The sequence below is a fragment of the Salvelinus namaycush genome, chromosome 15 (genome assembly GCF_016432855.1).
Source record: "Salvelinus namaycush isolate Seneca chromosome 15, SaNama_1.0, whole genome shotgun sequence".
Lineage (NCBI taxonomy): Eukaryota > Metazoa > Chordata > Actinopteri > Salmoniformes > Salmonidae > Salvelinus > Salvelinus namaycush.
In genome coordinates this window covers 27,654,425-27,776,320 of record NC_052321.1, presented here as the reverse complement: position 1 = coordinate 27,776,320, position 121,896 = coordinate 27,654,425, and the positions used below count along the sequence as shown (strand labels likewise).

The window sequence follows — 121,896 nt, the reverse complement described above, 5'->3', positions numbered from 1 at the left end:
TTAGCATCAACCAGTGGGTCTTGCGACAGGTATACAGAGATGACCAGTTTACAGAGGAGTATAGAGTGCAGTAATGTGTCTTATAAGGAGCATTGGTGGCAAATCTGATGGCCAAATGGTAGAACCATACTTTGCTGTTTTGATCAAAGTTTGTGTGACATGTTTAAAACAAATACATGTCTATACTATATAAATGTCTATCTCTGAGATTTTATATTGTCCGTTGAATTATGCAAAATGATACTTCATAGTTCATCATAATAGCACGTTAATGATTCAGGTAACCTATCTTCATAGACTACTATGTTCTCTCATATCACTATATAGTCTAAAATATTGTTTAGCCATAATAACAACTCTATATTGATAACCTCAGATATTATAGAAATAACCCCAAACTTGATCGATTTTCCATATGGGTACGCCCAAAGATTTTGGAATATACTGACTAAATATACTGGCACTGCTTGCTGTGTAGGAACTGTTATGTTATACATCCCTTGTTTCACTAGGAATCTAAACATAGCGAACCGGAAATGTGTCGCACATAAATCGTTTTGCTTGTGTACATGCGTAGCGGGAATCACACAGATGTTTTGAAATACCAAGGTTGGTTTCTACAATTATTTGACTTTATATATAAACAAGCAATGTTTTATTATCAACAAATGTTTGCCACCATAGCCAGCTATTTGAATATAACGGATACTAGCTAGCTAGTGTCAGCTACTCCTACTCTGTAACGTTAGCTAGCTAGTTCGCTGTACTGTAAAGTCAACTTAGCTAGCTCGTCCAAATTTAGCTAGCATACTAGTGTTATAAATTACAAATGTCATTGGAATAAGTAGTTTGCTATGTTATTTTATAGTTACATTTTTCCTCAGGAAAGTAAGATAGCGAGTTGAACACCGACATGGAGAATCAAACCCATGCTAAGAAAGCATCTGCGCCCTCTGTGTCCCAAATCAACGCAGAATATGTCACACAGGTAACTATATACGCAAATACTGTTTTAGTGCTTTGAGTTTCTGTTTAATAGGTGTCTCAATTACACTTGTGCTAAAATAACTACCATCTCTGCTTATGCTGGACATCACATTGGTAGTTGCTGCTACTTTACTCTGTTAACATCCTTAACTGTCGGGATTGGGAAACTGGGATGTGAGTTTTTTTTTACTTGTTTTTTTATGTCACTGATTATTTGTTTCAACTTCAGTTCGTTTCAACTGGTCGTTCAGAACAGTACCGCTTCTGTTTGATTGAACATTGCACACCGTTTTTTCCCCCAAACTAAACACAGCCCTGGTTGCCATCTTTTTGAATTGGAGGGGAAAGGTTTCCGAGGAGGGGGTGTACTGTGGATTGCTGTTATAATAACGCTCTTTCTTCTCTAAGTTGTCTAACAGATACTGGGCTCCCCATGCCAAGAATAAACTACCATTTGACCCAAAGGTGAGCCTCCTACTGACAAACTTGAGTTATGAATATAGTGGAGGAGATGGTCTTCTTGCTCTAACAAACTATAATTGTCACCCACTCAGGTTTTGGAGGATGTCTATGAGAGAGAGATTCTCAAGTCCAAGTGAGTGAAATCAACTCTTGAATAGCATCAGTATTTTGTAATGTTAACTTGTCTTACTACAAGTAGAATAAATCCTCCATGTCTGCTATTTTATCTTCAGGTTCGCCATTAGGAAGATCATGTTGTTGGAGTTCAGGTGGGTTTTTGACCTTTTTTTAATGTGGCCTCAATACACTATCATCAGTCATTTAATGTTTTTAATATGCTGTTATTTGTGTCCTGCCTCTCAGTCAGTACCTAGAGAACTACCTGTGGGTGAACTATAATCCTGAGGTCTCCAGTAATGCCTACCTCATGTCCATCTGCTGCATAGTCAATGAGAAGTTCAGAGAGAACGTCCCTGCCTGGGAGGTAAGAATGGATTCAGTGGCCTGTCAAACAGAAATGTTGATCCTTTGGTTCACGTAACAAATTGTTATCTGTGTTAGCATGTTGAACAACACTCGCTGTTATGTTGTGAATATGAGTGTTGCGGTCAGCTGTACAGGGACAGCCCCAGCGTTACAGCTACTTAGGGAAACTGTCTCCAGCAAGCATGGATCAATGTCCTCTAATATCAATGCATGTCTTCTTTATCCCTTGGTTTATTATCTTTATCCAGGTGTTTAAGAAGGAGCCCAGCCACTTCCCGTACTTCTTTAAGTGTGTGATGGAGGCCGTGCTGGCTGGAGAGGAGGCTGGCCTGACTCTGAAGGAGCAGACTGTACTGTTGGTCTTCCTTGACCACTGCTTCAACAGCCTGGTATGTCACACACCAACCAATGTCTACCTCTCTGGAAATGTGGAATTAGTTATTGGCTGAATCAACCACATAATATAAGTTGAGTAATGCATTGTTTTATTGCGGAAGTATGTTAGTAACAACCATAAAATGAAGAGTCCCTTCTGCCCTTATTCACTCCCCTTTCCCCGGCCTGATGACAATGGATAGGTGGAAGCAACAAAGCTGAAGCTAGATGGAGCTACTGCTTACGCCTATCCAGTAGTCTCAGGGCCATGAAGATGAGCTAACAAAAGGATAACTTCCTGGAGGTGGTTTTAATAAAAGTAGTTTGGTGCAGGTTCCACTAGGTGGCAGTATTACACTTCAAATTGTGTACTCGGGTGTCGCCCTAGCACATCTGTGTTCTCCACTCCCTTCTCAAAACCATGGGTAGCCATTGCACCAGTCTCACTCTGAAAATCAATTGTCATCCCCTCTGCTGCTCCTGAACTCAATGCGATGATTCTAATCAGTTTGGTGCATTGCCATTAGTCTACCAATGTACAAATATCCTTATATCCCTCTCCGACCCCCTCCCATTCTCTCTCTCTCTCTCAGGAGGTGGATTTGATTAGAGAGCAGGTGCAGCAGCTCATCTCACTGCCCATGTGGATATGTATCTTACCTGTAAGAACTCTTCCCCTTATCTCAAGTGCTCTTATGTCCTTAGAACTGTCACCCTGTTAGATATATGTATTATGTTTAAAATTGTGACAATATTTTACACATTTACAAATTGTGATTGATTAAGTGGAATAGGGTTGAAGAGCCAAAAACAACTTTCCTAGTGCAAATGTTGAGTTTGACTATTTTATAGCATCCTTAAGATTGATTAATGAACACACTTTCATTTTTACAGTCTAGACTGCAACACGAGCTGAAGAAAGTTCCCAAGCTCCAAAAGTTCTGGAATCTGATTAAGAAGAATTTTGACAAGCTGGAAGGCAAAGCATCAGAGCAGTAAGACATTCTCCCTCTGCCTGTATCCGGACCAGTAGACATAGACCTTCTGCCTGTGTCTGGACCAGTAGACATAGACCTTCTGCCTGTGTCTGGACCAGTAGACATAGACCTTCTGCCTGTGTCTGGACCAGTAGACATAGACCTTCTGCCTGTGTCTGGACCAGTAGACATAGACCTTCTGCCTGTGTCTGGACCAGTAGACGTAGACCTTCTGCCTGTGTCTGGACCAGTAGACGTAGACCTTCTGCCTGTGTCTGGACCAGTAGACGTAGACCTTCTGCCTGTGTCTGGACCAGTAGACGTAGACCTTCTGCCTGTGTCTGGACCAGTAGACGTAGACCTTCTGCCTGTGTCCGGACCAGTAGACGTAGACCTTCTGCCTGTGTCTGGACCAGTAGACGTAGACCTTCTGCCTGTGTCTGGACCAGTAGACGTAGACCTTCTGCCTGTGTCCGGACCAGTAGACGTAGACCTTCTGCCTGTGTCTGGACCAGTAGACGTAGACCTTCTGCCTGTGTCCGGACCAGTAGACGTAGACCTTCTGCCTGTGTCCGGACCAGTAGACGTAGACCTTCTGCCTGTGTCCGGACCAGTAGACGTAGACCTTCTGCCTGTGTCCGGACCAGTAGACGTAGACCTTCTGCCTGTGTCTGGACCAGTAGACATAGTCCCATCAAAGGCACAGTGTTGTGATGTGTGTCGCTAATTATTATTTCCCTGCCTTTTATTTCCAGAGCTAAGATGGAGAGGACGTTCCTCTCTGCTCTCATTAAGAAGTTTCTTGGTGTTCTGGTGTCCATTTCCCCAGCAGGTAATATTTAGCAACACAGTTATGATTTATGAGCAAAGCGGTGTTTCATTATTCCCCACAAGCAGCAGGACACCGCGGGGGGGGGGGGGGGGCAGATTTACTAAGAAGAGATTCTCAAGGCTAAAATGGTCCTCATACAGAAAAAGTTGTCACACCTTGTTGTGCAAATGTATTTTAAAAGTTAGCAGAGGTACAAATCTTACTCTGGCGGCAGGCAGCCCAGCGGTTAAGAGCCTTGGGCCAGTAACCGAAAGGTCGCTGGTTCGAATCCCAAAGCCGGCAAGGTGGGGGGGAAAATCTGCCGTTCTGAGGCCGGGGAACAGTTGTTGCTCAAGGACAAGGCAGTTAACCCCTGACAACAACTTCTCCCCGGGCGCCGATGAAGTGGATGTCGCTTAAAGCAGCCCCGCCCCACCTCTGATTCAAAGAGGTTAGGTTAAAACACATTTTGTTTGAATGCATTCAGTTATGCAACTGACTAGGTATCCCCTTCCCTACCAGTGGCAGACGAGGACAGCCCAGGCAGGGGCTACTTGCTAGCCTTTATCCTTGTATATGATTAGCCATAGATCTTTGATAGTCTTTATCTATGCGCAGGCCTCATCTCTCTGTGACCGTCTCAGCTGTCGCCTTCTCTCAGCTCAGACCTCATTACCGGTGTGAGACCCACTTCTTCAACCCTCTATCTGTCCCAAAGTTCATCCTTTCCTTCCGACTTGACCCCCACTTTGAAAGAGCAGTCCTGTCCAGATGCTCCCCCTCCTCACAGCCTCCATGGTGATGTAATGCAGGGTGACCAGACCCCTCCCAGCCAACCTGAATGCTCAGAATAGCATCTTTCCCAACATGCAGCTGGGTGAAGGTGGTCATGCTGAGACCCAGACTCTAATCGTCCCCGTCAGAGTCCTGGTCCACAGCACGGACACACACACCTCCCCTAATGAGGGCTGCTCTCCCAGTGTGCTGCAGTGCCTGAGGAAGACACACACACCGCGTTCTCCGTGCACGCCCGGGCCACTTCCTGGCACTACCTCTCACACACATCACCCCCCCATTCCCTCCTGTGTGATAGCAGAGTGTATGGTCATGTATTTTATTACCTGATCTGAATGTCTTTCTGTGTTGTCTCTCTCAGGCCCTGTACCCATGGAGAAGGTGCACTACTGCGAGAGGTTCATCGAGCTCATGATTGACCTGGAGGTAAGAAACACCATTTATAAGGGACGTTATGGTCTTGTTGTGTAGTTATGAGGGGTACCAGGCAGCCATTTCATATAGGATCAACAGAATATCTGCAATCACTGAGCATGCTAAGACACTATTGAGTTCGCTGTACCTACCTATACAGCTATTTCGGTCTTGATCTGTGTTGAGTATGGAACTCTGTCCCTGAATGACTGGTTTTTGATGACTGAGAAAATCAAGGTTATTTCTAACATAGAGGTGTACGGTCACAATGTAGCACGCTTTTTTATCTTCTCTACTCTGGCTTTATGATAACATGTAGCGAGGTGTCACAGTCAAGGTGGTCCCTTCCCTCTCCAGGCTGCAAGGTGACGGTGCTCCTGTTTCCACACAGGGAGGATAGGATGAATTGAGTTCTATTCCATCTGATGACAGGCTATACTTTTTTCCCCTGGCACCGGCAAGTCAAGCTGCCTCCGGAGAAATCCTTTCCCTCTCAGCAGTATCATTTTACAAAGGGGTGGCTGAAATCTCATACTTGCCTCTCTGGGATGATATGATGATGCCCTGTGAATCTCTGTATGGAAAAAGAGACTACATTTTACACTTCTGCTAGGCTGAGCTGTCTATCTGTCATGGCTGGTTGGGGATCAAAGATGGCTGCCGTAGATAACGCTTGCCTGTGTTGAGAGGGTAGTATACTTTGCAGCACCTGCCTTCTGTATAGAGGGGAATTCAATGGAATAAATGAAGGTTCTGTTGCCATTTTCCGTTAATGTTTCTGTATAAATATTGTCATTGTTTTTCTCCTTTCCTCTTTTTTGGAAATGTGAACTCTCTAACCCTCATCAAAATGAGTCCAAAACAACCTTCTCAAATAGACCCTTTATTATTAGGGCCCTATTTATACTCTGGGCCTCAATGGTGGGAATTCTGTTTGGTAGATGGATTGATCTGAATGACCCCAGTGACTGAGTCAATCCATACATGGACTAATCCTGATTGTGATGTTGCACCTTCTCCTTGTTATCAGCTACAGGCCTGGGCTGCATATTAATAGTAGGCTGGTTTTTAGAACACCCTCGATGTGTTAACATTCTGACTGAGGCCCCTTTCTTTTTCTAGGTGTATGTGTGAAAAATCAAGAATTATTGAGGCTCTGGTCTTGTATAAAGGCTGCTGTTTCAGCATTGTTTTACCATGATGTGTAATGTGTGGTTCCATTCTGTCTGTGTTCAGGCCCTGCTGCCCACCAGGCGCTGGTTCAACACGGTGCTGGACGACTCCCACCTTGTGGTGAGCTGCCACCTGTCCAGTCTCATGCAGAGAGAGAAGGAGGGTCACCTCTTCTGCCAGTTACTGGACATGCTGAAGTTCTATACAGGCTTTGAGATCAACGACCAGACGGGCAACGCCCTGACAGAGAAGGAGATGACCACGCTCCATTACGACAGAATCACTTCACTGCAGGTACACGCATACAACACCATGCTGGCCTCCATTTTGTTTGCTTACCTTACCTGTCTAGTTAAGAATGTGTTGTGTTTTAAAATAGTTTATTTGATAGGGATTGTTAACATCAGTGGCACATTTTAAGAGTTGAAAGTAGAGCGCGAGAGTTGTGTGCACCTGGGCGACGTGGCCGGTGCTGTGAGTAAAACATATACCAATATGAATCCTTCATGATTTAGTGACAGCTTCCAGACGTCTTTGACAATAAATAATATCAAGTCACATTTCAGTCCCAGAGAGAATTCTCCATAGATTTCAGTGTTTAAAATGTTTCATGATGATTATTATTTTTTTTACCTCAACTTGATATGATCAAATGCATCTTTTGGAGAAATACAGGTTGGTTCATCTGTTCTTAGCTTGGCTCTCCATCTGTCCATCTCTCTTTTTCCCCTTATCTCTAGCCCCACATAGATGCTGGATTAATAAATGAGGGAAATCTGTAAGGTGCCTGCCTGACATCACACTGGCTCTGAGGTGTTTGGGGAGGGTGGTGTTTGCACCTGCTTTTAACGTTTGTGTGTTGTCTTTCAGAGGGCCGCCTTTGCCCATTTCCCAGAGCTGCAGGACTTTGCCCTGTCCAATGTGGCAGCAGTGGACACACGGGAATCCCTTACAAAACAGTTTGGTCATCTCAGGTAAAGTGTGTCTGTGTGATAGACGGGTGGGAGAAGAATCAATTGTTAGTGTGTGTGTGTGTGTGCGCTTCCTATCCTTGTCTCCTTTTTGGTCCTAGATGGTGCTGAGTTTGATATAGGTAACACTGGGTCTCAGCAAGCCAGGCAGTGAAATATAAGCTGTTTTTGTGTGTGGAGGAAAATAACATCCATAAACATCTTAACCTTTTATATCTTCACGCTACCCTGATGACAAACGTTGAGTTGTTACTATCGTAACGCTAGCATCCCTAACGCTGCCCCCCCGACAGTGAATGTTAGTCAGCCTGTGAGTCCTTGAATGTGCAGTAGAGTGGTACCAGCCAGAGGGAGAGAGAGAGGCTCGCCTCATTAATTGAATCGATCTGCAGGGGCTGGAGAATAAACTCTTTGAACAGCTGTGTTTGTCAGATCATGTTAGGGAGTGGCCTCACCAAAAAGCATTCCCCCTTTGATGGGGCCTTGTTAGTGTGTGTGGGACGGCGGCAGGTAGTGGTAACAAAAGGTCACTGGTTCGAATCCCCGAGCCAGCAAGGTGTACAAAAATCTGCCGTTCTGCCCTTGAGCGAGGCAGTTAACCCTAACAACTGTTCCCCGGGCGCCAATGACGTGGATGTCTCTGATTCAGAGGGGTTGGGTTAAATGCGGAAGATGCATTTAGTTGTACAACTGACTAGGTATCCCCTTTCCTATCCTTGTCTCCTTTCCTCCTGGTCCTAGGTGCTGCTGAGTTTGAGATAGTTAACACTGGGTCTCAGCAAGCCAGGCAGTGAAGTATCAGAGCTGTTGTGTGAATTTATCCCAGAAGAGAGAGAAGCTCAAGCTGTCGTTTCTCCTGTGGATTGTTGTTCTCATGAATAAAGCCAGGCTCTGCCTTGTTATCCAGTCGCCCCACTGGCTTCAAAGCAGCTCTGGAAACTCCAAATATGCCCATCACTTTTAACAAGGCACTTTTTACCCAGAAAGCTGGCATTAAAAATAAGGGTATTTCAGCTGTGCTACCCACAAGATAAACTGCCACTCGTCCACTATTCCCGATTTGATCTGCTAAGTACCCAAAACACACAGACTGGGTTTTTTTCCCTTTCAGTTTTAAAGGCCCAGTGTGGTAATACGATTATTTTCCTGTGTTTTATATATATTTCTGCACTATGAGTTTGGGAATAATACTGTGAAATTGTAAAAAATTATGATAATGCCCTTTGTGGTGTAAGAGCTTTCAGCCTGTTTTGGTACAATGGAGTTTGGCCTGCCTTAAATAGTTCACCACCTGGTGATTTCATAATAGACCAATAAAAAAAGAGTTCCAAACCTCTCTGCCAATAACGTCTAGTTTTTATTTAAGTCCCCGGCCACTATGAGCGCCGCCTCTGGATGAGCATTTTCTTGTTTGCTTTTGGCCTTATACAGCTTGTTGAGTGCGGTCTTAGTGCCAGCATCGGTTTATGGTGGTAAATAGACGACTACGAATAATATAGATGAAAACTTTCTTGGTAAATAGTGTGGTCCACAGCTTATGAGATACTCTACCGTCAGGCAAGCAAAACCTCGAGACTTCCTTAATATTAGATTTGGTTAATTACAAATAGACACAGACCACCACCCCTTGTCTTGCAGGAGGAAGCTGTTCATTCTTGCAGATGTACGGAAAACCCATCCAGCTGTATGTTATCCATGTCATCGTTCAGCCACGACTCAGTGAAACACAAGATATTACACGGTGGCAGAATCATTATGCACAAAATAAGTTAGAAATAATGTGAAAAAAACACACAATAGCACAATTGGTTAGGGGCCCGTAAAACGGCAGCCACCTCCTCCGGCGCCGGTTTCCCCTCCCCACTCTGAGTCGCAGCAGAATTCTTGCTTGAGAAATTGCTCTTTGCTAAGAATCTGTTTTTGTTTATTTTTTACCCTTTTTTAAAATGAAAACAATTACAGTAAGGTACTTAATTGTTTTTAGAAATTATTTGATATTGCGATAATTGCTGCATTCATCTCCTTAACAACTCAAAGGAGCTAGTTTAGCTTTGTCATGAAGTACAGTACAGCAGCGTGACCCATACCAGTCCCTAGACAGACCAACTGCATGGCCAGCAAAACCCACGAATCCGTGTGGTTAAACCATGGCATCATCACGAGCCTGACAACACTTCTGCTCACAATGACACGTGTCCCGGTCTGTCTGTACAGGATTCAGTCACAGTGTCTCTCTTTATACCAACCCCTGCCTGTGTCATGGCACATGCTGAGGCAGCCTCTGCCTCTTGGATTTTAATAATCGCATCGACCCGGCCCCTGAACACGCCATGCTGACAGAGCAGGACTGCAGTGGCCGCTACTTAGCAGAGCAGAGTTGAGGAAAACACGAGGACTAGCATACATTACATTGCAATTCTAACAAGCACAGATTTAAGAAACAGCCTGTGTGTTGGGAAAATGTGGCACTTTTCATATTGTAAAACGATGGGTAGCGACCCGGACGCTGGAATAGGGGAGTTTTCCTCAGAAAAATAGAATAATCGGCACAGTGTAAATATTCTCCTGAATGTGCATTTCTACCCCTGGTTCTTCTTGTTGTAGTAAACAGACTGACTTAGCAGAAAATATACGACTGTTTAAATCATGATGCTCAAAGGAAATAAATATTTATTGGAAGTTTAATGTCAAATATGCTGAAGTAGTTTTTTATTTTCTCCTCCATGCAGTTCCAACACTCTCCACAGGGTGGCCTCGTATCTATGCCTCTTACCAGAGCTGGCAGAGGGACAGGACACCACCTATGAGAAGGAGGTCCTCCTGGAGCTGCTGGTAGGTGCTGCTACGAAACAGGGAGACGTTGTCCCTAACCACTGATTGAGGATCAGATATTTGTGTCATCGTCCTAATGCTTTAAGTTAGGAATGGGGAAAGGGTTATCTGATCCTAGATCTGTTGTTAGGGGTGATGGGAAGTGAACGATAATGAGACGCCCCCCAAGGTGCTTGGCTAAACCTCAGCAACGTCAGGGTATGGTCATTTTCAGAACAATAATCGCCTGGGGAGCGTAGCGGCATAACGGGTATTTGTGGCTCTAATTTAAAAGCCACTAATTTATGCTTTTTTACCTTGGAATACAGTATGCAACCCCCAGCAATGTTTCTCTTATCCTAGGAAAAGACAGCAGTGGATCTGATTGCTCTCCACACACACACCTTTAGTCCCTCTTAAAAACAGGCATCCAGTGTGTTGAAAACAAGTCTCATCCCCCATAACCCTCCGTCACCAAGCGACCAGCCACTGACCTGCTCTGTCCTTACTACTGTAATTACCCACTTGAAGTCTTCTCTAGGCCTCCTCTCCCCACTACTGAAGAGAAGCTTTTCCATAATTAGCTGATTAGATTGTTTCCCAGAACCAATGTCAGGGGACTCATTTGGCCCCGGGTTGCCCCGGGCAACCGAAAATCTCCAAAGATTCCAGTTAGGTATTATGTGTCTGTCAGAGGCTCTGGGCGCTGTACGGTAGGGAGCAGAGCAGCTCACACACACTGCAGAGAGAGTCTGCAATTAAACCTGGGGAAGGAGAGGATGAGCTGACTGGAGTTATGCAGTGTTCAGCCTCTAGCTATCACTGTTCTGATTTTTTGTATTTAATTTCCCCAAGACAATAACCAACCACTCTTGAAATCTGAACAGAATATTGTTTTTCCTTTAATATGGACTGAATTCCTAGGGGAAGTTGAACTTGAGTTTTCCTGGTTTGCAGTGAATTTGATCCAACATTATGATATTTGTTATTTTTTGCATAGTTGTAAAATTGTCAGAGGTATTTGAACTGGATGTTACTCTCCATCGGGGCATAGGGTCTAGAGCTCTATGGCCCTCTCTGCCAGTCGCTGATGGACATGAGTATGACACAGCCCTGGGTTGGATAGTGCTTGGCAGAGAACACAGCAGTGTAACAGGATTAGCGTAGCATGGCGGTTATTGACTGACTGATCACATATGGGAACACAGGGATTATATAGGCTTCTGCATCATGTTTGGAACACAACCATAATTTAGGCCACAACATTAAGGCCTTTAAAACACATGGATGAATGAGGGGTTTGTCGTGACAGGCGGACGGCGACTGGTGTGACGCAATACGTCTGACCCGATTTAATTTGACCAAACATTGTTTTTAATACCACTGTCTGATCTAGTGAGTATGGGGGGGGATACGTGTTGCAAGGGCAGTCGCTACCAGAGTAGACCAATGGCTCGTTCATCCAATTTCTTTCTCTCTCTCTCCCTTCTCACACATTCTTTCAGGTGTCTCGTCATGAGAGGAGAATCTCCCAGATTGAGCAACTTAATCAAATGCCTCTTTATCCAACGGAGAAGATTATCTGGGATGAGAACATCGTCCCCACTGAGTACTATTCTGGCGAAGGTCTGTGTCTTTCTACGGTATCTCCTCGCAAACTCATCACACACACACACACCGCTGTTATCCCACACCTCAGGGGCACCTTAGCTGGCATCCTCTTAATGGGCAATCCTCTTTAGGCTGGCTGGAGCACCTTCACCAGCTAAGATGCCTACAGCCCCGTAAAGCCATTGAAATCCATGAGCCTATCGGCATTTTATAAGGCTGTTTTAGCTTGCCAAGAGATTACAGGTGTAAAACTAGCTGTATAGTCGACTCTGCAAATGTATAGTCGACTCTGCCACTGTTCTAGTTAATGGATTGTCGCTGTCAAGTGGGTTCAGAATTGTTCCTGGTCAGGGAAAACACAGGGCCCTATTTATGTTATTCTGAAATAGATGTGTAGGTAATAGGTCTATACCAATGACATGCATCCAATTCTGAGCATTTGTTCCCAAATCTGTTTCATCTTTGTGTGTGTGTGTGTTCCAGGTTGTCTGGCTCTGCCGAAGCTGAACCTGCAGTTCCTGACCCTCCATGACTACCTGCTGAGAAACTTCAACTTGTTCCGTCTGGAGTCCACCTACGAGATCAGACAGGATGTGGAGGACGTGGTGACTCGCATGAAACCATGGTGAGCAGAGAACACACACACACTTATAACTGATGGTAAAATAAGGTTGCCACATTTCTGTTTCTTTCAAATGTATAATTTTGTATCACTCATATATTATAACTCAATTTCTATTGCGTTCAGGCAGTCAGAGTATGGTGGTGTTTAGGGGCTGACCTGTTGTCTTGTCTTCCTATAGGGAGTCAGAGTATGGTGGTGTGGTGTTTGGGGGCTGGGCCAGGATGGCTCAGACCATCACAGCCTTCTCCATTGTGGAGGTGGCCAAGCCCAACATCGGCGAGAACTGGCCCGCCCGCGTCCGAGCGGACATCACTGTCAATCTCAACGTACGAGACCACATCAAACACGAGTGGGAAGGTACTTGGCTCTCTTCTCCTACCTCTCCTTTCTCTATCCCCTGCTCTCTCGTTCTCCCCCTCTTTTCTTCCTTTCAGCATTCCGTCTATACCAGGTATTCCCAAACTGGGGCACACGCAATGCTGTCGGGGATACGTTAAATAAAAATGTCATTCACATTAAAAGAAATGTAAAAATTACATTTTCAGACAGTCCATTTATATTTTCCAACAGGGCTATACATTTGGGTGAGGTTTTTTTCTCACCTGAGTAGCCTCGGTTCACTGCCCAAAATAAAATTAAACCATCTGGTGTTCAGCGAAATAACAAACAATGTCAAATACAGGTAGCCTAGTCAAATAATTAACATCCAGTCACATTAACCGTTACTCTCCCGCGGGAATTCCACTAACGTTCCGTATGTAGCCAAACGTAGCTGCTGCTCATTCCGTTTGCTCTAAAATGTATAAGTGGCTTAAAAAAGTAAGGCCCGCGTCCATAGAGACGCATACCAGCTCAAATGGTAGTACTGCTACTAGTAGCAGTACTACACCTGCACCTGTCGACGACACAAGTTGTTCTGCTTCCACGAGCACATCCAATGCTAGCATCAGTAATTCTACATTTGTTGTTAGCCCAGCTAGTATGGGCACTGACAGTTGTGAATCTGATGCAGCAGAAGACCTACTGCCCCCTTACCCGGGAAAGCACCTAACAACAGACAGGGACTTTGGACCATCGAAGAGGCGCAAATATGATAACTACATTGATTTGGGGTTCACTTATATTGGGACTAGTGCCTTTCCTCAGCCACAGTGAGTACTTTTGCACATATAACAATCTCACAACTCGATGAAACCTTCAGTCTTGCGCAGACATTTAGAAATGCGGAATTAAGACTTTCTAGTAGTAAGATGTATAAAATCAAGAGATACCGGGCCTCCTGGGTGGCGCAGTGGTCTAGGGCACTGCATCGCAGAGCTAGCTGTGCCACCAGGGACTCTGGGTTCGCGCCCAGGCTCTGTCGCAGCCGGCCGTGCCCGGGAGGCCTAGCGTCGTCCGGGTTAGGGAGGGTTTGGCCGGTAGGGATATCCTTGTCTCATCGCGCACCAGCGACTGGGGCCGGGCGCGGTGCGCGCTAACCAAGGTCGCCTGGTGCACGGTGTTTCCTCCGAAATGGTGCAAAAGCCATGACAGAGAGACATAGTGGAGTGGTAACGCACGTGGAAGCGGTTGCTCCCGACGCCACTTGGGTACACTGCAGCATCCACCGAGAGGCTCTTGCTGCCAACGGAATGCCTGACAGCTTGAAAGACGTTTTGGACACTACAGTGAAAGTGGTTAACTTTGTTAAAGCAAGGCCCCTGAACTCTCGTGTATTTTCTGCACTATGCAATGATATGGGCAACGACCATGTAACACTTTTACAACATACAGAAGTTCGCTGGTTATCATGGGGCAAAGTTTTGACACGTTTTCTTTACTGACCATAATTTTCACTTGTCTGACCGCTTGCATGATGATGAGTTTCTCACACGACTGGCTTATCTGGGTGATGGTTTTTCTCGTCTGAATGATCTGAATCTTGGATTAGGGGACTCCAACTATATTCAATGTGCAGGACAAAATTGAGGCTATGATTAAGAAGTTGGAGCTCTTCTCTGTCCTTGTTAATGCAGACAACACACAGGTCTTTCCATCATTGTAGGATTTGTGTGCAAATGAACTCAAGCTTACGGACAATGTCAAATGTGATATAGTGAAGCACCTGAGTGAGTTGGGTGCGCAATTACGCAGGTACTTCCCCGCAACGGATGACATAAACAACTGGATTTGTTATCCCTTTCATGCCCTGCCTCCAGTCAACTTACTGATATCTGAAGCGAGCCTGATCGAAATTGCAACAAGCGGTTCTGTGAAAATTTAATTTATTCAGAAGCCACTACCAGATTTCTGGATTGGGCTGCGCTCAGAGTATCCTGCCTTGGCAAATCGCGCTGTTAAGACACTGATGCCCTTTGCAACCACGTACCTATGTGAAAGCGGATTCTCGGCCCTCACTAGCATGAAAACTAAATACAGGCACAGACTGTTTGGAAAATTATTTAAGACAGACTCTCCAATACAACCCAACATTGCAGAGTTATGTGCATCCTTTCAAACACACACTTCTCATTAACCTGTGGTGAGTTGTTCACCATTTTCGATGAACAAATAAGGTTTTATATGCAAGATGGTTAAATAAAGAGCAAAATTGGTATTATTATTGTTTGTGCCCTGGTCCTATAAGAGGTCTTTGTCACTTCTCATGAGCCGGGTTGTGAAAAACTCACACTCATTCTTATGTTTAATAAATGTATTGTATAGTGTGTGTGTGTGTGTGGCAGTCTTACAACGATGGCAAAAAACAACATTTGAGAGTGCGCTGACCCTGGTGCTAGAGGGACTATAAAAAGTTTAGGAACCACTGCTCTATACCATCTATTTTTCTGTCTCCTTTCTTTTATACTCCTTTTCTCATCCACTGTCTCTCTCCCTCTTTCTTTATGTCCTCCATAAAGTATTTTCATCCAGACCTCTATATCCAATCCTGCTGTGCCTTGACCTGTGACCTCTAGCCTTGTCTGCCTGTAGACATGTTTCTTACCAGCCCTGACCACTTGGCTTCAGTGTTCTATTTCCTTATCTTCTTCCCCCAACGTGTGCAGCAGGGCTACTGTAGATAATGTTAACAGGGTGGTGTTGGTGTTTCCCTGGTATTGTGATGGAAACCAGTAAAACTAGCTCTTATCGTCGGCTAATGGGGATCCTAATTAATCAAATCAAGATGAATTGTTTTACCATGAACATATCAAACCATACGACATTGCTGACTGTAGCTAGCACGAGAGGTTGTTCTGTCAAATAGGAATGTTTTGAAAGATGAAATGTATGATGTGGAAATTGTGCTGGTCAATTTGTGAATTGATTCATTTAAAATCAATCTGTAGTTTTATTAAAGGGTTTTCTGCTCTCTACCCACAGCTAGCAAACCTCAGCGTGCAGGAGGATGGCTCAATGTCATCTCAATATCCCCCTCTCCTCCTCCCTCTTGTATAATTACAACTTCATGTTTTAAAGATCAGCCGAGCGCTGACGGGGCGTTCTCCCTCTCCTTTTTCTTTTTTTCACCTTTCCCAGGGCTGCGTAAGCACGACGTTTGCTTTCTGGTCACGGTGCGGCCCAACCTGCCCTACGGCACGCGCTTTGACCGCCGCCAGCCCTTTGTGGAGCAGACAGGCCTGGCTTACGTGAGGGGCTGCGAGGTGCAGGGCATGCTGGACGACAAAGGCCGTGTCATCGAGGAAGGTAGGCTGGTGCGCACACACACACACAGATGTGCATACATGCACTTCCTACTGCCACAGGCACACACATCCTGCCCATACACACTAACACATACTCATGTCACACGCCCTTCCCATCATCCTCCTCCGACCCCCTAACTTCCAGCCCATGACGTCTAGTGGGGTTGTCATGGTGACACTCAACCAGAGAACTGACCTGTTCGCATTAACATTCCATTAACCTTAGGGCAACCCATCGCACCTGAACGCTTCTCAATGTTTTATTTATTCCATTTTATTAATGTAGTAAAGGACATGTTATACAGTGCATTTGGGAAAGTATTCAGTCCCCTTCACTTTTTCCACATCTTGTTACGGGTACAGCCTTATTCTAAAATGTATTAAATTAATAGTTTTCCTCATCAATCTACACACAATACCCCAATATCCCTCTTTGGTAGGAGACTTGAAATTTCCATCGATCATACATGAGTTTTCTACAACTTGATTGGAGTCCACCTGTGGTAAATTAAATTGCTTGGATATGATTTGGAAAGTCACACACTTGTCTATATAAGGTCCCACAGTTGACAGTGCATGTCAGAGCAAAAACGAAGCCATGAGGTCAAAGGAATTGTCCCAAGAGCTCCGAGACAGGATTGTGTCGAGGCACAGATCTGTGGAAGGGTACCAAAACAATTCTGCAGCATTGAAGGTCCCCAAGAACACAGTGGCCTTCATCATTCTTAAATGGGAGAAGTTTGGAACCGCCAAGATTCTTCCTAGAGCTGGCCGACCGGTCAAACTGAGCAATCGGGGGAGAAGGGCCTTGGACAGGGAGGTGACTAAGAACCCGATGGCAACTCTGACAGAGTTCCTCTGTGGAGATGGGGGATCCTTCCAAAAGGATAACAATCTCTGCAGCACTCCACCAATCAGGCCTTTATGGTAGAGTGGACAGACGGAAGCCTCTCCTCAGTAAAAGAAACATGACAGCCCACTTGGTTTGCCAAAAGACACCTAAAACCTCTTAGACCTTAAGAAACAAGATTCTCTGGTCTGATGAAACCAAGATTTAACTCTTTGGCCTGAATGCCAAGCGTCACATCTGGAGGAAACCTGGCACCATCTCTACAGTGAAGCACGGTGGTGGCAGCATCATGATGTGGGGATGTTTTTCAGCGGCAGGGACTGGGAGACTAGTCAGGATCGAGGGAAAGATACACGGAGCAAAGTACAGAGATCCTTGATGAAAACCTGCTCCAGAGCGCTCAGGACCTGAGACTGGGGCGAAGGTTCACCTTTCCTACAGGAAAACGACCCTAAGCACACACCCAAGACAACGCAGGAGTGGCTTCGGGACAAGTCTCAATGTCCTTGAGTGGCCCAGCCACAGCCCGGACTTGAACCTGATCGAACATCTCTGGAGAGACCTGAAAATAGCTGTGCAGCGACGCTCCACATCCAACCTGATAGCGCTTGAGAGGATCTGCAGAGAAGAATGGGAGAAACTCCCCAAATACAGGTGTGCCAGGTGTGCTAATCGCTGCTAAAGGTGCTTAAACAAAGTACTGAGTAAAGGGTCTGAATACTTATGTGATATTTCAGTATATATATTTTATTTGCAAAATGTCAATCTGTTTTTTGCTTTTTCATTATGGGGTGTTGTGTGTAGATTGAGGGGGGGAAAGGGGGTCTGAATACTTTCCAAATGCACTGTATGACAGGCTTTTCTAGACTCCAACATGACATCCATAGTCTCCGATCCATCCTATTGAAGCTGTGACTGGGCCTGCCATGGCTTTTCTTTCCGCTAATGTTTGGCTATGAAAAGAGACATTCAGGCATATTACCCTGATCTAAGGTCAGTTTTGCATTACCCCTTCTAATGATTAAGGTTATGATTGGGGAAGTGTACTCTGGTCCTAGGGCTTAGCCTACTACAGGCAACTTCTACCTAGAGCCTTCCTCTTCCACCAGCAGCGTTCAGAGCGGGCTATTGGAGTGTATGTCAGGTTAACCTCCAGAAATGGTATCCTAAGTGTTCCTCCTTTCCCCTGTCTGAACATGTGTCCGTGCGCCACTACCAAAGTACTATGTACCTTCTTTGATCCTCTCCATATTCCCACTGTATTAAAAATGTAGAGAGAGGTGCTAACTGGGCTGGTGTATCTATGTAACAAGCCTAGCGCTGTTTAAACTTTCAGATGCCCACAGGGCCGAGCCATGGACAGACATGTCACGTATCACTGTTCACTTTGTGAAAAGTGCCGCTATCATTTGTATTTATTTATTTATCCTCCATTTATTCTGAAACCCAATAGAGATTTAAAAGCTTTTATAGAAGGGGGCTTTTTTGCCTGGTCTACATTGCCATACGCTGTAAAAGTCAGCAAAGCTGGAAAGAGCTCAAAGATACAAACACCTAAATCTGATTTTTGGCAACTTTTCCCTACTGGCTGCCTGCCTGCCTAGCTCTTCAGACACCAATCTCCAGCTGTCCTCAGCCCTTTATTCCAGTGTGTAAGTGTCCTCCTTCCAGCCACTCATTCGTCAATCGCACCACACTACTTTTAGTAGAGGGGATTTAAAGAAAATGCATGGGACAGGGGCCACCGGCTTGAGTTTCACTACCAGGGCTCAGGACTATGGCACCACCAATACTCCCATTTTTAAATGTTTGTGAAAGGTGAGACACACACACAGGCGCGTCAGTGGATCTCTATGGGAATAAGTCTAAAGCCTCCAGCCTGTGTGTGAGAGGCATGAGAATGTAATGTGTGTCGGTGCTGAGGTAGGAGATGAGTGGCATGAGAATGTAATGTGGGGGTGGATAGTGAGGTGGGAGATTAGTGGCCTGGACTAGGATTTGAAAGCTTAGCTCTCTTGGGGACCAGGGAACATGCCCTTGTATTCATGAAATGGTAGGCAGATGATGACCACTAAAATATATTTTTGGGGGTCTGGCCAGTGTAACTAATGCTTCTCTGATTTCAAGATCTTTCTCTCATCTCTCTCGCTGTGTGTCCTTGTGTTGTTACATAAGTGATGAACATGGCCAGGCTCATATACCACCGCCGTACATCATTAGCCATGCATTGGCTAATAGACTGTTTGAGAATTAATTGGGTTATCAGTAAAACTCAAAATGCAATTTTGGGGTTAGTTGAGTTGCATGCAACGATGTATATTAAAAACCCTGGATTGCTGATGCTATGTATTGGCTAGTGAGAGGCTTTGAAGCCTCCGATCGGCCATATTGGCACTCCCCAGAAGGAGTAGTCCTCCATAGGAATGAATGGTATTCTACAGTATTTACATTTTAATGTTTCAAGGACAAAATTATATGTATTTAATTATGTTTTTGTTGTGGGGATAGTAACATTAGAATGTTACGTAAAACTATACTTTAAGGACAATGTTTTCATGCTTTTTATGTTTAGCTCACATAATATACAGTTGAAGTCGTAAGTTTACATACTCTTAAGCTGGAGTCATTTAGAACTTGTTTTTCAACCACTCCACAAATTTCTTGTTAACAAACTATAGTTTTGAGAAGTCGGTTAGGACATCTACTTTGTGCATGACACAAGTCATTTTTCCAACAATTGTTTACAGACAAATTATTTCACTTATAATTCACTGTATCACAATTCCAGTGGGTCAGAAGTTTACATACACTAAGTTGACTGTGCCTTTTAAACAGCTTGGAAAATTCCAGAAAATTATGTCATGGCTTTAGAAGCTTCTGATAGGCTAATCGACATCATTTGAGTCAATTGGAGGTGTACCTGTGGATGTATTTCAAGGCCTACCTTCAAACTCAGTGCCTCTTTGCTTGACATCATGGGAAAATCAAAAGACATCAGGCAAGACCTCAGAAAAAAAAATTGTAGACCTCCAAGTCTGGTTCATCCTTGGGAGCAATTTCCAAACGCCTGAAGGTACCACGTTCATCTGTACAAACAATAGTACGCAAGTAAAACACCATGGGACCACGTAGCCGTCACACAGCTCAGAAAGGAGACACGTTCTGTCTCCTGGAGATGAACGTACTTTGGTGCGAAAAGCGCAAATCAATCCCAGAACAACAGCAAAGGACCTTGTGAAGATGCTGGAGGAAACGGGTACGGATATATCTATATCCACAGTAAAACGAGTCCTATATCGACATAACCTGAAAAGCCGCTCATCAAGGAAGAAGCCACTGCTCCAAAACTGCCATTAAAAAAAGCCAGACTACGGTTTGCAACTACACATGGGGACAAAGATCGTACTTTTTGGAGAAATGTCCTCTGGTCTGATGAAACAAAAACAGAACTGTTTGTCCATAATGACCGTCGTTATGTTTGGAGGAAGAAGGGGGAGGCTTGCAAGCCAAAGAACACCATCCCAACTGTGAAGCACGGGGGTGGCAGCATCATGTTGTGGGGGTGCTTTGCTGCAGGAGGAACTGGTGCACTTCAGAAAATAGATGGCATCATGAGGTAGGAAAATTATGTGGATATATTGAAGCAACATCTCAAAACATCAGTCAGGAAGTTAAAGCTTGGTCGCAAATGGGTCTTCCAAATGGACAATGACCCCAAGCATACTTCCAAAGTTGTGGCAAAATGGCTTAAGGACAACAAAGTCAAGGTATTGGAGTGGCCATCACAAAGCCCTGACCTCAATCTCATAGAAAATTTGTGGGCAGAACTGAAAAAGTGCGTGCGAGCAAGGATGCCTACAAACCTGACTCAGTTACACCAGCTCTGTCAGGAGGAATGGGCCAAAATTCACCCATCTTATTGTGGGAAGCTTGTGGAAGGCTACCCAAAACGTTTGACCCAAGTTAAACAATTTAAAGGCAATGATACCAAATAGTAATTGAGTGTATGTAAACCTCTGTTCCACCGGGAATGTGATAAAAGAAATAAAAGCTGAAATAAATCATTCTCTCCTATTATTCTGACATTTCACATTCATAAAATAAAGTGGTGATCCTAACTGACCTAAGACAGGGAATTCTTAAATGTCAGGATTAAATGTCAGGAATTGTGAAAAACTGAGTTTAAATGTATTTGGGTAAGGTGTATGTAAACTTCCGACTACAACTGTATATTGAAAGTATGCATTAGGTGTCTGTAATAGAATAAACGTGGTAAAAATGAATGTAAACATTAATAAATGCATTTCTATAGCTTCCCCCCAAAAAAATTACAACGGTGGGGAAGGTTGCATGTCACAAGATCACATACCAGTTTCTGCCTTGCATGCCTGTTTTTTTTTTTTTTTTTTTCTAAAGTGAATTAATACTATAAACATTAACTTTAAATATTAAACTGTTTACAATCCTATTATATATTTTATTTAAATATGTTCTTTCTACTATCCTATTCCTGCTGGAAATGCACAGGTAAACGTTTTACCTTTGTGCAAATACGTATTAATTCAATCTTGACCATAATGTACTACAATGTGTTGTCCCTATTCTATTCCCCAGGCCCTGACCCCAAGCCCAAACTGAGAGGAGACACCAGGACGTTCAGAGTGTGGCTGGACCCTAACCAGTACCAGCAGGATATGACCAGCAGTATTCAGAACGCCACTGAGGACCCCTACGAGTCCTTCAACATCATCATGAGACGCAAGCCCAAAGAGAACAACTTCAAGGTGAGTAGGGGGGGCTGTATTACTGCTCATTACACATGACCCAGACCACCTTTGTTATTTAAACTCCCTCTCTCAATATCCCTCCATCCCTTCTTTCCTTTTTTCATACTACCTCTCACCTTCCATCCATTTATTGCTTCCTCCCTCTTTCCCTGCCCATCATCCCTCTTTTTATTTGAGCATCGCCGCCAGGCCTTGATCTCTTCTTCTCCACCCTACCCCTGGGTGATCAATCACTGAGACTGGTGCGGCTGGGTCTTGGAGCTGGAAGCCTGAGAGTGATCCAGGATTACCTCCAGCTCAAGGCCTCTGATTCCCCCCAATGACCCCAGACAGAGGCCCTCAAGGGTGTGTGACCTTACACTGCACGCCCCCCTCCCCCTCATCTTGGTGTGTTGTTTTCTCCCCCAGGCTGTCCTGGAGACAATCAGGAACCTGATGAACACTGAGTGTGTGGTCCCAGAATGGCTCCATGACATCATCCTGGGCTACGGTGACCCGGGCTCTGCCCACTACTCCAAGATGCCCAATCAGATCTCCTCCTTGGACTTCAATGACACCTTCCTGTCGATCGACCACCTGAGGTCCTGTTTCCCTGGTTACACTGTCAAGGTCGCCGAGGACAACCCTGAGCTGCAGATACCCCCTTTCAGGTCAGAGGTCAAGGGTCAGATGGAGTAGGGTTGGGGTCATTGTCTTCCTGGGGTGTTGTCTTTTTGATGTGGTCCAACCTCAACATATCTTTTGAACCTTCTGCTCTTTCCCCACCCTAGAATCAAGTTCCCTGTGCAGAACAAGGTAGACAAAGGCAAGAAGAGGAAGGCAGACTCTGAGGAGAAAAAGGAGGAAGAAAAAACGCTTATAGTGGAGCCTCACGTCACGCCCAACCGGGGACCCTACCCCTACAACCAGCCCAAACGGTGAGGGTCGAAGGTTAAAGTTCATGTTCCCAGGTCAACCAAAAGAGTTCAGGAGTCCCTGCAGGGTTGGCACCGCACAGAGGTCAAGTCCTTGTCCTCTCTCTAGCCAGTCAAGTCTCATCTTGCTCCACTATGTCCACAGGGCTCCTAGATAAAGCACCCACCTTTTTGTTTAGCCTATGCTCAGGGCCTGTGTGTTTCCACCCCTAATGTGCCTGCCTGCTCCAAATTTAGCTTCCCCCAAAGGCCTGACTAGTTTATGCTTGAGGGCGCTTACTGAGCAAACATTTCTCCCTAGAGCAAAAACAACCCCTGCTCTGTAAAATGCAACGCTCTAAAATGTTTACAATTCTGTCAGGGACGTTTTATACTGATTCCTATTTATTCGGGTTGGTGTGTTTTGATTTGCTATGTTAGCGTGAGTTCTGGGGATTTGCGCTGTTGGCTGTGTAGTGTTTTGGTGGTTCTGTTTGGTGAGGTAATTTCCTGACATTTTAGCCCTGTAGCGAACTAGATCAAAACAAACTGTCAAATTCGGTTGTTGATGTCTTAATTATATCAATCTTAATCATAACTGAGCAGAAATTAATTGGCTTTTTAGTTAATGAAATTATCATTCATCTGATCTGATGGTAACTTTGCTTCTTCAGTTGCACTTTGATATTCAAATCCTCTTAGTCACAGAAGCTCCTCTGGGTCCCTTGACTGAAACGTCTTTCATGAGGGTTTCAAACACTTCATCACAGAGCTAGTTGAAAACAGCTTTCGTTTAGCTTCTCTGAACATTTTCCTTAAAACCTTCTTAACCATGAGTTATAACTTTGTGTTTGAACAGAAATACCATCCAGTTTACACCAACTCAGATTGAGGCCATCCGCGCTGGGATGCAGCCTGGACTGACCATGGTAAGAACATTTTACGGACTTAAGTATACCTCTTCTCTGCTACATTTTTACACGAATAAACTGACCTTATACTGTTCATAGGAATCATTGCTTTTCATACTTTAATATATTTTCAAGATTAAACATCTTGTAGGAATTGACTACTCCTATCTGGCCACTTGAATAAACCAAGGCAATGGACAGATGGCATTAAAAGTTTGAGAAACAATTAAAGTCTCCCGTCCATTGGCTTGTGAGTTAAACTGCCTTTCAATCACTCATAGCCCAGGGTGTGATGTTGGCTACTTAGGCAGTCCGGCCATACCAGTGAGCTGTGATATGACAGGTGTAATATTGGCCCTGTCTGCTTGAAGAGCTGAGGATTTGTGACCTCTCTTCCTGACGCAGGGGACTCCCCAGCCACTAGTAAATAAGGTGCAGATCAGTCAGACCTTGCCAGTGAAATACTTCCCTGAAAGCCCATCCGCTAAATTATCTTAAATGGTGCCGATGAAGAACACACACACACAGCCTCTCAGAAATGCACATACACACTCTACTACCCTCTCTGGTGTTTCTGGTAACGACACACACACACACACACTACCGCCTTGCTTTGATGAAGCTCATTCCTGGCCTGGTGATTGGTAGCTGGCTGAGGGGTCGGTCTGTTGCGTAAATATGGCAGTCGTAAAACAAGTCGGCACAGACACACACACCTCTCACTGGCATGTCGCGACCATCGTTAGCAGCCAAGACAGCCTCCCAGTCCTATGCTTCTCCAATCATCTGTTGGATCAGTGTAGGAGCCATTTTTAACCCTGGGTTAAAGTTTTGACTTTGTTTTGGGGTGTCCAGTCTGTAAAGTGGACTGGCTTTTATGTGAGTGCCTTTAAAAGGACTTACCTGAGGTAAGACGGTGGCTAAATGTTTTTATGAATATACCGTCAAGTAAACTCCATTCCCAGTTGTAGCCTCGGCTAGTCTGTGAGCACCTTTCGTCCTGGGAAAGCCCTGATCAAAATGGAGGAGTTTGTTTATGATCCTTTCCAACTGGTGTCGTGGTGTTTATATGTTTGAGGACGGTGATAGTTCTAGACTAGACTCAATGATCTCTAAAGCCTTAACTAAATACAAAGAAGGTCAAGGAGCTGATGGAAAGAGCTTCATGTGCTCTAGTTTTATGTGTTCTCTGTGTTTCTGTGTCCTTGCCTGTGAGTGCAGGGAGGATGACCTTGCATGCCAAGCACTTCTCACCTTAGCCCTACTCACACACACCGGTCCTGTCTGATCCACTGAGGGGGAAACTGTGTGTGTGTTCTGACAGGCAAAGGGCCGCCTTGTCAGAACCACTGTGCTCTCCGATGGCAGAGGCATTTTCTGTTAGCTAACCAACCTTCTCCTTTTTCTACTCCATGCACTTTCTCTCACTGCCTCGTGTTCTCTCTCTATCCCTCCTCCCTCTCTCTTTTAGGTGGTGGGTCCTCCAGGTACAGGAAAGACGGATGTGGCCGTCCAGATCATCTCCAACCTCTACCACAACTTCCCTGAGCAGAGAACCCTCATAGTCACACACTCCAACCAGGTAGGAAACGCCTCCAAAATGACTCAATTCACATATACTGTATATACAGTGCATTCGGAAAGTATTCAGGCCTCTTTTTTTCCCACATTTTGTTACGTTACAGCCTTATTCAAAAATGTATTAAATAAAAAAGTTATCAATCTACACACTACCCCATAATGACAAAGCGAAAACAGGTTTCTCTGGTCTGATGAAACCAAGATTGAATTCTTTGGTCTGAATGCCAAGCGTCACGTCTGGAGGAAACCTAGCACCATCCCTACGGTGAAGCATGGTGGTGGTAGCATCATGCTGTGAGGATGTTTTTCAGCGGCAGGGACTGGGAGACTAGTTAGGATCGAGAGAAAGATGAACGGGGCAAAGTACAGAGAGATCCTTGATGAACTGCTCCGGAGCGCTCAGGACCTGAGACCGGGGCGAAGGTTCACCTTCCAGCAGGACAATGACTCTAAGCACACAGCCAAGACAACACAGGAGTGGTTTTGGGACAAGTCTCAATGTCCTTGAGTGACCCAGCCACAGCCCGGACTTGAACCCAATCAAACATCTCTGGAGAGACCTGAAAATAGCTGTGCAGTGACACTCCCCGTCCAACCTGACAGAGCTTGAGAGGATCTGCAAAGAAGAATGGGAGAAACTCCCCAAATACAGGTCAGCCAAGCTTGTAGCGTCATACCCAAGAAGACTCAAGGCTTTTAATCGCTGCCAAAGGTGCTTCAACAAAGTACTGAGTAAAGGGTCTGAATACTTACGTAAATGTGATTATTTCTGTTTTTTATAAATGTGCTCCGATTCATAACCTGTTTTTGCTTAGTCATTATTGGGTTTTGTGTGTAGATTGATGGGGGGGACAACTAAATACATTTTGGAATAAGGCTGTAACGTAACAAATTTGGAAAAGTGAAGGGGACTGAATACTTTCCCAATGCACTGCTGCATGTAGCAGAAGCTTTTATCCAAAGCAACTTATGGATAACACACAGGCCCCTATATTCATAGATATGGCCCTTATAGTCACAAGTATTGCATGTTGGAAGCTTTTTATGAAAAGGATCTTCACATCTTGACTGATCATATTTTAGGAAGCAAAGTTGCTGCAGGAGGAATTCACCAATCCTCCCCAAAATGGTGCCATTAATCACTGAGAAATCCCAACCTAAAGTCACGGAGGAAAAATTAAAAGGCTCCCCTGTGCCCCAGTCTCCTCGCCTCAGTATTTAATCAAAAAGCCCTGTCCCCTTTCTGTTCACCCTGCAACACTGTAAGAGGTGTGTGTGTGTGCGCGCGCAGGCATTCACCTCTGTTCTGTGTGTGTTCCAGGCTCTGAACCAGCTGTTTGAGAAGATCATGGCTCTGGACATAGACGAGCGTCACCTCCTGCGTATGGGCCACGGAGAGGAGGCACTGGAAACCGAGAAGGACTTCAGCAGGTGAAAGAATGCCACGTGGTGCTACACACACACACACACACACACGTCTCTCCCTCCCCCTCTCACACACGCCCAACTACACACACATTCCTAGCTGACCTCACACACAAATCTACACATACACAAATCTACACATGCATACATCTATCTGAGCACACAACCAGCTACACACATGCAGTACACATACATACAGTGACAAGTATACCCCATATACTCACACTCATAATTAGTCCAAGTCAGACAGAGCCACTCGATACCCCCCCAATACACTCCAGCCTGGTCATGGCTTTATCTTAATTAGGGCTTACTGCGCTCACACTTGCTCGCTGTCTCCCCTGTTTCCACCAACCATTCCATCCTGATGAGTGCTCTCAACATTTGGGCCTTTTGGGCCTCACTGGCCCATTTGGGACTCATTTGGCATGAAAAGTGGTGTTTTTAGAGTTTTATTTGGAGGACCGATTGGCTACCAAAACTGGTTGGGTCTTCAAGACCTTGCTAGGCTGTGTATTTGAGGCCTCGGTGGTCCCTCATTGACGCAGACCCCTGGTGCATGCACACAGATGCCGGGAGCAGATTGTCTCACCGGTAGGAAACACGCTAGAATTCTCAGGGCAGCCGCAGTAGTTCACCCACCCACGCAAATGGGGGAATTCTTTGTGTGGCTATGTGTCTCATTCAATGCCTTGAGGTACTGTGACTCAGAGACCTAACCACACAGACATTGACTAGCGGGAGGGAGATGGGGAAGCCAGCAAACTGAAACCATTTACAACATACCTGAGACTGAGTGGGGGAGGGAGGAAGAGCGGAAGGGAGAGACCCAAAACCTTCATATGAACCACCTAAAAAGTATTGTTTATTATTGTCAGTCTGCTTTAAAGACCAAAATAGAAATGTTGGTCTAAAGTAGTTCCAACCTAATTTTAATATTCAGTGCTTGTGCGGCGACCATTTTGACAAGCTTTGATCTTGCTGTCAGACGGACTAACTAGTTCATTGAGACCAAGTATAAACCTCCATGAGGATGAATAGCCTCAGGCCTTGTATCAGAGCAGGAGCCTTATGGATTCTGCCGGTTAGGCTACTACATCTTTAGCCAATGGAAACGATGTGTGCTCAAAGAATGTCAGTGGATACCACAACAAATAGGTCTAGTGATACGAAATATACATGGATAGGGTCAGCTGTGTTGATTAAATTGGCAGACATTGCTCTAAACCTAGAGATTCTGGCCTTACCTAGCCTTGGCTCACTAAAGTCTTAGTCCGGGATTCAATCCGATCGCGGGTCAAAGGCATTGCGGCTTTTAAAGGCAATGATTCCGCATTCGCAAAGATCCCATTTACAGTAAACGCTGCGTATGTCGGCTCAATCGGAAAAGCCGCAATGCCTATAACCCGAGATCGTATTGAATTGCGACCTTAGTATTAGGAGTTCATGTACGGTCCTCTTCTGTTTTAAAACTGAATGGTTTTCTCCTGTTTCCTGCCAACTGAACACAGCTCCTTGTTGCATAAAGCAGAGATGAGGAGTGGATGTGACAGCTCTCTCTCTGGAGAGACCATTGCATTATGCAGATCAGCTAAAGCTAGCTACAGCACCAGGACGAGAGGCAGATTAAGCTGCTGCTAAGAACATGCACACTGACTCCACATTCACTCCTTCCATCCTTCCGGTCCAATGACGAGGAAGGAGTAAGCTGGGGAAACTAATTAACACTACTGTATGGGATAAACAATGAACAGGCATAGAGGCCTTCTCTGTTATCACTGCTCAACCAATGGTAGTTTACAGTGACATTAATATACAATACTTTGCCTTTAATCAAACATGTCAAATGCTATAAATACACAGTTTCCCTTCTCTCAGTTAAGTTTTAATAAGATATTGAAATACTGGTTGGTCAGAGAACACGGGTGTAAGTTGAAAGCTCTTCATGACTAAATGGGTCAGTTTGCGTTTTCTCGCTTTCTCGGTCTCTCCTGGGATGGTAGCGCAGAAGGCTGCTTTTGTGAGGAGGGAAACAAGGTCGCCACTTTTATTTTATCGTCAGCCGGTGTAATTCTGTTTGAATCCTCTGCTGTGAAGCTTAGTGGGATATCTATTTATAGGTCCCTACCTCAACTATCTCACACACAGCACTGTGTCTGGGTGACCTCTGACATGGCATGTCCCAGTGCCACGTACTAATACTAATTGGCTTTCTGGTTTGTTGTGGCGGGACACCTGACTAGACAAGATGACAAGTTTTTACTGTGATTTAATCTTTTCCGTATGATCAAAATAACTTTTTTTCTTTTATTCAGTAGTAGTCAATTGTGGAAAATAATATATTTGATCAGTGGTACACATTAGTGACAAAGGAAATTTGGTCCATCTAGCTATTAGTTTTGTGCAATTATTTCCCATCGCCTCAGCAACCAACACTTAATACCCAGCGTTGAGTAGGGGTGTGAAGTACTTAAGTATTTTTGGTACCTGTACTTTACTATTTATATTTTTGACAATTTTTACTTCACTACATTCCTAAAGAAATCATGTACTTTTTACTCCATTTTCCCTGACAATCAAAATGCACTCGTTACATTTGAATGCTTAGCAGAACAGGAACATTTGTTAAATTCATACACTTGTCAAGAGAACACGTGGTCGTCTCTACTGCCTCTGGCGGACTCACTAAACACATTCATCTTTTGTAAATAATGTCTAAGTGTTGGAATATGCCCCTGGCTATCCATACATTTTAAAAACAAGAAAATGCTGCCGTCTGCTTTGCCCCTTTACCCCTAGCTACATGTACATATTACCTCAATGACCTAGACTAACCTGTTCCCCAGCACATTGACTCGGTATCTGTATATACTGTAGCCTCGTTATTTTATTGTGGTACTTTAGTTTATTTAGTAAATATTTTCTTACCTCTATTTTTCTTAAACACGTTGGTTAAGGGTTTGAAAGTAAGCAGTTCACGGTAAGGTCTGCACCTGTTTTAGTCGGTGCATGTCACAAATACATTTTGATTTGATTACATTTATATAAGGATTTTTAAAGCATTTATACTTTTACTTTTGAGACATAAGTATATTTGAGCAATTACATTTCGTTTTGATACTTCAGTAAAAGTATTTGGTTTTAAATATACTTAAGTATTTTACTGGTTGAATTTCACTTTTACTTGAGTAATTTTCTATTAAGGTATCTATACTTTTACTGAAGTATGACAATTGGGTACTTTTTCCACCACTGCCATTGAGTTAGTTTTCATATACTTTTGATTATCCACTTGAAGCCTGCTGCCTTGTTGCTTGCAGCTGATTCTCACGTGTAGGATGAACATTTTAGCGGTTTAAAACGCTATCCCTAGACTGTGGTGTCAAAGGTTTAGGCTTCAGATCTCAACATGAACATTTCCCCTCAGAATGGCGTGATATGATCCTCGGCTCTGAAAGGGCAGGCAATGTGTAGGTGAGGTTGGGACTGTTATCAGCACTATGAGAATAGGGTGTTCTGATTGTATAGGGTTGTTCATGTTACTAGGTGTAATCAACGTCACAAACAACATAATTTTCCATCTCAAGGTTTAATTTTTTTTTTTTTTTAATACATTTAAAAAAAGACACTAGTAAGTCCCAATAACGTAACAGGGTTGAGGTTTTGATAGAATGAAAAGACTGATGTAATGTGGAATGTTGTTCAGGTATGGGCGTGTGAACTACGTGCTGGCCAGGAGGCTGGAGCTGCTCAGAGAGGTGGGTCGTCTGCAGGAGAGTCTGGATGTCCCTGGAGACGTGTCTTACACCTGTGAGACCGCCGGACACTTCTACCTCTACCAGGTCAGTACAGGAGGGATGTGTGGGTTCTGGGTGCGTGCGTATATGGATGTGAACGTGTGTGTGTGTATGCAACTTTCCAGTACAGGGAGGACATATGCATTTCCAGATGAATCAATAATTCCTGATATCCCCACCTGCAAAAATGAAGAATAAAATGCATCTTTAAAATCAAAATTCAAGGGGATAAAGTCTGCTTATCCATGTTGCGCTTGAACATCCCAGTTCAATAAGTGTCCGTATCTATTTTCCTTTCACTTCATATCTGCCTTCGACAGCGAATACCAAAATATTATACCAACCCCTCAGTTATTATAGTCAATCCTCAGTTTATTTCTGTCACCTAAATACTGCATACTGGCTCCAGGATGCATCAGAACAGCCCAGAATAGACAACAGAGCCTTTTTAAACAGAGATGACTACCCAAGGCAACTGTCAACTTAAGAAAACCTGAGATAGCTCATAGAATAGCCTAAATCAAGAAGAGTTCTCACTGGGGAGGCATGCTGTCAGTAAGATGGAACTGGGAGGACGGGAGGCTGGTGAGGGAGACGGTGGTTTAATAGCAGATACCACAGTCATTGTGTCAGACTCAGTATTGTAGTGGGGTTTATGGAACCTATGGTGTATGCCAGACCCCTCACTCATCACATTGAAATCCTCCATGCCAGTCAGGGGGCTCTTCTCTGATTCCTATTGTCATCAAGCTTTTTATTGTCTTTGGACAGACGCAAGCAGAACAGACACCAGCTATCTACACGACTTCATGGACAACTCATCAAAAATATCTCCCATAACATTGTCATAAAGGTTTCTAAATGGTTACACGTCTCTGTGTATAGGCCAGGGCACTCCTGTCAGATGAAGAGTGTTCTCTGTTCCTCCTCATCTGCCCTGTCACCTTACCACTCAGAGACCCTGTAAGGGATTGGACATCAGGAAGTAATGAGCATGAGGAGATGTTCCTGATGGAGAATATCAGGGGTGGCTAATGGTCTCTGTTAATCGTTATGGTCTATTAAAGCAGATGGCCAAGCTATAGCCCCATTTGTAATACTGATTAAATTGCAAGTTGTCCCACAGTTCCCTAAGGCTGTGTTGTTTGTGTTCCTTTGTTTCAAAGTATCACTATATATCACGGTTCCACACGCTCCTGTGACACTCAAGGGAAAAATATAATTTATATTTTATTCTGTTCTGTTCTTTTCCCATTATATTCTCACTAAAATGTGTGATGACTGTGTTTGCGTCCATGTCTGACTGTGCGTGCCTTTTTGTATGTGATGCAACGAGTGTGTTTGAATGAAGAAGCATGCGTTCTCTGTGAATGGGACTCAACTGTTTGTATCTGTATGCATGTGTGCGGCATACCAAAAAGAGCAAGACCTGTAACATCCAGGAGGGGTCTGTCTGGTGTCCTCCCTCTCCCCGCTGTAGGTGATGTCTCGCTGGGAAGAGTACATGAGCAAGGTCCGGTCTAAGCAGGGCTGTCCGGTGGAGGCCGAGGCCGTGGCAGCACACTTCCCCTTCCATAAGTACTTCTCCAACGCCCCCCAGCCTGTGTTCTACGGTCGCTCCTACGAAGAAGACATGGACATTGCAGAGGGCTGCTACCGACACATCAAGAAGATCTTTACCCAGCTGGAGGTAGGGCAGGCCACACACACACGCATCACGTAGAGGCGCACACACCCACGTCACATGTTTATCTAGATGAAGGCACATGCTCAACACGCCAAGAAGCTCCTCACTCTGTCACAGGTCAACATGTCACACACACAAGCTCTTGAACACACACATCTTCACCCCAGTCAGTGGTAGGTGTGTAACACACACACCATGTCAGCAGATTGGCTGTTCCTCATGGGTCATTAGCCAGCTGTGTGTGTGGGCAGGTGGGAGCTGGAACACATTCACTGAACACATGATTGTGTTTACCCCACTGGCTCCATAACAGGTCTGCCTGGGCTCACTGGTGATTGGTCCGATTCTGATCCTCTCTCTCTATGGACATCCTACTCTTTAAGGAAGTAGCATTGCAGGCACAGTTACATCACATTGAATCAGATTTCAACAGCTGTTTCTGTTGTGATATTAGGAGTTTGTAATATGATGCGGTTGGATAGATGCTGCAATTCTTTTCTTTTCCATATTCACCACCATCTTTATCTCCACGTATCTCTCTCTCGGCCTCCCTTTTTCTCCCTCTCCTCACTCTCTCTGTTTGAGTGTGTTCTGTGAGACATGTGTTGGCATTACATGATGACATGTCACCCTGCTACTCCTCCTCCCCCGTTGGCAGTGACACAGGACCCACTGCATGTCTCCCTAGATGCCACTGGAAGATTACAGGCCCCTGCATTCACTCTGCATTCCCTACACACACACACACACACACACACACACTGAAATCGGACTTCTGTGTACACATACAAACATGCACACCGCTTTGCCATGCACCTCAGCTCAGATACAGCCCCTCCTGGTTGCGCCCAGACTTTATATAGAGATAACAATAACATTAGAGATTTATGGGAGAAACGCGAAGGCCTCGCAGAAGCAATAAAGAAGTTATTCACTGGAGGTAATATCCTAACATGTATGTGTGCCTTGATTTTTATATGGCTTCCCTCGTATCACTGGCCCCATCACATCAGATGGGAGAACCTCACTATGTTCACTCAGCCTCACGCATGATGCTGCTGCTGCAGAGATATCGGTCTGTCTCCCTACTCAGACGTTAGAATCTCCCTCTAGAATCACAGGAGAATGAAAGTGCTCTGTTGCCTGGCTGCCTACCAGGAGTGTTTTAACGATGTTTGTGTATTATGAGGTGCCATCCCAGCAGACGATGCCAACACACACACACAACCGGAACACAGTGTACAGCCGTCTACCGCTTGGGTTTCTCTACATCCAACCTCATGCTGTTTATCCTCTTTCTTCCTCTCTCCTTTCATTCCGCGAATCCTCCCAGGGAGGGAGGAAGAAAGACGGCTTCATTTCACCCTTCAACCGCTGAGGAACCACGGGGGGGTTAAAAATAGCCCTCATTAATATTACATGTTTTGGTCGCATTTAATATTATTGTAAAAATAGTAACTTATCAAATATTTATCTCTCCCAGTTCCCTCTGAGGCTCCACCTCAGCCCCCTAGCCCCTTGACCGCAAATGTGGCCGTCTCAAAATAACCACACTAGCCTACTAGCCCACTCTCATCCTCAGCAGTATAGAGCTATGATATCTCTGCCTGGTCTCTCTCAATTTAAGCGACTCCCTTTCGGTCTCTTTTAGGAAAACACCCCCAATCTTCCTTTTCCCATTCAGAAGAGCCCTGTAATGGAATCTGTTCTGAAGTGCTCGGCTGCTCACTAAGCTTCTATTGAACAGTAACCCATATCCTTAAAATGCTCCCCCTGCCTGCTCCTGAGGATAGAAAGGACTGACAAGGAGTTTGCTGAAAATGAGGATATCCGGTTTTGAGATCTCAAAGATTTCCTAAAAGCATAGCAAGGTCACGTGTAATTACTCTTACATTTTCCTTGTTTTGGTATTTTTTTCAATGGAATCTCTAAGAATCCTATTTTTAGGTAATGGAATGTGACTTCTTTTTATAATTTATATAATATATAATTTAAAATAAATGTACGGCCTTGCATGACCTCCCTGTTGTAGATGACAGCATTTCACATATCTGGACACACAATTGATTATGGTCCTCTATTTTGGCACCAAAGCATTTTTTCTGACATAGATGTTTTGTGTTTATTGAGAGCATTGAGTTAAACCTCCATCCACGGGGATGTGATCGAAGTGTTATATTACCCTTCATTTGTTTTTTACATGCAAGGATAATTGTATTCCATTGTGTCATCTAATGATAAACATCTGCTCACTGTGGTACAGCCCTTTGAACCAGTCATCACTACCTGACTGTTAACTCGAAATGACACAACGACAAGGTTCCAGTTTAACAAAGTTTACTCTACTATATGAACACACTACAAGGTAGCCATTACACTCCAGGCTAGGTCCAACAACGACAAGACTTCCTGCGCATGCGCACTCTTGACTGAGTGATAGCCCCGTAATAACAGAAATATAGGGATACTTAAAACATGAACTTAACACTGACAATGCTGACGATTTACCCTTTAACCCTAACCCCAGCCCTATGAACCACCTTCTTACTAGTGTGTGTGTATGTATGTGTCCATCAGGAGTTCCGGGCCTTTGAGCTGCTGAGGAGTGGACTGGACCGTTCCAAGTACCTGCTGGTGAAGGAGGCTAAGATCATCGCTATGACCTGCACCCACGCTGCTCTCAAACGCCATGACCTGGTAGAGCTGGGCTTCAAGGTCAGACAAACACTACACACCCTATGATCACACACACAACTCGGGTCAGAGGCAACTTGTCACTTACACAAATGTTCTTGTGTTTTCAGTATGACAACATCCTGATGGAGGAAGCAGCTCAGATCCTGGAGATAGAGACCTTCATCCCTCTCCTGCTGCAGGTAAATTACTACAGCCAGACCCCAAAATCCCACCGGTGCTAAACCCCAATGTTCAGCTCTAAAGCCCTTTTTTAGGTCTATACTTCCCCTGAGAAGAGAACTCCTTGTCACTCAGGATGAATGGGTCCATCCACTGTTAATGGGGTCATCATGCCGGGCCCTAGTAGCTTCAGGTAGCAGATGGCACTAGGGTCTGTTTACAGAGGAGACCATTAAGCCACATCAACCTGGCCAACGACCTCTTAGTCTCTCGCTCCAACCAACGCAAACATCCAAACCCATCATGCCTGCTGTTCAAATCAAATTTTATTTGTCACATACACATGGTTAGCAGATGTTAATGCGAGTGTAGCGAAATGCTTGTGCTTCTAGTTCCGACAATGCAGTAATAACCAACAAGTAATCTAACCTAACAATTCCACAACTACTACCTTATACACACAAGTGTAAAGGGATAAAGAATATGTACATAAAGATATATGAATGAGTGATGGTACAGAACGGCATAGGCAAGATGCAGTAGATGGTATAGAGTACAGTCTATACATATGAGATGAGTAATGTAGGGTATATAAACATAAAGTGGCATAGTTTAAAGTGGCTAGTGATACATGTATTACATAAAGATGGCAAGATGCAGTAGATGATATAGAGTACAGTATATACATATACATATGAGATGAGTAATGTAGGGTATGTAAACATTATATTAAGTGGCATTGTTTAAAGTGGCTAGTGATACATTTTTACATCATTTCCATCAATTCCCATTATTAAAGTGGCTGGAGTGGCTGTTGTAGCATCGCAGGCGGTAACGAGAATCCACATCCCCCACCTTTCATTTTCCTTCCATTGGGTCCCTATCGGTGATTGAATCAGGCTCGACTTATGAGCCTTGGTAATATCAGGTTTGTCTGGGGTCAAGCCCTCATTACTCTCCCTCCTAATCAGCAGAAGCATAGTAAACGCATCAGTGAGGCTCCGCTCTGTCTCTGTCCTACCTCTCCTCTCCTGCATTTCCAGTATTATATACCAGCCAGATAGATGGCGTACAAAGTTCACCACTCAGTTAACAGGCAGAGAGAGGAGAATGGAGAGAAGGAAAGGTGAAGAACAGATGTGTGACGAGGTGCAGGGCTGGTGATGGGCGTTTTTGAAATGCACAATGTTTTCCCTAAGAACACTTTGTGGAGAAGAACTGACCTTGTATCTTTCCTCTCCCGCTCCAGAACCCAGAGGACGGTTACAGCAGGCTGAAGCGTTGGATCATGATAGGAGACCACCACCAGCTGCCCCCCGTCATTAAGAACATGGCCTTCCAGAAGTACTCCAACATGGAGCAGTCCCTGTTCACCCGCTTCGTACGCCTAGGGGTGCCCACCGTTGACCTGGACGCTCAGGGACGTGCCCGCGCCAGGTGGGTTAGGCACACTGGGGACAGGGAATATGGTTAAAACAGAAATGCTGAATACGTTACATATTATTTTAATCTAATCAAACATAAACAAGTCTGAACATGCAAAAAGTCATTTGAAGTTTTCATCATCAAACATTTTTGGTTTAGTGTGTGTGTGTGTGTGCCATCTCTTAATCCTCTTAAACGTAAGACGAGACAAAAATAACTAGTCTGTTAGCCAGGAGGGTTTAATTGGTTATGTCCGTAAACCAATAGGTTCTAAGTAGCCGCTGATACACGTGAATGGCTCCCTGGCTAATTGGCTTGGCTAATCAGTAGTAGTGCCCTCAGTATGTACTGTATACTAACATGGATGCTAAGCTAGAGTGGTGAATAGTGAATCTCTCTTTATAGGTGCTACACACAGGGTTTGTTTTACATTTTTGCATTATAATTTCAGAAAATGTTGATCATATATCTGGCGCTAAAAGGGAAATGATAGTATTTCACATTATTACTTACCTGCCAGTATTGTGATTGGCTGTGATATTCGCCTTTCTGCTGGGAAAGCTGTTTTGAATTTGTGGCTGGGTTATCTAATGGACATCGCTAATTTCCTGGTTGCGAAAATTCTACACTGTCGCTCAATTTCAGGTAATGTGAGAAAACAAGCACGGAATAGTGTACGCAATCACTGTACCATCTAAATCACAAACAAATATTTTTTCAACAACAATGTAGCTTTTACAGCTGTTTGAAGCTGCTTCAAGCTGTAAAACAATATTTTTTTTGTTCAAAATATATTTGTTTGTGATTTAGATGGTACAGTGATTCCGTACACTATTCCGTGCTTGTTTTCTCACAAACTGAAATGGAGCGAACATTGCATTTTTGCAGCTAGGAAATGACTGAGCGGTTTCCACTAGATAACCCAGCCACAAAGTCAGAACAGCTTTCCCAGTTTGACAACAGATTCCGCTCTGGCAGGAGAAATCCAAAGGCCAATATCACGGCCAGTCACAACACTGGCGGGTAAGTAATACTGTGAAACACTATCATTCCACTATCTGTGGCAGATAAATTCTGGCCATTTTCTGAAATTACAATGTAAACATTCTACAAAATCCTGTGTGTAGCAGCTTTTCAATACTAACGTGTCATTCTCTAACCATATGAATGAATGTTAACATGGTACTCCATCTCTCCTCCAGTCTGTGTAACCTGTATAACTGGCGCTATAAGCAGCTGGGGAACCTGCCCCACGTACAGCTCTTGCCCCAGTTCCAGGCCCCCAACCCTGGCCTGACCTTCGACTTCCAGCTAGTCAACGTGGAGGACTTCAACGGAGTGGGAGAGTCCGAGCCCAACCCTTACTTCTACCAGGTTAATAATGCACATTTATACAGGAACAAGCACTTTGCGTACACCCACACACACACTTCACATATACGCACACTCACCACAGTAGTGTTTATTGTTCAAGGATTCATTCATTTTAAACCTTAATGGATTCAGAACAAGTCCAGATGATATGTTCATTACCCGGGCTAGCTCACCGTTAACACTGGAGCCACTCGGGACAGGCTAATGACTCTGTCCTCCAGACTAGCAGTTAGTCTTTCCTTAGAAAGTGGCTTAGGCTGGTGTCTGTGTGTCTCTGTCTCTGTGTGTCTCTGTCTCTGTGTGTGTCTGTGTCTCTGTCTCTCTGTTTCTGTCTGTGTCTCTGTCTCTGTGTCTCTCTGTTTCTGTCTCTGTCTCTCTCTGTGTGTCCCTCTGTGTCTCTGTCTGTGTGTCTCTGTCTGTCTTTCTGTTTCTGTGTGTCTCTGTCTCTATCTGTCTGTGTTTCTCTGTCTCTGTCTGTGTATCTGTCTGTCTGTGCGTCTCTGTTTTTCTGTGTGTCTGTCTCTATGTCTGTGTGTTTCTGTGTCTGTGTGTCTCTGTCTTTGTTTGTGTGTCTCTGTCTCTGTGTGTCTCTGTCTCTGTGTGTCTCTCTCTGTCTGTGTCTCTGTCTGTGTCTCTGTCTGTGTGTGTCTCTGTCTGTCTGTGTCTCTGTCTGTCTGTGTCTCTGTCTGTGTGTGTCTCTGTCTGTCTGTCTGTGTGTGTCTCTGTCTGTGTGTGTCTCTGTCTGTGTGTGTCTCTGTCTGTGTGTGTCTCTGTCTGTGTGTGTCTCTGTCTGTGTGTGTCTCTGTTTGTGTGTGTCGCTCTCTGTCTGTGTCGCTCTCTGTCTGTGTCGCTCTCTGTCTGTGTCGCTCTCTGTCTGTGTCGCTCTCTGTCTGTGTCTGTTTCTGTGTGTCTCTGTCTGTGTGTGTGTGTGTGTGTGTCTGTCTGTCTGTCTGTTTGTGTGTCTCTGTTTGTGTGTGTGTCTCCGTCTCAGGGTTTCCGTTAGGAAAATGTGGCGCCGGACATTTGACTGGCAGCATTTTGATTTACCGGACCCATATGCATTGGATGCGTAATCTGATTAGGGCTTCCACCCACAGTGCTCAGAATGACAAATCAGGTTTAGATTATGGTGATACATTTGAACAGAACATGCAGCGCCGTGCGTCGTCCTTATGGAGTTCTGATGCGCACTTTGAAGTAGGGTTGGGCGGTAGCCAGATGTTCATGCTGCTATACCGTTTCTGTGCCATACCGTTTCTGTGCCATACCTGGGTATAAAAAGGGGGGCTATTTCTGGGGGGACGCACAAAACAATTTAGGCAACAGAGATCTTGACCCAGGAGAGGGTTGAATGTCTCTGCTGTAACCAAGAAGCAAGTTAGCAAAACCAATGTATAGCTGGAGCTCTGAGCTGGATATCATTTATTTGACATCTTATATTTCTTATAGTTATACTTAACCTGTATCCCGCAGACCCTGCACAGTTTCTGGTATCAACGGTATATCAGCCAATAATACTTTGAAGATGTTAGAATAACTGTCCACATTTCCTTTTCCTTAGCCAGAAAGATGAGTAAATAACAGCAAAATTACTAGCCTGTCAATCTACTTTCCCCCATAGTAGAGAAGTTGACCTATTCTATTGGTCAGCTTGTCCGTGCGAGAAAGAAATGGCCTGTTCCAAACCGACTCTGGGACAGTTGTGGGACGATAGATCCCAAATTCATACAACCAAAAAAAACTTAAAAGCAATGAGGCTGATGCAACAGATCAGAACGTTTAGGTTAAAATGTTGATAAACGATTATTTCTTCACATTATAAGCGCACCAACGCACACCAGCACTAGGCTAGGCACAAATGTTCATTCCCTAATGCCATGAGCAGGAAAACACCTTGTCAAAATGGCACCTCCGATGTTAGTGGTTTCATGTGACTGATTAGAAAATAGCAGTTAGAAATCTAGGAAGAGGAGAGATATAAAGATGTAGTCTTACGCTACTGGACAATGACAATGTTGATTTGAAAACCAATAGAACATGAGAGAAATAAGCTTCTGGTTTCAATGGTATATGGAGGTCTTTATTAAAGAATTGTCTCCACGTTTCTATGGTCGGAATCAGATTTTGCCGGGGCTACTTTGAAGCGAGGTAAGACTTGCCTCATAATATGAAGTAAAACGTCCCGGTTTTAAGAGCTGAAGTATATGTTTTTGAAATGCATACTCCCTCCAGGTCATTGCAAAGTGGTGTGTGACGCGCTGAAGCGTGTTTACCGTTGCCTATGTACTTAAATGGCGAATGGGAAGCACGCTTCAATTACCAGTTGCGAAATTAAATAGTAGCTCTTTTTAATCGTGGCCATCAAAACCGTTTTTAACACGTGATTGCTTTTTAAAATTGTTGCGCAATAATTTCCCTTGTTTCAGCTTGTTTCACTCCAGCAGCAACGAACAAGCTGATTGAGTAGCTGTAGCAGCAGCTATATGACAGAGCTGTATCTGTATACTGTGAACGTGATACACTAGGCAATTTAATTATGCAAATGAACCTGTAGACCGATCAGCATGACCGGTCAAATGTTTTTCCTCAACTGGTATTTCCGGCAACGAATAGGCTAAAAAGCATTATTTCACAATGGGATTTTTTCATTCTCCCGGACAAGTGGCCTGCGGCAATTAGATTTATCGTTTTTTCATATTTTGGGGGGGGGGGCTAAAAACCGGCTGTTACTGGCTAACGGAAACCCTGGTATGCGCGTGTGTGCTGAATCTGCCCATTGTTGGTTAAATGAGGAGCATGTGTCTCTCGGTCTGTACATCAGATCACATGAGCTCCTCTCTGTTTTCCTATTGCCACTTTCAGGCGCTTCAAGGAAATGTACCACATCTCATAAATACTCACCCCCCTTAAGCACTCTTGTCCCGAGACCAGAGGGGTAGTGGCCCCCACCACATATACACACACATCAAGAGATTAGAGGGGTGAGTTGGACTCTGGAGAGGCAATAGTGTCAAAGTGTGGTGAATGCCCGTCACAGCTGTTCAAACAGCCCCCTCCCCCCATCACACACTCCAGCTCAAGGCACTCCATTGGGCACTAGCAACAGGAGACCTAGCCAACAGATCTATCCCCCTGTCTCTTTGGCATGGCTCATTTGCTAAAGTACATTTTACGTTAATACTGCAACCCCTCAAGATCATTGTGAGTGCCCCTGCTCTGTACACACACTTGCAATGGGCCATAAAATGAAAATGTTTCCCCTTATTAATCCACATCTCATATAGTTGTAAAATGACACACAAGGTATGGTTGTGATGTACACTAGACCAGTGATTCCCAACCTTTTTTGGATACTGTACCCCGAATTACATTTTGTTCTGTCCTGAAAACCCACAAAGTACCCTGGTGGATTTGACCAGTAGGCCAATGGTCTAATGAGCCTTCTCATGTACCCCAGATTGGGAACCACTGGACTATACTGTATATGGTTTTAGCCTCACTTCATTATTCAATAGATCACTGATGGGAGCTAGAGGAGATTGAAGTCACTGGTCATTGGAAAAGGTTAACATTAGATGGATTACTTTAGCATGTCTGTGTATTTACCAGTCCATTACATTCTCAGTATCTTTCACTCAGCCCTGATTCTACAGTAGTTCAACTGAGAACTTTTAACTCTTTAATTTTCCTAAATGCTAGAACCGCTAAGGCAGTAATTTTGACTGCTCATGAATGAAAAAACATATGAATCTGCCATTTTTAAAGTCATGCCTCCCTCACGGGCTTTTCCTAAATAAGTCTATATACCGTAACATGCTGCTGCTGTTAAAATCTTAATGTCACTAACGGAACGAGTTATAACCAGTTTTATGGTGGCATGTCTTTTTTTAATGGGTTTTCCCCCTATTGCTCATCTTCCTGACAGTTGGGTCTGCTCCGCTCCTTCTCCCGACAGTGTAATGGGCCGTGCCCAGTTGATAATCACCCACATAATTGCCTCAACTGAACCTAAACTATACCAAAACTAATTTCTCACACAAGAACCAATGAAATGACGTATGATGAGTGAAGGGAGCGAACAATGCAAAATTATGTAATCACCAATTGTCATGAAGAACAGAGTGGGCCATTGTATTGGTATATTTGACTTTTTTTTATCTTTCCACCAAATCCAAGCAGTTTTATCAGTCTACTTGGAGTACACAGTGAGAGCTTGCCATTGTAAATTACGCATGAAGACCAAGATGGATGGATGCACATGCTGCGTTTGTGCTGCTATAAGATCTGAATGAAAACTCTGGCGAGAAAGAAACGAATCATGACATTTCTGATTATTCTCCTGATTCTGAGCCTCAGCCTGAATAACCTACACCTCCGAGGCACAAAAAAGCCAGAACAGTGCACACTGAGCAAGTGCCACTTCCAAATGAAACGGTGAGACAGGAGAGAGGAAAGGACTGCACTGTTTTTAGATGGAACAAGCCAGTGACAATGCTACGGGACAATTTATCAGCACAAAATGTCATCAGTGAGACAGCAGGCCCTTCATCTCAAGCAGAACACATCAGCAATGCCCTCACCAGCTTTCATTGTTTATGTGACATGGGCATGTTACAGCATTCAGAGACTTTACTGTGGCTAAGCAAGGAGACCCTGTCTGTTGATGAGCTGGGAAGCATTCATTTCCATCCTGTACCGTGGAGCATTCGGTGGGAAGAGTGTGTATATGGAGAGCTTCTGGTCAGACATGTATGGGATACTTTTCTTTGGAGAAACCATGTCACCGGGTCGCTTCAGAGATCATGCGTTACCTCCATTTTGATGACAAAGAAACAGACAAATTCGCCACAGTATCTGACGTATAAATAGACTATTTTTGACTGCTGTCATATTGACACTTATATTTATTACAATGCCACTATTGCGTTTGTGCTGATTTTCACTATCCAGCACACTTGGTGCTTAAAAAGATGTTTAGACTACTGCTGTTTTCATCGATTGACCGCGCGTCTTGCTGACCGTGCCTTAGACCTTCATAAACACAACCACATTTTTTGGGGAGCGATAGCATATATGAAATGTATTAATTACACTGTTATAATGTTGCAGTCAGAATGACTGCTCATTAGCTTGAAGGGGTGGGGCCCTTGAGGCCCAGCGGTTTTAGTGTTAAGGGGTAGAGGAGTGTGCCACAGCCACATATTCTTTCCTTCCCATCTTCCTTGCTCTCAGGCACATGCCAGTCCTGGGCCGTTACACTCAAACTGAGGCGATGGGCAGAGGCAGCTGTTGCCATGGTTACTGCGATATCTGGAGTTTGGGCACATTAGATCACATTTGTATTAAGCAGTGACATGAGACAGACGGGCACAACTACTGGATACGCCACACGCAAGCACACACACACACAGATGTCTGCTCTGATGGGTGGATATATGTGCCTTACTGCATGTCTGTATCCTAGGGAGTGTCTCTGGGCTTCAAACTGGGGCCCAGAGTATTTCCTGGTCAGATCACATAGTCAGGAAAATCTCCTGGCCTTAGTCATATTAATGGGGTCCATCCAGGTCAGAGGGAACAGAAACAGAGGTATGTTGTTTTGATGAGATTCCATGGCTAGCTGTCTAGCAGAGGCCCAGGCTGGGGAGGGGGAGAGATGCCTCTCAAACCCCACTGTGTGTCACACCAACCACCGCTTGGGCACAGATTTAATATACACACACAATGGTTTACATTACCCTAAAGGACGGATGCTCTCTGGGTACTAAAAGAGTTCGACTTTACTGTGGAAATAAATTTGTATTACGAACATGAACACTTTTGTAATCATCTCACTTTCTCCCCTATGTAATATAGGCCCATTAAAACGAGTAGGGGGAAAACATTCTCATACGCTAGGAAATTGGTTTTTGTATTTGTAATAGTATTTTGTTTAATTTCCTCTGTGTGCAAAACGTGTTATCTAACCTGCCCTCCCCTCCCTCCCTCTAGAATCTGGGTGAGGCAGAGTACTGTGTCGCTCTGTTCATGTACATGCGTCTGTTGGGTTACCCTGCCGACAGGATCAGCATCCTCACCACCTACAATGGACAGAAACACCTCATCAGAGACGTCATCAACCAGCGCTGTGCTGGGAACCCCTTCTTTGGACAGCCCAACAAGGTAAGGTCTCATATACACACACACACACACACACACACACACACACACACACACACACACACACACACACACACACACACACACACACACCAGAGTTGACCGGCAGCATTTTATTTTACTGGACATTTGAGAAATGTACCGGACCCATATGTATTGGGTGCGTAACCTGAGTAGGGCTTTTACCCACTGTGCTCAGAATGACAGAAATCACATGTAGATGATGGTAATTCATCTTAACAGAACATGCAACTCAGAGGAAGCTTTGAAGATGTTAGAATAACTGTCCACATATACTTTTCCTCAGACAAGATGAGGAACAAATAACATCACTAGCCTGTCAATCTACTTTCCCCCATAGTAGAGAAGTTTACCTATTCTATTGGTCAGCTTGTTGAGAAAGAAATTCCAAACAGACTCTGGGACAGTTGTGGGACGATAGATCCCAAATTCATACAAGACATTTGGGGAAAAACCACATTAAAAATGAATGAGGCTGATGCAACGGATCAGAACATTAACTTAAAATGTTGATAAACTATTTCTTCACATAAGCTAAGCAATGTGCACAAGGAAGTAGACCACGCACAAATGTAAGTTCAATAATGCTATTAGCGGGAGAACACCGTTGTCAAAAGTGCACTGCACATGCCAGCAGTTTCATGTGACAGAGATTAAATTATCCCTTATCAATGTTGAAAGATGGGAGATCTAAAGATGCAGCAACTAGCATGGGTTGCTAATATGAATGGGATTGTTCCTTTGGCTACTGAACAATGAAACAAAGTTGTTTTGAAAGCAATAGAACATGAGAAAAATAGGCTACTTTTTTCAATGGCATATGGAAGTCTTTAAAGAGTAATTGCCTCCACATTTATAGAAACTGATTTTGACTAGGCTACTTTGAAGCACGGTACGACATAATCGGAATATTTTACTTAATATTTTCACACAATTAGGTATGTTTTCAAAAATGCGTACCGCCTCCAGCTCATTGCAAAGTCGTGTGACGTGCTGATGCATGCCTACCGTTGCCTATGCACTTGAATGGGAAACGCGCTTCAATTACCAGTTTGAAAAATAAAATAGTAGGTATTTTTTATCGTGGCCATCAAAACAATTTTTGCACGCGATTGCATTTAGAATTGTTGCTTAATGATTGAGCTTCTAAAAGCACGTTTCACTCCAGCAGCAACAGGAGCTGTAGCAGCAGCAGCTCTCACGCTGTCTGACAGATTTTCCTCTCTAACTAGGCTCTGTATCTGTATGCTGTGCGTGTGCGATGAATAAGAATCATAACGACTACCGAAAATACACAGCAATTTAATTCCACAAAATTATGTAAATGTACCTATAGACCGATGAGTATATGCTGTATTTACATCGACTGGTATTTTCATAAATTCATAGGCTAAAAAGCATTATTTTGCAATGGGATTGCAAATTTGCCTATTTTATTTATCAGCTTGAGAAAAAGATCGGCCAAAAAACGGCTTTTACCGGCTAACGGAAACCCGGACACACACACCAAACCATGTAAATACACCGAAACCCATTCTTTGGACAGCCCATGAGGGTAAGGCAACACAGATTTGGACCTTCTCTACATTTTGTTACGTTACAGCTTTGTCTAAAATGACAAAGCAAAAACAGTTTTTTCGGAAAAATTTGCAAGTGTATAAAAAAACATTTAAAAAAACATACCTTATTTACATAAGTATTCAGACCCTTTGCTTTGAGACTCAAAATTGAGCACAGGTGTGTCCTGTTTCCATTGATCATCCTTGATGTTTCTACAACTTCATTGGAGTCTACCTGTGTTAAATTCAATTGATTGGACATGATTTGGAAAGGCACACACCTGTCTATGTAAGGTCCCACAGTGCATGTCAGAGCAAAAACCAAGCCATGATGTTTAAGGAATTGTTTGTAGAGCTCCAATACAGGATTGTGTCAAGGCACAGATCTGGGGAAGGGTAGCAAAACATTTCTGAAGGTCCCCAAGAACACAGTGGCCTCCATCATTCTTAAAATGGAAGAAGTTTGGAACCACCAAGACTCTTCCTAGAGCTGGCCGCCCAGCCAAACTGAGCAATCGAGGGAGAAGGGCCTTGGTCAGGGAGGTGACTAATAAGCCGATGGTCACTCTGACAGAGCTCCAGAGTTCCACTGTGGGGGGGCCTTCCAGAAGGACAACCATCTCTGCAGCACTCCACCAATCAGGCCTTTATGATAGAGTGGCCAACAGAAGCCCCCCAGTATAAGGCACACGACAGCCCACTTGGGGTTTGCCAAAAGGCATCTAAAGGACTCTCAGACCATGAGAAACAAGATTCTCTGGTCTGGTGAAACCAAGATTGAACTCTTTGGCCTGAATGCTGAGTGTCACGTCTGGAAGAAACCTGGCACCATCCCTACAGTGAAGCTTGGTGGTGGCAGCATCATGCTGTGGGGATGTTTTTCAACGGCAGGGACTGGGAGACTAGTCAGGATCGAGGGAAAGCTGAACGGAGCAAAGTACAGAAAGATCCTTGACGAAAACCTGCTCCAGAGCGCTCAGACCGGGGCGAAGGTTCTCCTTCCAACAGGACAACGACCCTAAGCACACAGCCAAGACAACGCAGATTATTATTTATTTTTTAAGTCAAGGGATCTGAATACTTTCCGAATGCACTGTACATGACTCTAAGCATGATGGGATGTTAATTTCATAATGAACTTTGGAACCACACCTGTGTGCATGCACCTGCTTTCAATATACTTCATCCCTAATTTAATCAAGTGTTTCCTTTATTTAGTCAGTTAACTGAAACTGCCACTGATTAGCCAGATAGTGTTCCAACCGGGGCTGAAGCCGTCCCTTGTTAGAGGTGAATGATGAAAATCTGCAGTGTTGTGCTATGCACCTCAAGGCCCTGGGTTTGAATAGCTCTATATTCCACTGTGGACCACAGTACAGTGAGTCTTAGGAACTGTTCACATACATATGCATCGGTAGCAAGTTTAACATATCTCAAATTTTTAGCATACTATGCATTTTTAAGGACTTGTTGTAGTTACTGGGGAAATGTTAAAGTGCTCTCTTTAAATACTTTATTTAAAAAATATATATACATTTAACTAGGTGAGTCATTTGAGAACAAATTATTATTTACAATGACTGCCTACACCGGCCAAACCCGGACTTTAGAATGGTAACGAATAGATATTTTTATAAACACTAAAGCCGTTTCCTGTGTTTAACCTACTACTTTAACTGGGTGACGGGGTCATTTGATTAATGCACAAACGCTAAATCGAGTTTGATTAATGCAAACTCGATTTAGAGCGATCGCGCTCATATACACATCCATAGGCGGGTCAGGGCTAATTTAGATTGACATTGATAGAACCCGTAACAAAAGCGATAAGGTTAATCAGTCCACCTAGTTATTCACTACGACGCTGTGTAGGGAGGGATGAAGGGAGAGGGAGAATGACAGGTGGAGGGATGTTAGGAGCCTGCACTGAAATCAATCTCCCCTTCTCTCCCGGTGGGTTAATTTTCTGAAAGCAGTGGTAGGGCGCTGCTACACACAGGGACACTCATACAGATGGACTCAGAGTTTGGAAGATGGTTTATAACCATAAAGATGGTTATAATTCTCTACCATTGCCACCTCTGTGTGGGTCGCTGACCTCTCACTACCCCCAGCATAGCCCTGGGAACCCACTCAACCAAGTGAAAGATGGAACAATTAGGCATGGGCAATTCCCCGGAAACAGTTTCACGGAGACTCAGATTTTTCGCTTTAAAATGTATGTCAAACAAAAAACATTGGTTGCTAAATAAATCAACCATACAACTATATGTACAAGAACTACTTTTAACAATTTCCACAGAACATTTTACATAAAAAAAACAGCTACTTGAAGAACAGTGCAGATGCCGGATTGGTGTCATCATTCTATTACCAACATTTGCATCTGCACTGTTCAAGTAAAAAATACATCATGTTCTGTGGAAATTGTTCAAAGTTGTCCTTGTACCTATGGTTGTATGAGTCAGTGTCACTCTGTTACCGTGGAATTTCCTGCTTACGGTCTTCAGTAGTTACCTACAGGCACATGAACAAGAGGGAAGAAGGGGAGAGCAGAGCGAGACCAGAGATACAACAATGAATATTTGAATCAGGTGACCATCTGCTGAGATTCAGTATGACAGTAATGAGAAAGAGAGCAAGTGTTTTTTTTCTTTCTGGTCGGTGTCTTCTGTCAGGGATTCTAGTGTGTGTGTGTGTGTGTGTACACACTAGAACAGATCCCACTACCCTTGGATGTGTGCCTGGCTGCTTGCCATGAAGTCATGACCTCTGCAATTCCCTCCCTGGAAGATTTCACATAAATAACTTAACACAATGCAAAAGCCCTGGGGAAATCTATCTAGCCCCCTCTCTCTCTCTCCCAGAGCTAAAAATAAAATGTTTCAGCCGTTGCTCTGCGCTGGAAAATATGGTGAAGCATTTTGGCTGAAATTGCACAGCATATTTTCCCCCTTCAGTTTCCACTAGGCTATGCCATTGGGTGGGTGGGTGTTGTGGGGTAACAGTAGGCCGGTACGTGGGTGGGAGGTCCTGAGAGCGACTGGCCATAGTGTCTGAACAGACACATCTCGAAGTCTCACGCTGTGGTAAAAGTGACATTGTTGCTTCTGGTGCTGCACCTGTTCTTTATAGCAACAGGGAGATCTAAATAAATTTTGGTCCACTTCCTGGTTTTTCTACCTCCCTCTTTCCCTGGCCTTCCTTTCTCCCATAAGGGGACTCGGGGGGTTTGGCTTATGGGACTCCCAAGTCAATGAATAGTGCATTAGACCAAAAGAAAAGACTACGATAGGATGATTTATTTAATGCTGTTTCTGTTCTGAAGCTCTATGGCTCTTCCATTCTCCTGAGTGGATCAATACGCCAGAGGGAAGAGAAGAGACCAGTCTCTTGCTACTGGGATACCCATCTAGCATTCTTCACCACCTAGACCCTTCGTCAACATGAATGGTTCACTGGTAAGGTCTTGAACTGTCTGCAATGCGCAAAGCGTAGGTTGATGGATGAGGGGTTTGATTGAGACAGCCTGGGTCTAGCTATATAAACTGAAGTCGTCATTAACTACTTTATTGAACAGCTCAACCTATTAGATACTGTATGCAACACTATTGCGTAAGGCTGACAATAAAGCCTCCCAAAATCAGCTTGTTTCCTCACTGCAAGGAAAAGGAATTCTTTGAAATGTGCTTCTTATAAGGACAGGATTGCCGGGGATAAAGCAACTCGCCTGACACGCGATTCCTCGGCTTCAGAAATACCGGCTATTTCCCTCCTTTAACAGCCATAAATTGTGTGTGTGTTGTCACCCTGAGTCTGTGAGGGCCAGGTAAGCAGCCTGGGTACTGTAGGTAAACACCCTGGGCTGGGCCCCTCTAAACCGTATTACACCCCCCCTGCCTCCATGTGGCCCAGCATGATTACAGCAGGAACAACACACAGCATTCCCGCCTCCGTAAGAAGATCCGCTGCTCTCTGGATTTTTAGGGTGGGAGCTCAGCTCACACTCTCGCTCGTAAACATCGGAACTAAATCCGGCCATCCTCAACACACACATGCACTCATTCACTAATCTACTGCAGAACACACCAGCCACCGCAGCGCTAGCACTTTGCAGGTTGTTTCAAGTTTTAATGTCACATGCACAGGTACAGTAAGATGCCTTTCTTGCCAGCTCTAACCTCAATAATGTAATACTAAAAATAACAAGGTAGAACAAAAACACACAATATATAAACATAAGAAATAAGAACATGATAAAGTAAGTAAGCACACTATATACAGGGTCAGTTCCAGTACCACATTTACAATGTGCAGGGGGGGTACTGGATCGATAGAGGTAGATATGTATGGGGTAAGGTGACTAGGCATCAGGATGTATGATAAACAGGGTAGCAGCAGTGTATATGATGAGTGAGTGTGTAGAGTCAGTATGTGTGTATGAGGAAATGGAGTGAGTGTTTGAATGTGTGTTGGAGTATCAGTGTGCTTAGTGTGTAGGGCCCTGTGACTGTGCATAGAGACATACATAAGAATAAAATAGAAAGGTCAACTCAGTCTGTGTATCTATTTAGTGGTCTTATGGCATGGGGATGAAAGCTGTTCAGGAGCCTGTTAGTGTCAGACTTGATGCACCGGTACCGCTTGCCATGTGGAAGCAGAGAGAGAACAGTCCATGGCTTGAGTGGTTGGAGTCTTTAATGATTTTCCGGTTTCTTCCTTTCACACCACCTGACACCACCCTGTGTAGCACCATGCGATCGAGGGCGGTGCTATTGCCATACCAAGGTGTGATGCAGCCAGTCAAGATTCTCTTAATGGTGCAGCTGTGGAACTTTTTGAGGATTTAAGGGCCCATGCCAAACCTTTTCAACCTCCTGAGGGGGAAAAAGTACTGTTGCGCCTCCTTCACGACTGTGCACATGTTTGGACCACTAAGTGATTTGGACACCAAGGAACTTGAGGCTCCCGGCCCGCTCCACTGCAGCCCCGCTGATGTGGATTGGGGCGTGCCCCCCCCCCCCCCCCCCCCCCCTGTTTCCTGTGGTCTCCTTAGTCTTACTGACGTTGAGGGAGAGGTTGTTGTTCCGGTCCCACACTGCCAGGTCACTGACCTCCTCCCTGTAGGCTGTCTCATCGTCGCCGGTGATTAGGCCTACCACCTTCGTGTCGTCAGCAAACTTGATGATGGCGTTGGAGTCATGTGTGACCACGCAGTCGTGGCTGTACAGAGAGTACAGGAGGGGACTAGGCACACACCCCTGTGGGGCCCCCGTGTTGAGGGTCAGCGTGTTGGAGGTGATGTTGCCTACCCACACCACCTGGGGTTGGCCCGTCAGGAATTCCAGGTTGCAGGTGTTCAGTCCCAGGGTCCTGAGCTTGGTGACGAGCTTGGAGTTGAATGCTGAGCTGTAGTCAATGAACAGCATTCTCACAGGCATTCCTCTTATCTAGGTGAGTGAGGGCAGTGTGGAGTGCAATTGAGATTGTCGCCTATGGATCTGCTGGGGCGGTATGCAAATTGGACTGGGTCTAGTGTGTCTGGGATGATGGAGTTGATGTGTGCCGTAACCAGCCTTTCAAAGCACTTCATGATCACATATGTGAGTGCTACAGGGCGGTAGTCATTGTGGCATGAAGCCACAATGAAGCCAAGAGTTCTTGGGATCAGGAATGATGGTGGACATCTTACCGTGGGGATTACAGACTGAGACAAGTGGAGGTTGAAAATTACTGTGGATATACCTGCCAGCTGTTCTGAGAACGCACCCTGGAATACCATCGGGCCCGCGGCCTTGCGGGTATTGGCCTGATTTAAAGACGTGTGTTAAATAATGGATGTGTGTGTTCCTCTTTAGGTGACGACGGTGGACAGGTTTCAGGGTCAGCAGAATGACTACATCATCCTGTCACTGGTCCGCACCAGAGCTGTGGGACATCTGAGGTAGGCACTTTACCACACAACACACACTTTAACACATGCAGAAATCCACCACACCAGTCACTTTACCCCCCAGAGGAGCTTATTTATTTCTTTATTTTATTTTTTTAAATAGGTCTTTTTAAAGAGTCTCTTGGTATGAATAAATGTGGAGTTTTCTAAAAGTTGGTTAGGTCTTTGCAGACTTATTTCTCATGTCACGCACAGGGTGGATGAAGTCAGCTTTTGAGGAGGTAAAAAAAGGAGAGCGTGCAGCCGCACTAACCATTTTTTGTTAAGTTCAGCTGCAGCATTGTGTGAAGATGATTGGGGTGAGAGTATCGAACAAAGAGCAGCTTTACCATCAAAGGCTTTTTGTAAAACAGCCTATTACAGGTTCAGAGAGCCCTGTTGGTAACCACTCGCCTGTGTTAAGTTGTCTTTTTCTGCTCTATCTCGAACTCTTTCTTTCTTACCATCTTTGTCAGTCTCCCTGTCTCTATCCCTCTCTTACTCTTTCGCTTCCCTTTTCACGTCTACTTTTACTCTTGTTCTCTTACTGTTTCTCTGTCTCCCTCTCTTCCTTTCTCTCTCCATCCCTCTCTTCCTTTCTCTCTCCATCCCTCTCTTCCTTTCTCTCTCCATCCCTCTCTTCCTTTCTCTCTCCATCCCTCTCTTCCTTTCTCTCTCCATCCCTCTCTTTCTTTCTCTCTCCATCCCTCTCTTTCTTTCTCTCTCCATCCCTCTTTCTTTCTCTCTCCATCCCTCTCTTTCTTTCTCTCTCCATCCCTCTCTTTCTTTCTCTCTCCATCCCTCTCTCTCTTTCTCTCTCCATCCCTCTCTCTCTTTCTCTCTCCATCCCTCTCTCTCTTTCTCTCTCCATCTCTCTCTTTCTTTCTTTCTCCCTCTCTCTCTTTCTTTCTCTCTCCATCCCTCTCTTTCTTTCTCTCTCCATCCCTCTCTTTCTTTCTCTCTCCACCCCTCTCTTTCTTTCTTTCTCTCTCCACCCCTCTCTTTCTTTCTCTCTCCACCCCTCTCTTTCTTTCTCTCTCCACCCCTCCTCTCTTTCTCTCCTCTCTTTCTCTCCTCTCTTTCTCTCCTTCCTTTTTCTCTCCCTCCCTCTGTCCTCCTCTCGCTCTCTCTGAATTGATACCTAGTGAAAACACCTTTCATTTCCAGGCTGCTGTGAGATACCGACGAGCCCCTCTTCCTTAATACGCTGCATATTAAACACCAGGCAAAACACTGCCACAGTATTTTAGTTCTCTGTACCAGGCCATGCGTACACATACTCTCCCTCTGCTTGTGATATATAGTGGTGGGTGTGCTGGTGTAATGTGTTTTTATGGATGAAGGCCTACCCCATTGGAGCCACGACACGGCCGACCGAAATTGAAGTCTCCAAATGGAGCTTTGGCTGGATGAATAAGCCATCCTCTCTTTTGAAGCCTCTTCTAGTTTAGCAGCAAGTGTATAAATCCAGGGCCAAAAAACCACTTAAACTCCCTTTTCTCTGTGTGTCTGATAAAGGAGTAGATTGATGGGCTGGTGATGAAGTGGTGCGTGTGAGCCAGGGAGAGTCGCCAGTTTGTCATGTTGTCGGCACCCAGGCATGCACTCCTCTCGCCTATCTCCCATTTAATCTTGTCTCACACAGGAGATTACACACTTCTGCCTAATTCCCATTTCATTCTCTGTCTCTTTATATGTGGAGTGGGTTTTAAAACACCTCTATTATGACCTAGAGTTATCTACTGAAGGGGAGAGGAAATGCTGTGTTGTAACTGCAAGACATGAGCGTTTCATCAATGCGACATTGCAAGTGTTCTTTTTGAATGGCTGTCTACTTTATACTATGATAGACATTAAACCACTGTTGAACATGCCCCTATGAATTCTCAAACGACCACTTCAATTACAACATTGCCTACTTGTCTGTTTTGAGTATAGAAATACATCAAGCTAGAGAGGATCTCTGTGACTGATTGTGCTAACTTAATTCATATATTGGTGGCCTTTCTGAATGGGTGGGAAAGCAGTGATTCATGGGAAATTCCCCCTGCTGTCTCTCCCACGCTGCGGTATTGCCTCGCTTCACTCTGCTCATAGCAGCCCGCTGCCATGCAACTGACCGTATGACAAGCTGACCCCTCGATCTGACAGTCTAGGAGAAGCCCTCCCACTGAGAGACACACTGGGACACATACATAGACAGACGCACTTTGACAGGATCACACGCACGCATGTACTGGGACACACACACACACACACACACACACCGGGTCAGACGCAGACACACTCTGACAGGTGCACAACAGCACACATGTGGAGGTATACACAAATGTTCACAGAAACACACACACACCAGAGAGTAGACATGCAGGGAGACCGACACACCTCGACAGGCACAGACAGACTCACTGCCCCTCTACGTGGCTGCTTATGTCAAGGAACCACCCAGGTGGGCGTCCCCTACCCTGCTTCTGATTGGCTCCTCTCTTGTCAGGCTCTTTGCTGATTGGAGCGCTGCTCTTGTGGTTTGTTTCTGTGGCAGTGATGTGTTTTTAGGTAGCTTTTCCATGGTCCACATTCTTGACTTGTTGTTGCCTTGTTAATAAAAGAGATTACTACACACACACACTAGTACGCTCACACACACGTCGACACACAGTTTAACACAGCACACCATACGAACACACAAGTGTAGAGTCATCTCGTGGTCTACTTGTGTTCATTCCACGTCTTGTCGTTTGTGTAGCGCTTTTGCACACGGAGACAAAGGTTTTCACCAGAGCTCCTTGAATAAGCCAGAGCAATCTTCTTCCTTCCCACGCAAAAGCCTTCACCTCGGCCCATGTTGACAGGATCCGCATTAGTGGAGCTGGAGAAGGTATTACAGTCAGCTGTTATACAGTCATTAGATTTTTCTACCTGTAACTTGGACTGGAACTACCTGCCTTTGTCTTGGTTGAACTACTGCCTCGCTAAGGTCTGACTACAATAGATAAACCTGCTGTTGTAACATAATGGTTAACCAGCAGCCCATTGTGAACATTTGGTTCCCTGCTTTTACCCATATAGTCCAGAAGTTGAAATTAGAATGAAATATTGTGCTGCTAATGTGTGCTGTCTTATCATGGCTGCTTAGATAAATGAGGCATGTATCTATCCCATAATGTCACTGGCTCCTCCCTGGGGACCAGGACTAGCAGAGTATAGCTGTAAACAATATTTTATTAAACACGCCACTACGGCACGGCTGTATTACAGCCAGGGAAACGGAGAAGATTCCAGACTCCCCTCTCCCTCCTGCTAATCCTTTAATTCCACTGTCTGGAAAGAAAGTAGCCTATCTCCTCACCCCTCTGCTCATTTCTTTTGTCTGTCGCTCCTCCTGCTGTTTTTTCTCTCCCTCTCGTTCCTTGCCCTTTGCTTTTTCTCCTCTCGCCATCCGCCCCTCCCTCTCTATTTTTGTATTTCTCCTCACCTTCACCGCCTTATCTTTCTTTAAAGACTCTCTACTCCTGCTCTCATCTCTGTCCCTTTTGCTCCTTTCCAATATTTTTCTCACCCACTTGCTTTGGGAGTGGAAGGGCTGTGTAGATAGTGTATAAGCTTGTGATTTATAGGCTAAATGCGCTAAGTGGTCTAAAATGTCATTTCTCTCTCACCCCTCCCTCTCTCCACAGGGATGTGAGACGGTTGGTAGTAGCCATGTCCAGGTCCAGACTTGGCCTCTACATCTTTGGACGGGTCAGTCTGTTCCAGAACTGCTTTGAACTGACTCCTGCCTTCAACCAGCTCACTGCCAGACCCATGAAGCTCCACATCAGACCCAATGAATACTACACACAGGGACAGCCTGTGAGTACACACACTTGCACAATCACACACAGAGACAAACGAATACACACATGCAAGCTTGAATATGTGTTGTATGACATGCACACTATCAGGCACATGCACAACTACACGCAAAACACTTTGACTCAAACACTTTCTCTCACAGACATTTCTATGCCGTACCCTTTCCAGCTCCTGCATAGTACATGCCCCTTCATCCCCACTGCAGCCTAATCCTGCCTGTCTGAATTCCCCCTCTCGTTCTATCCAGCCTCTTACCCACCGGCCCAGTCAGTTAACACCGTTCAGATAAAGGTGGACTGTGACAGACAGGGGGGAACAGTCTGTTATTAACCCCCAAAGGTCACCAGATAGCCAGTCTACCCCAACCCATACCCCCTCCAGGATATTGCTAGACGGCGTACACACACTGACACAAGAGCTCCAGTTCCCGGGGGGACAGTTCTTCTAGGGGCGCACATGTGCCCCCCTTGACCTATCAGAAAGAGTCCAGTCCCGGACGCTCCACTTTCTCCTCAGAACCAATGATTTGGAATCTTTCCCATCCCGCTCCGAGCCTTACTCATTATGGACCATATAATAACACTTATTTGGGACCTGTTGTAAAGCACATAGAGAAATCATGTAATATTCAGTTTGTCTATGCTTAGTTGCCCTTGATAGCATGAGATAGTGAAACGTGATTTGGCTAATGTATAGTTATTGTAATGCTGTGGGTGAGTTGCACTTAACTGTTTCCCCTTAACTTGCAGAAAAATCATTTTAAGGGGAAACAGTTAAGCTCAGCTCACCCACAGACTTTACTGCGCCCCCACTGGTTGAATCAATGTGGAATAGACGTTGAATTGACATCTGTGCCTAGTGGGCAGTCTTATTTTGCAATGCGGTAGCTCTCTGCTCCCACCACACACACACACAGCCCAGTGGACCGCTGCAATGCCAGCGTAGTACTTATGTTTAGGGGGCATTAATGCAGCTGAGAGAATATTCAACTCACCCACCAGGCTCTCTTCCTATTTGCATATTCCCTTTCTCTGCCTCTCACTCCCTCTTGGTATCTCACTCTCACACTGTAGGCACATTAATAGTAAGTGGTCTAAACTAATCGATTTGAAGAGGACTGAAGAGAGAAATGAATAAACGGTAAACCATCTCTCTCCCTCCTCCAGAGAGAGCCTCGTTCGTCCCAGCCCGACCAGGTGATCAAGAACATGCCGGAGATGGCCAACCTGGTCTACAACATGTACATACACATGATCCAGAGCACCCAGCAGTACAGACAGGTAACTACTGACCTCACTGCACCCAGCAGTACAGACAGGTAACTACTGACCTCACTGCACCCAGCAGTACAGACAGGTAACTACTGACCTCACTGCACCCAGCAGTACAGACAGGTAACTACTGACCTCACTGCACCCAGCAGTACAGACAGGTAACTACTGACCTCACTGCACCCAGCAGTACAGACATGTAACTACTGACCTCACTGCACCCAGCCGTACAGACAGGTAACTACTGACCTCACTGCACCCAGCAGTACAGACAGGTAACTACTGACCTCACTGCACCCAGCAGTACAGACAGGTAACTACTGACCTCACTGCACCCAGCCGTACAGACAGGTAACTACTGACCTCACTGCACCCAGCAGTACAGACATGTAACTACTGACCTCACTGCACCCAGCAGTACAGACAGACATGTAACTACTGACCTCACTGCACCCAGCAGTACAGACAGGTAACTACTGACCTCACTGCACCCAGCCGTACAGACAGACATGTAACTACTGACCTCACTGCACCCAGCAGTACAGACAGGTAACTACTGACCTCACTGCACCCAGCAGTACAGACAGGTAACTACTGACCTCACTGCACCCAGCCGTACAGACAGGTAACTACTGACCTCACTGCACCCAGCAGTACAGACAGACATGTAACTACTGACCTCACTGCACCCAGCAGTACAGACAGGTAACTACTGACCTCACTGCACCCAGCAGTACAGACAGGTAACTACTGACCTCACTGCACCCAGCAGTACAGACAGACATGTAACTACTGACCTCACTGCACCCAGCAGTACAGACAGGTAACTACTGACCTCACTGCACCCAGCAGTACAGACATGTAACTACTGACCTAACTGCACCCAGCAGTACAGACAGACATGTAACTACTGACCTCACTGCACCCGGCAGTACAGACAGACATGTAACTACTGACCTCACTGCACCCGGCAGTACAGACAGACATGTAACTACTGACCTCACTGCACCCGGCAGTACAGACAGGCGGGTAACGGGTGACCTCACTGCACCCGGCAGTACAGACAGGCGGGTAACGGGTGACCTCACTGCACCCGGCAGTACAGACAGGCGGGTAACGGGTGACCTCACTGCACCCGGCAGTACAGACAGGCGGGTAACGGGTGACCTCACTGCACCCGGCAGTACAGACAGGCGGGTAACGGGTGACCTCACTGCACCCAGCAGTACAGACAGGCGGGTAACGGGTGACCTCACTGCACCCAGCAGTACAGACAGGCGGGTAACGGGTGACCACTGCACCCAGCAGTACAGACAGACGGGTAACTACCATAGTACACCATACACCAGCAATTGGAAAGACTAGGCTAGCTCCCCTAGCACAGACTGAGTGCAGGATAATAGTCCAGCAGTGAAAGATGCACCTAGCTTCTCCAATGTCACCTATCAGTTTATTTACCCACACCTGAGACCGGTAAATACTGGTTCTCACAAACACACCTGTTCCAATACAACCTCTTACAGTAATTCATCCAGGTCTTAAGTATCATTATCCCTCATCTGTTTTTAGGGTCTGTATTTTGTAGAACTTTAATGCAGTGGTGGAAATAGGTCAGATGTAAGAGAATTGTTTTAGTTCTACATGCCGAGCCTTAACAGGCCACGAGCCTAACATTTTAGATGAGGGAACCAGAATGAGTTTTAATTAAAAGAGCAGTGCATTCTTTTGTTTGACACCGTGGGGAGTGGAGGATAAAGGAGGGGGAGGGGTGATAACGGGTGACGCTAAGCTACCCCACCCCTCTCTCATCCCCCGCCTAAAGTGGCAGGGCTGCAGTGGAGAGCGAACTTTTGTTTTCCAAACATAACAGGGAGACATGTGCCCCTCCCTAACCTGTCCCTAAGGCATGTGCACAGATTCTGTCCTCAACCAGAGAGCGCAAGGGAAGGAAGGAATGAGGGCAAAAGCGATGGAGACAGGAGGAAAGAGAGAGGGGGGGGGGGTGAGACGAGCAGTGATAGAAATTGTTTCCTTTGTACAGCATGGAAAATCTGTTAGCGTCTTGTCTACGAGATATTTTGTCATGAATTCAAGATATGAACATTTTAATAAATGTAGGAATGATATGGTGACACCCACATTTCTTACCTTCCTCTCTTTCCCTGTGTTCTCTTCCATGCCCAGCAACAGCAGAAGCTCCTGCCTCCCCCTCGGCAGACCCAGGCAGAGGAGGACCAAGCCGAGCCCCCAGTTGAAGTGGAGAACAAGGAAGAGCCCCCAGTTGAAGTGGAGAACAAGGAAGAGCCCCCAGTTGAAGTGGAGAACCAGGAAGAGCCCCCAGTTGAAGTGGAGAACCAGGAAGAGCCCCCAGTTGAAGTGGAGAACCAGGAAGAGCCCCCAGTTGAAGTGGAGAACCAGGAAGAGACCCCGATGGAGCAGGAGCCCTCAGGGGAGACCGGCACAGAGAAGACCCCACAGGAGACACCAGAGAAGGTGCAAGAGGAGCACCCCAAAATGCCAGAGCACCCTGGCCGAGATAGCGACAGTGATGGAGAGGAGAGTGACGAAGCGGAAGCACCTTAGTGGGGCCTCTCTGTGGGCCTCTGCACTGCTTTATCTGGCCATAGATGGGGCCAGAACTGGACTGTCCCTTAGAAAAGAGGTTGGAGCTAAAAATGATTATCCTGTTTTAGAAAAAAAAATCTACTGAAGCCGTGAACATGTCTTGAAGCCTTGAGGATAATGTTTAATTCGATTTTCCGAAATGGTCTGTTTTGTAATCGATACTTTTTTAGTAAAATACTTCTCAATGTGAATGCAGTATTGAGTTTAATTTTCTACATACATTTGCAGACACACTCCCAGACACCCAGCCATCCCATTTCAAATCTCCCTATCATGTTACTCTTCCAGTCTACACACTACCGTTCTGCCCCGCCCTCAGACAACGTCACTGTCATCTGTCAATCTGATTGGCTCGCCCAATAGCGTTGGGACAAGCTGCCGCTAAGCTGGATTTATAGGTCAGTCACCGTGCACATGAAGCCATGGGGGGAGAGAAGCCGGTACATCAGACATAGTGTATCACTCACAACTCCGCTCAAATCATCAGTGTCCATATCCGTATTTGGAAACAAATGGACACAGTTCACTGAGATTTTGGTGGTGGATTAGAGCCTACCCTGCCCTGAATCCCATTTCTGGCCTTATTGGTCCTGGTAGTGTGAAGAGGCCACAACCTGCAGGCTCGCAACACAGACTGGGAATTTAGGCATTATCATGCACCAGAGGTTAACTAGCTGTTACATACGTCAGGCTAGCCTGTAACCCCCCCCAAGCTACACCCCCACTGTCTGAGAGGAGAGATCGCATCCATAGTGTGACGGCCCTGATCAAAACCGTTACAATAGCTGCTCATGTCACAGTACGGTCGTGGTGGTTCAACAGACCTGAACGAAGCCAAGCTAGAGAACACGTATTGCTTAGATTCAGGGAAATGGTTATCACTGAGAGCAATGTATGTAACACGATTATACAGTTTTGTTTCAGTGTACAGGTGTCATCTTCAAAGGCTGTTTAGACATTCAAAAAATGTACATTTTTGATTTCAAAGCCTCTGCGACATGAAAGCAAATGTACTCTAGTCAGCCTAGAATAGATATCTCTTATGTGTCAGTAAAACACTGAGTGTACAAAACATTAGGAACACCTGCGCTTTCCATGACATAGCTTTCACCTGGTCAGTCTATCATCCCTTATTGATCTCACTTGTTAAATCTACTTCAATCAGTGTATATGAAGAGGAGGAGACTGGTTAAAGAAGGGTTTTTAAGCCTTGAGACATTGATTGTGTATGTGTGCCATTCAGAAGGTGAATGGGCAAGACAAAAAATGTGTGCCTTTTGAACAGGTTATGGTGCCAGGTGCACCGGTTTGAGTGTGTCAAGAACTGCAACGCTGCTGGGTCTTTCACGTTCAACAGTTTCCCGTGTGTATCAAGAATGGTCCACCACCCAAAGGACATCCAGCCAACATGACACAAATGTGGGGAGCATTAGAGTCAACAAGGGCCAGCATCCCTGTGGAACGCTTTTGACACCTTATAGTCCATGTCCCGATTTAATGAGGCTGTTCTGAGGGCAAAGGGGGTGCTCAATATTAGGAAGGTGTTCCTAATGTTTTGTACACAGTTTAAATCATAATCCATAAACAATTACAGGGTTAATTAATTCAATTATTTGTATGATAAATATCCCTTTACATCAAGACTTGTCCCATAAATCCCCAGATTCTTCTCTGCATTGGTTCTGCATGTGCAGTGCAACAAACTTTTTAAACTTACAACAACCATGATTTTTTTTATTGAGCAACCGGTCCATGAAAGCACACATTGTGTCATAGCCTCCCTCTAGAAAACAAATTACCAATTATCTTTATCTCGAGCTGTCCTCCCTGGCATTGTTTCCCCTAGCAGAGCCTACCTTGTTGCAGTAAATTAGCGTTAACTGGGAGGAAGAGGCCACTCATACAGACTGACTTTACTTGGCTTTGGCAGCTCCAAGCAGGAACTAAACTGAGACAGGGGGATATCCATTCCACAGGCAAGGAGGAAAAACAGGCTCGCACTTTCTCAAAGAACTGTCAAACTTCCCACATCTGAAGGTGAACATGTCTTTTATACTCACTCCACAGGTACTCTCAACAATATGACTTTACATAGCTCTACTTCGCATAGCTTAATGGCTTTTTACTTGTTAACCGTTAACTGCCATTGGTTGATGTGTCACTATCACTAACTGCATGCAGTATAACAGTACTATATGCATTTGTCTGTGTGCAGAGGAAGTACTGTGACTGCACTTCTCTACGTCTTTTAAGGGTCTTTGTAGAAGGTGAATTTAAAAGACAAAAAGGTATGACGGTAAACTGTTAGAGATTTGATGCTGTGATTTCTGTACTTTTCTGTTCTCAGGATGTTTTTCTTCAGGCATGGTTAAATGTTTTCATATTGCTTCAAAATATGAAAGCAACTTTTTATTGCTCATTCTATCCTAAATTGTTGAAATAGTCAATGAATCCTGGGAAAAGTGGTGTTTTTGGAATGCTAATATTGTCTCATGTTTTTAATACACTGTGAAGGGCATTCCCTGAAGCACGAGACAACCTCGAGATTAACCAGTGCAGCTGATCTCATCACACGGTCTGTCTTGCTAAAACAGGATATTACACAGAACAGACAAGGAAGTGGGGAGGAAAGTGTACAATACCTCATAAAACTGAAACAGCCTTACTAATCGATCTGATCGTTGGCTTTTGAACAAGTCAGTCTGACAGTTCCTACTTCAGCTACTGAGCTCTTGGAAGATTTTCCTTTTAGATACGACCACAGATTGAATACAATGTAAGTTTATAATTTTTGCGTCTGCAGTTAAAGACCAATGAGTGTTATATACACGGACTGCAAATGAATCCTTAGTGCTTGCTGTCCACTGCCACTTTGAGCAGTGTCAGGTCCACTAAATCTTCTGTAGGGTAGGGGTAGACTCCCTGTTGACCCCAGCGGGTAGGGACCGTGGTGATAGCGGGGAGTGTCAAGTACATCCACATCAACTGGCCCGGCGCATTCAATCTGATCATCTCCAATTACAGATGGGAGTGTCAGAGTTTATATCCTCTGATTGAATCACCATAGATAGGACCCGATACACTGGGCATCTGATCTGAAGTCTGGGAGCCATTGATATTTGTATGGGCGATGTATAGATGGGATTATACAAATCTAATCATCTGAAGGGATATTAATTGTCTCTGATCACATGGGGAGTGGAACAGCTCTGGCAATATAAACATTACTGTTTCCCTATTCTTTTTGATGAGAAATCAATACAATAGACACAAGATTGGTAACAATTTCTTCATTCTGTCAACTCTGCAAATTCCATCTTTGTGGGATGCAGGTTGCCTATTGTTTGTATTCATGATTGATTTGTTAACAGAATGAAAAATGTAAATCTTTTTCCCCTTCTCCTCTTCTCTTTCTCCCAGACTAGGATGGCCAGTTGCGGGTCGTGTTTCTGGAGCATTGTGTGGCTGGTGATTTTACTGATCATAGGCTGGCCCCTCAGTATCTTACTCGGGGGGCTCTATGGCCTCATCACCCCCCTGACCACCTGCGTGGGCCTGGACCGCCTGTCAGACCTGCTCCTGGACGGGGCCAACCTGGGTCGGACCTGTGCCCAGAACATGAAACACGGCAAGGCAGTGTGCTGAGACCGGTCCTGGTCCTGACTGCTGGTTCCTGTCCTGTCACCGTGGAAACAAACAAACGTTTCCTGCACAGAGGAAGAGTCACTGTTACTGTTCATGTCAAAGGCCATTGTGTTATTGTTCGTCTTGTCACGTTATTGAGGTGGTAATATAAGTTCAAAGCCAAAACACAAGGAAAACTTCACTTCCCAAACTTTTAACAAAATGATTATGCTCGCTCTATAAAAGTGTTATTAACTGTGGATGTTCTTTTTTTGTTTGGGTTTGTCTATTCTACAACTTGAAATACAGATACTTTGTATTCATAGCCTGAATTTGCTGATTTTAATTCATGATGACATCCTGCACAGGGCAGATAAGAATGTTCTACAGCTTAACTTTAACAATAGAGAAGTTATGGATTTATACTTATAAAGTGATACAATTATTTTGAACTTACATAGTGTTTCTTGATCAAATTGTCATTAGACCGAAAATAAAATGTCTGCCTGCCTCTAATATTTTACATAGGAATATCTCTGCATTGTCAATCCTCAAACATTTTCAGACTGGAAGATTTAAATTGCACTTTTACAAGTTTACAAGCTCTCTATTTCTCCACAGAGAAATTAGGTAGTACATTGTGGAATTCCGACTACTGGTCCACTTCTCTTACCTTAGGTTTAACTACCTCTTACCGTAGGGATAAACTACAAACTTTAAAATGAAGTTTCAGTTCTCTCTGTTAGACTATACACTAAGCCTTGTCTCACAGCTTATAAATCCTCCTCTAACCTGTCTCCTCCCCTTCATCTACACTGATTGAAGGTGATTTAACAAGTGGCATCAATAAGGGATCATAGCTTTCACCTGGTCAGTCTAGTTCATGGAAAGCGCAGGTGTTCTTAATGTTTTGTATGCTCAGTGTACATGAGAAGATAATGTAGAGATGGCCATATGCAGTAATTGGAGGTTTATGCCAAATAAGGATAGTGCCAACTCATCAGCGCTTCTTTGCTTATAGGGAAGGTTTTGGTGTGAACTTGTTAGATGATGAGAACAGATGGAAATCTGGATGAAGTCATGTAACATATTTTGATGCACTGTGAATGTCAGATACTCTAGGCTCTCCCTCAATAAAGTGCTGAGATTTATGGATCTATCAGCAATCATAAAAGTTCAACTTTGACCCTTAACGTGAAATGCAGAAATGGCAGAATTCAGTAACTGGGGATAAGATGTAAGAATAAGCATTACCTCTCTAAACTATGATAGGTTGCCATTTTTAATTGCGTATTGGCGAATTCAAATTCTCAGGAAGGATTACCTTATATCACCTTTCAATGATCTTTATTTTTTCTCAAACTGTGTGATTTGGATCTGTCCTTATAGCACAGACGAAGTTCTTTCTCTCAGGGATAAATTCAGCATCACCTTGACTTTTGCTTAAAAAAGCTCATTCTGGCACCATAGTTCAGCAAGCCATTGAAAGGTCCACCAGAGATGCCATCCTTTCATCTCTTCGTACTCTCATGCAATTGGGACATGGAAGAGATGAAACTTGAAAAATAGCTCCAGTTCAAAGGAAATGCACAGAGAACACAAGGTCAGAGGGGAGAAAGAGAGTGGAACATTCCAACTTTTCAAGCACATCTATCAGGAAGTTCACTTTTGCGAAACCTGCGTCATGCTTAAACCATTCATCATGGACAATTCCCCCTTCAAGAATAAAAGTAAGAGTAAATGCACACTGAAGGATGATGCATTTAAATGAATTGCAGAGCTATGAAAGTCCAATTGAAACAGTGAGTTATGCTGGCATGAGTAATACAAATTCTTGGTAGATTCCTCTATTGTGCTAGATCAAGTACCTTTATAGTTTTTGTCTCCTTAAAATTCTTCCCCATCTTGTTTTGATTGACACAATACCATGTCATCAACTTCAAAAAATAGCCCAGGTTCCAATACTTTAAAATCCCTAATAGGATTTATCCAAAACACTCCTGAGTGTAGCCTTTGCCATTACCAAAACCAGGGGAGCTATATGCATTTGTAGATTGAACTATTCAAATGTAATTCATGAAGATTTTTATTTTTTTCCAAAGCACTATTTAAACTCATTTTCTCGCTCTCACTTTTGACTAATACACATTGTGACAATAATTCTCTAATGCTTTTTATATGGGGAGTTCTAATCTTTGCAATAATTCCTTTGAAAAAAGATGGATGCTTCCCAAAATCTTAGTGAAATATTTATGCGAGTGCCATATGAGACCTAGTTGGGTTGATTTTTTTCTCCCAAAAGTCCTGGGGGCAGAAAACAACTTGCCAAAAACCGCCTGATTTTAAGTTTGTCTTTTTTCCATCTCCCAGAAGTCTTGGCAGGGGATGAGGCTTGGTTGGCTGGAGCAGCCTAGGCATGGAAGCCAAGCTGACAGCGTCGTGCTGAGAGGCTACATGTGAGAGGAAGCGAGAGAGAAGGAGGCGGGGTAGAGAGCAAAGGAGAGAGAAAGATAGGGAAGGGGAAGACTGAGAGAGAGGAGATGGAAGAGAAAAAGGAGGGAGGGAGAGAGAAGCTGAGAGAAAGATAAAGGAGAGAGAGGGTAGAGATTCGGCTGGGCTGGTGAATATTTTTTGGGGGGTGTGAGATTGGGGATGGAAAAAGACCGGCGTGCCTCGCTGGGAGGAAACCTGGGTGGCTCAGAGAAAGGATATATGTGGCTCAGCATCCAATTAACCCCATACCGCTTTGTAATTTCACCCTCTCACACACACACAAATACAGGGATACTCCTGTACTGTTAACTCAGGGTATGTCAAAGTTGGCCACCTTTCAAAGGGAGAGGAGAGTGGTATGCTAACCTGTGTCGGTGCAGTACACCAACAAGAGCTCACAAACTCATCGCAAATGGGGTTTGCTTGTGCTGATGGTTGTCTTTATACTGTAGTAATGTATCTTGTGAACTTGTGTGTTATTAATGTGTAATAATTAAGCATTAAGGCATGAGGGGGCCTTATACCACAGCTAAGGGCTCTTATGCACGACGCAATGCGGAGTGCCTGGATACAGCCTTTAGCCGTGGTATATTGGCCATATACCACAAACCCCAGAGTTACAGCATTAAATTAGAGCTGTAAAAATACATGTTTTGTCATACCCGTGGCATACCACAGCTGTCAGCAAATCAGCATTCATGACTTGATTCCTGCCTCGAGCCCTGAATGCTGATTGGCTGACAGCCATGGTATATCAGACCGTATACCATGGGAATGACAAAATATTTATTTTTACTGCTATAATTACATTGGTAACCAGTTTATAATAGCAGTAAGGCACCTCTGGGGTTTGTGATATATGGCCAATATACCACGGCTAAGGGCTGTGTCCAAGCACTCTGCATTGTGTCGTGCTTACACCTGCATTGCTTGCTGTTTTGGGTTTTAGGCTGGGATTCTGTACAGCACTTTGAGATATCAGCTGATGTACGAAGGGCTATATAAATAAATTTGATTTGATTTTGAAGTCGGAAGTTTACATACACCTTAGCCAAATACATTTAAACTCAGTTTTTCTTTTGTCCATTTGGAAGACCCATTTGCGACCAAGCTTTAACTTCCTGACTGATGTTTTGAGATGTTGCTTCAATATATCCACATAATTTTCCTACCTCATGATGCCATCTATTTCGTAAAGTGTACCAGTCCCTCCTGCAGCAAAGCCCCCCCACAACATGATGCGGCCACCCCCGTGCTTCACCGTTGGGATTGTGTTCTTCGGCTTGCAAGCCTCCCTCTTTTTCTTCCAAACATAACGATGGTCATTATGGCCAAACAGTTCTATTTTTGTTTCATCAGACCAGAGGACATTTCTCCAAAAAGTACGATCTTTGTCCCCATGCACAGTTGCAAACCGTAGTCTGGCTTTTTATGGAGGTTTTGGAGCAGTGGCTTCTTCCATGCTGAGCGGCCTTTCAGGTTATATCGATATAGGAACCGTACCTGTTTCCTCCAGCATCTTCACAAGGTCCTTTGCTGTTGTTCTGGGATTGATTTGCACTTTTCGCACCAATGTACGTTCATCTCTAGGAGACAGAATGCGTCTCATTCCTGAGCGGTATGACGGCTGTGTGGTCCCATGGTGTTTATACTTGCATACTATTGTTTGTACAGATAAATGTGGTACCTTCAGGCGTTTGGAAATTGCTCCCAAGGATTAACCAGACTTGTGGAGGTCTCCAATTTTTTTTCTGAGGTCTTGGCTGATTTCTTTTGATTTTCCAATGATGTCAAGCAAAGAGGCACTGAGTTTGAAGGTAGACCTTGAAATACATCCACAGGTACACATCCAATTGACTCAAATGATGTCAACTAGCCTATTAGAAGCTTCTAAAGCCATGATATCATTTTCTGAAATTTTCCAAGCTATTTAAAGGCACAGTCAACTTAGTGTATGTAAACTTCTGACAAACTGGAATTGTGATACAGTGAATTATAAGTGAAATAATCTGTCTGTAAACAATTGTTGGAAAATGATTTGTATCATGGACAAAATAGATGTCCTAACTGACTTGTCAAAACTATAGTTTGTTAACAAGAAATTTGTGGAGTGTTTGAAAAACGAGTTTTATTGACTCCAACGTAAGTGTATGTAAACATCCGACTTCAACTGTATACCCGGAGGTTTGAGCCCTGAATGCTGATTGGCTGAAAGCTGTGGTGTATCAGACCGTGTACCACAGGTATGACCATTTTTTATTTCTTTTTTCTAATTACTTTGGTAACCAGTTTATAATAGCATTAAGGCACCTCGGTGGTTTGTGGTATATGGCCAATATACCACCACGAAGGGCTGTAATTAGGCACTCTATGTTGCGTTGTGCATAAGAATAGCCCTTAGCCATGGTATATTAGCCATATACCACACCTCCTCGGGCCTTATTTATTAATTATAATACGTGCAGAACATACATTATGTAAGCATTAACCGTATGTAAACTATAGGTTTAATTAAAGTTGGTGAATGTTTACAAAGTATGAAGCACAACAAGCTGTGAGCTTTGAACACGCTTTCTGGAAATTAGTTCAGAATTATACAATACATTCTTGGTCTTATTCTCGATGAGCTTTTCCTTGTCAACCTGCTTTTCTCTTACTTGATGAATATGGATGCTGTTGTAGGCATGCCAGTTCTTTCATATTTAATAAATAGGCTTGTTTTGGTGGACTGCACTTGGGGGAGGATCTGTTCATCTTTCTTTCTATCCAAGATCATAACATCAAAACAAAACGTTATTTATTCATTTTATACAAATATTACCTTGGTAACAAAAGCTCATCAATTACTTATTCTGTTCAGTGCTCCGCTTATCTACGCTTTTAAACACATTCGTTGATTTCATTTCCACATGTGAAAATGTGTTGGAATCATCCAGTGTGTGTTGTTCCTAGCAGCCCTAAGGACATGGTGCACCCAGTACCTTCTCCAGGTTAGAAGGCCTGAAGCAACAACATGTTCAAGACAATCCAGTTGCTTCTCAGTTCAGAGTTGTGTGGGAAAGGACTAAATGCTTTCATAGCATATGTATTGAACCAGTTTTGATTAACTGTTAAAAACTGAAACACTGTGAGTTGCATTTTATGAAACCAATCTTGCTCAATCTATTGTGAAAGCACATTTAAAGCATTACGCAAAAGGTGTCCTTCGGAGGTGTGAATTGGGGCCTTTACATTTGTTTATTATTATAGTAATTCCCAATGGAAATCAAATCGATTCACTTTTGCTCGACAGTTTTGCCCCTATGGTTGTGGTTTGAGTCCTAAAAAAAATCTTGTTTCTCCTTCAGGGTGTGCGATTAAGGAGATGGCACAGGAAATATGATAGTGTCATGTTTATTTAGCCTCAATGACTACTGCTAATGTGGAAATCTCAGTATGTGAATATTTGAGCAGCTTCCAAAGTGTCTCTTCCCCTCACTCTGGCACTGCCATCCTCCCGACATGTTGTGTGTTATCATACCCTTCTCCACTCAGAAATGATTTTTCAGACTAGGATAATAATTCAGTTTAGCCAAACGCAACAGGGGTACATATGTTAATAGCAAGACAACAATGTTTGAAAACAGCGGCAGAATGATGAGGAAAGCAGGCCTAGGCTAGCATTCATTATGTAATGTAAAAACAAAGAGTAACAACAAGAGGGCCATGGCTTGGGGTAGGGTGACAGCAGCATATGATTCATGGCTAGTTGTGCCCTTTTGTGTTTCTTCCTTGTGGTTGACCCCTCCAATGCTCTCAGCCAGTGTTATTTAGACCGACTTGTTCTTTCTCTGTTTCAAGAGCACAGGCAGTGTCATCTGAAATCTGTAATGTCTTGTCCTTTTAACAAAATATGAAATAATAGCACAACACACACAAACTGGTAGTCATGAAAGGAACGTGTATTTCTTCTATTCTGATGTGCAATTTGAATTTATCAATTCAAAGGCATCCCAAACTTATTTGCTACCATTAAATATAAATACATTATTGAAATTGCAGACGGAATGAGTACAGAATTATGCAAATGCTAGTTCATGTTGGCATATAGCCATTATATCACAGCTATCAATAATAATCGAAATGCCTATTTTAGAAAATGATTTACTCAGTAACAATAAATAATGCATTATGGTTATTGCAATGGTTATTGATTTATGCAAATCCAATCACCCAAATGTATGAGTTCCACAATTGAAATATCAATTTCTTCTTGGAAACAGACATTAATTAGACAGGCCATGTAGGCCTATACAAAGAAAACAGGTTCAATTTTGTGCTGTTGCTTCACACTGCCTCAATGACTGACCTCTCCCTCTGCTTAAAGAGAATCCAGAACGGTGGGGTTTGGAATTTCTATTCTTAATAATGGAAAACAGCTGCTGTAGCCAGCTGTGTGGCACAAGTGGCCTCCCCATATGCTGCTCCACTGTTTCATCCCATCTTAATGTCTATTGTCTGGGAATTGTTACTACTGTAACCTATAACAAGCTTCTTGGCATGTTCCATAGGCCTCTGTAAATTCGATGTGCAATCGAACTCGTAGCCTATCCATGTTCCACCTGGAATTAAACGTGTTATCATTATAATCAATCAACCAATCAATTAATCAATGGTAGAATCTGCTTAATTTCCCACAGAATAGGATCAATAGAACAATGTTCTGGGAACTTGCAGCATCAAGATGTTTTTTTAACAATAAGGAATCAATGACTTCACAGTCTTCAATTGACAGGCTGTTTATTTCAGTCCTTGTACTTTAACCTGGTATTTGACATCTGTTGGAAACAGAGTTGTGAGTAGCCCAGTGGAGGCTGGTGGGAGGAGCTATAGGAGGTCAGGCTCATTGTAATGGCTGGAATGGAATACGTGGAACAGAGTCAAACATGTGGTATCCATATGTTTGATACTGTTCGATTCATTCCATTCCAGCCTTTACAATTAGCCTTTCCTCCTATAGCTCATCTCACTAGCCTCCTCTGCTGTAGCCTATTGTCCGGCTGACCCGCATTGTCTAGCTGCCCTCATCTTCCTCCCTACATGGGCATCGGGCAAGGATGCCGCGCGCGGGACTCCCCTCTCCTCACCGTTCCATTAATGGGCACGCGCTTGTCAATGGTGCGAGGGCTACCAAATAAGGAGAAGGTAGCGCATGCTGTCAGAGTATAAATTGGCGCGTCCTCACAGCTCCTTGACCCTGGTTTTACCCTCAAGGTCCAGCGCACGGTGCTGATCTGGTGAGTAGCGCTAGTTTCATCAGCTCTTCCTCTTGAGTCAAGAGTGAGAAATTACAAGTGTTTTGGAATTACCTCGGAGGACTACAATTATGCTAACCCGACTGGAAAGATTCTGAATGGAATGCTCTCGTCCGCAACTAACCAACTGGCATCCCCTAACTGGAACTGCGTCAAAGATACAGATTTTTCACCATACACTAATTCTACGTTTTTCGGCTGCATACATTTTTATTTTTCAATGCCCATTTGTTATTGTCCCGCGTTTGACATGTGGTTATTGTATACAGACCATGGATAATAGATGGGGACATGGTGTGCCAAGTAGCAAATTAGGATGTAGTAGTAGGCTACTAAATTACCACAATGTGAGCTGCATTAACAAGTAAAAATAAGTCCAAATTGGTTGGCATGAAGCATTTGTACAAAAAGTCACTAACCATTAACCTTCTGAATTACAACCACACAAATACTTGCTAAACTAGGGTCCTCTATAAAATGGATTGACTGAAAAGTAAATCATGTAAAATCAGTATATGATAGTTGCAGCATAGTTGCATCCACCCCTTATTTCAACTGATGTGATTCAACTAACAAACCTGCAGTAAACATTGTTCTAAAATATAATGCCCATATATAGCCTAGTATTAATACACTCATTTCAGTTTGCCGTATATGCATAATTCCTAGCTCAGTTGATTGGAGCATGGTGCATTGATTGTGCCACATAGTCCAAGCTTAAAATCGTGTGCAAAATGACCATATTATTTTACCGTTACAGTCAAAGCTGACACCATGTGCGACGACGAGGAGACTACCGCTTTGGTGTGCGACAACGGCTCTGGCCTGGTGAAGGCTGGCTTCGCCGGAGATGATGCACCGCGCGCTGTCTTCCCATCCATCGTGGGTCGCCCACGTCACCAGGTAGAGTACTTCACCTAAAGCTGCTGTGTGACAACCAAATAAATAGAGTCAATAAAAAGTGGTTGGGTTATTATTGTCTGTTAAATCACAACATCACGTTGGAACCTTAGAGAGCCATGTGTAAATTCCACTCAGAGGCCATTTGATGGGCTATCATACTCATACGCCACATTGATTCAGACCTATCCTTGTGTTTTCTCAGGGCGTCATGGTCGGTATGGGTCAGAAAGATTCCTACGTTGGTGACGAGGCCCAGAGCAAGAGGGGTATCCTGACTCTGAAGTACCCCATTGAGCACGGCATCATCACCAACTGGGACGACATGGAGAAGATCTGGCATCACACCTTCTACAACGAGTTGCGTGTGGCACCTGAGGAGCACCCCACTCTGCTGACAGAGGCTCCCCTCAACCCCAAAGCCAACAGGGAGAAGATGACCCAGATCATGTTTGAGACCTTCAACGTCCCCGCCATGTACGTGGCCATCCAGGCTGTGCTGTCCCTTTACGCATCTGGACGTACCACAGGTATGATGGATCGATAAGTTGTCTTCAGCCATAACCACTTGAAAGGTCTTGTTCAATGCTAACATGTATCACCACACTTTTTCAGGTATTGTCCTGGACTCTGGTGATGGCGTGACCCACAACGTGCCCATCTATGAGGGTTATGCTCTGCCCCATGCCATCATGCGTCTGGATCTGGCCGGTCGCGACCTCACAGACTACCTCATGAAGATCCTGACCGAGCGTGGCTACTCTTTCGTAACTACTGGTACGCACCGGACATGGGCAATATTAACCGCATGAGGAATGACAAAAAGCATGATATTTGGCAAAAATGATATGCCATTGGAGCCTCCTGAGTGGTGCAGTGGTCTGTACCACTAGAGATTCTGGGTTCGAGTCCAGGATCTGTCGCAGCCGGCCGCGACCAGGAGACCCATGGGGCGACGCACAATTGACCTAGCGTCGTCCAGGTTAGGGGAGGATTTGGCCGGCAGGGATGTCCTTGTTGCATCGCACACTAGCGACTCCTGTGGCGGGCCGGGCTCGGTGCCCGCTGACACGGTCGCCAGGTGTATGGGGTTTCCTCCGATACATTGGTGCGGCAGGTTTCCGGGTTATGTGGGCATTGTGTCAAGAAGCAGTGCGGCTTGGTTGGGCTCTCGTCCTTCACCTCTCCCGAGTCCGTACGGGAATGGCAGCGATGAGACAGTACTGCAACTACCAGTTGGATACCACAAAATTGGGGAGAAAAAGGGGTACATTTCTTTGTAAAACAAAATCATAAAAGTAAAATGATATGCCACAAATATATTTTTCAGTAACAATCAAATGCATCACTTGAAACCCAACAGCTGAGCGTGAGATAGTTCGTGACATCAAGGAGAAGCTGTGCTACGTGGCTCTAGACTTCGAGAATGAGATGGCCACCGCTGCCTCCTCCTCCTCCCTGGAGAAGAGCTACGAGTTGCCTGACGGACAGGTCATCACCATCGGTAACGAGAGGTTCCGTTGCCCCGAGACTCTCTTCCAGCCCTCCTTCATTGGTGCGTATTACTGATCTCCCCAACCGTTGATATATTGCACACGGTTATCTTAAGTTGAGATAATCATTGTGTAGTAACGTATACAACTGCTGTGGATTAGTTTAGACTTCGTTAAAGTCATCTATGTGACGTAGGGTAACAGAGCATATGCCTGCGGGTATTTTCACAAAGCAGAATCAATGAATTATCCTGATATCCAGATAGGCTTAACTAAACCCATATTCAGTTTGAGCTTTCATTCAAATTTGTATTACATTTAAATCAAAGGCCTTTCTATGTGTTAGCTGGTTCAGCTGACTAACTTATTGATGCTGCTTTTGAAATACAACCCCAGCATGTGAAGCATGAGCTGTGAATGCTTGTTGAAATACCTACCATAACAAGAGCTTGCAGCTGGTGCTGAGAAGCTGTCCATTTCAGTACCTATTCACAGCCAACGCTCTAGAGGTCAACTGCCCAACTACTGTATTTTCACAGTTGAAGGTCATAACAAGTGTAGCCTATTTCTCCAGAGAGGGCTGGCTCAGATGGAAAGATAACATCATTGAGGCATCACTACAGACCCGGATTCGATCCCAGGCTGTGTCACAGCCGGCCGTGACCGGGAGACCCATGAGGTGGCGCACAACTGACCCAGTGTCGTTTGGGTTAGGGGAGGGTTTGGCTGGCTGAGATATCCTTGTCCCATCACGCTCTAGTGACTCCTTGTGGCGGGCCTGGTGCCTGCAAGCTGACTTCTGGTTGCCAGCTGGACGGCGTTTCCTCTGACACATTGGTGCAGCTGGCTTCCGGGTTAAGCGAGCAGTGTGTAAAGAAGCAGTGCGGCTTGGCAGGGTCGTTTTTCGGAGGACACGTGGCTCTCGACCTTCGCCTCTCCCAAGTCCGTAGAGGAATTGCAGCGATGGACAAGACTGATAACATCATTGTCCTTTGGTAAACAGGTATGGAATCTGCTGGCATTCACGAAACTACCTACAACAGCATCATGAAGTGTGACATCGACATCCGTAAGGACCTGTATGCCAACAACGTTCTGTCTGGTGGTACCACCATGTACCCTGGAATTGCTGACCGTATGCAGAAGGAGATCACAGCTTTGGCCCCTAGCACCATGAAGATTAAGGTAATGTTGATTTAGACATGCTGTTTTAGGATTGTTCTTTATTTTCAATGTTCTATTGCAATGTATTTCCTAGACGGTTTAGTGCTATGGGGCACAAAACTTTTACACCCAAAAATGTAACAAAAGTCAGCTATTTTCCTGCCCATTTGAGAGAATGGTCTCTTATGTAGATTTTATGCACATAAGAACAGAAAATGTTTTTCACTTTATAAAACACCTTGCTATTAGGCCACTAACCAATGGCATTATCACTTGTTTGTAGATCATCGCTCCCCCTGAGAGGAAGTACTCTGTGTGGATCGGCGGATCCATCCTGGCCTCCCTCTCCACCTTCCAGCAGATGTGGATCAGCAAGCAGGAATATGACGAGGCTGGCCCCTCCATCGTCCACCGGAAGTGCTTCTAATCCCCATGGCCCCTCCTCCACCTTCTCCTCCGCCCCACAGTTACCTCTGCTCCGTCTGCGCTCAACTTAACTTACAGCCCAGGCTCAGGCCCAGGCAGCCTTTCGTGTATTGTCGTCATTGACCAGTTTGTTTACACTCAAGTGCAATTTACATGTGGATATGTATAGGTTTATAAATAAACGAGACCCGGGACTTGCAACACACCTTTTTATGTCTCATTATGGCTTGCGATAGATACACTTCAGTTATCCCCTATAAGGATAGCCTATATGTTTTAGAGGTCACTTATAAATCATGTAGGGAGAGCATGTTCCTTAATCACAATCGCTTATTGCTTAAACCTATAGGCCTATATGACTCTTCAATGACAAAGGTGTCAGGAATGGCACTGTAAAATACCTTGTTCTGTACAGGTGAGCCAATGGGGAGCATGCATGCAAAACAAAAGCATCAAAGAAAAGACAGAAATTGACACTGCATAAATTAAGGACTTGGATTGGTGTGCTTTTGCCTTGTGTTTCATGGGCGTTGTGACTTGTGTATTGGTATACAGTGTTTGCATTCCTGATGACCTCAAAGCCACCTATGTCTCTATTATTCAAGATCATGTGCTGAGCTTCCCCCTCCCATCTCCCTCTCTTACACACACACACACACACACACACACACCTTCTCGTCTATCACATCACGTGGTGATTCATTGGAAGGTTATAAAACATTTCACGTTATGAAAGATTACAGCAGGGAGAGCTAAGGCATCTGATGATCCATTAAACATGCCTGTTCATTGAATAAAAACAGTCACATGATCCCTCACACTAATCCATGCACCTTAGATCAGGTAATAGATTCTATCTGCAAAGGTACATTCTATGTATAAATATCGGTTCTCTTCCACAGCAAGGGTCAAAATCTAAATATTTTACAGAGCATTCATGAGGCATTTTAGTAGCCTCATTAAACAATTAACTTATTAGGCATAGGCCTATCCTGCATTGTAATGCATGACATTTGGGGGGAAATAAGATTAATATTTGTATTTTATATTTTCAAATATTTATGTGAATATACAGGACAATAAAGGCTACTCAATTTCAAATTATTATTAGGCCTACCACTTTGAAATAATCTTAGATATCATTGACAAATATTTGTGTGGTTGCATCTAAAAATAGTCTAATGTTAAGTCATGTGTACACGCTCCCTGCTCTGTAGTTGAATTGATCATATCTAAGGGCGAAACAGGCCTGTTTTGATGCCTTTTTAAACCCCCACACACAGGCAGGCAACCTCATAAAGCTATTAGCAACTCGGATGGCACTTTCACTTAGTCACAGTGTATCCACAGCAATATCTTTGCCCTGTGATGGAAACAATAGCTTTCCCAGTGGGCAAAACCTGGTTGAAAAGACGTCAGTATGACGTCTTATTCTGGTCGCAAGGTGGTTGAAAAATCACATTTTTTTCATACGTCTTTTTACTGACCAGAATATTACGTATTTTTCTGAACATCATACGACCAGTTGGTCATAATTGTGACCTCTATCTGACAAGCTGATCATAATTCTGAGCACTATATTATGTGCTATATTATGTAGCCTACTGGTCACAGTTAAGACCTCATCATAACCTGGTAATGACCACCTGACTACAGTTTATTACCTACTGTAAAAAGTATTGCAGAGGATAAAGTTGGATATTGAAAATATGGTTCATTACATTTCTATATGTTTCCATAGTCACCAATTCAAGTTTAAATCTGCAGCATATTCTTACATTTAAAATAGATCAAGCAATGGCAAAAACAAATTGTCACAGCTGTTGAATGAAGTAGACCAAGGTGCATCGTAGTGAGCGTACATATTACTTTATTATTATGACGCCGACAAAAACAATAAACAATCCAAAACAAACCGTGAAGCTTAGGCTAAGTGCCACAAACAAAGTCAACTTCCCACCAAAACAGGTGGGAAAAAGGGATACCTAAGTATGGTTCTCAATCAGAGACAACGATAGACAGCTGTCCCTGATTGAGAACCCTACCCGGCCAAAACATAGAAATACAAATAATAGGACATAGAATACCCACCCCAAATCACACCCTGACCAAACCAAATAGAGACATTTAAAGGACCTCTAAGGTCAGGGAGTGACACAAATCTACATCACAATTGTTGCACACACATCACAATTGACTATCTGCAAATAGTCATTGTTTCATAATTCACCCACAGACATTACATATATAGAAAGACTGGGACACAGTTTATATAAAGTCAGATTGTTTTATTTTATTAATGATTAATAAGAGTGGTGTGATGGGTCAGATCTGCAGTGAAGAGAATCAGCGAATTACAACTTTATAAATATGAGATTTTCTTTTTTTTTAAGGATATTTGTGAAGAAACTTTGTGAACTCAGCTGGCTAAAGGTATTTTCAAAGAACTTCCATGGTACTAGTTGAGGAAGTTTGTGACAGTTATAGCTTAGATGTCTTCAAAAAGGAGCAACTTGCTCATATGCACACAGTACCAGTCAAAAGTTTGAACACACCTACTCATTCACCTTTCTCTTTGCTTATTTGAGCTGTTCTTGCCATAATATGGACTTGGTCTTTTACCAAATAGGGCTATCTTCTGTAATCCACCCCTACCTTCTTGTCACAACACAACTGATTGTCTCAAATGCATTAAAAAGGAAAGAAATTCCACAAATTTACTTTTAACAAGGCACACCTGTTAATTGAAATGCATTCGAGGTGACTACCTCATGAAGCTGGTTGAGAAAATGCCAAGCGTGTGCAAAGCTGTCATCAAGGCAAAGGTTGACTACTTTGAAGAATCTCAAATATAAAATATATTTTGATTTGTTTAACACTTTTTTGGTTACTACATGATTCCATATGCGTTATTTCATAGTTTTGATGTCTCACTCTTATTCTATAATGTTGAAAATAGTAAAAATAAAGAAAAACCCTTGAATGAGTAGGTGTTCTAAAACTTTTGACTGGTACTGTACTTTGTGTCCTCCTCCAACACAGCGGTCAGGGGCATATTTGAGGACTTTCCGGAGGGCCTGCAACACATCAACCTCCTGAGTGTTCTGACTTTTCATGACCGTAAGCATAAAAAGAGAAGAAAATTAATTAACGATTGGCATAATGTGAATATGCAGGACACGACAGAACAGTAATGCACAGTAAAATATCTTTAACAGCCAGAATCTACAAAAATTGTCTCATTGTCTATGTCAAATGTCACAACTGCTCACATTTACATTCCAACTACAAAAGAGCACATGCGAGTGGTAGCAAAGGCATGTTTGCTCCTCTCTCCCTTCATAATATTATTGAAGTGGGACAATAATTCATTTGAAAATTTTTAAGAGGATATTAAATTAGACAGTAGTTGGATAATGACAATTTTTAACTCATGTCTAAATGGTAAAGTTTTGCTTAATCCTAATCCATGTTGTAATATTCAAAAGTTTTGTATAAACACACCAATCCCCCAAGAAATGTAAATGCAAAAATGTAATTATGTGTAAAGAGGCATTAAAAAGAAGAAAAAAAATGTAATTCCTGCAACAAACATTAGAAATGGAAATGGCAAATCTCTTCCTCTTCTCTGCAACCTAAAGGGGTTCATCGGCTGCAGCTGAGCACGTGTGTGAGTTTGATTGTGTGACAGGGAGAATGAGCAAGAGAGAAGTGGGAGAAACGTTACACGACTCACCAAGGGAGCTGTCTGTTGAATCAGGACACAAGGGGTTTGCACCAACAACAAAAAAAGTTAAGTTAAAATAGAATATTATTTGCTTTACAAACTTACTGTATATTATTAGAAGCAGTGCTATTTTAATTTGATCTACTTACACTACACTCTTAGTAAAGAGTTCCAAAGCGGTTCTTCGGCTGTCCCCATAAGATAACCATTTTTGGTTCCATATAGAACCCTCTGTAGAAAGTTTTACCTGGAATCAAAAAGGGTTCTATATTTGACCAAAATGGGTTCTTCAAAGGGTAATCCTATGGGGACAGCCAATGAACTGGTTTACGTTCTAGATAGCACCTTTTTTCCCCTAAGAGTGTATGATCAGCCATTATGGACAGCTGAATAGCATGTCTCTTGGGAATCTAGTCTCAGTGAGACCTGATGCAGAGAAAAAACGAATGATCATCAGCATAACTAGTACAAACCTAGCTCTTACAAAGCTGGCTAGTAGGAATCAAAACACATTGAAGATCAGAGTATGAAACAGAAAAAATAAACATTTTGCACATAAAACTTGACTATGGATTTGAGGAGTTATGGTTCTGCGCTTTCCTTTCCCTGGGATGTGGCAGAATAGGTCACTGGTAACTGAGTGGGTGGCCAAGCACTGCTGTAGAGGCCATGCATCAGGACATTTACATGTTTCCAGTACTCTAAAGACCGAGACGAATCCTCATTGACCATTACCTAAGGTCTTCACTAAGTTAGACTTAGCCTAGCAAGTACATTGACTATGTTGCCCCTCAGCAATCTGGCAGTCAGGCAGACATACGGAGAGAGATAGAGAGATCAACAGCAAAACATAGGCTATTTACATTTCTTAGTCAACCAGCTGGATAACTTATGTACTCCTTCCCTTTGTTCCCTCCTCCATCCTGCCACCTTCCTTTGTTCCCTCCTCCATCCTGCCATCCAAGCTAGAAGATTCCTGCAAAAAAAAGAGAATCATGAATTGAAAAAGGCAGTTGAGAGTTGTAAAGTTAGAATGGGTGAGGGGGAGCAGGGATAGGCTAAATGTATCATATGGTCAAATCCCAAATACACACAATACAAGGATCCCTGATGAATGGAGAAAAACGTAATATCCATATTGGGGGGTACAAGTTTCAAGAATTAGGCTAGCTCATAATGTCTCTCTCACACACACACAGAGCGAGACAGAGAGAACACACATACACACATGTATTGTCATTAACTAAAATGATATCAAAATGTCAAAGCTTTTGCTAGCTATAACAGGTAAAAATGTAAACTTACCATGACAATGGAAGATTAGCCAGAGAGCTAACATTAACATTAGCCAGCTAGCTAGCTACATTCTTCTCCCCAACAAACCACTGCTTGACTTACAAAAATAAAACATGAATGCAGGAGAACAGGGACTACCACTTAGCAGTCAAATCTTTTTTGTTGTTCTCCAGCACTGTTGTTGTGTAGCCATTTGTCCCAATGTGCCATATGCAAGCAGTGCCTGCGTGCAGAGATCTATTGCTGCTTGAGGCACAGATTCCAATCCAAGTTTTAGCTGGAACTGTTATGCCTACCTCCTTATTTAGCTACTGAAATGTTAATAAAATGACTGCAGGCATTATGTTAATTACTTAAAAGCTTTAAGGGAAAAAATATTAATGTAATTTTCTCAGGGTAAAATAAAATAAATACATTAAAAGGGTCAAATTCAGGTGCAACAATTGTTGTAAATCTTAGTGGATTGTAGTAGGATATTGAAATAAAATAGACTTACGTTTTATTTGTTAAATTCTGAAAATAAATGTAGTTAGTCATTATAGAACATTAAAATTGCATTCAGTGGAACATAAGAAAATGTGCAACACAATAAACAGTGCAATTAACATCAACAAAATAGTATTATTAGAAGCCAACACACACAGCACACACCAGATATCATTCATTAAATAACCATTATTTCAATTTGAGCTTTTAATGACCTAGCAAATTCTATGAATTGGAGGTGACATATCACAATTCTTAGTTTTTTCAAATTGGTATTTCATCACCTGCAGAATAAAAACCTTGCCCTAATCCTGCTTTTTTTTTATCTGGGTGGATAAACTGAAGAGGACTCGGACTGAGTACCATTAGTCGTAGCCCATAGTAATATGATTCTGCAAGGCTCTGGAAAATATGAATCCCCCGAGTCCAAGTCCATGCTGAGTCCCCAGAATCTCAAACAGAATAGGCCCAAGCCCAGAGTGTTGACTGGGTACAGTATGCCAACCAGACCATAACCCACTTGGGTGAGTGCTGCCAGCTGTTGTTTGCCAAGTATGCAAAGCTGAATCATGCAAACCCTGCTGAAAAAGAGCATTACCCAAATGTTGTATAATTGTAATGGTTCTAGTGTCTTATATACAATGGGTGCATGACCCACAAACACTATGCAAATGTTTATATAGATTGGTGTCTATTAATTGAGTAGCAATTAGATAACTGGTCAGTAGTTCAATTTCAACCAAAAAACAGATATCAACCAAAACAAGACATATTTTAATGATTTCTGGTTGTGATCTGGTTATAAGAAGTCCCGGCCAGATTTCAACCAGTAAAATACGTCTTTATCACGTTTTATGCCCACTGGGTTACTAGGAGCACTGAGACTGTCACGATTACAGTAAAAAAAAAAGCAACAGGTAGGCCTATCTGCCTTAAAAGTGGCTCCGAAAAAGTGGCTCCGAATATCTGGGCGCCATGTCTTGACCTGCGGTTTTAGGACACGGCGCATTCACAACTCTACCTCTGTCACACTGAGCGCGCGCAACCGGACACAATTCGATCTGGCTCAGTAATTTTGATGTGTTATAAACTAGAAACACACAAGGTGCATTGAGGTTATCACCAATCATGTTATCACAGATTAATCTTGCGCGCTGTCCCTGGGTTCCATTCGTCGAATATTGAAAATGAGAAATCCTGGTATTTTGGCGGCGTTCCACCAACCTGTCTGCGCGTGACGTAGGGAGGGGACTACTTAAAGGCGGATTAATGCTGGCAAGACATTAAATCCAACCACCCTCCATCCAGACACAATGCGCGACCCATCAACCTGATCTGAAGATCGAAAATAGGAGGGCTTATAGTAATCAGCCCTTCAGCTACACAAGACAACGAGAAAGTGTGGCAGCGTCGTACCAGCGCTTGGGCAGAAGCACAGACCAATATTGCACAGCGCTGGAGAGAGGAGGGCGGGACAGCTACGGGCTTGTGATCAATGCATTTGCCAGATAACCTCGGAGCCTCTGGAGAGTGATAACGACCAAAAACCCGGGGAAATATTTTCCACATATTCGGCAGGTGTTCGTACAGAGTGCCGTGGGCTCTCGCCTCCTCCGGATGAACAATAATGGGGGAATGGACCATACTAGAGAGGCTCCTGGAGGCTGCTGTCCAGCAGCACTCTACTATGATAGGAAGGTAAGAGCAAAATGTCAACTGGATTTGCAATAACTAGATATGCATGTTTTAATGGCTGTTGTTGGGGCTAGATAGGTGGCTGTGCAATGCACTAACTGAGAAGCAGAGACTGGGCGCTATTGCCTGTTACGCTCACTTTACCAAACAAACGCTTGCAAAACATTTCAAAACACAATACAGATGAATATCAATGAGTAAATACTTCAGAGTACACAGAAATATATAACAATGGCACACTGACATAAATTATAAAAGCATAATACACATAGCATCCGAACCAAACCCCGTGCTAAGAGCGAGCAGAGCGTGATCCCAGCAAAGAGCGTTCGTTTCAGCACTGGACAGCTCTCAAACACGCGCCTGTTTAGAGACACTGTACTCAATCTCCAGCCATTTTCACAGAATTAACATAATTTACTGACTCTATACTCATACATTGTTTGTTTGTTTGTTTGTTTTTAGGATCCTACTAACTGTGGTGGTGATCTTCCGGATTCTAATCGTAGCAATAGTTGGAGAGACAGTCTATGATGACGAGCAAACCATGTTTGTTTGTAATACCTTACAACCGGGCTGCAACCAGGCTTGCTACGACAAGGCATTCCCAATTTCACACATTAGATTTTGGGTTTTCCAGATCATAATGGTTTGCACCCCGAGTCTTTGTTTTATCACATACTCGGTGCATCAGTCGGCGAAACAAAAGGAGCGACGGTACTCCACCGTCTTTCTGACCCTGGATAAGGATCAAGATTCAATGAAACGAGACGACAGCAAAAAGATTAAAAACACCATTGTGAATGGAGTACTTCAGAACACAGAGAACTCCACCAAAGAAGCCGAGCCCGACTGTTTGGAAGTCAAAGATATCCCCAATTCCGCCATGAGAACTACTGGGAAGTCTAAAAAGAGTCGGCAAGAGGGTATCTCGAGATTTTACATAATTCAAGTGGTTTTCAGAAACGCGCTGGAAATAGGGTTTTTAGTGGGTCAATATTTCTTGTACGGATTCAATGTCCCATCGGTGTACGAGTGTGATCGTTACCCCTGCATAAAAGATGTAGAGTGTTATGTTTCCAGACCAACAGAGAAGACCGTGTTTCTAGTCTTCATGTTCGCGGTCAGTGGCTTTTGTGTGTTGCTGAATCTGGCAGAACTCAATCATTTGGGGTGGAAGAAAATCAAAACGGCGGTGCGAGGAGTTCAGGCGAGGCGGAAGTCCATTTATGAAATCAGAAATAAGGACTTGCCTAGAATGAGTGTGCCTAATTTCGGTCGCACTCAATCCAGTGACTCTGCTTATGTGTAGCACATGGAGAGAGTTCCCGATGGGACAATGTGCGATGTGTAAAGATTGAACCAAGATGAACACTGGATGATGACAGCTCCCAACGCCACATCCGTTTCATGACTTAAAAGCGTGGGCCGATGTTTTATTTGTTTATCTTTTAAGGACTCCAATGGCAAGCGTGGATTACACGTTTGTTAATTTATTTATTACATTGCACTGATGCAACTTTTTAGTAACGTTTATACTATGTAAAGCGCTAAATAGAGGTCATGTCGACGTGCTCACGCATTTACTCTTTGTGGGCTGATCTACTGTACTTGAAGAGAGTAGGGTAAATTAAAATTGCACTAAGAGGTGAACACCCGGGAGTCAAACCTAACCCGATGCGTGACAGTGTTTAAAAAAAGAAATTCAACCGATTGTTGACACCAATCTATTTAAGCGACACAATACACCGGTTGACTATATGCTCGAGGGGAAATATTCTCCAGATTTATATAGGCATATGCCTAAATATATAAATACATTTTGACTATGGATCGACCTAGTTGAAATACATTAGCATCATTCATATTTTTGTTGCCTGTTTTCGCACCACTGACCTTAACGTATGTAATCATTCCATTGCTATATAGCTGACTTGCAAAACAGTATCTGGTGGATTTGCTGCAAACGCTAACGTCTGTGACTTCCTTAATTTATAATACACCAAAGCGCCCACTGCTTTCATTTGTGAAAAGTGTTTTCTTGCTTTCGTGTAATTAAGTGCCATACTTGTACATAGACATATATATATGTATACATAGAAATAAATAAATATATAATATTATTCATCATGAAAGCTAATTCCCTGCTTGAATTATGCTAAATGCCGCCCTATTTTTTGCTTTAACTTGTTGTGATTTAAATGGATATATTACATTTTTCTCTATCTCCCTTTCTATTTGGCCAGTGACTGGGAAATAAATAAAGTGCTAGTCTTTTTTATATACTGGAAGAAAACGTTTCTCCACAATCATAATTGATCTCAACTCAAAATAGCACAAATTGACCTTTTTAACAAACTAAGAATGGGCAATAAGTATCTGCTCAGGTGCTAGGGTTTTTCACAGAATGGTTTTCCATGTAACCAAAATGAACCAGAAAAAAAACACCCTTTTCTGTCGAAAAATAAAAGTGGGATTCATGTATACCAGAAACGTGTGAGGTGCAATACTTTTCTGTCTGAAAGCTGAACTGGAATGTTAGAAGGATCCTATAGCTGCCCTGTCTAACAATGGCTTGGTTCAGTGAAAATGGCAATGTTTGCCACACACACAAGCCTATGTCGTTCCATCCCATGAGAAAACCCCTATGAGCTCTTCCTTTGATGTTGTCAGTGTCTGTTAACATGTGGGTGTGCCCTAATGCATTTCAATGGGGATGATGCTTCCATGACAAACATCAATACTGCATGTCCCATAACAGTGACCAGACGCAGCCGTAATGTGAAATGCATTCTAACATCCATGTACTGTCCCTTCCCAGTCATAGCTGACCTGACCATGACTGTTCACATGGCTGCTATACTGTTACTGACTTTATGACCTTGACCAGGAAGCTATTGGACAGTCACACTGTACAGAACAGGGATGATTAAAACCTGATCTTCATTGATAGAGGACTTTTTTGTCCACCCCTTCTTCCCTCTTTTCAAGGAAGTGAGCAAAGGAGCAGCTCTGGCTGAAGGGAAGGTCATGTGAGCCTCATGAAGGTCACAAAGAAAAAGAGAAAGTGCTGAACTGTACGCCCACACTCCAGAGAGAGAGAGAGTGAGGGGGGAGAGAAAAAGAGAGAGAGAGAGGGAGGGGGGAGAGAAAAAGAGAGAGAGGAGGATTCCAGGCTGACCATCCAGGATGATCTGAGGGATGGTAGGATGCAAGACTCTGCCTCTGCCAGGATGACTTGGCAAAGCCCAGAGAAATGGAAGAGTAGCGCACACTGACACATCCATCTCAAACTCAGCAGGGATGTGAAAATTGTCTGTAACTCAAGAACTGGAAAAAAAACAGAGGAAACGTGCAGTTTGCCTACTTGGCCTCTCTCCTCCATCTCTCTCTATTTGTCTCTCCCTTCCCTATCTCTGAAAATGTTTACTGACCAAATGACTGTACAGGCCATCCTGTCCAGTTCCACTCAGTTGTTTTCAACGCTTGTAAATCTCTTGGGTTTTCTTTCATTGAGAATTCCCAGTTATACAAGGCTGTTGTGTAAGGGATCCTATAAACAAAGACTATATTTTCACTGTATATTACTGTATATTTACTGTACATTTACTAAAGGGCCACTTGCTCTGATGCTGTGCTTGTGGTTTCCCTGCAATATTCATCCTGGTAATTTCACGGCTACTTCTAAATGCCCAAATTATTGGGTTATGTATGAATGCAATTATGCATGCTGTGTTGCATTTTCCATGTGAGCGTTGGGAGGCTTGGTTTAATATTACATTGTACCTGTGCTGCTCTTTATTTCCTTTGTGCTCAGCTCGCTAGAGCCAGGCTAAAAAGGAAGAGGGCTTTTGACCAGAGAGATAGCTGGAGATAGCGACAGATGTAAGCGACTCTCCCAGTTCTATGCCATTTATCTTGTGCTCGCTTCAGCCCCCACTCTTGACACCAGTAGATACATCTGAGCAAGGACTGCAGCTATTTCAAGGATCCAAGACAAATGCTCAGGAAAACCACACATTTCAGCTGATTGCAGGCGCTTAAATATACAGGGAGGGAATTTTAGAGGACCATTTTAGCCCTTAATCTCTCAGTCTTTGTTTAGAGAAACACCTCTGAATTAGAGAGAATCATCTCCCTGAGACTGTTATGGTCTGGGAGAGAGGAGAGGTGGTCAGTGCCCTGTAATCATAAAATATCAAGCTCATTTTATTACCATCCATTACTGCTTCAGTGTAATTTCATCCTTCCTGTTCAACACTTTAATAAGGCTTTGCCGATAAAAAAATGCACTGGTTACCATAAAAAAATGCACTGGTTACCATAAAAAAATCAATACTCTTTTTCTCAACAACAAACCAAGCCTCCAACCCTTGACGTTTTTTATTTAATGCGCTGGTTCCGTGTATGTACTGTAAGCGGAATGACTTTGAAAGACATACTGTGAATTAAATCCATTTTCTCACCAAGAGGAGAATACATTTGCTAAGGGTATGCTGTCATTTCTTTCTCTTCTGTTCTGACTCTCCTTGCTATCCTTCTTTTCTCCACAGGAGGAGTTCATCTTTAAGACAGCCATGTAGAAACAACTCAGAGCTGGTTCTTTTTCAAACGCTGAGTCTTTATTTTCTCTACTTGCTGTCTAGAAATATGAAGTCATGTGCTACATCCAAAGAGGATTTTATGTGGAAGAAGATCCAAACAATGTCAACATTGTATGACACGGGCTCACAACTGAAATTCTGCAGAAGCACTCTTACACCTTATCATCAGCACAGCTGTAAATTCTTCTATATATTATAAAAGTGGGAAAGCCAAATAAATACTACACAGTTTATTTCTCTGAATATTGTGTGTGCGTATGTCTTGCACATTTGAAAGGGTGAGAGGGTCACCTGGGGTGACGGTCCAAGACCATCACATTTAATAATAAGGAATTATATTTTCATTAATTACTGTGGCTTATAATTGACTAATGTATTCATGCATTATGCATTAATAAGCCTAATACTAAAGAAATCATTCCTCCTTGACCCTGGTTTAATCCAATGACAGTTTAGTTCCAGGTCATAGACCGTTGGCAAGACCACTGTTAGACAGACGGTGGTTTACAAAGTGGGATACCAGCAGTGTATTATTTCTGGTTGGTGAGCAAGTCCCATGAGAGAAAACGATTTGTCAGATATATTTGATGCACTGTGCAACCATAGTGAGGGACATTGCATCAAGTGCCTTGTCAACATACAGTACATCAATACAGATACAGTATACTGTATTCATTGGTCTGGGCTTTGATAGGAATACATCAAATGTCATTTAATTTGGCACATGCACCGAATACAACTGGTGTAGACTTTACCATGACATGCTTGCTTACAAGCCCTTCCAAATGATGCAGAGTTCAAAAATATTAAAATAGTAACACAAGAGGAATAAAATAAAATTGACAAGAATGGGGCTATATACAGGGAGTACCAGTACCAGATCAATGTGGAGCTATATACAGGGAGTACCAGTACCAGATCAATGTGGAGCTATATACAGGGAGTACCAGTACCAGATCAATGTGGAGCTATATACAGGGAGTACCAGATCAATGTGGAGCTATATACAGGGTGTACCAGTACCAGATCAATGTGGAGCTATATACAGGGAGTACCAGTACCAGATCAATGTGAGGCCATATACAGGGAGTACCAGTACCAGATCAATGTGGAGCTATATACAGGGAGTACCAGTACCAGATCAATGTGAGGCTATATACAGGGAGTACCAGTACCAGATCAATGTGGAGCTATATACAGGGAGTACCAGTACCAGATCAATGTGAGGCTATATACAGGGAGTACCAGTACCAGATCAATGTGAGGCTATATACAGGGAGTACCAGTACCAGATCAATGTGAGGCTATATACAGGGAGTACCAGTACCAGATCAATGTGAGGCTATATACAGGGAGTACCAGTACCAGATCAATGTGAGGCTATATACAGGGAGTACCAGTACCAGATCAATGTGAGGCTATATACAGGGAGTACCAGTACCAGATCAATGTGAGGCTATAAACAGGGAGTACCAGTACCAGATCAATGTGAGGCTATATACAGGGAGTACCAGTACCAGATCAATGTGAGGCTATATACAGGGAGTACCAGTACCAGATCAATGTGGAGCTCTATACAGGGAGTACCAGTACCAGATCAATGTGAGGCTATATACAGGGAGTACCAGTACCAGATCAATGTGAGGCTATATACAGGGAGTACCAGTACCAGATCAATGTGAGGCTATAAACAGGGAGTACCAGTACCAGATCAATGTGAGGCTATATACAGGGAGTACCAGTACCAGATCAATGTGGAGCTACATACAGGGAGTACCAGTACCAGATCAATGTGGAGCTACATACAGGGAGTACCAGTACCAGATCAATGTGAGGCTATATACAGGGAGTACCAGTACCAGATCAATGTGGAGCTACATACAGGGAGTACCAGTACCAGATCAATGTGAGGCTATAAACAGGGAGTACCAGTACCAGATCAATGTGAGGCTATATACAGGGAGTACCAGTACCAGATCAATGTGGAGCTACATACAGGGAGTACCAGTACCAGATCAATGTGGAGCTACATACAGGGAGTACCAGTACCAGATCAATGTGGAGCTATATAGAGGGAGTACCAGTACCAGATCAATGTGAGGCTATATACAGGGAGTACCAGTACCAGAGCAATGTGGAGCTATGTACAGGGAGTACCAGTACCAGATCAATGTGAGGCTATATACAGGGAGTACCAGTACCAGATCAATGTGAGGCTATATATAGGGAGTACCAGTACCAGATCAATGTGAGGCTATATACAGGGAGTACCAGTACCAGATCAATGTGAGGCTATATACAGGGAGTACCAGTACCAGAGCAATGTGGAGCTATATACAGGGAGTACAAGTACCAGATCAATGTGCAGAGGTATGAGGTATTTGAGGTAGATATTATGTATGTACATGAAGGCAGGGTAAAGTGACTAGGCATCAGGATAGGTAATAATAAGAGTAAAATAAAGAACAGAGTTACAGCAGCATATGATGAGTGTAAAAATGTGTGTGGTGAGTGTGTGCGTGTGTGTGTGTGTGTCTAATGTGCACGTGTTTTTGCTTGTGTTGTGTCAGTATGCGTGTGTGTGTGTGTTGTGTGCGTGTTATGTGTGTGTGTGTGTGTGTGTGTGTGTGTGTATGTATGTAGTGCATGTGAATGTGTGTGGGTTTTGTGTAGGAGTGTCAATGTAAGTGTGTGTGAGTGAGTGTGTATATGGTGTGTATTTATAGTCTAGTGAGTGTGTGTAGGGTCAGTGCAGATAGTCCAGGTACCATTAATTGGCTATTTAGCAGTCTTATGGCTTGGGGGAAGAAGCTGTCTCGGAGGCTGTTGGTCCGAGAGCTGATGGTCTCGTATTGATTGCCGGACGGTAGCAGAGTGAATAGTATATGGCAATTTCTCTGGCCTCCCTCTGACACTGCCTGATATAGACGTCCTGGATGGCAGGGAGCTCAGCCCCAGTGATGTACTGGGCTGTTCGCACCACCCTCTGTAGCGATTTGCGGTCAAGGGCAGATGCTTTGAGAACGTGCCCTGGTATTCTGTCAGATTGTTAACCTGTTAACCTGTTTAAACAATTGTTAACCTGTTTAAATGTTTTGTTCACATCGGCCACAGAGAGCAAGATCACACAGTCATCTGGAAAAACAGGGTCTTTCACACAAATCCTCGAAGCCAGCATAAAAGGCATTTTGCTCATTTGGGAGTTCTACATTGCGGGGCAACTCATGGCTGTTTCCGTTTGTAATCCGTTACAAAGGGAAAACCTTTGCCCTGCCCCATACAACGAGCATCAGAGCCGGTGTAATAGGATTCCACCTTCCTCCTATATTGTCCTTTTGCATGTTTGATGTCTCATCGGGGATTGTAGCGGGCTTTCCAGTATGTGTCCTTGTCCTGTCCGTTGTAAGCGGTAGCTCTAGCCTTTAGCCCAGTGTGAATATTGCCTGTTATCCATGGTTTTTGGTTGGGATACATTCTTATACTAACTGTGAGGATGACATCCCTATGCACTTATTGATGAAGCCCGTGACTGTTGTGGTAAACTCCTCAATGCTATTGGATGAATCCCAGAACATATCCCAGTTTGCACTATCAAAACAGTCTTGTAGCCTTCATCTGACCACTTCCGAGTTGAGCGCATCACTGGTACTTCCTGTCTGAGCTTTTGTTTGTTAACAGGAAGCAGGAGAATGGAGTCATGGTGAGATTTGCCGAAGGGAGGACGAGGAAGGGCCATGTATACATATCTGTGGGTAGAATTAAAGCGGTCTAGAGTTTTGGACCCCCTAGTGGCACAAGAGACGTGTTGGTGGTAGTAAGGCAGGATGATTTCAAGGCTCTCCGATCTTCATCAATGCCAAAGAAGAATGTAATAAACCTGGCAGTAGATAAGGTTAGTTTCCTGGCCAATTGGTTGACAAGAGAAGGACCAAGCTGGCAGCTGTGATGAACGTGGTTGGGCTGTAACTTCTTTATTTATGAGCCTCCATGGCAGCCTGTGACCTTACATCAGACAGAAACACACTCTTTCCTCTGTTAAGAGGTTGGGCAAGGTTGAACAGAACAGTCTGAAATAATCCTGAGACTGACACAAAAATCTAAACTGACTGAGAAAAGCATATGCACTTAAAAAAAATTGATTCATGTGCACTTTGCTGGTAAGGACTAAACAACAGCAATTCCTACAGACCGGAAAAATAGCCCGACTATTCCCTCTGCCCCAAGAACCATGTCTACCCATTTTCTCTCCTCTTAACAATCTAAACGGAGAAGACTTGCTTCAGGATAGTATAGAACTTTAAGATTACTGCATGAAAGGGGGAAAGCAAACAGAAGAAATCACTGAAAGCGGGTCTTTTGAGCCATTAGCTATGAAATTAGCTTGGTTTCCATAGCACATATGCAACCACATGGCATAGGGAGAAATGGCATCTATTGAAACAAAAATAGAGGTCATTTTGTTTTCAGTGGAAGACGATGCAGATATGCATTTACAATATGACAAGTTAGTTTGGCTCCTGGTCTGCCTCTCAGGAGAATCAAGATGATGTTCCCCTGCTCTGCTCATCACTGGTCCGTGGAGTAAACGTTTCATGTGAGGGGATATGTTTAACACCATGCAGGCGGTCGGGGCCAGTGTGATCTAAGTGCAGCCAGGCTATCCTCAGACAACTTCCTCCTACCTAATGAAACCTTCCAAGTATGGAGACAGATGAAGGGACATGGTGGCGGGACATGTGACAGCCAGACCCCATACAGAGGGATTTGGTTTAGTGAGCCATGCCACAGCTACAGTAACAATCAGCGCTAACAGGACAGAAGCACGCAAGGTGCTGCCAGATTCATTCCTGATTCCAGTTTTTAATATCACTTTTGGATCATGAACATTGTGTGGATTATGATTAGATTTGCCACCCTAAGGTTGGTTCACTGTGGGACAGGCTGTTCCTTCACCAGGCAGACCAACATTACAACCCCAAATCCTCAAAATGATCAGATAACATTGTCATTGCAGGTTATATTCCGGTGAATCAAGAGTAATTCACATTATATTATTCTCCAGCAATGTCCTCAATTCTCAGTGAACTAATACACGCTACACTGAGTAGTACACAGCATGCAAATGCCAGCCTGTGCTGTTATACTGCAATACACCAACTTTGCCTCAGAGAGCAGTTAGTCATTTATACAGAGCGGGCAGCACTAGGCTAGCCCACTCTGCGGTAAAGCATACCCTTTAACGGTTTCCCTTTTGTGCCATCTTTCATTTTGGGCCCTGGAATCCCCGTCCATGCTGACTCCCCTCCTGCTGCTTGTACCAACTCCCTCCGCCCCTCTCCTCTCCCGTTTGTCCCTGGTGGTAGGTAAAGCAGACACCCCTCGCTGCATAGCCGATCGACCATGATAAATGTTTAAGTTACGCACCATTTGGCAGCCAATAAAAATCAGTGGCGACCAATACTTAATCAGCTACAAAGGTGCTCCCTGTCTAACAGGATAAGATCAGGAGCAGAGAGAGAGAGAGAGAGAGAGAGAGAGAGAGAGAGAGAGAGAGAGAGAGAGAGAGAGAGAGAGAGAGAGAGAGAGAGAGAGAGAGAGAGAGAGAGAGAGAGAGAGAGAGAGAGAGAGAGAGAGAGAGAGAGAGAGAGAGAGAGAGAGAGAGAGAGAGAGAGAGAGAGAGAGAGAGAGAGAGAGAGAGAGAGAGAGAGAGAGAGAGAGATGTATAGAGTGAATGCTAAGGATCTAATCGCCAGCCAAGACCGCCAACACGCTACAGATTTCCCTAACACCGCCCTTATAAGGAGGCACTTGTCTCACTCAAGCGTGGCGGGACTTCCATTTCTACTCCACCAATTCAGGAAGTGTTTTGGGAAAAGGTTGCTAAAACCCCTGGCCTTATCACAGGGCGACATGGGGTGGAAAAGGTACTGTACACATTATAGCTATCATTTACATGGAGGATAAAATATCATTATGTGGAATGTACCTGCTATGCTGCTTAACCCACTCAGTGAGTTGGTCTAGTTCACTTCCATTTACCCCTGGACTCTGTTTGAACCTGATAGCTGTCTCCTCTATCTCGGTTTTCCCTCTGCAGTTATCTCTCTCGCTCCCTCGTTCTCCCTCCCTTGCTCTCTCTCTCTTTGATGTGACACTCCTTTGGTGTGAATCAAGCGCCGTCTCGTGGAGCCCAATAACACAGTGATGAAATCACATTTTTCAGAGAGAGGGCTTTGATTGCCAGCTACAACATGTGTTATAATCTCACCGTGTTGAGCATTGGAAATCAAACCCAGCAGCAAACAGCTACTCCATACCATCCAGAATATATTTGGTAGTCATAGAAAACATACATGTATGACATTTTTCCTTCCATTCACGGGAGATCATTATCACTGAGAATGAAAAGGTAAATGGTCCCTGTTAAGTGCTCTAGTGTGTATGTTTCCTCTTCAATATGCCACATAATATGGTCAGATTGAAATTCTGCCATGTACCAGAATAGGAATACTGTGTATGTTGTATAAAAAACAAAACAGATTAGATGTTTTACAAACTCTAAAATGCATTCAGTATTATGATTTATAACATTAGAATATTTTTGAAGCACAGCCAGATGATGCAGATGGTTGCATTATCTGTAAAAGTGGCCTGTGGGCAAAGACCTCAGATACTCTTACAACACACAGTGTGACTACTACATTTTCCCTAGATGAATTAACACAGACAGACACCCACAGATCCATCCCTCCGTTCCCTGTGTCTCAGTAGTCTGCCTTGTTGAGAGACTGTGTTGTAGAACCTTATGCTGAGGTCGGAGAGGAGGCGTTAATTAATCCTCTGTTAGCGTCAGTGCATCTCACACACACACACACACACACACACACACACACACACACACACACACACACACACACACACACACACACACACACACACACACACACACACACACACACACACACACACACAGTCTGACAAAAGATGCCTTAATGCAGTAAGCCTTTTGAAATTTGCATGGAATTCCAGTTGATCAGAAAAGATTCACATTAATCCGCCTAAGTGTCCAACGTGGTCTCAGAAAATTCCATATTATTCTGTACGTAAATCCGAGACACCTCATTTAGTATGATATGTTACATTTCGTATGGTATGTAGTAATTTGTGGATGTCCATCATCCATTTCGTATGATTTGTTACAAATTGTAATTTGTTAAATATGTTCCTGAATTTGCAAACGTATAATATGTTCCGAATTTGCTAAACGTGTGATATGCTACGAATTCCAATTTGTTGTGACCAACATTAGCTAGTTGGCTAGGAGGCTAATGTTTACTCTAGGGGTTAAGGTTAGGGGTTAAGGTTAGGGTTAAGGTTGGGAGTTAGGTGAAAGGGTGAAGGGAAGGGTTAGCTAAAAGGGTTAAGGTTAGGGGAAGGGTTAGCTAACATGCTAAGTAGTAGCAAAGTAGCTAAAAAGTAGTAAGTAGTTGCTAATTAGCTAAAATGCTGAAGTTGTCCATGATGAAATTTGAACACGGAACTGTTGGGCTGCTAGACGTTCACGTTACGACCAACCACCCTCCTTTCGTTTTTGCCATAAGTAACCTTCTAACTTATGTAACCATACCAAACATTATATATCATACAAATTTGAGTGTCCTGGATTTCCGTTTACTATATTACTTCTAGTCTATGAGACCAGTCTGAAGTGTCGTCCAATGTCCTCAGGCTCTAAGTTTCTGGCAGTGTACATTTGTGAGGAGGCAGGCAAACGTATCACACAGACACACACATACACACACACACACACACACACACACACACACACACACACACACACACACACACACACACACACACACACACACACACACACACACACACATACATACACACACACTAGCCGACATGGGGGAGTGTTGCTTGTACTTCCCGATGCTGTTTCCTTCTCTGTCATATGACATAACATTAACTCTGTTTGGACCCCCATGATGTGCTGGTTGATTCAGCTGTCACACACTGACATCAGCTCTTATGACTGTACAGTAGAATATTCTCTTGACAGAGGCACCAAGTATACTGTCATTTGAGGAACTCTAGGGGTTGGCGGTCACACACAGTGCATCGCGGGAGAGGGGACAGCCTATGGGAGGATGAGGAGCAGGAGCAGGAGGGAGGGCGCGCCCAGCCCAGGTGAATGCTCCTGATGTTGTAAAACCCTTTAAGAAACGGCTTAATGGTATTCAGCTGGGATCAATACAGCAACCAGGCAACCAGTGACCAACAGAACAGATGGCCTGTACCTGCTGAATTGCCACTTCTTCAGACAACACCCGGCACCTGTGGTCCCGTGTGGCTCAGTTGGTAGAGCATGGCGCTTGCAACGCCAGGGTTGTGGGTTCGATTCCCACGGGGGGCCAGTACAAAAAAGTATGAATGTATGTACTTGTAAGTCGCTCTGGATAAGAGCGTCTGCTAAATGACTTAAATGTAAATGTAAATTTATATTCAGTCCCAAATAGCAGGCCCCCAAATTGCAGCCCACAATGTTAATCAATCAGAATGTATTTTTAGCACGTGCCAGGGTTAAAATCAATAACAATATTAAGCGTGCTGGCCCTTGCCCATTTAAACTGTCACACAGCTTCAACAAAAATAATGCCAAAAATAAGGTCACAATATATTGAGAATAAACAGTAGAATTATTATGGGCATCATGGCTATTATCCTTTCAACACCTTGACAGTCCCTGAACCTCAGTTCATCCAGCAGTGTTATTGAAAATGAGCTTGTGCAGTTTTAGATTCATGGTCACATGACGCCAGGGAACAGCTGCAGTCTTCTCCTAGCCAGCCAAAACAGACTGGGGGATGTCCTCTGCTCTGCACAGCAGCCATGGTGGTGTGTGTGTGTGTGTGTGTGTGTGTGTGTGTGTGTGTGTGTGTGTGTGTGTGTGTGTGTGTGTGTGTGTGTGTGTGTGTGTGTGTGTGTGTGTGTGTGTGTGTGTGTGTGTGTGTGTGTGTGTGTCTCTCTGCTTTCATGTGCAAGATGTGATTTGTAATAATTTGCTACAAACACAACCACAAATAAAAATGCAGGGATGATTGAGGTGTAAAAATAGTTTTTTGCTCTGTCCGTGTGAGAGAATTATGTCAATTTCTCTCTGACACTGATATACATGCACATTTACCAGCGTCACATCCACTCAATATCTGCTCAAGGTCTTCAAGCGAACGAATCCAAGTTCTATTACGTTAATTTACACATCACATCGAGGTAATGAATGTCGTATATATATATATATATATATATATATATATATATATATATATATATATATGTTGTATAGTAAATAACATCAATATTGCTCATAATGTTCATCCAACCACAAGATGAAAGGAATACAATATTCCACTGCATATCATCATGAATACAACCGAGGGTCTGTCTGATCGAATGATGAGGTACATTTCTATTTCCTCCATACATATAGGCTTGCTTGATATGTAGCATGTTATGAAGAAAGGAGCTGCTTATGGACATCAGTCCTGCTTTATGATCCAGCAGGTCATTACTGGGAGTGACCGACCTGGGCCTCTTTCATTTCTCTAGAAGTCATACAGTCACACAGTACTCCATCAGTACATCATTCATCTCCTATGGGGCCTTGGTCAGGGGAAGACAATCACGACGCCTGTACGGTCTTAGGAGAAAATTGGAAAGAACATTTACCCAGGACAGACTGGGACCTTGGAGAACCCACAGCAGCTGCCTTCCAATCCCAGCCCTGCATCTGTGCACGGTCCCCCATGTTCCCTTCCACATGGGTCTAGGAGGAAAATAGAACACAACCTTTCGGTTGTTCATACCAACCATATGCTCACTCATAACTAACCACCCACTGCCCCGTCATCCCAACCCTGAATTAACGAGCATGGCTATATAGCTGCTTTCAGGGAGGCCATCTCCATCTCTACTTACGGCCACGGCACATTGGCACACGGAACAGTATAAGGGCCCATCATCTCCTTCCCCTCCCATCGGATTCCATTTAGACGTGTGATTCATGGGCCAATCAAATCACAAGCAGCCCTCTATCCCAGATCCCACAACCGTAAGACGTAGTATCATGCACGTGAAATTGATGCGGGATGCATTTAAGAGGCAGGGGCTATCAATTGTACCCTGTTGCGAATATGTGTTATTGTGCCGCTAAATGGGGGAGGGTGATAGGAATGGTGTGCTTGCGCGGGTACAAGAGGTTCCCATTCAGATTTATCCATCAACGCTGCCGCGATCTTTGATTGACTGCGCGAGAGGGAACGTTTTAATTATGTTTTCTTTTTTACAAACGATTAATCCTAGCCCACTCGGGGATCCCCTCGGGAGAGATCACACATCTGGACTGCGCCATCATCACTGCTCTGACTCATCTCTCTCTCTTTACCCATCTTTCTCTCCTATTCTCTCTCTCCCCCTCCCTCCTAGATAACCTATTCACACAGTTTCATAAACTCCAAGCTCCAGTCTATGCACTCTGTTTCTTCATTAACATGCTATAAAACCCAAATGGATTCAAACATGTGCAAATGGATGCAATGTTGGAACATGTTGCCATTTTAAAAACAGATGTAGATTCTTACCGATTTCCATAATGTTTAATGCTTTACGTACATGCCAACTATGTTTGTAATTCATTTTTCTGGATTGCTATAAAAAATAACATACTATGGCTGTGGCTAGAAATTAGGAAATGAATCAACTTGGTGAATATTTTCATCATGTAGTTGAAGATTTTACATTGAAGAGTATTGATATCTGATACCAATGCCAGAAAGATAGAAAATCTCCCATCACAAAATTCTGCACTGCAATGCACTGTTCCATGTGCATACATGACTGAAATAGAGTGTGACATTTCTGCTCAAACATTCATAACGGTATCTGCATTACATCACATATACCCTACTCTGGTCTGGTCGTTATGAATAAAAGAGAACAAGAGGGAAACAAAGAAAAGATTGAGGAAAATAAGTGAGTTAGAGAGAGAGAGGGGGAATAAAAGACAGAAGAGAATGAGAGTGGGTGGAGACAGGCGATGGTAGACAGAGGGGGAGAGAGAAAGAGGGAACAAGCCTAGACAAAGCAGAGCGCGAGAGCGCAAGCAGAGAGGAAGAGAGAGCGCAGAGAGAAAGAGAGAGAAAGCACACCACATGTGAATCTGTCTCCAGACATCTCTCTCAGACAGACGTGACTTCATCCACCAGACCCTCTCTTTGAGAGATGATGACCTCACCCAGTATACAGTGTACTGTACTATTTTACACAGACCTACAAAGTGGCCTTATTCACTGTGCTCCCTGCAACCTGCAGCAGTCTTACAAGCTGTTTCTTGCCTTGGATAAATCATGCAGTGTTTACTACTGCAGGAAGAAAGTAGAAACTTGCAACCCAAAAACGTTTGCTGATGTCCCAATGCATTATTAAACGTACTCAGCAAAGTACTAGGTTTAGCCTGCTGATTTCCATCTTCCGGAGCACTGCATGGATTTCATTCTTTTTATGCTGTAAATGTTGGTATATTTCACATTTGAAGTGTTATTTACATTCCTCTTATGTCTTACTAAAAACCCAGTAAGTATTTAGTTTCATGTGACTTGTGTACAGCGCATTCGGAAAGTATTTAGACCCCTTGACTTTTTTCAAATTTTGTTACGTTACAGCCTTATTCTAAAATGGATTACATCGTTTTTCCCCCTCATCCATCTACACAAAATATCCCATAATGACAAAGCAAAACAGGTTTTTATAAATTTTAGCAAATGTATTACAAATTAAAAACTGAAAAACCACATTTACATAAGTATTCAGACCCTTTACTCAGTACTTTTGGCAGATTTTACAGCCTCGAGTCTTCTTGGGTATAACACTACACGGTTGGCACACCTGTATTTGGTGAGTTTCTCCTATTCTTCTCTGCAGATCCTCTCAAGCTCTGTCAGGTTGGATGGGGAGCGTCGCTGCACAGCTATTTTCAGGTCTCTCCAGAGATGTTCGATCAGGTTCAAGTCCGGGCTGTCCGGGCTGGGCCACTCAAGGACATTCAGAGACTTGTCCCGAAGCCACTCCTACACTGTCTTTGCTGTGTGCTTAGGGTTGTTTTCCTGTTGGAAGGTGAAACTTCTCTTCAGTCTGAGGTCCTGAGTGCTCTGGAGCAGGTTTTCATCCAGGATCTCTCTGTGCTTTTCTCCGTTCATCTTTCCCTCGATCCTGACTAGTCTCCCAGTCCCTGCCACTGAAAAACATCCCCACAGCATGATGCTGTCACCACCATGCTTCACCGTAGGGATGGTGCCAGGTTTCTTCCAAACGTGACGCTTGGCACTCAGGCCAAAGAGTTCAATCTTGGTTTCATCAGACCAGAGAATCTTTATGGTAGAGTCTTTAGGTGCCTTTTGGCAAACTCCAAGCGGGCTGCTATGTGCCTTTTACTTAGGAGTGGCTTCCGTCTGGCCACTCTACCATAAAGGCTTGATTGGTGGAGTCCTGCAGAGATGGTTGTCCTTCTGGAAGGTTCTCCCATCTCCACAGAGGAACTGTGGAGCTCTGTCAGAGTGACCATCGGGTTCTTGGTCACCTCCCTGACCAAGGCCCTTCTACCCCGATTGCTCAGTTTGGCTGGGCGGCCATCTCTGGGAAGAGTCTTGGTGGTTCTAAACTTCTTCCATTTAAGAATAATGGAGGCCACTGTGTTCTTGGGGACATTCAATGCTGCAAAAAAAATTGGTACCCTTCCCCAGATCTGTGCCTCGACACAATTCTGTCTCGGAGCTCTACGGACAATTCCTTCGACCTCATGGCTTGGTTTTTGCTCTGACATGCACTGTCAACCTTGGGACCTTATATAGACAGGTGTGTGCTTTCCAAATCATGTCCAATCAATTGAATTTACCACAGGTGGACTCCAATCAAGTTCTAGAAACATCTCAATGATGATCAATGGGAACAGGATGCACCTGAGCAAAATTTTGAGTCTAATAGCAAAGGGTCTGAATACTTATGTAAATAAGGTATTTATTTTGTATTTTTTTGCAAACATTTCTAATAACCTATTTTTGCTTTGTCATTATGTTGTATTGTGTGTAGGTTGATGAGGAAACACTTGTATTTAATACATTTTAGAATAAGGCTGTAACGTAACAAAATGTGGAAAAAGTCAAGGGGTCTGAATACTTTCCGAATGCACTGTATGTGTTAAGGACTTGGCCCTGTCTGTGCCCCGACTCCTCCTTTTTGCCCTTCCCATCACCTCAAAATGTCTCTTCACCTCAGAGGCTCCCTTTGCTGATACAGTTTGGATGAGTCTGTTTGGTGACCCCTCCATGGCTCCTTCCAGGCCCCTCCGGCCTCCACAGCAACATACCTCCTGCCAGGCAAAGTACCACTCACTGTCACTCTCCTCTCTGTCACCACCATGAAAGTAAACCCAAAGGACTGACCACTACAATCAACAGACTTGACTTTCCGAGTCAGTCCCATTTCATAAGTCTACTGTATCTGTTTTGTCAAGTGCGGAGAAACAAAAAAGAGAAGAGGGAAGAGCAGGAGAGTGTGAACTTGACGACGGGTAAAGTCCTATCCTTTGTTGAGGTATTGAAAGACACCTGAAAGATGAGGCCTATCCCCGGGGAGTGTGAGGCAGGGTGTTACGTCTTAAACGACTCCCCGGAACCATTCTCACACTGTCTGGGGCCCATGGCAGTTGATTCATAGATGCCTTTAATTAAACACTCAAGGGAAACACGACTCAGTCGTTCCTCTCTCAGTATCCTCCATTACACTTGCAATAGCACTCCCTAAAACAGCTAACCCCATGGAACATTTTAGTTGATTTTTATCTTGCTCCCAAAAGTTTATCAGTCGAAAGTGTAGAAATAACATTGTTTTGCAATGTCCATATCATATACACAGTGAAGGTGCAGTTGTGATATCCTTATGTGCTTTGCAACCTAGTGAAAAGCATTGTACAATATACGGTATGAAATTAATATTTGATAAGCAATATGAAAGCAATCTGGCCTTCATCACATCTCTGTATACTGTACTCATAGACATTCCTCCTTATTCCGCCATAGAGAGTATCAGTCCTATCTTGTGCTTACACCTAGCATATTTACAACTGCAGATTTGAGCAGGAGAAAAGCAGTGCATAAAACTGAACTGTGTTTCAACTGGGTTTCATTCCAATACACAGTGAGCTGGTTTCATTTCTGTAGCTGGCTGCAGTCCCAGGGAAAGGGCTTGGGTGTGACAGGAAATGGGGACTGTGATGGGGGATCCGATGGCCCCATTCATCACACCACCACCAACCGCCATGTTAGCTGACTCAAGATTGAGTGACTGGGCCATGACGGAGCCACTGTGACATTCGTCTGGTGAGGTGGCACGCTCGCCAACGGTATCGTCGACGACGGGGTGAGACCAGACCTGCAAAAATACCAGCCTGGCGCCGCCGCCTTTCACAGTTCTGGATAGGCCCTCTCACGTCGCTTTGATTACTTGTGTCTTCATCAAAGCCTGAGCTCAGCTGTGGCCAGTTTGTTTTTCTTCTTCTCCTTCTTGTTGTTTCGTGACAGCTATCTCCTCACTCCCTCCTGCCAGGGGGCATTCAACAGAGACACGAGTCTGAGCCATAACTGTTTAATCCATGTTTCAGTTGCGTTGCAAGGGGGACAGCATTGAAAAACAGCTGATAATACAGTAATAGGCTGTTCATGAGAATGTTATTCATGCTTCATCATTTAAGTCTCTGTGTACTCTCAAAGGATTGGGTCTAACATAATCATGATAACACAATGTTTTTCTAATTTATTAGACAAGGGGATTCAAATGACTTGCATTGATTAGAGATTTATTTGATGCCCATCCCCTATCCAAAAATCTGTTTATAGTCTCAATATTTTCTAAACATGTGTGTGTGTGTGTGTGTGTGTGTGTGTGTGTGTGTGTGTGTGTGTGTGTGTGTGTGTGTGTGTGTGTGTGTGTGTGTGTGTGCCTGCATGTGTGCAAGGTTGGGTAGGTTACTTCATAAATGTAATCCATTACAGTTACTAGTTACCTGCCCAAAATTGTAATCAATAACATAACTTTCGATTAGCCAAACTCAGTAACTCATCTGATTACTTTCAATTACATTTGGATTACATTCCCCTTAAGAGGCATTAGAAGAAGACAAAAATGATCTATCAAACACATTTGGTGTGTCATCATACGGCTCTCTGACTTGGTTAGACTCGCTCAGGTGGAGCAAATTTAAACTTGCTCCTTTTTTCAATGCTGAATTGAATGTCATTGAGAAAACAGAAAGGTGTAATATGTTTTTGCAAACATTCTTTCTAAATGTAAAAGCAATCCAAGAAGTAATCATGTAGCTTTTCAAAAGTATCTGTAATCTGAATTACAATATTTTAGCTGGTAACGTAAATGATTACAGCTACAGTTTTTTGTAATCAAATCACTCCTCAACCCTCTGTGTGTGTGTGTGTGTGTGTGTTTGTGTGTGTGTAGGTGTATGTGTGGACCTGTGGAAGATTAAAGCGGGACGGATGGAACAGGAGTCTTTAGAACCCTGCAGGCTCTAAGCTGGCTCTTTCCATTAGCAAACATGGATTTGGGGAAATCTGTACTGTTTGTTCTCCACTCGTCACGCCACTTTCTTCTCCACCCCTCTTTCAGGAGCCCAGATTAGTCAAAATAGTAAATGTGTACATTCTGGCCTGCACCCCACCATACAAACATGATTGGAGTCACCTCACTGACATTAGCACCGAGAAATAGCTTCTTTGGTTCTGGATTCCCACAGAACTTCATTTCTGCAGTGTCCTGCCGTTTTCTTTTTATCCTTATCCGCTGGATATATCTGCTGTAATGTGAAAAACCAATTCACCCTCACGCTCCACTCTCCAACATTACCATAGAAATAAAGGTAAAACAATATGATCAAGACTTGGTTCGGAATAAATCTAAATAGCACATTGAGTGATTTCTAAATCGTAAAAAAGTGTCCATAACAAATTAGTTCAATACGGATTCAATTAAATGGTCCTTATAAATAATTCAGTTTTATTTCAGAGACATCGAGAACCACATTTGAAGACATATCTGGAGGGAAATGAAACGGCCATAAATCAATGCTTAAATCTTTATATCAGTATTTCAATACATTCCCTGAAGGGCTTTGAATATATAGGAAATGAGAGGGATTCTGATAAACTATCAGCTCTAAGAACCCAATGTCCAACATAAAAAATGCACACATATTATTATTTTAGAATGATTTGAGTTGAGTAGGTTTTTGGCTTGATAAAAACAAGAGGATTGAAAGTTACCATCATTTCTCCCCCTACTTATTGGTGTTTAGAAACAATGATGATGGTGTTGCGAAACGATGATTTTTGTTTCATTATTGTGGCAACATACCTGTGAAAGAAGCAGTCAAGATTCTCCCATTATCGCCACAGACAGCTTCATACTTGAGTGTGATTAGCAGCTTCGAAGGATGTAACAGTATTGGTATTACTTTAATTACTGTGTTATTTTGTAACAGTTGCAGACTGGGTCAAACATTCCGCCCTGATATTTTAGCCACAGCCCACATCACCATACAGTGTGTGTCTTTCTCTGTTTTGTTTCCTACCTCCAGGAGTTAGTCACCTTCAAAACCTTTTCAGCACCAACTTTACGTTTTTTACGATCCATGATCTTGACTGATAACAGAGAGTCAGAGCGGGTCACTTTGTTGAAGCGTGTTTGACTTGAATGTGAATTTGCGCAACCTCAGCTCAGCCAATCAGAAAACCGGTCCGGCACATCTTGGTACCGTTGACCACTGATCAGTCAAATGCTTATAAAATATTATAAATCATGGAAACGATTTTACCAGGCCCATGGCCGCCGGCCGTGTCCCTTTCAAAAATATATATAAACAAAAATATAATACAAAAAGTAATACAATAATATATATACTGTATATATACACTACATGACCAAAAGTATGTAGACACGTCGAACATCTCATTCCAAAATCATGGGTATTAATATATGCTGCTATAACAGCCTGTTCTGGGAAGGCTTTTCACTAGATTGTTGGAACATTGCTGCGGGGACTTGCTTCCATTCAGCCACAAGAGCATTAGTGAGGACGGGCTCTGATGTTGGGCGATTAGGCCTGGCTCACAATCGGTGTTCTAATTCTTCCCAAAGGTGTTCGATGGGGTTGAGGTCAGGGCTCTGTGCAGGCCAGTCAAGTTCTTCCACACTGATCTTGACAAACCATTTCTGTACAGACCTCGCTTTATGCACAGGGGCATTGTCATGCTGAAACAGGAAAGGGCCTTCCTCAAACTGTTGCCACAAAGTTGTCAGTACAAAATCGTCTAGAATGTCATTGTATGCTGTAGCGTTAAGATTTCCCTTCACTGGAACTAAGGGTCCTAGCCCGAACCATGAAAAACAGCCCCAGACCATTATTCCTCCTCCACCAAAATTTACAGTTGGCATTATGCATTGGGGCAGGTAGCTTTCTCCTGGGATCCGTCAAACCCAGATTAGTCCGTCGGCCTGCCAGATGGTGAAGCATGATTCATCAGTCCAGAGAATGCGTTTCCACTGCCCCATAGTCCAATGCCAGCAAGCTTTACATCACTCCAGCCTACACTTGGCATTGCGCATGGTGATCTTCGGCTTCTGTGCGGCTGCTCGGCCATGGAAACCCATTTCATATAGCTCCCAACAAACAGTTCTTATGCTGATGTTGCACACCAGAGGCAGTTTGGAACTCGGTAGTGAGTGTTGCAACCGAGGACAGGCGCTGGGCGCTTCAGCACTTGGCGGCCCCGTTCTGTGAGCTTGTGTGGCCTACCACTTCGTGGCTGAGCAGTTATTGCTCCTAGATGTTTCCACTTCACAATAAGAGCACTTTACAGTTGACCGGGGAAGCTCTAGCAGGTCAGAAATGTGACGAACTGACTTGTTGGAAAGGTGGCATCTTATGATGGTGCCCCGTTGAAAGTCACTGAGCTCTTCAGTAAGGCCATTCTACCGCCAATGTTTGTCTATGGAGATTGCATGGCGGTGTGCTCGATTGAATACATCTGTCAGCAACGGGTGTGGCTGAAATAGCCGAATCCACTCATTTGAAGGGGTGTCCACATACTTTTGTATCTATATATACTGTATATATGCACAGTACCAGTCAAAAGTTTGGACACACCTACTCATTCAAGGGTTTTATTTTTACTATTTGCCTTGATGACAGCTTTGTACACTCTTCCTTCAGACGAGTCCCGTGACACTTGTGGGGGTTGTAGAGCAAAACGGAGAGCACCATCGTGTTCGTGAGAGTCTTTCCTTTCCAGTAGGGTCATATTAGTTTGTAGCCCAAACGGTTCGGACGCTACAGACAGAAGTTGGCACATCAGCATTACCGACTTCGGACACTACAGACGTTTTTGTGAGAACAATGATTTTTGGGATGTCTCATTTTCTGACAAACCCCGCTGTAGCTCAGCCACCTTCCACCGCAGATGCAGAAGGCCGACATAGACGGATGTGGTGGATTGAGACGCAGCCCATACTGATATCTCTAGCTTAAACTGACGGATTTCGATGGGATTCTTTTTTATCATGTTACTTGGATTGACGCATTGGTGCGTCAATAGACTCTTTTAGGGTTCTTTTTGGACAAAGGGAGTGCGTCCCCCATTTCCAAACATGATGAACTATTTATAATGCACCTACTGTATGCAACTATACCAATGTCTATAAGACCACAGATCCACTTCAACACTTACGAGCCCAACTGAAATAACAACAGATATTATTCCATGATCACAGTCTATAAACACAAATTGCGATGCACAACCACAAACTCATCTGCACTACTGATCCAAGACCATTCTTGGGGCTCCTACTCCCCATCCCACTGGTAGAGCCCAGTGTAACCACAGATCTCAGAACAGGCAGCTAGCGCTAATCCTCCCCACCTACAACCATCAATAACCAATAATCATGAAGTGGCACTGAACGCTTCAGTTATCTCTCTCAATGTTACAAATAGGGAGCTGCCTAAGTGTTGGAGGCAGTGTGGACAAATAGGGAGCTACCTAAGTGTTGGAGGCAGTGTGGACAAATAGGGAGCTACCTAAGTGTTGGAGGCAGTGTGGACAAATAGGGAGCTACCTAAGTGTTGGAGGCAGTGTGGACAAATAGGGAGCTACCTAAGTGTTGGAGGCAGTGTGGACAAATAGGGAGCTACCTAAGTGTTGGAGGCAGTGTGGACAAATAGGGAGCTACCTAAGTGTTGGAGGCAGTGTGGACAAATAGGTATTGTTCCTGTGGATACACTCCAATCCTCTCCACTTACATTAATAGATTATCTGTTAGCAGCAGCAAGGAAATGTGTAACAAAATTGCACCCTCAAAAGATATGTGGTTAGGTCTATGCGGGGAACTTGCTGACATGGAGAGAATTACATAAATCCTGCAACATAGACAGCACAGGTATGACAGTGTCTGGTCAGAGTTCCTGACATAACGTACTGGTCTTATTCTGTACATTTTATTTTCTTCTAGTCAGCCACCAATTGTGCAAGTTCTCCCACTTAAAAAGATGAGAGAGGCCTGTAATTTTCATCATAGGTACACTTCAACTATGACAGACAAAATGAGAAAACAAAATCCAGAAAATCACATTGTAGGATTTTTAATGAATTTATTTGCAAATTATGGTGGAAAATAAGTATTTGGTCACCTACAAACAAGCAAGATTTCTGGCTCTCACAGACCTGTAACTTCTTCTTTAAGAGGCTCCTCTGTCCTCCACTCGTTACCTGTATTAATGGCACCTGTTTGAACTTGTTATCAGTATAAAGACACCTTATTTCCTGTTTCTGTAGCGTGAGGCATAGGGTTTCAAAATTCCAGTATCTTTCCCAAGATTGCCTGGTTTTCCAGAATTACAGGTTGGATGATTCTGGATTTCCCTGCCTATTCACTCACAATTAAGGAGCTGAAGTTGTTGGTAGGCCTACTGTATCTATTTATTACATTTTTATTTAACTGGGAAAGTCAGTTAAGAACAAATTCTTATTTACAATGACGGCCTACCCCGGGCCAAACCCTAACCCGGACGACGCTGGGCCAATTGTGCGAAGCCCTATGGGACTCCCAATCACGGCTGGTTGTGATACAGCCTGGAATCAAACTATGGTCTGTAGTGACGCCTCTAGCACTGAGATGCAGTGCCTTAGACTGCTGCGCCACTCGGGAACACATACATCTGCGATAATCATCTTAGCGAGACAGTTAGCTTTCATACAGCACATTGGTTTGCCATGACACTAGTCTCCTAAACTGGGGCAGATTATCATTCTCAATACAAACTAATACAATAGATGGACTCACCACAGATGCTGTAATTAAAAGAGAGCAGCAAAACAATGTTGGATTGAACCCAAATACATTTGATCTCCTCTCTTCGGTTGTGGCAGAGCTTAACTGCACTGGAAACAAAAGGAAAAATAGCATATTGTTTCACAATGAGATTATCGCTGTCCCTCTCCCAAACTTCAGTATTAGGCAATGCTACACATGGATGTGCTGTATCAAAGGCATATGCCATGGTTTGTCATATTGTAAATTGATAAATCAATTAAAATATAGGTCATGTTAAATAACAGAGGAGTGCTAAACTCTGTGCCAATTGAAAACCAATGGAGGAAGGTGGATTCTGCTTATATTGTCTTGAAGAATAGTGGTCCCCTGGTGTTTCTCTGGTCTCTCACTCACTGCTCTTCTGGACATGGTGGGTGGGTGGGGTATTGCTAGCGAGGACACTGCAGTGTGTATGTCTGCGCACATGCTGAGACCCGCACTGTGAACGGCTGCTCCCTTGCCAGTCAGCCAGGCAGGGGGCAGAGAGAGACAGAGGGGGGAGGGAGTGATGAGGACAGTGGGGGGAAAGGGGGAGAGGGGGTAGACACCCCTTTGTCTCAATCCTGTTTCTCTCTACGTCTCACTCTCCTCCTATACATTCCTCTCCCAGGCCTTGTGCCTGCTATTCCCCTGACAGCTCACTCTGTATCTCTCTACGTCTCACTCTCCTCCTATACTTTCCTCTCTCAGGCCTTGTGCCTGCTATTCCCCTGGACTTGTGTCTCTGTAAACACAGTTCACAACTCTCACACACACACACACACACACACACACACACACACACACACACACACACACACACACACACACACACACACACACACACACACACACACACACACACACACACACACACACACACACAGAGGAAGGCCAGAGAACAATATAGTCCTTCCCAGGATGACTTCTCTCAATGTTGTTCTACTTGAGTGGAATGGCTAGACAGACGCCGCAGCTATACCCAAGCTTAACCTAATGTGTATACCTAACGTTGACAGGGATCACATGTTATTATTTCATCATCCTCTGTGAAGGCTTGGAAAGCAGATAGCATGTCCTATTTCATGTCTAACACAGACTTTACTCTTCCCTCTCGATCTACCAGCTACTGTATGCATTTATGACTTTTTTTTTAGGAAACTAGGCGTATGTCGCGTGTCACTACTTCACAGGCCAGCATTTGAACATAAACATTTATTTTTTATCAAAATGTGTTTTTTGGCAGAAATGCCTTCTGGAACAAGTGAACTTTCATGTGCCTTAATAACAAACGTGTATTCCATCCATAAATACAAATCACATTGTTAAATTACGAGCCTAGTTCGTTAAGCCGTGGAAAAACACAGGAACCTTCCCACTAGCCATGATTGGCTGAGATAATGTATGGGCTGGACATCCCGGGAGATGAGTTTGGATTGGTCTGCCATGTAACACGCTTCTGTCTATGACATGAGCTGTCCAGTATGTGTTGACATTCCTTTCTACCGCAGCGTTTTTGAAAGATATAACGTTAGCCATCAAGAACTACAGAAGATTTGCTACTTTTCTCAATGCCCTGAATTTAGCAGGCTCTATCGACAGATCAGTAGGAAAAAGTGATGGGCTACTTTCTGCACACGCCAAGGTCAGTGTGAACCAAAGTGACTTGGCACAAAGCTGGCCAAACAAGATGTAGCTACAAACAAAACGTAGTTAAATGGTTCCAGCCTGTCGTGAAGAGTTCATCCATGTATATGGATAATAATCTAGCTACATTTTCCAGATATAAGTTTCAAATTTTGTAAGCAAGTCATTTTTATTGCAAGTTAAAGCATACTGTTAGTTAGCTCGCAAACGTTAGCTTGCTGGCTCACTAGCTAACGTTACGTGTATGATCTGTGTAGTAATATTATTTGAATCAGAAATCCATTTGCATTGCTAGTTACAGCCTAATTTTATCTAGTTAACATTGAACCTAGTTTGTTAGCTTTAGCTACCTGCAGATTCATTCTACAGCTATGACAATGTTTGTATTGGTAGTAGTATGAGTTGGGGTTATACCGTTTCATTGTTTAGCTAGCCACTTACCTAGCTAGCTACATGTCTAAACAAAAGACTCCACTTCGTCCGGATTATTACATGACCCATCAAATTATCAGGTGTGTCTTGGGGTGATTACGGCGATCGATTGTATTTCATGAACATATGTACATGTCGAGACAATAGTGATCCATCCACTTAGCTAGACGTGGGTGAGAGGTGGTTATAGTATCTCCTTCACATGATCCATCAATTTAGACAAGTGGGTTGGGTAAGCGTCATCTAATAACGATAAAATATGAATAAAATATTTTATCTGGCCACTTTCTGTTTGATATTGCTTCTATACAAGTACTATCACTGTACCGTTTACATCTTCTGTATCCTGTGCATGTGACAAATCAACTTTTGGATTTTATTTGATATAGCGTGTGTTTACCACGGCCTCACATGTGAATCCTTAAAGAGATGGGTGGGACTAAAGTTAAGAGGGTGTGAATGATGCTGAATGGGTGTAGACAAAGAAAAGCTCTCCAGTAGGTGTAACAAAACATTCATGGTCCATTTTCTCAAAAGTGTGGTTCCAAGTTAATCAACTTTCAAAGCATAATTACTTTCCCATTGTTCCTCAACAGTGTATGACATATCTTGTGTCTACTTTTATCCAATGTAAAAAAAAAAAAGAATTTCAAATTTTGCTACATAAGACCAAATCAAGGTGGTCGGTCACATTTGACAGACAGCATTATTCTGATATTGATATTTAAGTGAACAATTTTTTCTCCATTTATTGATAAATCATGCCATTTAGGATGCAGGTGGAGGGGTTCATCTAGTGTATCTCTATATACAGTACATGCTCCTCACTGTAGTGAGATGACAACCATCTCTATGCCCCTATGGCCTAACTGCCTAACTCTTACAAATCTTCTGAGTCCTTCACTATGCGTCTGCCCTCAGACTCCCTAACCATCTCCTCTCCTTTCCTCCCTGTGTGTATAATATCCATCTTGATTTTGGCGAGGCCGTGCACCGGACAACATTCCGTGTGTCTGCTCTGTGCTGCAGCTTGCAAAGGCCTGGTTATTGATTGAACATGGCTCTGTTTAGGCTGGCGTACCCTCATTTTGCCCTGCTCTAAAATCATGGCCCATTTCTTCTAACCCTATTATTATGACTATTGAAGCCTGGCTGAGCAGCACTGACGGATGGCACTTTGTTTTAGCCTGACTATTGCTGACGCACATAATAGTCCTAGCACCTCAACCCCGGCACCCACTGAGACACACAGGCTACAGAAATCATCTGCATTTATGAGCGATGACAGTTTTATTAATTAGGATGACAATGTTGGCGATAATAAAGAGATCGAACATAACTGTCTAAGTAATTGGGGAGTGTGGGAAGGGGTGTGTGTGTGTGTGGGGGAATTCAATGGGAATTCAATGTGTGTGTGTGTGTGCCCGGGTGTGTGTGCCTGCTTGTGTGTGTGTCAGTGGAGGCTGGTGACCTAAAAAATGTAGACGACAAAGCATGTTTACCCCCCCCCCCCCCCCCAAAAAAAAACATTTAAGTCTCCAAACTTAGGACATTTATTTTCAACATAATAGTTTCTAATTCAATCCAAGGCAATAATATAGTACAAAGTCATAGTTTATACACCTATTTCTATTGAGAGGTGGCTGTCCCAAACCCTGATTTTTATAATTTTTTTGTGCAGTTCCTGTGTTTTATATACAGTGTATTCAGAAAGTATTCAGACCCCTTGACTTTTTCCACATTATAACGTACAGCCTTATTCTAAAATGTATTCAATTGTTTTTTCCCCTCATCAATCTACACACAATACCCCATAATGACAAAGTAAAAACAGGTTAATAGACATTTTTGCAAATTTATAAAAATAAAACAATTGGAAATATCACATTTACATAAGTATTCAGACCCTTTACCTAGTACTTTGTTGAACCACCGTTGGCAGTGATTACAGCCTCGAGTTTTCTTCGGTATGATGCTACAAACTTGTACACACCTGTATTTGGGGAGTTTCTCCCATTCTTTTCTGCAGATCCTCTCAAGATCTGTCAGGTTGGATGGGGAGCGTCACAGCTATTTTCAGGTCTCTCCAGAGATGTTTGATCGGGTTCAAGTTCGGGCTCTGGTTGGGCAACTCAAGGACAGACGTATCCCAAAGCCACTCCTGCGTTGTCTTGGCTGTGTGCTTAGGGTCATTGTCCTGTTGGAAGATGAACCTTCGCCCCAGTCTGAGGCCCTGAGCGCTCTGGAGCATGTTTTCATCAAGGATCTCTCTGTACTTTTCTCTGTTCATCTTTCCCGCTGAAAAAAATCCCCACAGTATGAAGCTGCCACCACCATGCTTCACCACATGGATGGTGCTAGGTTTCCTCCAGATGTGATGCTTGGCATTCAGGCCAAAGAGTTCAATCTTGGCTTCATCAGACAAGAGAATCTTGTTTCTCATGGTCTGGGAGTCCTTTGGGCGCCTTTTATCGAGGAGTGGCTTCCGTCTGGCTACTCTACCATAAAGGCCTAATTGGTGGGGTGCTGCAAAGATGGTTTTGGCTCATGGATATTACCTTTGGTTTGCCCAAAATAAGTCAAAATTGTCCAAACTGAAACGGTCACAAACGAAACAATTGACACCATAGAGATACAGAGGTCTCATCTTTGTATCTGTGCCATTATGACGTTGTGACAGCACTATTGAGGCTATCTCCATTTTAAAGTTGCATGTGTCATGCTCTACGAACAGAGATACAGAAGGCCATTATGTGGGCAGTGGACAGGTGCACACTTCAGGAAAAAAGGGTAGTGAATTAATATGCATAGCCAGCAAGGGGGCTCCTACCTTCCAAGATTCAAAACATTGATATCTATTTGGCCAAAACACTACTATGGTCTACTCTACAGTACTATACTGTGCTCTGCTGTACTGTGCTCTACTATACTGTACTGTACCCTACACTACTGTCCTGTACTTTACTGTGCTCTACTGTACTCCACTATACTGTACCATACTCTCTTGTCCTGGACCAATGACATGGTATAAATCTTGGTCTTGGCTCCTGGATATTACCATAGTCTTTGGTTTTACCCAATTTGAAGAAGACAATGCACTTTGATCATTGGCTGATCACTCCCAACTAGGGCTGTGGCGGTCAAATTTCGTCAGCCGGTGATTGTCAAGCAAATAACTGTCGGTCTCACTGTAATTTACCGTTAATTAACATAAACACATTTAGCATCTCCTTCTACTGATGCAGATCTTTGGAACATCTACATTTTAAAAAGTCTAATAAATCCCTGTAATATAGCCTACACCTTCACAATAAATCCATTATTTATTTTAGACAGGTCTACAAAAGCATGATGTGAAGAAAATGTAGTCTATTTCAGAAGAACAGAATAGCATACTCTGAGTTGTGTAACGGTTTCCTTCCATTGGTGAAGGAGAGGACCAAAATGCAGCGCGGCTAGTGTTCAACATATTTAATAAAGAATGTGTGAACACTACAAACAACAAAAACAATAAATGTGAAAACCGAAAACAGTCCTATCTGGTGCAGAACACAAACACAGAGACAGGAAACAATCACCCACAAAATCCCAACACAAAACAAGCCTCCTATATATGATTCTCAATCAGGGACAACGATTGACAGCTGCCTCTGATTGAGAACCATATTAGGCTGGACACAGAAACAGACAAACTAGACACACAACATAGAATTCCCACCCAGCTCACGTCCTGACCAACACTAAACAAGCAAAACACATAAGAACTCTGGTCAGGACGTTACAGTACCCCCCTCCTGAGGTGCGGACTCCGAACGCACCCCTAAAACTCAAGAGGAGGGTCTGGGTGGGCATCTGTCCGCGGTGGCGGCTCCGGCGCAAGACGAGGACACCACTCTACCACTGTCTTTGTCCCCCTCCTTAGCGTCCTTTGAGTGGCGACCCTCGCCCCCGACCTTGGTCTAGGAACCTTCACCAAGGCCCCCCCTAGATAGAGGAGATAGCTCAGGACAGAGAGGTAGCTCAGGACAGAGAGGTAGCTCAGGACAGAGAGGTAGCTCACGACAGAGAGGTAGCTCACGACAGAGGGGCAACTCCGGACTGAAAAGCAGCTCACGACAGAGAGGCAGCTCTGGACTGAGTGGCAGCTCCGGACTGAGTGGCAGCTCCGGACTGAGTGGCAGCTCCGGACTGAGTGGCAGCTCCGGACTGAGTGGCAGCTCCGGACAGAGTGGCAGCTCCGGACTGAAGGGCAGCTCCGGACTGAGTGGCAGCTCCGGACTGAAGGGCAGCTCCGGACTGGAGGGCAGCTCATGACTGGAGGGCAGCTCATGACTGGAAGGCAGCTCATGACTGGAAGGCAGCTCATGACTGGAGGGCGGCTCCTGACTGGCTGGCGGCTCCTGACTGGCTGGCGGCTCCTGACTGGCTGGCGGCTCTGGCAGCTCCTGACTGGCTGGCGGCTCTGGCAGCTCCTGACTGGCTGGAGGCTCTGGCAGCTCCTGACTGGCTGGCGGCTCTGGCAGCTCCTGACTGGCTGGCGGCTCTGGCAGCTCCTGACTGACTGACGGCTCTAGCGGCTCCTGACTGACGGGCGGCTCTAATGGCTCGGGACAGACGGGCGGCTCTGACGGCTCGGGACAGACGGGCGGCTCAGATGGCGTTGGGCAGACGGATGGCTCAGATGGCGCTGGGCAGACGGATGGCTCAGATGGCGCTGGGCAGACGGATGGCTCAGATGGCGCTGGGCAGACGGATGGCTCAGATGGCGCTGGGCAGACGGATGGCTCAGATGGCGCTGGGCAGACGGATGGCTCAGACGGAGCTGGGCAGACGGATGGCTCAGACGGCGCTGGGCAGGCAAGCAGCTCAGACGGCGCTGGGCAGGCAAGCAGCTCAGACGGCGCTAGGCAGACGAGCAGCGCAGGCGGCGTTGGGCAGACGGCCGACTCTGACCTGCTGAGGCACACAGTAGGCCTGGTGCGTGGTGCCGGAACTGGTGGTACCGGACTGGAGACACGCACCTCAAGGCTAGTGCGGGGAGCAGGAACAGGGCACACTGGACTCTCGAAGCGCACTATAGGCCTGGTGCGTGGTACCGGCACTGGTGGTACCGGGCTGAGGGCACGCACCTCAGGGCGAGTGCGGGGAGAAGGAACAGTGCGTACAGGGCTCTGGAGACGCACAGGAGGCTTGGTGCGTGGTGCCGGAACTGGAGGTACTGGGCTGGAGACACGCACCATAGGGAGAGTGCGTGGAGGAGGAACAGGGCTCTGGAGACGCACTGGAAGCCTGGTGCGTGGTGTAGGCACTGGTGGTACTGGGCTGGGGCCACGCACCATACGGCGAGTGCGGGGTGCTGGAACTGGAGGTACTGGGCTGGGGCGGGAAGGTGCCGCCGGATATACCGGACCATGCTGGCGTACTGGCTCCCTTGAGCACTGAGCCTGCCCAACCTTACCTGGTTGCATGCTCCCCGTAGCCCGACCAATGCGGGGAGGTGGAATAACCCGCACTGGGCTGTGTAGGCGAACCGGGGACACCATGCGTAAGGCTGGTGCCATGTACACCGGCCCGAGGAGACGTACTGGAGGCCAGATATGTTGAGCCGGCTTCATGGCACTTGGCTCAACGCTCAATCTAGCCCGGCCAGTGCAGGGAGGTGGAATAACCCGCACCGGGCTATGCACACGTACAGGAGACACAGTGCGCTCTTCCGCATAACACGGTGTCTGCCCGTACTCCCGCTCTTCACGGTAAGCATGAGAAGTGGGCGCAGGTCTCCTACCTGACTTCGCCACACTACCCTTTAGCACCCCCCCAATACATTTTGGGGATTTCTTCTCGGGTTTCCGTACTAGCCGCGTACCTTCATAACGCCGGTTCCTCTCTCCGGTTGCCTCTGCTCTCCTAGCTGCCTCCAGCTGTTCCCATGGGAGGCGATCCTTTCCAGCCAGGATCTCCTCCCATGTGTAGCAACCCTTGCCGTCCAAAACGTCCTCCCAAGTCAATTTCTCCTGGTCCCGCTGCTGCTGCTGCTGTCGCTGCTGCCCGTTGCCACGCTGCTTGGTCCTAGTTTGGTGGGTGATTCTGTAACGGTTTCCTTCCATTGGTGAAGGAGAGGACCAAAATGCAGCGCGGCTAGTGTTCAACATATTTAATAAAGAATGTGTGAACACTACAAACAACAAAAACAATAAATGTGAAAACCGAAAACAGTCCTATCTGGTGCAGAACACAAACACAGAGACAGGAAACAATCACCCACAAAATCCCAACACAAAACAAGCCTCCTATATATGATTCTCAATCAGGGACAACGATTGACAGCTGCCTCTGATTGAGAACCATATTAGGCTGGACACAGAAACAGACAAACTAGACACACAACATAGAATTCCCACCCAGCTCACGTCCTGACCAACACTAAACAAGCAAAACACATAAGAACTCTGGTCAGGACGTTACAAGTTGTCCTTATGTTAGGTCCTGATCTGGCTATGCCAAATGGCTGTGGGCTATACTAGTTCATTTAGCAGACAAGACTTGCTTAGAATTATTTTATATTATGTTATAGTATGAAGAATACAATTGAACAAAGCTGAATAAAATATAAATATTTTCTCAAAATGAGTTGAGGGAGTGCGCACATACGGCTGTTCTGTGTTGAGCGCTTAACAAAGAAATAGGTATTCCTATATGCTTAATTTAGAGTTATTCATTTAACTTTAGTTGTTCTACAAACGTTGGACTATATGTTTAGATTTTCAATACATTGTAAGGCTGCATGATGCAACTCTAATGATGATTTGAAAAAAGTTGCTTGAAAGGCATGAGCTCTGCTTTGTTTTTTGCACAGGCTGTACACACTTCATTAGTCTCTCATTCACAATTTCACTGCGGCATCCCCTTTGTGGCCGTAATGCACCCTAAAAAAATCCATGACTTTTACAGCCAGTGGCCTTTGTGCAAATGGCTCGGAGTGCTGCATAGTGCCTTTCTCCCTGAGTGCTGCGGGCTCAGAAGCACCTCTCACTCACAAGGCTCTCCATCATGTGATCAGGTCTTTTTCACGGGCTACAAGTGAAGACAGACACATTGGGGACGCAACTACGCGCATCCTTATCCAATTCCGAGGTGCAATTGGCCAATATTGAAACAACTGTCCACATTTACTTTTCGTCAACCAACAAGATGAGTAGATCTAACAAACAGCAAAAGCATTAGCCTATGTCAATCCACTATCCCCCATAGTAAAAAAGTCAACCTATTCTATTCTGTGCGAGAAATAAATATTGCAAACATAATCTGGGACAGTTGTGGGATGCAATAGATCCCAAATGAATACAACAAATAGCATTTAAAAAAAAATGTTTACGCAATGTGGCTGACGCAACAGATCAGAACATTTAGTTTAAAATGGTAATAAACTATTAGGCTATTTCTTCTCATTATAAGCGCAGCAATGTGCACATTGTAGTAGGCTATAAGCAGGAATGTTCCATTAGAGGAAAACACCATTATCAAAAGTGACCACAAATGCAATTATTAATGTAATGCTTTTATTATTAAGGAGCATCTTTATGGTGAAAATGATCTTCCTCAAACATCAAACTCACGCGCTGCTTATGTATGCCAGTTAGGCTCTAAACCCATTGTAAAGCAGACTAATGTGCTAAATTTTAAGAAGTTATTTGGTCACTTTAGTTACAGATACAAACCTTATCAAAACATATAGGCCTATACCAAGGCTACATGAGGTGTGTGTCTATGATTCGAAAAAGTCACAAAAAAGGCAGTTTCTTATGCTGTGCATCATACACAACTGATAATATATAATTCACAAGTGATAGGCTAATGTTGTCACCCATCAGACTTTTCTTGATTTAATCTTGTTGTTACATATAATAAATAATATACAGTATCAGTCAAAAGTTTGGACACACCTACCCATTCAAGGGTTTTTATTTATTTTTACTATTTTCTACATTGTAGTATAATAGTGAAGTCATCAAAACGATTAAATAACACATACGGAATCATGTAGTAACCAAAAAAGTGTTAAACAAATCAAAATATATTTTATATTTGAGATTCTTCAAATAGCCACCCTTTTCCTTGATGACAGCTTTGCACACTCTTGGCATTCTCTCAACCAGCTTCATGAGGTAGTCGTCTGGAATGCATTTCAATTAACAGGTGTGCCTTGCTAAAAGTTAATCTGTGGAATGTCTTTCCTTCTTAATGCGTTTGAGCCAATCAGTTGTGTTGGGGACAATGTAGGGGGGCTATACAGAAGATAGCCCTATTTGGTAAAAGACCAAGTCCATATTATGGCAAGAACAGCTCAAATAAGCAAAGAGAAACGACAGTCCATCATTACTTTAAGACATGAAGGTCAGTCAATCCAGAAAATTTCAAGAACTTTGAAAGTCTCTTCAAGTGCAGTCGCAAGTACCATCAGGCGCTATGATGAAACTGACTCTCATGAGGACCACCAGAGGAATGGAAGACCCAGAGTTACCTCTGCTGCAGAGGATAAGTTCATTAGAGTCACCAGACTCAGAAATTGCAGCCCAAATAAATGCTTCATGGAGTTCAAGTAGCAGACACATCTCAACATCAACTGTTCAAAGGAGACTGTGTGAATCAGGCCTTCATGGTCGAATTGCTGCAAAGAAACCAATACTAAAGGACACCAATAATAAGAAGAGACTTGCTTGGGCCAAGAAACACAAGCAATGGACATTAGATCAGTGGAAATTTGGTCTGGAGTTCAAATTGGAGATTTTTGGTTCCAACCGCCTTGTCTTTATGAGACACGGTGTGGGTGAACGGATGATCTCTGCATGTGTATTTCCCACCGTAAAGCATGGAGGAGGAGGTGTTATGGTGTGGGGGTGCATTGCTGGTGACACTGTCTGATGTATTTAGAATTCAAGGCACACTTAACCAGCATGGCTACCACAGCATTCTGCAGCGATACGCCATCCTATCTGGTTTGGGCTTAGTGGTACTATAATTTGTTTTTCAACAGGACAATGACCCAACACACCACCAGGCTGTGTAAGGGCTATTTGACCAAGGAGGAGAGTGATGGAGTGCTGCATCAGATGACCTGGCCTCCACAATCCCCTGACCTCAACCAAATTGAGATGGTTTGGGATGAGTCGGACTGCAGAGTGAAGGAAAAGCAGCCAACAAGTGCTCAGCATATGAGGGAACTCCTTCAAGACTGTTGGAAAAGCATTCCAGGTGAAGCTGGTTGAAAGAATCTGTTAAGAAGCCTTTTGGACCTAGACTTGGTGCTCCGGTACCGCTTGCTGTGCGGTAGCAGAAAGAACAGTCTATGACTAGGGTGGCTGGAGTCTTTGACAATTTTTAGGACCTTCCTCTGACACCGCCTGGTTCAGAGGTCCTAGATGGCAGTATGCATTACCGTATGCATTACCCTCTGTAGTGCTTTGCGGTCGGAATTCGAGCAGTTGCCATACAAGGCAGTGATGCAGCCAGTCAGGATGCTCTCGATGGTGCAGCTGTATAACTTTTTGAGGTTTTGAGGACCCATGCCAAATCTTTTCAGTCTCCTGAGGGGGAATAGGCGTTGTCGTGCCCCCTTCACAACTGTCTTAGTGTGTTTTGACCATGATAGTTTATTGGTAATGTGGACACCAAGGAACTTGAAGCTCTCAACCTGTTCCACTACAGCCCTGTCGATGAGAATAGGGGCGTGCTCGGCCCTCCTTTTCCTGTAGTCCACGATCAGCTCCTTTGTCTTAATCACGTTGAGGGAGAGGTTGTTATCCTGGCACCACACTGCCATCTCCTCCCTATAGGCTGTCTCATCATTTTCGGTGATCAGGCCTACCACTGTTTGTCGTCGTCGGCAAACTTAATGATGGCATCGTCGTGCTTGGCCATGCAGTCATGGATGAACAGTGAGTACAGGAGGGGACTAAGTCCAGGATCCAGTTGCAGAGGAAGGTGTTCAGTCCCAGGATCCTTAGCTTAGTGATAAGCTTTGAGGGCACTATGGTGTTGAACGCTGAGCTGTAGTCAATGAATAGCATTCTCACGTATGTGTTCCTTTTGTCCAGGTGGGAAAGGGCAGTGTGGAGTGCAAAAGAGATTGCATCATCTGTCGATCTGTTGGGGCGGTATGTAAATTGGAGTGGGTCTAGGGTTTCTGGGATAACGGTGTTGATGTGAGACATGATCAGCCTTTCAAAGCACTTCATGGCTACAGACGTGTACAACGGGTTGGTAGTAATTTAGGCAGGTTACCTTGGTGTTCTTTGGCACAGGGACTATGGTGTTCTGCTTGAAACATGTTGGTATTACAGCCTCGGTCAGGGAGAGGTTGAAAATGTCAGTGAAGACACTGGCACTGCATCATAGCTGCGCTTCCCTTTGTAGTACGTAATAGTTTGCAAGCACGGACACATCCGACGAGCGTCAGAACCAGTATAGTAGGATTCAATTTTAGTCCTGTATTGACGCTTTGCCTGTTTGATGGTCTGTCGGAGGGCATAGCGGAATTTCTTATAAGTGTCCGGGTTAGAGTTCCACTACTTGAAAGCTGCAGATCTACCCTTTAGCTTAGTGTGGATGTTGCCTGTAATCCATGGCTTCTGGTTGGGGTATGTACGTACGGTCACTGTGGGGACTATGTCATCGATTCACTTATTGATGAAGCCAGTGAATGATGTAGTGGACTCCTCAATACCATCGGAAGAATCCCAGAACATATTCCAGTCTGTGCTAGCAAAACAGTCCTGAAGCTTAGCATCTGCGTCATCTGACCACTTCCGTATTGAGCAAGTCACTGGTACTTCCTGCTTTAGTTTTTGCTTGTAAGCAAGAAGCAGGAGGATAGAGTTATGGTCAGATTTGCCAAATGGAGGGTGAGAGGAGAGCTTTGTACACGTCTCTGTGTGTGGAGTAAAGGTGGTCTAGAGTTTTTTCCCTCTGGTTTCACATGTAACATGCTGGTAGAAATTAGGTAAAATAGAGTTAAGTTTCTCTGCATTAAACTTCCCAGCCACTAGGAGCGCCGCATCTGGATGATTATTTTCTTGTTTCGATCGATAGATAGATAGATAGATATATAGGGAGTGCCTAGGCGTCAGTAACTGACTAATGTGATTAGTTTTATTCTGTGGGTGAACTGGAGCGCAGGAGGAGACCTGAACATCTCCCAGTCAGCACTGCTTAGCGCTGATGAGCTCATTATTATTTGGTGCAAGACGTTCAGTCTGGACCATGGGCTGCAGATAGCTACCCTGTGTGTGTGCATGCATGTGAGTGCGTGGGGCACACATGCTAGTTTGTGTACATACGTGTAGGCTACTTGTGCGTTGGATGGTTCATATGTGTATGGGCTTATACAGTTGAAGTCGGCAGTTTACGTACACTTAGGTTGGAGTCATTAAATCTAGTTTTTCAACCACTCCACAAATTTCTTGTTAACAAACTATAGTTTTGGCAGGTCAGTTAGGACATCTACTTTGTGCATGACACAAGTCATTTTTCCAACAATTGTTTACAGAAAGATTATTTCACTTATAATTCACTGTATCACAATTCCAGTGGGTCAGAAGTTTACATACACGAAGTTGACTGTGCCTTTAAACAGCTTGGGGAAATTATGTCATGGCTTTAGAAGCTTCTGATAGGCTAATTGACATAATTTGAGTCAATTGGAGGTGTACCTGTTGATGTATTTCAAGGCCTACCTTCAAACTCAGTGCTTCTTTGCTTGACATCATGGGAAAATCAAAAGAAATCAGTCAAGACCTCAGAAAAAAGATTGTAGACCTCCACAAGTCTGGTTCATCCTTGGGAGCAATTTCCAAACGCCTGAAGGTACCACGTTCATCTGTACAAACAATAGTACGCAAGTATAAACACCATGGGACAACGCAGCCGTCATACTGTTCAGGAAGGAGACGCGTTCTGTCTCCTAGAGATGAACGTATTTTGGTGCGAAAAGTGCAAATCAATCCCAGAACAACAGCAAAGGACCTTGTGAAGATGCTGGAGGAAACAGGTACAAAAGTATCTATATCCACAGAAAACTAGTCCTATATCGACATAACCTGAAAGGCCGCTCACCAAGGAAGAAGCCACAGACTACGGTTTGCAACTGCACATGGGGACGAAGATTGTACTTTTTGGAGAAAATCCTCTGGTCTGATGAAACAAAAATAGAACTGTTTGGCCATAATGACCATTGTTATGTTTGGAGGAGAAAGGGGGAGGCTTGCAAGCTGAAGAACACCATCCCAACCGTGAAACACGGGGGTGGCAGCATCATGTTGTGGGGTGCTTTGCTGCAGGAGGGGCTGGTGCACTTCACAAAACAGATGGCATCATGAAGAAAAGAAAATGATGTGGATATATTGAAGCAACATTTCAAGACATCAGTCAGGAAGTTAAAGCTTGGTCGCAAATGGGTCTTCCAAATGGACAATGACCTCAAGCATATTTCCAAAGTTGTGGCAAAATGGCTTAAGGACAACAAAGTCAAGGTATTGGAGTGGGCATCACAAAGCCCTGACCTCAATCCCATAGAGAATTTGTGGGCAGAACTGAAAAAGCATGTGCGAGCAAGGAGGCCTACAAACCTGACTCAGTTACACCAGCTCTGTCAGGAGGAATGGGCCAAAATTCCTCCAACTTATTGTGGGAAGCTTGTGGAAGGCTACCCGAAACATTTGACCCAAGTTAAACAATTTAAAGGCAATGCTACAAAATACTAATTGAATGTATGTAAACTTCTGACCCACTGGGAATGTGATGAAAGAAATAAAAGCTGAAATAGTTCATTCCCTCTACTATTATTCTGACATTTCACATTCTTAAAATAAAGTGGTGATCCTAACTGACCTAAAACTGGGAATTTTTACTAGGATTAAATGTCAGGAATTGTGAAAAACTGATCTGACTTCAACTGTA

General features: G+C 44.0%; 3 protein-coding genes across 5 annotated transcripts; all 3 read left to right on the top strand.

The window, feature by feature from the left end:
- The first annotated feature begins 531 nt into the window (after positions 1–531).
- aqr (aquarius intron-binding spliceosomal factor) lies at positions 532–59,380 on the top strand. 2 transcript variants are annotated; one of them, XM_039009687.1, is made up of 36 exons: positions 532–609; positions 885–988; positions 1,396–1,452; positions 1,542–1,582; positions 1,683–1,718; positions 1,813–1,933; positions 2,184–2,324; positions 2,904–2,972; positions 3,205–3,305; positions 4,043–4,119; positions 5,255–5,319; positions 6,544–6,774; positions 7,351–7,454; positions 10,181–10,283; positions 11,768–11,888; positions 12,357–12,498; positions 12,677–12,855; positions 16,015–16,182; positions 21,646–21,815; positions 22,227–22,468; positions 22,589–22,735; positions 23,571–23,640; positions 25,094–25,204; positions 26,525–26,634; positions 30,335–30,470; positions 31,906–32,115; positions 34,690–34,827; positions 34,917–34,988; positions 36,218–36,405; positions 37,596–37,767; positions 43,759–43,929; positions 51,365–51,450; positions 55,116–55,290; positions 56,460–56,573; positions 58,749–58,832; positions 58,863–59,380. In XM_039009687.1, the coding sequence occupies exons 2-36, from the start codon at positions 914–916 to the stop codon at positions 59,145–59,147; spliced, it is 4,512 nt and encodes a 1,503-aa protein (XP_038865615.1). In that variant the 5' UTR covers positions 532–609; positions 885–913; the 3' UTR covers positions 59,148–59,380. The 2 variants fall into 2 exon arrangements, with proteins under 2 accessions (XP_038865615.1, XP_038865614.1); XM_039009686.1 differs by having other exon boundaries at positions 58,749–59,380.
- An 11,994-nt stretch (positions 59,381–71,374) lies between these two features.
- On the top strand, positions 71,375–74,584 carry LOC120060395 (actin, alpha cardiac muscle 1). 2 transcript variants are annotated; one of them, XM_039009685.1, is made up of 6 exons: positions 71,375–71,503; positions 71,835–72,030; positions 72,116–72,277; positions 72,864–73,055; positions 73,997–74,178; positions 74,441–74,584. In XM_039009685.1, the coding sequence occupies exons 1-6, from the start codon at positions 71,375–71,377 to the stop codon at positions 74,582–74,584; spliced, it is 1,005 nt and encodes a 334-aa protein (XP_038865613.1). The 2 variants fall into 2 exon arrangements, with proteins under 2 accessions (XP_038865613.1, XP_038865612.1); XM_039009684.1 differs by having other exon boundaries at positions 71,706–72,030.
- Positions 74,585–81,719: 7,135 nt separating this feature from the next.
- LOC120059914 (gap junction delta-2 protein-like) lies at positions 81,720–83,099 on the top strand. Its single transcript, XM_039008992.1, has 2 exons — positions 81,720–81,790; positions 82,253–83,099. The coding sequence occupies exons 1-2, from the start codon at positions 81,720–81,722 to the stop codon at positions 83,097–83,099; spliced, it is 918 nt and encodes a 305-aa protein (XP_038864920.1).
- Positions 83,100–121,896: the final 38,797 nt, after the last annotated feature.

Bases quoted from the DNA above. Each gene is read 5' to 3' on its own strand.
- aqr (XM_039009686.1), top strand. From the start codon at position 914: ATGGAGAATCAAACCCATGCTAAGAAAGCATCTGCGCCCTCTGTGTCC. The intron at 12,499-12,676 runs GTGAGCAGAGAA...GTCTTCCTATAG, and splicing joins GTGACTCGCATGAAACCATG to GGAGTCAGAGTATGGTGGTG. The intron at 56,574-58,748 runs GTAACTACTGAC...TTCCATGCCCAG, and splicing joins GCACCCAGCAGTACAGACAG to CAACAGCAGAAGCTCCTGCC.
- LOC120060395 (XM_039009684.1), top strand. From the start codon at position 71,375: ATGTGCGACGACGAGGAGACTACCGCTTTGGTGTGCGACAACGGCTCT. The intron at 72,278-72,863 runs GTACGCACCGGA...GAAACCCAACAG, and splicing joins CTACTCTTTCGTAACTACTG to CTGAGCGTGAGATAGTTCGT. The intron at 73,056-73,996 runs GTGCGTATTACT...TTTGGTAAACAG, and splicing joins CTTCCAGCCCTCCTTCATTG to GTATGGAATCTGCTGGCATT.
- LOC120059914 (XM_039008992.1), top strand. From the start codon at position 81,720: ATGGGGGAATGGACCATACTAGAGAGGCTCCTGGAGGCTGCTGTCCAG. The intron at 81,791-82,252 runs GTAAGAGCAAAA...GTTTGTTTTTAG, and splicing joins CACTCTACTATGATAGGAAG to GATCCTACTAACTGTGGTGG.